Source organism: Tachyglossus aculeatus, chromosome 11 (genome assembly GCF_015852505.1).
Source record: "Tachyglossus aculeatus isolate mTacAcu1 chromosome 11, mTacAcu1.pri, whole genome shotgun sequence".
Taxonomy (NCBI): domain Eukaryota; kingdom Metazoa; phylum Chordata; class Mammalia; order Monotremata; family Tachyglossidae; genus Tachyglossus; species Tachyglossus aculeatus.
The window spans coordinates 27142697-27286499 of NC_052076.1; the positions used below are offsets into that span (position 1 = coordinate 27142697).

The window sequence follows — 143803 nt, forward strand, 5'->3', positions numbered from 1 at the left end:
GCACACAGTAAGTGCTCAATAAATAGGGGCCATCTCTCTATGTTGCCAACTTGTCCTTCCTGAGCGCTTAGTCCAGTGCTCTGCACACAGTAAATGCTCAATAAATAGGGACCGTCTCTCTATGTTGCCAACTTGTACTTATAATAATAATGGCATTTATTAAGCGCTTACTATGTGCAAAGCACTGTTCTAAGCATCCAGAGCTCTGAAAACAGTAAGCGCTTAATAAATGCCATTATTATTATTATTATTATAAGTGCAAGTTATACGATTGAATGAATGAATGAACGAACCACAGTCCTTCTAGACTGTGAGCCCACTGTTGGGTAGGGACCGTCTCTATCTGTTGCCAACTTGGACTTCCCAAGCGCTTAGTACAGTGCTCTGCACAAAGTAAGCGCTCAATAAATACGATTGATTGACTGTCTCTCTATGTTGCCAACTTGGACTTCCCAAGCTCTTAGTCCAATGCTCTGCACACAGTAGGCGCTCAATAAATATGATGGATTGATTGTCTCTCTATGTTGCCAACTTGGACTTCCCAAGCGCTTAGTCCAGTGCTCTGCACTCAGTAGGCGCTCAATAAATACAATTGACTGACTGACTGTCTCTCTATGTTGCCAACTTGAACTTCCCAAGCGCTTAGCACAGTGCTCCGCACACAGTAGGTGCTCAATAAATACGATTGATTGATTGACTGTCTCTCTATGTTGCCAACTTGGACTTCCCAAGCGCTTCGTACAGTGCTCCACACACAGTAGGCGCTCAATAAATACGATTGATTGACTGACTGCCTCTCTACGTTGCCAACTTGTACTTCCCAAGCGCTCAGTACAGTGCTCTGCACACAGTAAGTGCTCAATAAATACGATTGATTGACTATGTTGCCAACTTGGACTTCCCAAGCGCTCAGTCCAGTGCTCTGCACACAGTAGGCGCTCAATAAATACTATTGATTGACTGACTGTCTCTGTATGTTGCCAACTTGGACTTCCCAAGCACTTAGCACAGTGCTCTGCACACAGTAGGCGCTCAATAAATACGATTGACTGTCTCTCTATGTTGCCAACTTGTACTTTAATAATAACAATAATGGCATTTATTAAGCGCTTACTATGTGCAAAGCACTGTTCTAAGCGTCCAGAGCTCTGAATACGATTGATTGACCGTCACTATATGTTGCCAACTTGAAGTTCCCAAGCGCTCAGTACAGTGCTCTGCACACAGTAAGTGCTCAATAAATACGATTGATTGACTGACTGCCTCTCTATGTTGCCAAATTGTACTTCCCAAGCGCTCAGTACAGTGCTCCGCACACAGTAAGCGCTCAATACATACGATTGATTGACTGTCTATGTTGCCAACTTGGACTTCCCAAGCACTTAGTCCAGTGCTCTGCACACAGTAGGTGCTCAATAAATACGATTGATTGACTGACTGCCTCTCTATGTTGCCAACTTGGACTTCCCAAGCGCTCAGTACAGTGCTCTGCACACAGTAAGTGCTCAATAAATACGATTGACTGACTGTCTATGTTGTCAACTTGGACTTCCCAAGCACTTAGTCCAGTGCTCTGCACACAGTAGGTGCTCAATAAATACGATTGATTGACTGTCTCTCTATGTTGCCAACTTGTACTTCCCAAGTGCTCAGTACAGTGCTCTGCACACAGTAGGTGCTCAATAAATACGATTGATTGATTATGTTGCCAACTTGGACTTCCCAAGCGCTTAGTACAGTGCTCCACACACAGTAGGCGCTCAATAAATACGATTGATTGACTGCCTCTCTATGTTGCCAACTTGTACTTCCCAAGCGCTCAGTCCAGTGCTCTGCACACAGTAAGTGCTCAATAAATACGACTGAATGACTGTCTATGTTGCCAACTTGGACTTCCCAAGCGCTCAGTCCAGTGCTCTGCACACAGTAGGCGCTCAATAAATACGATTGATTGATTATGTTGCCAACTTGGACTTCCCAAGCGCTTAGTACAGTGCTCCACACACAGTAGGCGCTCAATAAATATGATTGATTGACTGCCTCTCTATGTTGCCAACTTGTACTTCCCAAGCGCTCAGTACAGTGCTCTGCACACAGTAAGTGCTCAATAAATACGACTGAATGACTGTCTATGTTGCCAACTTGGACTTCCCAAGTGCTCAGTACAGTGCTCTGCACACAGTAGGCACTCAATAAATACTATTGATTGACTGCCTGTCTCTGTATGTTGCCAACTTGGACTTCCCAAGCGCTCAGTCCAGTGCTCTGCACACAGTAAGTGCTCAATAAATACGACTGAATGACTGTCTATGTTGCCAACTTGGACTTCCCAAGCGCTCAGTCCAGTGCTCTGCACACAGTAGGCGCTCAATAAATACTATTGATTGACTGCCTGTCTCTGTATGTTGCCAACTTGTATTTCCCAAGCACTCAGTACAGTGCTCTGCACACAGTAGGTGCTCAATAAATACGATTGATTGATTGGCTGTCTCTCTATGTTGCCAACTTGTACTTTAATAATAATAATAATGGCATTTATTAAGCGCTTACTATGTGCAAAGCACTGTTCTAAGCGTCCAGAGCTCTGAATACGATTGATTGACCGTCTCTCGATGTTGCCAACTTGGACTTCCCAAGCGCTCAGTACAGTGCTCTGCACACAGTAAGCGCTCAATAAATACGATTGATGGACTGATTGTCTCTGTATGTTGCCAACTTGTACTTCCCCAGCGCTTAGTCCAGTGCTCTGCACACAGTAGGCGCTCAATAAATATGATGGATTGCCTCTCTATGTTGCCAACTCGGAGAACGAACGAACGAACGAACGAACGAACGAACGAACGAACGAACGAACGAACGAACGAACGAACGAACGAACGAACGAACGAACGAACGAACGAACGAACGAACGAACGAACGAAAGAACGAACGAACGAACGAACGAACGAACGAACGAACGAACGAACGAACGAACGAACGAACGAACGAACGAACGAACGAACGAACGAACGAACGAACGAACGAACGAACGAACGAACGAACGAACGAACGAACGAACGAACGAACGAACGAACGAACGAACGAACGAACGAACGAACGAACGAACGAACGAACGAACGAACGAACGAACGAACGAACGAACGAACGAACGAACGAACGAACGAACGAACGAACGAACGAACGAACGAACGAACGAACGAACGAACGAACGAACGAACGAACGAACGAACGAACGCTGAGTGAGTGAATGAGCGGATGAATGAGGCCGTCCAGGCCCCGCCCCCTCGGGGTAGCCAATCCGCGAGCTCCACATGAGTGTACGTCATCAGGGCGCGCCGCGGCCGGCTGAGGACCCCCGCCCCCGCGCCCGCCGGGGCTGCCCCGCGTCGCGCCTGACCGGAGGGCGCGGCATGGCGGTCGGCGGAGGGGGCCCGGCGGGGCCCGGAGAGGGGGCGGCGGCGGCGGCGGAGTCCGCGTGGTCCCGGGCCCGGCGGCCGAGGGGGCGTCCGAGGGGTCCGGCGGACCGGCGGTCGCAGGCCTATGACGCCTCCCGACCCGCCGCCGCCGCCGCCGTTATCTTTGTCGTCGTCTCCGGCGGTGGAGGAGGAGGAGGAGGAGGCGGAGGCGGAGGGGAAGGTCCGGGATGTGCGGCTGCACCTTCCGGCGCCCTCGGCGCGGTCCGTGAGCGGGGCCCCTTGCCCCATGGCCGAGCCCCGGGCCCCCCCCCGGGCCCCCCCCCCCGCTGCCCGACCGCCTGCGCCTCCCGCTCTGCTTCCTCGGCGTCTTCGTCTGCTACTTCTACTACGGCATCCTGCAGGAGAAGATGTGAGCCGCCGCACGGCGACCCCGGGACCCCGGGACCCCGGCAGGCCTTGGACTTGTGATCCCCCCCCTCCCCCCCCCGTAGCGGGTGGACCCCTCAACACCGCCCCCCCATACAGTAGTTGGATCCCTGACCCCCCCCCCCCCCGCCCTTAAGTAGTTGGGCCCCTGTCCCCCCATCCCTCAAATGGTTGGGCTTCTGATCCCCCTTTCCCCCAAATGGTTGGACCCTTGACACCCCCCCATTCCTCAAATGGTTGGGCTCCCTATCCCCCCCCTTTCCCCCAAATGGTTGGACCCCTGACCCCCCCATTCCTCAAATGGTTGGGCTCCCGATCCCCCCCTTTCCCCCAAATGGTTGGACCCCTGACCCACCCATCCCTCAAATGGTTGGGCTCCTGATCCCCCCCCTTCCCCCAAATGGTTGGACCCCTGACCCCCCCCTTACTCGCAATGGTTGGGCTCCCGATCCCCCCTTCCCCCAAATGGTTGGACCCCTGACCCCCCCTTCCCCCAAATGATTGGGCTCCCGATCCCCCCTCCCCCCAAATGGTTGGGTCCCCGACTCCCCCATCCCTCAAGTGGTTGGGCTCCCGATCCCCCCTTCTCCCAAATAGTTGGACCCCCGATCCCCTCATTCTTCAAATGGTTGGGCTCCCGATCCCCCCCTTTCCCCCAAATGGTTGGACCCCTATCCCCCCATCCCTCTAATGGTTGGGCTCCTGATCCCCCCCCTTCCCCCAAATGGTTGGACCCCTGACCCCCCCCCCCTTACTCGCAATGGTTGGGCTCCCGATCCCCCCACCTTTTCCCCCAAATGGTTGGACCCCTGACCCCCTCATCCCTCAAATGGTTGGGCTCCCGATCCCCCCCTTCTCCCAAATGGTTGGACCCCCGACCCCCCTATTCCCCAAATGGTTGGGCTCCCGATCCCCCCTTCCCCCAAATGGTTGGACCCCCTGATCCCCCCCCTTCCCTCAAATGATTGGGGCCCCGACCCCCTCCCTCTTTCAGTGCTTGGGATCTCTAACACCCCCCCCCACACACACACACAGTAGTTGAACCCCGACCCCCCCTTTCATTCATTCATTCATTCATTCCATCGTATTTATTGAGCGCTTATTGTTTGCGGAGCACTGTACTAAGCACTTGGGAAGTACAAGTCGGCAACATATAGAGACAGCCCCTCCCCCCCTTACTCGCAATGGTTGGGCCCCCAATCCCCCCTTCCCCCAAATGGTTGGGGCCCCGACGCCCTCCCTCTTTCAGTGGTTGGGACCTCTAAACCCCCACACAGTAGTTGGACTCCTGACCCCCCCTTTCATTCATTCATTCATTCATTCACTCATTCAATCGTGTTTATTGATCAATCAATCAATCGTATTTATTGAGCGCTCACTGTGTGCAGAGCACTGTACTAAGCGCTTGGGAAGTACAAGTTGGTGGCAGCATATAGAGATGGTCCCTACCCAGCAGCGGGCTCACAGTCTAGAAGGACTGTGGTTGGACCCCTGACCCCCCCTTCCCTCAAATGGTTGGGCCCCTGACCCCCCCTCCTTCAGTGGTTGGGCCCCGACCCCCCCCCCCCACCCCTTTCAGGGTTGAGTCCCCGCCCGACCCCTCCTCTCTTTCAGTGGTTGGGCCCCTGACCCCCCCCCCCCCCCTTACCCCAAATGGTTGGGGCCCCAACCCCCCCCCTTCACTGGTTGGGACCTCTGACCACCCCCGTACACACACACACACACACACACACACACACACACACACACACACACACACACATCCACCCTCCCGCTCTCGCTCTCCCTCTCCCCCCCACCATTTGGACCCCTGACCCCCCCCACCTTACAATGGTTGGGCTCCTGATCCCCCCCCCTTCCCCCAAATGGTTAGCCCCCTGACCCCCACCTTCCCCCAAATGGTTGGGCCCCTGACCCCCTCTCTCCTTCAGTAGTTGGGACCTCTGACCCTCCCCCCCCCCCCCCATACTGTAGTTGGACCCCTGACACCCCCCCCCCCCCCACTTCCCCGCAATGGTTGGGTCCCTTATCCCCCCCGCCCTCCCCCAAATGGTTAGCCCCCTGACACCCGCTGACCAGCAGTAGTTGGGCCCCTGATACCCCCCTTACCCCCAAATGGTTAAACTCCTGACCCCCCCCCCAGTGGTTGAACCTCTGACTCCCCCCCAGACACACACACACACACACACACACACAGAGTAGTTGAACCCCCTGACCCCCTCCACCCCCCCTCCCTCAAATGGTTAGGCCCCTGCCCCCCCCCCCCCCCCAGCAGTTGGCCCTCTGACCCTCCCCTCCCCCACCAGCAGTTGTACCCCGGACCTCCCCCTTCCCGGCAGTAGTTGGCCCCCAACTCCCCACCCCTACCCCCAAAATGGATGGACCCCCTGTGGTCCCCCTTTAAAGCTCTGATGTCAGATTTATTGAGCGCTTACCGTGTGCAGAGCACTGTACTAAGCGCTTGGGAAGTACAATCTGGCAAGAGATGGTACAGACAATCCTTACCCAGCAACGGGCTTACAATCTAGAAGGGGGAGACAGACAACAAAACAGAACAAGTAGACAGGTGTCAGAATAAATAGAAGTATTTTTTGACTTCCCTCCTTACGCGTTCCCATTCTCTCCACCCCACCAATCCCAAACAGTGGTATTTCTTGAATATTTATGAATAGAGATGGTCCCTACCCCCCTTACTCGCAGTGGTTGGGCCCCCGATCCCCCCTGTATATACAGAGCCCTGTACTGAGCAGTTGGGAGAGTAGAGTACAACAGAATTGGTAGGCGTGCTTCCTGGCCCCAAGGAGCTTCCAGTCTAGAGGGGGGAGCTTACTGGGCCCACCCCTTGAGCCCCCTGTTCCCTGCAGTCCCGTCCGGTTGTGAGTCCGTCCCCCGGCTCTTGGCTCGAGGGTTGGCCCGCTCCCGGTACACACCCACGTACCCCCCGACACGTACAGTTATACACACAGACACACACACACACGTGTGGTCCCCCCCCCTTCCCCAGGCCTGGTGGGGGGCTGTGGGGGCCGGACCCCCGGCCTCGCCATCCCCACCCGCCCGCATCTGCTCCTTGTCTCCCCCACAGCACGAGGGGCCACTACGGGGAGGGACCCGACGAGGAGAAGTTCACGTTCGCCTTAACCCTGGTCTTCATCCAGTGCGTCATCAACGCGGTGTTTGCCAAAATCCGTGAGTGCCCTCCGTGGAGCTGAATAATACTGATAATAATGGCATTCATTAAGCGCTTACTACGTGCAAAGCACTGTTCTAAGCGCTGGGGAGGTTACAAGGTGATCAGGTTTTCCCACATGGGGCTCACAGTCTTAATCCCCATATTACAGATGAGGGAACTGAGGCACAGAGAAGTTAAGTGACTTGCCCAAAGTCACACAGCTGACAGTTGGTGGAGCTGAAGGGTGGGGGGAGGGCAGGGGGGCCGCCCACACCCCGGACGCGGCTTCATCTGCCGGGATTTCATTCATTCATTCATTCATTCAGTCGTGTTTATTGAGCGCTTACTGTGTGCAGAGCACTGGACTGAGCGCTTGGGATGGGCAAGTCGGCAGCCTGGAGAGACGGTCCCTCCCCGACAACGGGCTCACGGTCTAGAAGGGGGAGACAGACAAGTACGAGCAGACAGGTGTCAGCACCAGCAGGATAAATAAAATAGCTATATACACGTCATTAATAAAATAAATAGAATAGTAAATACGTACAAGTAAAATAAATAGAGCAATAAACCCGTACAATCAATCAATCAATCATATTTATTGAGCGCTTACTGTGTGCAGAGCAGTGTACTAAGCGCTTGGGAAGTAGAAGTTGGCAACATACAGAGACAGTCCCTACCCAACAGTGGGCTCACAGTCTAATCAATCAATCATATTTATTGAGCGCTTACTGTGTGCAGAGCACTGGACTAAGCGCTTGGGAAGTCCAAGTTGGCAACATACAGAGACAGTCCCTACCCAACAGTGGGCTCACAGTCTAATCAATCAATCAATCATATTTATTGAGCGCTTACTGTGTGCAGAGCACTGTACTAAGCGCTTGGGAAGTAGAAGTTGGCAACATCTAGAGACGGTCCCTACCCAACAGTGGGCTCACAGTCTAATCAATCAATCAGTCATATTTATTGAGCGCTTACTGTGTGCAGAGCACTGGACTAAGCACTTGGGAAGTCCAAGTTGGCAACATACAGAGACGGTCCCTACCCAACAGTGGGCTCACAGTCTAATCAATCAATCAGTCATATTTATTGAGCGCTTACTGTGTGCAGAGCACTGGACTAAGCGCTTGGGAAGTCCAAGTTGGCAACATCTAGAGACAGTCCCTACCCAACAGTGGGCTCACAGTCTAATCAATCAATCAATCATATTTATTGAGCGCTTACTGTGTGCAGAGCACTGGACTAAGCGCTTGGGAAGTACAAGTTGGCAACATACAGAGACGGTCCCTACCCAACAGTGGGCTCACAGTCTAAAAGGGGGAGACAGAGAACAAAACCAAGCGTACTAACAAAATAAAATAGAATAGAAAATAGAAAATTCTAACATATACAGACTGTATAAACGTGGGATGGAGCCTCGGCCCCTCCCAACCCGAGTACGTGGTCCCTTGGCCCTGAGGCGGGCAGGGGCGGGCCGGGTTCGCGTTGGCCGCCCCCGGCGCTCAGTCCCGGCCCCCCGGACGGGCGTCTCTTGTATGTTCTTGTGTTTCCTCCCAGTGATCCGGTTTTTTGACACCGCCAGGGTGGACCGAACACGGAACTGGCTTTACGCCGCCTGTTCCGTCTCCTACCTGGGCGCCATGGTCTCCAGCAACTCCGCGCTGCAGTTTGTCAATTATCCGACACAGGTGAGACAGCCCCCCACCCCCACCTTGGGGGCCACCCCCTCCATCCCCCCACCCCAGGCTCCCTGCGGTTGGAGGGGGATTGGGGATGGAGGAGGAGGAAGCAAATACTCGAGTGAGCGTCCAAGAAGGACTGAAATGAGAGAGAACCCATCAGAGCCAAGGGGCTTCTTGGTATTTGCCCCCACGGCACTTAGGCGCATTTCTTTTTAAATTCCGTATTATAAATTATTCATTCATATCGATATCTGTCTTTCTAGACTGTAAACTCATTATGGGCAGGGAGCGTATCTGCTAAATCTAATGTATTGTACTCTCCCAAGGCCTTAGAATCGTGTTCTGCATGGAGTAAGCGCTCAATAAAAACCACTGACTGATTCTGACTCCCCTTACTCCCCTCACCAATCCTCCAGCTTTTTTTTCTATATATATATAGAAATATATATATGGTATTTGTTAAGTGCCTGCTATATATATAGAGATATAGAAATATGTATATATATGGTATTTGTTAAGTGCCTGCTATATGTGAGGCACTGTACTAAGCACTGGGGTAGATATAAGGTAATTGGGTTGGACACAGATATATTTATATATATATACATATATGGTATTTGTTAAGTGCCTGCTATATGTGAGGCACTGTACTAAGCACTGGGGTAGATATAAGGCAATTGGGTTGGACACAGATATATATATATATATATATATATATACATGTATACATATTTGGTATTTGTTAAGTGCTTGGTATATGTGAGGCACTGTACTAAGCACTGGGGTAGATTTAAGGTAATTGGGTTGGACACAGTCCCTGTCCCGTGTGGGGCTCACAGTCTCAATCCTCGTTTTACAATTGAGGGAACCGAGGCCCAGAGAAGTGACTTGCCCAAGGTCACACAGCAGATGACTGGCAGAGCTGGGATTAGAACCCAGGCCCTCCTGATTCCCGGGCTGGCGCTCTATCTGACCTGCTTCTCTGAGCTTGCTCAGGGAATGGCAGGGGAATGGGGATGGCCGGTCTGGGCCGGCTCCCATAGAGAATGAGGGGGTTGGGGCTGTTTTGAAGGGCGGAGGAGCTGGTTTGGGGGGGGCTGGGGAGCCGGGGAGGGGGCCGAGCGAGGGTGGGAGCGGGAGGGTCCGGCTCCGGAATGAGAGGCATTGCCCTTGTCTTCCAGGTCCTGGGCAAGTCCTGCAAGCCCATCCCAGGTAAACGCGGGCTCAGCCCCGCTCACCTTCCTCCTCTTCCTCCTCCTCCTGGTCCTCCCTGGCTTCTCCTGGTAGCCCTGGGGTCAGGCTGACTCCTCGCCCTCCACTGATGCTCCCCCCCACCCCCCCCCACCTCGCCACCCACACACGTACACACACGCATGTGTTTGCGTGCGCACACGTTGTCCCTTCTGGCCTCGTTGGCTGCTGACTTTGGACTGTGACAGGAGTTGGGGTGGCAGTCAGCCCTGCCCTGCCCTGCCCTGCCCTGCCCTGCCCCGGCCTCGTTCACTGTGTTCCCCGGGCCCCAAGGCCCCCACCCCTCCCCGAGCTTATCCACTCTGGGAAGGCCAGGGCAGGGCAGAAGCCCTGCTCTTCCCAGCCTCCTGCCCCTTCCCAGCTTCCTGCCCTTTGCTCTGCCTAAGTCTGTTGCCTCATTGAACTCCTCATTTCCTTCTTCCTTGGTGGCCCTGGTTCCCGTGCCATCCTGCAGAGTTCTCTCCTGCCTCCCAGAGGGCTGCCCCTCCTTCCCTTCCCTTCCCTTCCCTTCCCTTCCCTTCCCTTCCCTTCCCTTCCCTTCCCTTCCCTTCCCTTCCCTTCCCTTCCATTCCCTTCCCCTCCCCTCCCCTCCCCTCCCCTCCCCTCCCCTCCCCTCCCCTCCTTCCCTTCCTCCCTTTCCCTTCCCTTCCTCCTTCCCTCCTTTCTTCCTTCCCTCCCCTTCTTCCTTTCCTCCCTTCCCTTTCCCTTCCTCCCTTCCTCCCCTCGTTCCCTCCCTTCCTTCCCTTCCTTCCCTTCCCTCCCTCCCCTCCCTTCCCCTTCCTTCCCTTCCCTCCCTTCCCTCCCTTCCCCTTCTTTCTCTCCCTCCCTCCTTCCCTCTTCCTCTCCTTCCCTACAAGAGCCACCTTCCTCCGGGCAGTTGTCTGGGGTCACTTGTGCATCCCCTCAGCCCTCAGCCCGGACTCCGGTGGGTACTAGTTGGGGGGTGGCTGGTGGCCCCAGCTCCGTCCCTAGATCTGGACCCTGGAATCCCCATTGAGGGGGGCACAGTTGTTGGGAGCCCCAAGCCGGTAGCTGGTTGGCATGGGGCGGGGGGGGGGGGGGGGGGCAGCTGGCCCCCTAAGGGCTGTGCCCCCCCACCCGCCCCCGCAGTGATGCTTCTGGGGGTGACGCTGCTGAAGAAGAGCTACCCCAAGGCCAAGTACGTGTGCGTGCTGCTCATCGTGGCGGGCGTGGCGCTCTTCCTCTACCGGCCCCGGACCGGAGGCGGTGGCGGCGGCGGCGGAGGCGGTGACCACGCGGTCGGCTACGGGGAGCTGCTGCTGGTAGGCCGTGCCCGCTGGCGGCTCCGTCACCCCATCCCTGCCCCCACAGAGCGGGCACGCTAGCAGTCGGGGCTCCGGGTGTCGGGGCAGGGGGAGGGGAGGCGTTCCTGCCCGGCGTCGGGTGGGGTGGGCAGAGCCGGGCCGCAAGGACCGGTGATGCCGGCCGTCTCTGCCGGCCCTGAGGGAGCTTGTCCGTACTTGGTGACTGTGGGCAACACACACACACACACACACATACACCCCTTCCCTGAGCACTGTTCACCAGAAGAAGCCCCAGATCCTCCCCGGTTGCCTCCTCGCCGACCGAAGGCCTGCAGGCTCCCCGGGAGTCCCGGGCCGTTGGGGTCACCCGGTCGGGGCAGCCCCTGGGCCCGAGCCGCCCCCCTCGGGCCAGGGATGGTCCGGGCCGCGTCAGGGGGCCGTGGTGGTGTAAGCCACCCCTGCAGGCCCATTTCCTTGTCGTCCCTGTGCAGCTGCTGTCCCTGACCCTGGACGGGCTGACGGGGGTCTCCCAGGATCACATGAGGGCACACTACCAGACCGGCTCCAACCAAATGATGCTCAACATTAACTTGTGGTCCACGCTGCTCCTGGGAGGCGGTAAGGGGCCCCCACCCCCTTCCCCGCCCCCCTGCCAGAGGGAGACACGCACCCAGCTGCCGGGCAACCCCCCAACCCCGGGCTTAGCCCCCCGGTGCCCGCTCACGGGGTCCCGTGTCCGTCTCCCCAGCCATCCTGTGCACCGGGGAGCTGTGGGGCTTCCTGCGGTTTGCGGAGCGCTACCCCAGCGTCCTCTCCAGCATCCTGCTCTTCGGCCTGACCAGCGCCCTGGGCCAGGTGAGTCCCCCCCCATCCCCCCATCCCCCCACGACCTCCCAGGCCCCCCCGCCTCACCCCCTCACCCTCCTCCAGAGCTTCATCTTCATGACGGTCGTGTACTTTGGCCCGCTGACCTGCTCCATCATCACCACGACCCGGAAGTTCTTCACCATCCTGGCGTCCGTGGTCCTGTTCGCCAACCCCATCAGCTCCTTGCAGTGGGTGGGCACCGTGCTGGTGTTCTTGGGTGAGTCGGCCCCCGGGTGGGCGGTGGGGGGGAGGGGAGGGAGGGGGGAGAGCGTGACTGACCTGCAGCCCACCCGTCCCCCCTCAGGCCTCGGCCTGGACGCCAAGTTCGGCAAGAGCTCCAAGAAGGTCTCGCGCTGATGGCGTCGGTGGCGGCAGAAGCTGGGGTCAGGGCTCAAGACCCCCAGCGTGTTGCCTCGGTCCCGGCCCGGCAGAGAAGCAGCGGCGCTGGACTGCGGGCGCCAATTTGGTTTTTTCCCCACAAAGAAACGACTCTCTGGGAAAACGGCTGCCGGCCCGCGGGGGCTCCTGGGGTCAGGACCCGGGCACGGAGCCCCCCGCCCCAAACCTCACTCCCTACCCTCCCACTGGAATAAAGCGAGGAGGAGAAAGCAGGCACCTCAGCCCTCTCCCTGGCTCCGCTGTGTCCCCGGGCATCCATCTGGCCGTCCAAGGGGCCGCCCGGAGCGAGCCCCTGGGCGACGGACGGAGGGAGGGCGGGAGCCACTGGGCCCTCCCTGGTTCCCAGCCCAGCTGCTTCCCCCTTCCAGGGCCAAATGAATCCCCCCCCACCCCGGCCCCTCTGGTGCCCAGTCCTGTGCCAAGGTGCCTGGCTGCCAGCCTGAGCCTGGTGCCAAGAGGCTCCCGGGCCCGCCTCCTCTCGCTGCCCCCGGTGCCGGGCGGCCCGTCCTCCCCTCTGGGGAGCGAGCGAGTGAGCGAGCGAGCGCGCCCCAGGAAAGTGTGCCGCCACCAGATGCCACCCACTCTGCCTCCATCTGTTCCTCAGTCCCTTGTTGCGCGGCTGCGGCAGCGGTGCCCACGGCGGGGGCCTGTGGGCCGCCCCCCACTTCCACTCTCGCTCCAGCCCAGCCCCGTTCCGCACGGCGAGGGGCCAGAGGGGAAGCAGCGTGGCTCAGTGGAAAGAGCCCAGGCTTGGGAGTCAGAGGCGTTGGCTTCCAGTCCCTGCTCCGCCACATGTCTGCTGTGCGAACCTTGGGCAAGTCACTTAACCTCTCTGAGCCTCAGTTGCCTCATCTGTAAAATAAGGATTAAGACAGTGGCCCCACGTGGGGCAACCTGAGCACCTTGTATCCCCCCCCAGTGCTTAGAACAGTGCTTTGCAGCGTGGCTCAGTGGAAAGAGCCCAGGCTTTGGAGCCAAAGGTCATGGGTTCAAATCCCAGCTCCGCCACTTGTCAGCTGTGTGACTTTGGGCAAGTCGCTTCACTTCTCTGGGCCTCAGTTACCTCATCTGTAAAATGGGGGTGAAGACTGTGAGCCCCCTGTGGGACAACCTGATCACCTTGTATCCCCCCAGTGCTTAGAACAGTGCTTTGCACATAGTAAGCGCTTAATAAATGCCATTATTATTATTTTTAGTATAGTAAGCGCTTAACAAATGCCATCATTATTATTATTAAGGGGGCTGGAGTCTGTAGGGGCCAAGGGGAGAGGGTTTTGCCCTCCTCCCTTCGGTTGCTCCCTTCAGCACCCGTTCCTCCCCGCACCAGCCCTAAGGCGCGGTGACCAAACCGTTTCCTAAAATGAGACAGCGGCACCCGGACAACTGAAGTGACTCGGCCAAGGTCACTCAGGAAGCAGGGGCCGGGGCCAGACCTCCCCCTTCTGACTCCTCTTCCACAGAATAAAACCATGCCGGGCTTGATCTTTTTTTCTTTTTTACTGGTGTTTAAGTGCTCGCTGTGTGCCAGGCACTGTACTAAGCATGGAGGTAAGATACAAGCTAATCGGGTTGGACACAGTCCATGTCCCCCTGGGGCTCACAGGCCTCATTTTGCAGGCGAGGTAAACGAGACACAGACCAGTTAATAGTGCTGGCATTTGTTAAGCACTTACTCTGTGCCAGGCACTAAACTAAGCACTAGTGACTTTGCCCAAGGTCACAGCAGATGAGGGGTCCCCATTGGCCGCCGCCCACTCACCCCAACGACACACGGCCACCGGGAAGGGGGAGGTCTGCGTTGTCGTTGTCCCCCCACCCTTGCCTCTCTCTTGGGGGTCCAGGGAACCGGCCCGAACGAGAGGGGCCAGTTGGAAGGTGGCCCGGGGAGCCTGAATGCCCTGCCACGCTGGCAGCTTAATCAATCATCATCATCATCGTCATCATCAATCGTATTTATTGAGCGCTTACTGTGTGCAGAGCACTGGACTAAGCGCTTGGGAAGTCCAAGTTGGCAACATCTAGAGACAGTCCCTACCTAACAGTGGGCTCACAGTCTAAAAGGGGGAGACAGAGAACTAACAAAATAAAATAAATAGAATAGATATGTACAAGTAAAATAAATAACAAATAGAGTAACAAATATGTACAAACATATATACAGGTGCTGTGGGGAAGGGAAGGAGGTAAGATGGGATGGAGAGGGGGACGAGGGGGAGAGGAAGGAAGGGGCTCAGTCTGGGAAGGCCTCCTGGAGGAGGTGAGCTCTCAGTAGGGCCTTGAAGGGAAATCGTATTTACTGAGCACTTACTACGCACAGAGCATTGTACTAAGCGCTGGGAAGAGTACAACAGAATTAGCAAACACTTTCCCTACCCATAATGAGCCCACAGCCTAGAGGGAGGACATTGGTGTGAATAAATAATTCCCTGGTGCCCGTCTCCTGCTCCTGTCCCTCCTGGGCCAAGAGTTCGGGGGAGGCCAGGGCTAAGACCACCCCTATGCAGGAACAACCCCCTTCCCTCTTCTGTGGTACTTATTAAGCACTTATGTGCTAAGCACTAGGGTAGATACGTGGTCATCAAGTTGGCCATAGTCCCTGCCCCGCACAGGGCTCACAGTCTTGGTCTTATTTTAAAGACAAGGGAACGGAAGCCCGGAGAATAATAATCATTCATGCATTCAGTTGTATTTATTGAGCGCTTATATGGTGACAACTTGTACTTCCCAAGTGCTTAATACAGTGCTCTGCACACAGTAAGCGCTCAGTAAATACGATTGATTGATTGATTACTGTGTGCAGAGCACTGTACTGAGCGTTTCGGAAAGTACCATACAGCAATAGAGATAGTCCCTGCCCCATACAGGGCTTGCAGTCTTGGTCTTATTTTAAAGATAAGGGAACGGAAGCCCAGAGAATAATAATCAATTGTATTTATTGAGTGCTTATATGTTGACAACTTCTACTTCCCAAGTGCTTAGTACAGTGCTCTGCATACAGTAAGTGCTCAATAAATACGATTGATTGATTACTGTGTGCAGAGCACTGTACTGAGTGCTTGGGAAAGTACCATACAGCAATAGAGATAGTCCCTGCCCCATACAGGGCTCGCAGTCTTGGTCTTATTTTAAAGATAAGGGAACGGAAGCCCGGAGAATAATAATCATTCATGCATTCAATTGTATTTATTGAGCGCTTATATGTTGCCAACTTGTACTTCCCAAGCGCTTAGTACAGTGCTCTGCACACAGTAAGCGCTCAATAAATACGATTGATTGATTACTGTGTGCAGAGCACTGTACTGAGCGCTTGGGAAAGTACCATACAGCAATAGAGACAGTCCCTGCCCACAACGAACTCACGGTCTAGAGGGTTTGTAGAATGGCGTCGTTCCTAGGGCACAGGCCTAGGAGCCAGAAGGTCATGGGTTCTAGTCCCAGCTCAGCCACTCGTCTGCCGTGTGGCCTTGGGCAAGTCACTAATTGTGGTGTCAAGTGCTGACTATGCACCAGGCACTGTTCATCATCATCATCATCAATCGTATTTATTGAGCGCTTACTATGTGCAGAGCACTGTACTAAGCGCTTGGGAAGTACAAATTGGCAACATATAGAGACGGTCCCTACCCAACAGTAGGCTCACAGTCTAAAAGGGGGAGACAGAGAACAAAACCAAACATACTAACAAAATAAAATAAATAGCTATGTACAAGTAAAATAAATAAATAAATTAATTAATAAATATGTACAAACATATATACATATATATAGGTGCTTAGAACACACACTGTTCTAAGTGTTGGGGTATATACAAGATAATGGAGTTGAATATAGTCCCTGTTCCACATGGGGCTCACAGTCCTAATCCCCATTTTTTTAAATGAGGGAACTGAGGCCCAGAGAAGTGAAGTGACTTGCCCGTGGTCACCCAGCAGACAAGGGGCAGGGCCGGAATTAGAACCCAGGTCCTTCCTCCTTCCAGGCCCGCCCAGGCTCTATCCCCAAGGCCAAGCTGCTTCTCCTGTCAAGTTGGGGGGGTGGGAGGGGGCTTCAGGAGGCGGCCAGAAGTGAGGGTCTGGGGGCTCGCGGGGGGTTGAGGTTGAAGGCCTGGATGGCCGTCGCCCTCCCTGGCTTGGGGTTCTTCTTAAGCGCTTAGTACAGTGCTCTGCACAGAGTAAGCGCTCAATCAATACGATTGATTGATTCTTCTGCCTTGGTTGGAAGCCCAGCGACCCCCCAACGGTCAATACAGGGCAGAGGGGGAGTCCGGCCCGGGACCCCAGAGGAGCTCCCGACCCGGGTTGGGGGGATCAATCAATCAATCAATCATATTTACTGAGCGCTTACTATGTGCAGAGCACTGCACTAAGCGCTTAGGAAGTACAAATTGGCAACACATAGAGACAGTCCCTACCCAACATTGGGCTCACAGTCTAAAAGGGGGAGACAGAGAACAAAACCAAACATACCAACAAAATAAAATCAATCAATCAATCAATCGTATTTATTGAGCGCTTACTATGTGCAGAGCACTGTACTAAGCGCTTGGGAAGTACAAATTGGCAACACATAGAGACAGTCCCTACCCAACAGTGGGCTCACAGTCTAAAAGGGGGAGACAGAGAACAGAACCAAACATACCAACAAAATAAAATAAATAGGATAGACATGTACAAGTAAAATAAATAAATAGAGTAATAAATATGTACAACCATATATACATATATACAGGTGCTGTGGGGAAGGGAAGGAGGTAAGACGGGGGGATGGAGAGGGGGGGCGAGGGGGAGAGGAAGGAGGGGGGCTGAGTGTGGGAAGGCCTCCTGGAGGAGGTGAGCTCTCAGCAGGGCCTTGAAGGGAGGAAGAGAGCGAGCTTGGCGGGTGGGCAGAGGGATTGGGGGCATTCCGGGCCCGGGGGAGGACGGGGGCCGGGGGTCGACGGTGGGACAGGCGAGAACGAGGCCTAACGGTGAGGAGGTTAGCAGCAGAGGAGCGGAGGGTGCGGGCTGGGCTGGAGAAGGAGAGAAGGGAGGGGAGGTAGGAGGGGGCGAGGGGATGGACAGCCTTGAAGCCCAGGTGAGGAGTTTCTGCCTTTATTGAGCGCTTAGTACAGTGCTCTGCACACAGTAAGCGCTCAATAAATACGATCGATTGATTGCCAAGCCGAAGGACTCGGGTCACGTGAAGCATCAAGGCCTGCTGGAAGGAGCCCGGGCTGGGAGTCAGAGGACCTGGATTCTAATCCCGGCTTCACCTCTGGCTTGCCGTGGGACCTGGGCAAGTCCCTTAATTCCTCTGCCTCGGTTTCCTCTCCTTTAATAATAATAATGGTATTTGTTAAGCGCTTACTATGTGCAAAGCACTGTTCTAAGCGCTGGGGGGGGGATACAAGGTGATCAGGTTGTCCCACGTGGGGCTCAGGGTACAACGTCTTCTCCCTTCTCAGACTTTGAGCCCCATATGAGATGGGGGGGTTGTGTCTGACCCGATTATCCATTCATTCATTCAATTGTATTAAGCACTTCCTGTGTGCAGAGCACTGTACTAAGCGCTTGGGAAAGTCCAAATCAACAATGAACAGTGGCATTCCCTACCCGCAGGGAGCTCACAGTCTAGAGGAGGGGAGGCAGCCGTCAATACAAATAAAATGACAGACAGGTATGTAAGTGGTACGTGAGCGCTTAGTACAGTGCTCTGCACACAGTAAGCGCTCAATAAATACGATTGATTGATTGGTGGGGGGTGGGGAGGGGGCAAAACAAAGGGAGCAAGTCAGGATGACAGAAGGGAGAGGGAGATGAAGAAAAGTGGGGCTTAGTCTGGGAAGGCTTCTTGCAGGAGATGGGCTTTCAGTGAGGCTGTGAATCAATCAATCAATCAATTGTATTTATTGAGCGCTTACTGTGTGCAGAGCACTGTACTAAGCGCTTGGGAAATACAAGTTGGCAACATATAAAGACGGTCCCTACCCAACAGTGGGCTCACAGTCTAAAAGGGGGAGACAGAGAACAAAACCAAACATACCAACAAAATAAAATAAATAGAATAGATATGTACAAGCAAAATAAATAAATAAATAGAGTAATAAATATGTATAAACATATATACATATATACAGGTGCTGAGGGGAAGGGAAGGAGGTAAGGGGAGGGATGGAGAGGGGGACGAGGGGGAGAGGATCAGGGGTTCAAATCCTGACTCCGCCAATTGTCAGCTGTGTGACTTTGGGCAAGTCACTTCACTTCTCTGTCCCCAGCATTCAGTATGGTAATAATAATAATAATAATGATATTTGTTAAGCACTTACTATGTGCAAAGCACTGTTCTAAGCGCTGGGGAGGTTACAAGGTGATCAGGTTGTCCCACGGGGGGCTCACAGTTTTAATCCCCATTTTACAGATGAGGTAACTGAGGCACAGGGAAGTGAAGTGACTTTCCCAAAGTCACACAGCCGACAAGTGGCGGAGTCTGGATTTGAACCCATGACCTCTGACTCCAAAGCCCGCGCTCTTTGCACTGAGCCATGCTGCTTCTTATGGGTATTTAACCCACGGTAAGCGCTTTTCAAATACCACCATTATCACTACTACAGGAGCGGGTTCTCCCAGGCCCCTGTCCGCTCCACGACTCGGCCACCCTGGACCAGGCCTAGCAGGGTTGAGGGGGGTTGCAGGATACCGTCAATCATCAATCGTATTTATTGAGCGCTTACTGTGTGCAGAGCACTGTACTAAGCGCTTGGGAAGTACAAGCTGGCAACGTCTAGAGACAGTCCCTACCCAACAGTGGGCTCACAGTCTAAAAGGGGGAGACAGAGAACAAAACCAAACATACTAACAGAATAAAATAAATAGAATAGATGTGTACAAGTAAAATAAATAAATAGAGTAATAAATATGTTCAAGCATATATACATATATACAGGGTTGCAGGATACGTGGGGGTCTCGCTCAGCTCTGCACACCGATTTGGAGGCTCTGGTGACTTAACATCCGAACAGCTCCCAGGTTCTTGGGGTGGACGGGAGAGGATGGAGAAACGCGATTGAATGAATGATCCATCAGCGTGGCTCAGCGGAAAGAGCCCGGGCTTTGGAGTCAGAGGTCATGGGTTCAAATCCCGGCTCCTCCAATTGTCAGCTGTGTGACTTTGGGCAAATCACTTCACTTCTCTGTGCCTCAGTTGCCTCATCTGTAAAATGGGGATCAAGACTGTGAGACCCCCCCGCCCCGGGACAACCTGATCACCTTGTAACCTCCCCAGTGCTGAGAACAGTGCTTTGCACAGAGTCATTGCTTAGTAAAAACGCCATCAAAAAAATGCCATCAATGGTATTTATTCATCAGCATCATCATCAATCGTATTTACTGAGCGCTTACTGTGTGCAGAGCACACAGTACAAGTTGGCAACATCTAGAGACAGTCCCTACCCAACAGTGGGCTCACAGTCTAAAAGATTTAGACTCTTATTTATTTTATTTTATTTATTATTATATTTAATATAATCAATATAGTATAATATAATATAATATAATAATATAATATAATAATATAATATAATATATAATACAATATAAAATAATACAATATAATGCAACATAATATAATATAATATACAGTAATATAATTATTATATTGTTTATTATTTATTATTAATTATTAAGATTTAGACTATTAAGTATTTATTGAGCGCTTAATGCCTGCCAGGCACTGTACTGAGCTGTTGGAAGTATAACAGCAGAGCCGGTAGACACATTCCCTGCCCACAAGGAGCTTCCAGTCTGGAACAGGACCTCCCCACGAGGGTCCGAAAAGGTGACACTTCCCGTCTCCCTCTAGGGAAGTCCGGGAGCCCCGACACCCCTACACGCTGCGGCCTCACGGAAAAAAGAGATTTCTCACCCATCCATTTTCCACCTGGAGTTCTCCAGCAAATTAATCAATTCCATCATATTTATTGAGCGCTTATTGTGTGCAGATCACTGTACTAAGCGCTTGGGAAGTACAATGCACTCTGCCCGGGCAGGAACGGGCCCAGTTGCTGTTTTCAGAAGCCCAGAGAGGTTAAGAGGCTTGCCTCAGGCCACACAGCACAGCAGAAGCCCAGAAACCAACCCCTGCATCCAGGGAGCTGGGGAAGGGGCCATCCTCCAGAGCTGGTGGGAAGCACGAGGGAAGGGAAATGTACTGTTCTTTGGATTACCATTGTGGGGATTGGGTTTTTTTTTAAAAAAATGGCATTTGTTAAGCACTTAATATGTACCAGGCACTGTACTAAGCACCGACTTCTTTTAAAAATGGCATTTGTTAAGCACTTTCTATGTGGCTCAGTGGAAAGAGCACGAGCTTTGGAGTCAGAGGTCATGGGTTCAAATCCCGGCTCCACCACTTAGCTGTGTGACTTTGGGCAACTCACTTAACTTCTGTGTGGCTCAGTGGAAAGAGCACGGGCATTGGAGTCAGAGGGCATGGGTTCAAATCCCGGTTCCGCCACTTGTCAGCTGTGTGACTTTGGGCAAGTCACTTAACTTCTCTGGGCCTCAGTTACCTCATCTGGAAAATGGGGATTAAGACTGTGAGCCCCCCCGTGGGACAACCTGATCACCTTGTAACCTCCCCAGCGCTTAGAACAGTGCTTTGCACATAGTAAGCACTTAATAAATGCCATTATTATTATTATTATTATTATTATTATTATTATTATTATTATGTACCAGGCACTGTACTAAGCACTGGGGGAGATACAAGCTAATCACATTGGACACCGTCCCTTGTGCCACACGGGGCTCACAGTCTTAATCCCTATTTTCCAGAGGAGGGAACTGAGGCCCAGCGAAGCAAAGTGACACAGTTCCGTCCCGCATGAGGCTCAAAATCTTAATCCTCATTTTCCAGATGAGAGAACTGAGGCACAGAGAAGGAAGTGGCTTGCCCGAGTGACTTGAGAAGCAGCATAGTGTACTGGATACAACACAGGCCTGGGAATCAGAAGGGTGTGGGTTCTAATCCTGCCTCTGCCACTAGTCTATGGGACACAGGGCAAGTCGCTTTGCTTTTCTGGGCTTCAGTTTCCTCATTCATAAAATGGGGATTGGGACTGTGAGCCCCACGTGGGACAGGGATTGGGTCCAACCTGATTTCCTTGATTCCACCCCAGCGCTTAGTACAGTGCCTGGCCACGTCCTCCCCCGGGCCTGGAATGCCCTGCTCCCTCTGCCCATCCGCCAAGCTCGCTCTCTTCCTCCCTTCAAGGCCCTACTGAGAGCTCACCTCCTCCAGGAGGCCTTCCAACACTCAGCCCCTTCCTTCCTCTCCCCCTCGTCCCCCTCTCCATCCCCCTCATCTTACCTCCTTGTGAGCCCACTGTTGGGTAGGGACCGTCTCTGTATGTTGCCAACTTGTACTTTCCAAGCGCTTAGTACAGTGCTCTGCACACAGTAGGCGCTCAATAAATACGATTGATTGATTGATTGATTGATTGAAGGAGGCCTTCCCAGACTGAGCCCCTTCCTTCCCCTCCCCCTCGTGCCCCTCTCCATCCCCCCATCTTACCTCCTTCCCTTCCCCACAGCACCTGTATATATGTGTATATGTCTGTCCATATTTATTACTCTATTTATTTATTTATTTATTTTACTTGTACATATCTATTCTATTTATTTTATTTTGTTAGTATGTTTGGTTTTGTTCTCTGTCTCCCCCTTTTAGACTGTGAGCCTGCTGTTGGGTAGGGACTGTCTCTATATGTTGCCGGCTTGTACTTCCCAAGCGCTTAGTACAGTGCTCAGCACACAGTAAGCGCTCAATAAATACGATTGATTGATCGATAATAAGCACTTGGCAAATACCATAATTATTATTATTGCCTCCTCCAGCCTCACCCCCTCACCCCCTCACCCTCAGCCCATCCTCAGACTTGGCAACCCACCGGTTTTCATTCTGGAGTCCAGATGTCCTCTGACATTCCTCCTGTGGGGGGCAAGGACAAGGAAGAAGCAGCATGGACATGATAATAATAATAATAATAATAATAATAATGACGATGATGATGGCATTTATTAAGCGCTTACTATGTGCAAAGCACTGTTCTAAGCGCTGGGGAGGACACAAGGTGATCAGGTTGTCCCACGTGGGGCTCACAGTCTTCAGAATCAATCAATCAATCAATTGTATTTATTGAGCGCTTACTGTGTGCAGAGCACTGTACTAAGCGCTTGGGAAGTACAAGTTGGCAACATATAGAGACAGTCCCTACCCAACAGTGGGCTCACAGTCTAGAAAGGAGCAGTGTGGCCTAATGGTTAGAGCCCAGGCTTGGGAGGCGGAAGGTCATGGGTTCTAATGCCGACTCCTCTACTTGTCTGCCGTGTGACCTTGGGCAAGTCCCTTCGCTTCTCTGTGCTTCAGTCACCTGATCTACAGTGTGAGCCCGTTGTCGACCGTCCCTATATGTTGCCGGTTTGTACTTCCCAAGCGCTTAGTACACTGCTCTGGACACAGTGAGCGCTCAATAAATACGATTGAATGAATGAATGAATCTGTAAAATAATAATAATAATAATGATGATATTATCTGTTAAGCGCTTACTATGTACCAAGCACTGTTCTAAGCGCTGGGGTAGATACAAGGTGATCAGGTTGTCCCACGGGGGGCTCACAGTCTTCACCCCCATTTTTACAGATGAGGGAACTGAGGCCCAGAGAAGTTAAATGACTTGCCCAAGGTCACACAGCAGACAGGTGATGATGATGATGGCATTTGTTAAGCGCTTACTACATGCAAGGCACTGTTCTAAGCGCGGGGGGGGGGGGGCGATACAAGGTGATCAGGTTGTCCCACGTGGGGCTCACAGTCTTAATCCCCATTTTACAGATGAGGTAACTGAGGCTCTGAGAAATGAAGTGACTTGCCCAAGGTCACACAGCAGACATGTGGTGGAGCCGGGATTCGAACCCATGACCTCTGACTCCAAAGCCCGGGTTCTTTCCACTGAGCCACGCTGCTTCCCTAAACGGGGATTGAAACTGTGAGCCCCATGTGGGACAGGGACCTTGTCCAACCCGATTTGTTCGTATCCACCCCAGCGCTTAGTACAGTGCCCGGCACACTGTAAGCGCTTAAGAAATACCACAATCATTATTATTAGGAAGAGTCAAGCATCTCTCCTCAGCTGCCTACTTGCTTAACCCCCAGCGGGGAAGCAGCGTGGGTCAGTGGAAAGAGCACAGGCTTTGGAGTCAGAGTTCATGGGTTCGAATCCTGGCTCCACCAATTGTCAGCTGTGTGACTTTGGGCAAGTCACTTCACTTCTCTGGGCCTCAGTTACCTCAACTGTAAAATGGGGATTAAGATTGTGAGCCCCCTGTGGGACAACCTGATCACCTTGTAACCTCCCCAGCGCTTAGAACAGTGCTTTGCACATAGTAAGCGCTTAATAAATGCCATTATTATTATTATTATTAATTATTATTATTAACCCTGAGGCTTCAAGCCTCAGAAAGGCCTGCTCGGTGACTTTGGGCAAGTCACTTAACCTCTCTGGGCCTCTGTTTCCTCATCTGTAAAAAGAGAGGAAACAGAAGCAGCATGGCCCAGGAGTCAGAAGGACCTGGGTTCTAATCCCAGCTCGGTCACTGTCTGCTGTGTGACCTTGGGCAAGTCATCTCCCTTCCCTGGGCTTCAGTCATCTCATCTGTAAAATGGGGATGAAGATTGTGAGCCCCACGTGGGACAACCTGATGACCTTGTATCTACCCCAGCGCTTAGAACAGTGCTTGGCACATAGTGAGCACTTAGCAAATACTACAACTATCATTATTATCATTATTATTACTATAGCTCTGGGTGGAACAGGGTTTGTATCCACTGTGATAACTTCGTATCCTACCCCAGCGTCTAGCATATGATAATAATAATAATGGTGTTTATTAAGCGCTTACTATGTGCAAAGCACTGTTCTAAGCGCTGGGGAGGTTACAAGGTGATCAGGTTGTCCCACGGGGGGCTCACAGTCTTAATCCCCATTTTACAGATGAGGTAACGGAGGCTCAGAGAAGTGCATGGGTTCAAATCCCCGCTCCACCAATTGTCAGCTGTGTGACTTTGGGCAAGTCACTAAGCTTCTCTGGGCCTCAGTTATCTCATCTGTAAAATGGGGATGAAGATTGTGAGCCCCACGTGGGACAACCTGATGACCTTGTATCTACCCCAGCGCTTAGAACAGTGCTTGGCACATAGTGAGCGCTTAGCAAATACTACAACTATTATTATTATCATTATTATTACTATAGCTCTGGGTGGGACAGGGATTGTATCCACTGTGATAACTTCGTATCCTACCCCAACGCCTAGCGTATAATAATAATAATCATGGTGTTTATTAAGCGCTTACTCTGTGCAAAGCACTGTTCTAAGCGCTGGGGAGGTTACAAGGTGATCAGGTTGCTCCACGGGGGGCTCACAGTCTTAATCCCCATTTTACAGATGAGGTAATGGAGGCTCAGAGAAGTTCATGGGTTCAAATCCCGGCTCCACCAATTGTCAGCTGGGTGACTTTGGGCAAGTCACTTAGCTTCTCTGTGCCTCAGTTATCTCATCTGTAAAATGGGGATGAAGATTGTGAGCCCCACGTGGGACAACCTGATGACCTTGTATCTACCCCAGCGCTTAGAACAGCGCTTGGCACATAGTGAGCGCTTAGCAAATACTACAACTATTATTATTATCATTATTATTACTATAGCTCTGGGTGGAACAGGGATTGTAACCACTGTGATAACTTCGTATCCTACCCCAGCGTCTAGCATATAATAATAATAAGGGCATTTATTAAGCGCTTACTCTGTGCAAAGCACTGTTCTAAGCGCCGGAGAGGTTACAAGGTGATCAGATTGTCCCATGGGGGGCTCACAGTCTTAATCCCCATTTTACAGATGAGGTAATGGAGGCTCAGAGAAGTTCATGGGTTCAAATCCCGGCTCCACCAATTGTCAGCTGGGTGACTTTGGGCAAGTCACTTAGCTTCTCTGGGCCTCAGTTACCTCATCTGCAAAATGGGGGTTAAGAATGTGAACCCCCAGTGGGACAACCTGAACACCTTGTAACTTGCCCAAGTGAGTTGCCCAAAGTCACCCAGCTGACAATTGGCGGAGCTGGGATTCGAACCCATGACCTCTGACTCCAAAGCCCGGGCTCTTTCCACTGAGCCACGCTGCGGCTCTGTAGGAAGCACTTAATGAATGCAGTAATTGTGTCGAGGCCAGAGGCCCGTGGGTAGTGGGGCCCCAGGAGGGGTCCATCCCCTCAACTGGCATTCTCACTTGTAATAATAATAATAATAATGATGGCATTTGTTAAGCGCTTACTATGTGCAAAGCACTGTTCTAAGCGTTGGATCAGGTGTGTACCCCCCAGGAGCAGGGTAACTTCATGCCCTACCCTGTGATCATCTGTGAGGTTGGTTTCTTAGAAACCAGAAATTGATTATTATTATTAATCGTATTTATTGAGCGCTTACTGTGTGCGAAGCACTGTTCTAAGCCCTTGGGAGAGGACAATATAGCACATTAAGTGCATTTCCCCCCCCCCCCCCCCTTTTAGACTGTGAGCCCACTGTTGGGTAGGGACTGTCTCTATATGTTGCCAATTTGTACTTCCCAAGCGCTTAGTACAGTGCTCTGCACATAGTAAGCGCTCAATAAATACGATTGATGATGATTCCCCGCCCACAACGAGCTCACGTCAGCTCATTCATTCAATCGTATTTACTGAGCGCTTACTGTGTGCAGAGCGCTTGGGAAGTACTACCCAACAACGGGCTCACAGTCCAGAGGGGGAGACGGACAACAAAAGCAGCGTGGCTCAGTGGAAAGAGCCCGGGCTTGGGAGTCAGAGGTCGTGGGTTCAAATCCCGGCTCGGCCACTTGTCAGCTGTGTGACTTCGGGCAAGTCACGTCACTTCTCTGGGCCTCAGTTCCCTCATCTGGAAAATGGGGATGAAGACTGCGAGCCCCCCGTGGGACAATCTGATCACCTTGTGTCTCCCCCAGCGTTTAGAACAGTGCTTTGCACATAGTAAGAGCTTAATAAATGCCATCAAGAAAAAAAACATGTGGACAGGTGTCAAGTCATCAGAATAAATAGAAGTAAACTAGATGCACACCTTCCTTCTCTTGCCCCATCTCTCTGAGACGTCGCAGCAGCCGCCCAGCTGGCAGCCCAAGTTCCTCTCTGCCTCTTCCCTCTCCCTCCTTTCCTCCGGCGCTTAGTACAGTGTCCTGCACATAGTAAGCGCTTAACGAACAGCGTTCTTCGTCTTCTTACCACCCACTTCCTTCCCACCCTTTCAAATCTTGGCCCCTCCGGCCGGCCGGCCTACTCCCAGGCCCGGCTTTCTCCCCACTCCCTCGCTCCGTCCCTCTGCCCCCCTCTGCTTTCTTCCCAGGCTGGAGATTAATTTCTGGCGGTGGAGGAAAGCCGATTTGGAATAAATCAGAGGATATTTCTCTTTTGACAGCGCAGAGAGATCCCCCCGCTCAAAGGGGCCCCGGCAGAGTGAAGAGCGGCTCGGAGAAGGAGAAGGGATTTCACAGGCCATTAGGGTCGGGAGGAAGCAGCGGGATTGGGTTTTAATGAATCCGGGATCAAAAGCATCTTCAGGCAAACCGGTGGTCAAAAGCGAGGGCCCGGCTCGCCGCCGGGAAGGAGGGAGGGAGGGAAGCAGAAGAAGGAAAAAGGTCTGTTTTCCTTAAGGACTTTGGTATTCTTTTCCCTCTCCCTTCTGCATTGTCCTGACTTGCTCCCTTTATTCATTCCCCCCAGCCCCACACCACTTTCGTCCATATCTGTCATTTCTGCATTTCTATTCACGTCTGTCTCCCCGTCTAGACTGTAAGCTCGTCTTGGGCAGGGAATGTGTTTAATAATAATAATAATAATAAATAATGATGGCATTCATTAAGCGCTTACTACGTGCCAAGCACTGTTCTAAGCGCTGGGGAAGTTACAAGGTGATCAGGTTGTCCCACTGGGGGTTCACGTTCTTAATCCCCACTTTGCAGATGAGGTAACTGAGGCGAAGAGAAGCTAAGTGACTTGCCCAAAGTCACACAGCTGACAATTGGCGGAGCCGGGATTTGAACCCATGACCTCTGACTCCTCACTCTTTCCACTGAGCCACGCTGCTTATTGTTCTACTGTCCTCTCCCAAGTGCTTAGTACAGTGCTTTGTGTTGTGGGCAGGGAATGCGTCTGTTTATTGCCGTATGGTACTCTCCCAAGCGCTTAGTGCGGTGCTCTGCACACAGTAAGTGCTTAATAAATACAATTGAATGATAATGGAAAGAGCCCCGGCTTTGGAGTCAGAGGTCACGGGTTCAAATCCCGGCTCCGCCAATTGTCAACTGTGTGACTTTGGGCAAGTCACTTAACTTCTCTGGGCCTCAGTTCCCTCATCTGGAAAATGGGGATTAAGACTGTGAGCCCCACATGGGACAACCTGATCACCTTGTATCCCCCCAGCGCTTAGAACAGTGCTTTGCACATAGTAAGTGCTTAACAAGTACCATTGTTATTATTATTATTATTATAAATACCACTGGCTAACTGACTTCTAGACTGTGAGCCTGTTGTTGGGTAGGGACCGTCTCTATATGTTGCCGATTTGTACTTCCCAAGCGCTTAGTACAGTGCTCCGCACACAGTCAGCGCTCAATAAATGAGATTGAATGAATGAATGAATGTCCACCTGTCACTTCTTTTAATGACTTTAGACTGTAAGCTCATCATGGGTAAGGAATGTGTTTAATAATAATCATAATAAATAATGATGGCATTTATTAAGCGCTTACTATGTGCCAAGCACTGGCAGCCGAAGTTCCTCTCTGCCTCTTCCCTCTCCCTCCTTTCCTTTCATCCAGCGGTTGGTACAGTGTCCTGCACATAGTAAGCGCTTAACGAACAGTGTTAATGACTTTTAATGACTGTGTCCCCCATATAGTCTGTCAGTTCCTTGTGAGCGAGGATGAATGATACCCTCTCAAGTGTTTAGTACAGTGCTCTGCCCACAAGAAGTGCTTGACAAATTGGATGGATCGATAGGGAGAAGAGAAAGAGAGGGGAGGTGGGAGGGAGGGGAGGAAGAGAGAGAGAGAAAGAAAGAGAGAGAGAGAAAAGGGGATGGGGTGGAGGGGGAGGGGGGAGAGATTCAGTCATTCATTCAATTGTATTTATTAAGGTTTACTGTGGGCAGAGCACTGTACTAAGCGCTTGGAAAGTACAATTCAGCAACAGAGACAATCCCTGCCCACAACGGGCTCACAGTCTAGAAGAGGGGAGACAGACATCAAAACAAGCAAAGAGGCATCAATAGCATCAATATAAATTAATAGAATTATAGATACATACACATTAAAACAAGTAAATAGGCATTAATATAAATAAATAGAATTATAGATGTGTACACATGTGCTGTGGGGCAGGGAGGGAGAGTAGAGCAAAGGGAGCGAGTTGGGGCAATGGGGAGGGGAGGGGGAGCTGAGGAAAAGGGAGGCTTAGTCTGGGAAGGCCTCCTGGAGGAGGTGAGCTTTCAGTAGGGCTTTGAAGGGGGGCAAGTGTGATTGTTTGGTGGATGTGAAGAGGGAGGGAGTTCCAGGCCAGGGGAAGGATGTGGGCCAGGGGTTAGGAGAGACAGGACGGGACAGGATGCGGGACAGGAGAGAACGAGGCCCGGTGAGGAGGTGAGCGGCAGCAGAGGAGCGGAGGGTGCGGGCTGGGCTGGAGAAGGAGAGAAGGGAGATGAGGTAGGAGGGAGCGAGGGGATGGACAGCCTTGAAGCCCAGGGTGAGGAGTTTTTGCTTGATTCAATCAATCAATCAATCAATCAATCAATCCAATTTGCTTACTCTGTGCAGAGCACTGTACTAAGCGCTTGGGAAGTCCAAGTTGGCAACATATAGAGACGGTCCCTACCCAACAGCAGGCTCACAGTCTAAAAGGGGGAGACAGAGAACAAAACCAAACATACTAACAAAATAAAATAAATAGATATGTACAAGTAAAATAAATAAATAAATAGAGTAATTAATATGTACAAACATATATACATATATACAGGTTTGAAAGTTGACTGGCAGCCACCGGAGATTTTTGAGGAGGAGAGTGACATGCCCAGAGCGTTCCTGTCCAAAGATAATCCGGGCAGCAGAGTGAAGTATGGACTGAAGTGAGGAGAGACAGGAGGATGGGAGATCAGAGAGGAGGCTGATGCAGTTATCCAGTTGGATTAAGATAAGGAATTGTACTCACGTGGAGAGATGAGTAAGGAAGGAAGATGGAGGTGAAAAACGCCACGACCCAAGGGTTCTCTTGTAGGCCTCGTTCCCGAGGCTCCTTTATCAGGCATGAGACTCATCGTCATCATCGGTGGGGCCTATCGAACGCTTGTACTTCCCAAGCGCTTAGTACAGTGCTCTGCACACAGTAAGCGCTCAATAAATACGATTGATGATGATGCTGAGCACTGCACTAAGCGGTTGAGAGAGTCCCATACAACAGACCGTAAGCTCGTCTCTAGAAGGTAAACTCTTTTCTCGACTGTAAGCGCATTACGTGAAAGAACACGTCTGCCAATTCTGTTGTATTGTACTCTCCTAAGTGCTTAGTAGTAATAATAATAATAGTACTCGTGGAATTTCATTCAGTCATATTTATTGAGTGCTTCCTGTGGGCAGAGCACTGCACTGAGCGCTTGGGAGAGGACAATACAATAAACAGACATGATTTATAATGATGCTACTGATGTCTGTCTCCCCCATTCTAGACTGTGAGCCTGTTGTGGGCAGGGATTGTCTCTCTTTGTTGCTGAATTGTACTTCCTAAGCGCTTAGTAATAATAATAATAATAATAATAATAATAATAATGGTTTTTGTTAAGCACTTACTATGTGCAAAGCACTGTTCTAAGCGCTGGGGAGGATACAAGGTGATTAGGTTGTCCCACATGGGGCTCACAGTCTTAATCCCCATTTTACAGATGAGGTAACTGAGGCACAGAGAAGTTAAGTGACTTGCCCAAAGTCACACAGCTGACAATTGGCGGAGCAGGGATTTGAACCCGTGATCTCTAATGATAATAATAATTATGGTATTTGTTAAGCGCTAAGTGCAAGGCATTGTACTAAGCGCTGAGCTGTACTGAGCTTAGTACAGTGCTCTGCACACAGGAAGTGCTCAATAAATATGATTGAATGAATAAATATGATTGAGTTAACGATCCCTGCCTGCAGTGAGCTTGTTAAGTGCTTACTATGCGTCAAGCAGTGTTCTAAGCGCTGGGTCAGATCCAAGATAATCGGGTTGGACACAGTCCCTGTCCCACATGGGGGTCACCATCTTAATCCCCATTTCACAGATGAGGTCACTGAGGCCCAGAGAAGTGAAGTGACTCGCCCAAAGTCACACAGCTGAGAAGCGGCAGAGCCGGAATTAGACCGCACGACCTTTTGACTCCCAAGCCCGGGCTCTTTTCCATAGACCATGCTGCATCTCAGCTTCTCACAGATGACGGGGGCGGGAGTCCTGTTTTGGGGCTGACTGGGGGGCCCGGTCCAGGCTAGAGGGGCAGTAGCGGCCCCCCACTCTTGCTGACCCCCCTCTGCAAAAGCCTTATTGAAGGCCCATCTCCTCCAAGAGGGCTTCCCTGACTAAGCCCTCCTTTCCCCTTCGCCCACTCCCTTCTGCGTCTCCCTGACTTGCTCCCTTTCGTCATCCCTGCTGAAGTTTCCTGCCCCTCGGCCGCGCAGGTTCCCCCCGGGACCCTTGGGACCCCCAGGACCCCCGGGACACGGCTCGCATCTCCTCCTGCCTTCAGGACATCTCCATCTGGATATCCGCCCGCCACCTAAAACTCAACATGTCCAAGACTGAACTCCTTGTCTTCCCTCCCAAACCCTGCCCTCTCCCTGACTTTCCCATCTCTGTTGACGGCACTACCATCCTCCCCATCTCACAAGCCCGCAACCTTGGCGTCATCCTCGACTCCGCTCTCTCGTTCACCCCTCACATCCAAGCCGTCACCAAAACCTGCCGGTCTCAGCTCCGCAACATTGCCAAGATCCGCCCTTTCCTCTCCATCCAAACCGCTACCCTGCTCATTCAAGCTCTCATCCTATGCCGTCTGGACTACTGCATCAGCCTTCTCTCCAATCTCCCATCCTCGTGTCTCTCGCCACTTCAATCCATACTTCATGCTGCTGCCCGGATTGTCTTTGTCCAGAAACGCTCTGGGCATATTACTCCCCTCCTCAAAAATCTCCAGTGGCTACCAATCAATCTGCGCATCAGGCAGAAACTCCTACCCTGGGCTTCAAGGCTGTCCATCCATCCCCTGGCCCCCTCCTACCTCACCTCCCTTCTGTCCTTGTCCAGCGCAGCCCGCACCCTCCGCTCCTCTGCCGCTAACCTCCTCACCGTTAGGCCTCGCTCTCGCCTGTCCCGCCGTCGACCCCCGGCCCACGTCATCCCCGGGCCTGGAATGCCCTCCCTCTGCCCATCCGCCAAGCTAGCTCTCTTCCTCCCTTCTCAAGGCCCTACTGAGAGCTCACCTCCTCCAGGAGGCCTTCCCACACTGAGCCCCTTCCTTCCTCTCCCCCTCATCCCCCTCTCCATCCCCCCATCTTATCTCCTTCCCTTCCCCAAAGCACCTGTATATATGTATATATGTTTGTACATATTTGTTATTCTATTTATTTTACTTGTACATATCTATTCTATTTATTTTATTTTGTTAGTATGTTTGGTTTTGTTCTCTGTCTCCCCCTTCTAGACTGTGAGCCCACTGTTGGGTAGGGACTGTCTCTAGATGTTGCCAACTTGTACTTCCCAAGCGCTTAGTACAGTGCTCTGCACACAGTAAGTGCTCAATAAATACAATTGATTGATTGATTGATTGATTCTCTGAGCCTCAGTTACCTCATCTGTAAAATGAGGATTAAAAGTGTGAGCCCCATGTGGGACAACCTGATCACCCTGTATCTACCCCAGTGCTTAGAAGAGTGCTTGGCACATGGTAAGCGCTTAACAAATATCATCATTATTATTCCAGTGCTTAGAAAAGTGCTCGGCACATAGTAAGCGCTTAACAAATACCATCATCATTATTATATGTCAGTCAAGTTATTCCCATATCCATAATTTATTTTAAATCTGCCTCCTGGAGATTGTAAACTCCTTGAGGGTGGGAAACAGCGATTCTGCTGTAGCATACTTTCCTAAGCGTTCAGTACAGTGCTCTGCACACAGGAAGCCCTCAGTAGCTACCATTGATGGATTAATTAGTTCATACATTCAATTGTATTTATTGAGCGCTTACTGTGTGGAGATCACTGTACTAAGCGCTTGGGAAGTACAATTTGGCAACATATAGAGACGGTCCTTACCCAACAATGAGCTCACAGTCTAGAAGGGGGAGACAGACGACAAAACAAAACATGTAGTTAGGTGTCAAAATCGTCAGAATAAATAGAATTATAGCGGTATGCACATCATTAACAGAATAAATAGAATCGTAAATATGTACAGGTGAAATAGAGTAATAAATCTGTACAAATATATACAGGTGCTGTGGGGAGGGGAAGGAGGTAGGGCGGGGGGAATGGGGAGGAGGTGAGGAAAAAGGGGGCTCAGTTCCGAGCAGCAGCTCAGCTCGGAGATGGGGTACAAATTCTCATATATGCTCTGTGTGTGTCTGTGCTTGTGTATGTATAACAATAATAATTGGTATTTGTTAATGGTACTGGGTGTGTGTAAGTAATAACCAATCAATTTATATTAATTTTGGTCTCCCCCCACTAGACGGTATGCTCATTAATAATAACTGTGGTATTTGTTAAGTGCTTACTATGTGCCAGATACTGTTCTCAGCGCAGGGGTCTACCCAAAAAAATCGGGTTGGACCCAGGCCCCGTCCCACAGACGGCTCACAGTCTTAATCCCCGCTTTACAGATGAGGACACTGAGAAGTCAAGTGACTTGCCCTAGGTCACACAGCAGACAGGTGACGGAGCCGGGATTAGAACCCAGGTCTTTCTGCTCCCTGCCCCATGCTCTATAATAATAATAATAATGATGGCATTTATTAAGCGCTTACTATGTGCAAAGCACTGTTCTAAGCACAGGGGAGGTTACGAGGCGATCAGGTTGTCCCACGGGGGGCTCACGGTCTTCATCCCCATTTTCCAGATGAGGGAACTGAGGCCCAGAGAAGTGAAGCGACTTGCCCAAAGTCACACAGCTGCCAATTGGCGGAGCCGGGATTTGAACCCGTGACCTCTGACTCCAAAGCCTCTATCTACTAGGCCATGCTCCTTGACCACTAATTCTGTCAACTTCATTCATTCGATCGTGTTTATTGAGCTCTTACCGTATGCACAGCACGTACTAAGCACTTGGGAGAGTACACTGCATCCATAAACAGTCACATTCCCTACCCACACCGTATTCCCTCAAGGGCTTAGCACAGTGCTCCGCACAGAGTAAGCGCTCAATAACCACCACCGGCCATGAACCCCTCATCCTTCTCAGCCAGCTGAAGCTCCTTAATTGAACCGAACCTCCAGACATCTTGGGGGCCGAAGGAATTCCCCGAACCAGCTGAGAAGCACTTTCCTCTCCCATCTCTGCCGAGCAACACTTGGAAGCATTTCCGTGGGATTAGCTTTGGAAAAATGAGTTGTGTAGATTTCCCACATGGCACAAGCCGGGGTGAATTGAATTGCTAGCACTACCCGTCCGACTGTTGCATAGATAAAATCCTCATTAAAGCTTCTTCTTCTGAAGGAGGATAGATTTGGTATTGTGGCGGGGGGGCGAGGAGGGGGACCCTCTAGTTGGCTTTTTTTGTTTGTTGTTGTTATTGTAACAAAAAAACGGCAAATGAAGGGAAGAATGAAAAACCTATGTTTTTCAAACACGTCTGGCCGTCGAGAGCCCGGGCGAGTTTTTTTAATTAGTGCCGCGTTTTCGGTGAGCCCATATCTGCACGCCGGGCCGATTCTTTCCTGGATAAGGGGAAGATAATAATGAGAATCCTGGATGTTTGGTGTTTTTTTCTCAGCCCTCCACTAAAGGGATGGCTTGTATTTTTAATCACGCCGTAGCAATCCTGGCAGCTTTCTCTGAGCCCAGCCTCTGGCTCTAATTACATTTCTAGATTTTAGTAAATTGAAAGGGAAAATGTTGGAACAAAATAATTAAAACTGAAGCGGAAGTGCATATTAAAAAGGAGAGGCTGTTTAAAATTCTTCCACACCAAGGCTTTCAAGGACACCTGTTTAATCAGCACCATACAAAATCAAAGTCCTCTTTCCACAAAGGCTGACGGAAGCCCCTTCCCGCCTGCTTTCTCCAGGAGGAAGGGAGAGGGCTGAGACCTCTCGCGTCCTTAGCCACCTGGACTGCGGCCCCCTCAAAGGCTTCTAGGAGTTCACCTTCCGCCATCATCATCATCATCATCATCAATTGTATTTATTGAGCGCTTACTATGTGCAGAGCACTGTACCAAGCGCCTGGGTAGTACAAATTGGCAACACATAGAGACAGTCCCTACCCAACAGTGGGCTCACAGTCTAAAAGGGGGAGACAGAGAACAAAACCAAACATACTAACAGAATAAAATAAATAGAATAGATATGTACAAGTAAAATAAATAAATAAATAAATAGAGTAATAAATATGTACAAACATATATACATATATACAGGTGCTGTGGGGAAGGGAAGGAGGTAAGATGGGGGGATGGAGAGGGGGACGAGGGGGAGAGGAAGGAAGGGGCTCAGTCTGGGAAGGCCTCCTGGAGGAGGTGAGCTCTCAGCAGGGCCTTGAAGGGAGGAAGAGAGCTTGAAGGGAGGTGAAAGCTCACCTCCTCCATCGCCCCAACTCCCTCCCTCTGCTCTACCCCCCATCTCCGTCCCCCAGCACTTGTGTATATATGTACATATTTATTATTCTATTTCTTTTATTACCCAGTAAGCTCTGCACACAGTAAGCGCTCAATAAGTACGATTGGTTGATTGATTGATTAATGATGTATATACATCTATAACTCTATATTGATGTTACTGATGCCTGCGTCAATAATAGGGCTGTGGAGAGGGAGACTGTGGATTGATAGGCATCAATAACATCAATATAGTTATAGATGTATATACATCATTAATCAGTCAATCAATCAATCGTATTTATTGAGCGCTTACTGTGTGCATCAATAATAGGGCTGTGGAGAGGGAGACTGTGGATTGATAGGCATCAATAACATCAATATAGTTATAGATGTATATACATCATTAATCAATCAGTCAATCAATCGTATTTATTGAGCGCTTACTGTGTGCAGAGCTTACTGTGTAATAAAATAAATAGAATGATAACACAAGTGACGTGGGGTGGGGATGGGGGAGAGCAGAGGGAAGGAGTTGGGGCGATGGGGAGGGGAGGAGGAGCGGGGAGAAAAGGGGGGCTCAGTCTGGGAAGGCCTCCTGGAGGAGGTGAGCTTTCAGTAGGGCTTTGAAGGGGAGAAGAGAGCTAGTTTGGCAGATGTGAGGAGGGAGGGCATTATATACCTGTATATATGTATATATGTTTGTACATATTTATTACTCTATTTATTTATTTATTTTACTTGTACCTATCTCTTCTATTTATTTTATTTTGTTAGTATGTTTGGTTTTGTTCTCTGTCTCCCCCTTTTAGACTGTGAGCCCACTGTTGGGTAGGGACTGTCTCTAGATGTTGCCAATTTGTACTTCCCAAGCGCTTAGTCCAGTGCTCTGCACACAGTAAGCGCTCAATAAATACGATTGATGATGATGATGATTCCAGGCCAGGGGGAGGACGTGGGCCGGGGGTCGACGGCGGGACGGGCGAGAACTGAGGCCCGGTGAGGAGGAGAGTGGCACCAGAGGAGCGGAGGGTGCGGGATGATCCTGGCTCCGCCACTTGTCTGCTGGGTGACCTTGGGCAAGTCACTTCACTTCTCGGTGCCTCAGTGACCTCATCTGTAAAATGGGGATTAAGACTGTGAGCCCCATGTGGGACAGGGACCGTGTCCAACCCGATTAACTTGTATCTCCCCCAGTGCTTAGCACAGTGCTCTTAGTACAGTGCCTGGCACATAGTATGCGCTTAACAAATACTGTAATTATTATTATTATTATTATTATTTTAGACTGTGAGCCAACTGTTGGGTAGGGACTGTCTCTATGTGTTGCCAACTTGTACTTCCCAAGCGCTTAGTACAGTGCTCTGCACACAGTAAGCACTCAATAAATACGATTGATTGATTATTACCATAATTATCGTACAAACTGGAATCTACGGCAGCGCTCAGTGTTAGTATGGTGTAGTAAACGCTTAACAAATGGCATAATTATTCTTACAGTGTGTGGCACAGAGTAAGTGCTCAACAAATACCAAAGTTATTACCACTGGGAGAGTACAATAGAGTTAACCAGCTCCCGGGGGGATTTGGTCAGGGAGAGAACAATTTTTCATTCGTTCATTAAATCGTATTTTTTAAGCGCTTACTATTCAGCGCTTAAAACAGTGCTTTGCACATAGTAAGCACTTAACAAATGCCATAATTATCATTATTATTATTACTATGTGCAGAGCACTGTCCTAAGTGGTTGGGAAAGTACAAGAGAAGCAGTGTGGCTCAGTGGAAAGAGCGCGGGCTTGGGAGTCAGAGGTCATGGGTTCTAATAATAATAATGGCATTTATTAAGTGCTTACTATGTGCAAAGCACTGTTCTAAGCACTGGATAATAATTTTGGTATTTGTTAAGCGCTTACTACGTGCCAAGCACTGTCCTAAGCACTGGGGGAGCTACAAGGGAATCAGGTTTGTCCCACATGCGGCTCACAGTCTTAATCTTCTAGACTGTGAGCCCACTGTTGGGTAGGGACCGTCTCTATATGCTGCCAACTTGTACTTCCCAAGCGCTTAGTCCAGTGCTCTGCACACAGTAAGCGCTCAATAAATGCGATTGAATGAATGAATGAATGAACCTGGTCACTTTGTAACCTCCCCAGCGCTTAGAACAGTGCTTTACACATAGTAAGTGCTTCATAAATGAATGAGAAGTGAGAGTAGTGAGAAGCAGCGTGGCTCAATGGAAAAAGCCTGGGCTTTGGAGTCAGAGATCAGGGGTTCAAATCCCGGCTCCAATCAATCAATCAATCGTATTTATTGAGCGCTTACTATGTGCAGAGCACTGTACTAAGCGCTTGGGAAGTACAAGTTGGCATCACATAGAGACAGTCCCTACCCAACAGTGGGCTCAGTTCCCTCATCTGTAAAATGGGGATTAAGACTGTGAGCCCCCTGTGGGACAATCTGATCACTTTGTAACCTCCTCAGCGCTTAGAACAGTGCTTTGCACATAGTAAGTGCTTTATAAATGCCATTATTATTATTATAAATGCCATTATTACTATAGCGAGCGCTTAACAAATCCTGCCTGCTGTTGGGTAGGGACCGTCTCTCTATGTTGCCAACTTGTACTTCCCAAGCGCTTAGTCCAGTGCTCTGCACACAGTAAACGTTTAATAAATACGATTGAATGAATGATTGAATGAGATCCCACCACTACCACTGTTACGACCCCCACTGTTGGGTAGGGGCCGTCTCTATATGTTGCCTACTTGTACTTCCCAAGCGCTTAGTCCGGTGCTCTGCACACAGTAAGCGCTCAGTAAATAGGAACCGTCTCTCTATGTTACCAACTTGTACTTCCCAAGTGCTCAGTCTGGTGCTCTGCACACAGTAAGCGCTCAATAAATAGGAACCGTCTCTCTATTTTATTTATTTTACTTGTACATTTCTATCCTATTTATTTTATTTTGTTGGTATGTTTGGTTCTGTTCTCTGTCTCCCCCTTTTAGACTGTGAGCCCACTGTTGGGTAGGGACTGTCTCTATGTGTTGCCAATTTGTACTTCCCAAGCGCTTAGTACAGTGCTCTGCACATAGTAAGCGCTCAATAAATACGATTGATTGATAAATAGGGACCGTCTCTCTATGTTGCCAACTTGTACTTCCCAAGTGCTCAGTCCGGTGCTCTGCACACAGTAAGCGCTCAATAAATAGGGACCGTCTCTCTATGTTGCCAACTTGTGCTTCCCAAGAGCTTACTCCGGTGCTCTGCACACAGTAAGCGCTCAATAAATAGGGACCGTCTCTCTATGTTGCCAACTTATACTTCCCAAGCGCTTAGTCCGGTGCTCTGCACACAGTAAGCGCTCAATAAATAGGGACCGTCTCTCTATGTTGCCAACTTGTACTTCCCAAGCGCTTAGTCCGGTGCTCTGCACACAGTAAGCGCTCACTAAATAGGGACCGTCTCTCTATGTTGCCAACTTGTACTTCCCAAGCGCTTAGTCTCTCCATCCCCTCGCCCCTTCCTCCCTCCCCTCCCTTCTCTCCTTGTCCAGCCCAGCCCGCACCCTCCGCTCCTCCGCCGCCAATCTCCTCCCCGTTAGGCCTCGTTCTCGCCTGTCCCGCCATCGACCCCCGGCCCACGTCCTCCCCCGGGCCTGGAATGCCCCCAATCCCTCCGCCCACCCGCCAAGCTAGCTCTCTTCCTCCCTTCAAGGCCCTACTGAGAGCTCACCTCCTCCAGGAGGCCTTCCCAGACTGAGCCCCTTCCTTCCTCTCCCCCTCGTCCCCCCTCCATCCCGCCCGTCTTACCTCCTTCCCTTCCCCACAGCACCTGGATATATGGATATATGTTTGTACATATTTATTACTCTATTTATTTATTTATTTTACTTGTACCTATCTATTCTATTTATTTTATTTTGTTAATATGTTTGGTTTTGTTGTCTGTCTCCCCCTTCTAGACTGTGAGCCCGCTGTTGGGTAGGGACCGTCTCTCGATGTTGCCAACTTGGACTTCCCAAGCACTTAGCACAGTGCTCTGCACACAGTAAGTGCTCAATAAATACGATCGATTCATACCTTGTCTCTCCCCCAGCACTTAGAATATATGTATATATATATATATATATATATATATATGTTTGTACATATTTATTACTCTATTTATTTATTTTACCTGTACATATCTATTCTATTTATTTTATTTTGTTAATATGTTTTGTTTTGTTCTCTGTCTCCCCCTTCTAGACTGTGAGCCCACTGTCGGGTAGGGACCGTCTCTCTATGTTGCCAACTTGGACTTCCCAAGCGCTTAGCACAGTGCTCTGCACACAGTAAGCGCTCAATAAATCATCATCATCATCATCAATCGTATTTATTGAGCGCCTACTATGTGCAGAGCCCTGTACTAAGCGCTTGGGAAGTCCAAATTGGCAACATCTAGAGACAGTCCCTACCCAACAGTGGGCTCACGGTCTAAAAGGGGGGAGACAGAGAACAAAACCAAACATACTAACAAAATAAAAGAAATAGGATAGATATGTACAAGTGAAATAAATAAATAAATAGAGTAATAAATATGTACAAACATATATCCATATATACAGGTGCTGTGGGGAAGGGAAGGAGGTAAGATGGGGGGATGGAGAGGGGGACGAGGACTAATCAATAAATACGATTGATTGATTAGTCCGGCGCTCTGCACACAGTAAGCGCTCAGTTAATAGGGACCGTCTCTCTATGTGTTGCCAACTTGTACTTCCCGAGCGCTTAGTTCAGTGCTCTGCACACAGTAAGCGCTCAATGAATAGGATTGATTGATTGGTTGGGCCTGGAATGCCCTCCCTCTGCCCACCCGCCAAGCTCGCTCTCTTCCTCCCTTCAAGGCCCTGCTGAGAGCTCACCTCCTCCAGGAGGCCTTCCCAGACTGAGCCCCTTCTTTCCTCTCCCCCTCGTCCCCCTCTCCATCCCCCCGTCTTACCTCCTTCCCTTCCCCACAGCACCTGTATATATGTATATATGGTTGTACATATTTATTACTCTATTTATTTATTTATTTATTTATTTTACTTGTACACTTCTATCCTACTTATTTTATTTTGTTGGTATGTTTGGTTCTGTTCTCTGTCTCCCCCTTTTAGACTGTGAGCCCACTGTTGGGTAGGGACTGTCTCTATGTGATGCCAATTTGTACTTCCCAAGCGCTTAGTACAGTGCTCTGCACATAGTAAGCGCTCAATAAATACGATTGATTGATTGATTGATTGATTGATTGGGCCGCAGGCCTCCTGAGGCACCGCCTCCCCCCGCGCGACTTGGTACGTCCCGGTCCTCGCGCCCGCCCGCCCGCCGGCCACGCGACCCTCCGTTCCCGCCTCCCCCTGGCCACGCCCCCTTTACGTCCGTCCGTCCGTCCGTCGTCCCCTCCCCCCGCCGCTGGGGGCGCAGGCGCGCGTTGGGGGGGCGCAGGGGGGAGAGAAGGGACGGGCGCGCGCGCGCGGCCGACGCGCTGACGTCATGACGCCGGTGTGTATGTGTGTGTGTGTATGTGTATGTGTGCCGGCGGCCCCCGCAGGTCCCGGATGTTGCGGGCAGTATGAGGCGAGCGCGGGGGGACGGGGACCAGCCGCCGCCGCCGCTCTCAGGTGAGGGGGGGGGATGGGGGGGCGGGGACGGGACCCCCCCCCCCCGGGAGGTCGGCTCTTCCCGGGGGTTCCCGTGTCCCCGCACAACCCCCAAACCCCGCGGGACACAGGGGGGGAGGGGACCCCCAATCGCCTCAATCCCCCCCCCCCCCGCCGGGTATTAATGCGACGCCCCCCCCCCCCCATCGCCACAGAGTGAGCTGTCGCCTCAGGCGGGGGGGGGGCGGGGGAGGGAGTGCGCATGCGCGGGCGCTGCGGAGGGGCCGCCGGGGCGCATGCGCAGAGCGGCGCTGCGGGGCTCCGGCGGCCCCCACGTCGCCGGGCGCAGCGCCTCGCGCAAGGCCGCGGGAAGAGAGACTCATTCATTCATTCATTCAGTCCTATTTATTGAGCGCCTACCGTGTGCAGAGCACCGGACTGAGCGCTTGGGAAGCCCAAGTTGGCACCATATAGAGACGGCCATTCATTCAGTCGTATTTATTGAGCGCTTACTGTGTGCAGAGCACTGGACTAAGCGTTTGAGAAGTACAAGTTGGCAACATATAGAGAAGGTCATTCATTCATTCATTCAATTGTATTTACTGAGCGCTTCCTGTGTGCAGAGCACTGGACTAAGCGCTTGGGAAGCCCAAGTTGGCACTGTATAGAGACGGTCATTCATTCATTCATTCATTCAGTTGTATTTACTGAGCGCTTACTGTGTGCAGAGCACTGGACTAAGTCCTTGGGAAGTCCAAGTTGGCACCGTATAGAGACGGTCATTCATTCATTCATTCATTCATTCAATCGTATTTATTGAGCGCCTACTGTGTGCAGAGCACCGGACTAAGCGCTTGGGAAGCCCAAGTTGGCACCGTATAGAGACGGCCATTCATTCAGTCCTATTTATTGAGCGCTTACTGTGTGCAGAGCACTGTACTAAGCGCTTGGGAAGTACAAGTTGGCAACATAGAGGGACGGTCATTGATTCATTCATTCAGTCGTATTTATTGAGCGCCTACCGTGTGCAGAGCACCGGACTAAGCGCTTGGGAAGCCCAAGTTGGCACCATATAGAGACGGCCATTCATTCAGTCATATTTATTGAGCGCTCACTGTGTGCAGAGCACTGGACTAAGCGTTTGAGAAGTACAAGTTGGCAACTTATGGAGACAGCCATTGATTCATTCATTCAGTCGTATTTATTGAGCGCCTACTGTGTGCAGAGCACCGGACCAAGCGCTTGGGAAGTCCAAGTTGGCACCATATAGAGACAGTCCATTCATTCATTCAGTCATATTTGTTGAGCACTTACTGTGTGCAGAGCACTGGACTCAGTGTCTGGGAAGTACAAGTTGGCACCGTATAGAGACGGTCATTCATTCATTCAGTCGTACTTATTGAGCGCCTACTGTGTGCAGAGCACCGGACTGAGCACTTGGGAAGCCCAAGTTGGCACCATATACAGACGGTCATTCATTCATTCAGTCGTATTTATTGAGCACCTACCGTGTGCAGAGCACCGGACTGAGCGCTTGGGAAGCCCAAGTTGGCACCATATAGAGACGGCCATTCATTCAGTCATATTTATTGAGCGTTTACTGTGTGCAGAGCACTGGACTAAGCGCTTGGGAAGTCCAAGTTGGCAACATAGAGAGACGGTCATTGATTCATTCATTCAGTCGTATTTATTGAGCGCTTACTGTGTGCAGAGCACCGGACTAAGCGCTTGGGAAGCCCAAGTTGGCACCATGTAGAGACGCCCATTCATTCATTCAGTCGTATTTGTTGAGCACTTACTGTGTGCAGAGCACTGGACTAAGCGCTTGGGAAGTACAAGTTGGCAACATATAGGGACGGTCATTGATTCATTCATTCAGTCGTATTTATTGAGCGCCTACTGTGTGCAGAGCACCGGACTAAGCGCTTGGGAAGCCCAAGTTGGCACCGTATAGAGATGGTCATTCATTCATTCATTCAGTTGTATTTATTGAGCGCTTACTGTGTGCAGAGCACTGGACTAAGTCCTTGGGAAGTCCAAGTTGGCACCATATAGAGACGGTCATTCATTCATTCATTCATTCAATCGTATTTATTGAGCGCTTACTGTGTGCAGAGCACTGGACTAAGCGCTTGGGAAGCCCAAGTTGGCACCATATAGAGACGGCCATTCATTCAGTCATATTTATTGAGCGCTTACTGTGTGCAGAGCACTGGACTAAGCGTTTGAGAAGTACAAGTTGGCAACTTATGGAGACGGCCATTGATTCATTCATTCAGTCGTATTTATTGAGCGCCTACTGTGTGCAGAGCACCGGACCAAGCGCTTGGGAAGTCCAAGTTGGCACCATGTAGAGACGCCCATTCATTCATTCAGTCATATTTGTTGAGCACTTACTGTGTGCAGAGCACTGGACCCAGTGTCTGGGAAGTACAAGTTGGCACTGTATAGAGACGGTCATTCATTCATTCAGTCGTACTTATTGAGCGCCTACTGTGTGCAGAGCACCGGACTGAGCGCTTGGGAAGCCCAAGTTGGCACCATATACAGACGGTCATTCATTCATTCAGTCGTATTTATTGAGCGCCTACCGTGTGCAGAGCACCGGACTGAGCGCTTGGGAAGCCCAAGTTGGCACCATATAGAGACGGCCATTCATTCAGTCATATTTATTGAGCGCTTACTGTGTGCAGAGCACTGGACTAAGCGCTTGGGAAGTACAAGTTGGCAACATAGAGGGACGGTCATTGATTCATTCATTCAGTCGTATTTATTGAGCGCCTACTGTGTGCAGAGCACCGGACTAAGCGCTTGGGAAGCCCAAGTTGGCACCGTATAGAGATGGTCATTCATTCATTCATTCAGTTGTATTTATTGAGCGCTTACTGTGTGCAGAGCACTGGACTGAGTCCTTGGGAAGTCCAAGTTGGCACCGTATAGAGACGGTCATTCATTCATTCATTCATTCATTCATTCAATCGTATTTATTGAGCGCCTACTGTGTGCAGAGCACCGGACTAAGCGCTTGGGAAGCCCAAGTTGGCACCATATAGAGACGGCCATTCATTCAGTCATATTTATTGAGCGCTTACTGTGTGCAGAGCACTGGACTAAGCGTTTGAGAAGTACAAGTTGGCAACTTATGGAGACGGCCATTGATTCATTCATTCAGTCGTATTTATTGAGCGCCTACTGTGTGCAGAGCACCGGACCAAGCGCTTGGGAAGTCCAAGTTGGCACCATGTAGAGACGCCCATTCATTCATTCAGTCATATTTGTTGAGCACTTACTGTGTGCAGAGCACTGGACTCAGTGTCTGGGAAGTACAAGTTGGCACCGTATAGAGACGGTCATTCATTCATTCAGTCGTACTTATTGAGCGCCTACTGTGTGCAGAGCACCGGACTGAGCGCTTGGGAAGCCCAAGTTGGCACCATATACAGACGGTCATTCATTCATTCAGTCGTATTTATTGAGCGCCTCCTGTGTGCAGAGCACTGAACTAAGCGCTTGGGAAGCCCAAGTTGGCACCATATACAGACGGTCATTCATTCATTCAGTCATATTTGTTGAGCGCTTACTGTGTGCAGAGCACTGTACCAGGCGTTTGGGAAGTACAAGTTGGCAACAGATAGAGACGGTCATTCATTCGTTCATTCAGTTGTATTTATTGAGCGCCTACTGTGTGCAGAGCACGGGACTAAGCACTTGGGAAGCCCAAGTTAGCACCGTATAGAGACGGTCATTCATTCATTCAGTCGTATTTATTGAGCGCTTACTGTGTGCAGAGCACCGGACTAAGCGTTTGGGAAGTACAAATTGGCAGCATATAGAGACGGTCATTCATTTGTTCAGTCGTATTTATTGAGCGCCTGCCGTGTGCAGAGCACCGGACTAAGCGCTTGGGAAGCCCAAGTTGGCACCGTATAGAGATGGTCATTCATTCATTCATTCAGTTGTATTTATTGAGCGCTTACTGTGTGCAGAGCACTGGACTAAGTCCTTGGGAAGTCCAAGTTGGCACCGTATAGAGACGGTCATTCATTCATTCATTCATTCAATCGTATTTATTGAGCACTTACTGTGTGCAGAGCACCGGACTAAGTGCTTGGGAAGCCCAAGTTAGCACCATATAGAGACGGCCATTCATTCAGTCATATTTATTGAGCGCTTACTGTGTACAGAGCACTGTACTAAGCGTTTGAGAAGTCCAAATTGGCAACATATAGAGACGGTCACTCATTCGTTCATTCAGTCGTATTTATTGAGCGCCTACTGTGTGCAGAGCACCGGACCAAGCGCTTGGGAAGTCCAAGTTGGCACCCTGTAGAGACGCCCATTCATTCATTCAGTCATATTTGTTGAGCACTACTGTGTGCAGAGCACTGTACCAGGCGTTTGGGAAGTACAAGTTGGCACCATATAGAGACGGTCATTCATTCGTTCATTCAGTCGTATTTATTGAGCGCCTACTGTGTGCAGAGCACCGGACTAAGCGCTTGGGAAGCCCAAGTTGGCACCGTATAGAGATGGTCATTCATTCATTCATTCAGTAGTATTTATTGAGCGCTTACTGTGTGCAGAGCACTGGACTAAGTCCTTGGGAAGTCCAAGTTGGCACCATATAGAGACGGTCATTCATTCATTCAATCGTATTTATTGAGCGCTTACTGTGTGCAGAGCACTGGACTAAGCGCTTGGGAAGCCCAAGTTGGCACCATATAGAGACGGCCATTCATTCAGTCATATTTATTGAGCGCTTACTGTGTGCAGAGCATTGTACTAAGCGTTTGAGAAGTCCAAGTTGGCAGCATATAGAGACGGTCATTCATTCATTCATTCAGCCGTATTTATTGAGCGCCTACTGTGTGCAGAGCACCGGACCAAGCGCTTGGGAAGTCCAAGTTGGCACCATGTAGAGACGCCCATTCATTCATTCAGTCATATTTGTTGAGCATTTACTGTGTGCAGAGCACTGTACTAAGCGTTTGAGAAGTCCAAGTTGGCAACATATGGAGACGGTCATTCATTCGTTCATTGTCGTATTTATTGAGCGCCTACCGTGTGCAGAGCACCGGACCAAGCGCTTGGGAACCCCAAGTTGGCACCGTATAGAGATGGTCATTCATTCAGTTGTATTTATTGAGCGCTTACTGTGTGCAGAGCACTGGACTAAGTCCTTGGGAAGTCCAAGTTGGCACCATATAGAGACGGTCATTCATTCATTCATTCATTCAATCGTATTTATTGAGCGCTTACTGTGTGCAGAGCACTGGACTAAGCGTTTGGGAAGTACTAGTTGGCAACATAGAGAGACGGTCATTCACTCATTCAGTCGTATTTATTGAGCGCCTACTGTGTGCAGAGCACTGGACTAAGCGCTTTGGAAGCCCAAGTTGGCACCATATAGAGACGGTCATTCATTCTGTCGTATTTATTGAGCACCTACTGTGTGCCGAGCACTGGACTGAGCGCTTCGGAAGCCCAAGTTGGCAACATATACAGACGGTCATTCATTCATTCATTCATTCAGTCGTATTTATTGAATGCTTACTGTGTGCAGAGCGCCGGACTAAGCGCTTGGGAAGCCCAAGTTGGCAACATATGGAGACGGTCATTCACTCATTCAGGCAGTCGTATTTATTGAGCGCTTACTGTGTGCAGAGCTCTGGACTAAGCTCTTCAAAAGTCCAAGTTGGCACCATATAGAGATGGTCATTCATTCATTCAGTAGTATTTATTGAGCATTTACTGTGTGCAGAGCACTGGACTAAGCGTTTGGGAAGTCCAAGTTGGCACCGTATAGAGACGGTCATTCATTCAGTCATATTTATTGAGCATTTACTGTGTGCAGAGCAGTGGACTAAGCACTTGGGAAGTCCAAGTTGGCACCACAGACGGTCATTCATTCAATCGTATTTATTGAGCGCTTACTGTGTGCAGACCACTGGACTAAGCGCTTGGGAAGTCCAAGTTGGCACCATATAGAGACGGTCATTGATTCATTCATTCAGTTATATTTATTGAGCATTTACTGTGTGCAGAGCACTGGACTAAGCGCTTGGGAAGTCCACGTTGGCAACATAGAGAGATGGTCATTCATTCATTCATTCAATTGTATTTAAATTGAGTGCTTACATTGTGCAGAGCACTGGACTAAGCGCTTGGGAAATCCAAGTTGGCACCATATAGAGACGGGCATTCATTCAATTGTATTTATTGAGCGCTTACTGCGTGCAGAGCACTGGACTACACGCTTGGGAAGTCCAAGTTGGCAACATATAGAGACGGTCATTCATTCATTCAATCGTATTTATTGAGCGCTGACTATGCAGAGCACTGGACTAAGTGCTTGGAAAGTCCAAGTTGGCACCATGTAGAGACAGTCATTCATTCATTCATTCATTCAATAGTATTTATTGAGCGTTTACTGTGTGCAGAGCACTGGACTAAGCGCTTGGAAAGTCCAAGTTGGCACCATATAGAGACGGTCATTCATTCATTCAATAGTATTTATTGAGTGCTTACTGTGTGCAGAGCACTGGACTAAGCGCTTGGGAAGTCCAAGTTGGCACCAGATAGAGATGGTCATTCATTCATTCATTCATTCAATTGTATTTATTGAGCGCTTACTGTGTGCAGAGCACTGGACTAAGCGTTTGGGAAGTACAAGTTGGCAACGTAGAGAGACGGTCCCTACCCAACAGCAGGCTCACAGTCTAGAAGGGGGAGACAGACAACAAAACAAAGCATATTAACAAGATAAAATAGAGTAAATATGTACAAGTAAAAAAAATAAGTAGAGTAATAAATATGTACAAACATATATACATATCCCAACAGTGGGCTCAGTCCGTCCGCACTGCACCGAGTGACAGACAGCAATGGAAATAAAGGACAGAGAATAATAATAATAATAATGATGCCATTTGTTAAGTGCTTACTATTCACTCATTCATTCATTCATTCATTCAATCATTTGTTGAGCGCTTACTGTGTGCTGAGCACTGGACTAAGCGCTTGGGAAGTACAAGTTGGCAACATAGAGAGACGGTCCCTACCCAACAGCAGGCTCACAGTCTAGAAGGGGGAGACAGACAACAAAACAAAGCATATTAACAAGATAAAATAGAGTAAATATGTACAAGTAAAAAAAATAAGTAGAGTAATAAATATGTACAAACATATATACATATCCCAACAGTGGGCTCAGTCCGTCCGCACTGCACCGAGTGACAGACAGCAATGGAAATAAAGGACAGAGAATAATAATAATAATAATGATGCCATTTGTTAAGTGCTTACTATTCACTCATTCATTCATTCATTCATTCAATCATTTGTTGAGCGCTTACTGTGTGCTGAGCACTGGACTAAGCGCTTGGGAAGTCCAAGTCGGCAACATAGATGGTCCTTACCCCACAGCGGGCTCACAGTCTAGGAGGGGGAGACAGACGACAAAACAAAACATGTGGACAGGTGTCAAGTCTTCAGAATAAATAGAAGTAAAACTAGATGCACGTCATTGACAAAATAAATACAATAGTAAATATGCATAAATACAATAAATAGAGTAATAAATCTGTACAAACATACATACATCATGGCTCAGTGGAAAGAGCCTGGGCTTTGGAGTCAGAGGTCATGGGTTCAAACCCTGGCTCCGCCAATTGTCAGCTGTGTGACTCTGGGCAAGTCACTTCACTTCTCTGGGCCTCGGTTACCTCATCTGGAAAATGGGGATTAAAACTGTGAGCCCCCCCGTGGAACAACCTGATCACCTTGTAACCTTCCCAGCGCTTAGAACAGTGCTTTGCACAGAGTAAGCGCTTAATAAATACCATCATTATATACAGGTGCTGTGGGGAGGGGAAGGAGGTAGGGCGGGGGAGAGGAAGGAGGGGGCTCAGTGTGGGAAGGCCTCCTGGAGGAGGTGAGCTCTCAGTAGGGCTTTGAAGGGAGGAAGAGAGCTAGCTTGGTGGATGGGCAGAGGGAGGGCATTCCAGGCCAAGGGAAGGACTTGCGTTGCACATCGTAAGCGCTTAATAAATGCCATCATTATTATTGTTATTATTATCATCATCATCATCAATCGTATTTATTGAGCACTTACTGTGTGCAGAGCACTGTACTAAGCGCTTGGGAAGTACAAGTTGGCAACATATAGAGACAGTCCCTACCCAACAGTGGGCTCACAGTCTAAAAGGGGGAGACGGAGAACAAAACCAAACATACTAACAAAATAAAATAAATAGAATAGATATGTACAAGTAAAATAAATAGAGTAACAAATATGTATAAACATATATACATATATACAGGTGCAGTGGGGAAGGGAAGGAGGTAAGATGGGGGGATGGAGAGGGGGACGAGGGGGGAGAGGAAGGAAGGGGCTCAGTCTGGGAAGGCCTCCTGGAGGAGGTGAGCTCTCTTATAAGCACTTAGTACAGTGCTCTGCACACAGTAAGTGCTCAATAAATACGATTGAATGAATGAATGTGCAAGGCACTGTTCTAAGCGCTGGGGGAGATACGAGGTAATCAGGCTGTCCATGTGGGGCTCACAGTCTTCATCCCCATTTTGCAGTTGAGGTAACTGAGGCCCAGAGAAGTGAAGTGACTTGCCCAAAGTCACCCAGCTGACAAGCGGCAGAGCCGGAATTTGAACCCATGACCTCCGACTCCCAAGTCCCGGCTCTTTCCATTGAACCACGCTGCTTTTCTGATCTATGTATATTTATGCAGCGTGGTTCAGTGGCAAGATCCCGGGCTTGGGAGCCAAAGGATGTGGATTCTAATCCCGGCTCTGCCACTTTGGGCAAGTCACTTCACTTCTCTGGGCCTCAGTTCCCTCATCTGTAAAATGGGGATTGAGGCTGTGAGCCCCACGTGGGACAGCCTGATTACCTTGTATCTACCCCCCAGAGCTTAGAACAGTGCTTGGCACGTACTAAGTGCTTAACAAATACCATCGTTAGTATTATTATCAGCTGTGTGACTTTGGGCAGATCACTTCTCCGTGCCTCAGTTCCCTCATTTGCAAAATGGGGATTAAGTCTGTGAGCCCCACGTGGGGCAACCTGATTACCTTGTATCTACCCTGGCGCGTAGAACAGTGCTTGAGGCCCTACTGAGAGCTCACCTCCTCCAGGAGGCCTTCCCAGACTGAGCCCCTTCCTTCCTCTCCCCCTCATCCCCCTCTCCATCCCCCCATCTTACCTCCTTCCCTTCCCCACAGCACCTGTATATATGTATATATGTTTGTACATATTTATTACTCTATTTATTTTACTTGTACATATCTATTCTATTTATTTTATTTTGTTAGTATGTTTGGTTTTGTTCCCCGTCTCCCCCTTCTAGACTGTGAGCCCACTGTTGGGTAGGGACTGTCTCTATATGTTGGCAACTTGGACTTCCCAAGCGCTTAGTACAGTGCTCTGCACACAGTAAGCGCTCAATAAATACGATTGATGATGATGATGCTTGGCCCGTACTAAGTGCTTAACAAATACCACCATTATTATTATTATTATCAGCAGTGTAACTTTGGGAAGATCACTTTTCTGTGCTTCAGTTCCCTCATTTGAAAAATGGGGATTAAGACTGCGAGCCCCACGTGGGACAACCTGATTACCTTGTTCCTACCCCAGTGCATAGAACAGTGCTTGGCACATAGTAAACGCTTAACAAAATATCATTATTATTATTATTATGCGCGGTGGGGAGGGGGGAGATGAGCAAAGGGAGCGAGTCAGGAGGACGCTGAAGGGTGTGGGAGATGAAGAAAAGTGGGGTTTAGTAAGGGAAGGCTTCTTGGAGGAGGTGGGCCATCAGTAAGGCTTCGAAGGGGGGAGAGGAATTGTGTGGCGGATTTGAGGAGGGAGGGAGTATATATGTATATACCTGTATATATGTATACATGGTTGTACATATTTATTACTCTATTTTACTTGTACATATCTATCCTATTTATTTTATTTTGTTGGTATGTTTGGTTTTGTTCTCTGTCTCCCCCTTTTAGACTGTGAGCCCGCTGTTGGGTAGGGACTGTCTCTAGATGTTGTCAACTTGGACTTCCCAAGCGCTTAGCACATTGCTCTGCACACAGTAAGCGCTCAATAAATACGATTGATGATGATGATAATGAGGGAGTGTGTTCCAGGCTGTGTCTCTCAGCGTGGCCAGTGGACAAATCACGGCACCCGTGCAGATTGTATAGCTAGTCACGTATTCCAGGCCGGGAGCTCGGATTGTCACTCTTCGGTGTTGCATTGGACTCTCACTGTAGTGAGAAGCAGCGTGGCTCAGTGGAAAGAGCCCGGGCTTTGGAGTCAGTGGTCGTGGGCTCAAATCCCGGCTCTGCCGATTGTCAGCTGTGTGACCTTGGGCAAGTCACTTCACTTCTCTGGGCCTCAGTTCCCTCGTCTGTAAAATGGGGGTTGACTGGGAGCCCCCCGTGGGACAACCTGATCACCTTGTAACCCCCCAGCGCTTAGAACAGTGCTTTGCACATAGTAAGTGCTTAATAAATGCCATCATTATTATTATTATTATTATCTCCCAAGCACTTAGTACTCTGCACTCTGCCCACAGCAAGTGCTTAATAAATACAGTTGAATGAGTGAAGATGCAAACACCCATCACTCTTGCTGGCAGCTGCCAGGGACCGCCCCCCTCCTCTGAAAACTGTCTTTGTAGCCCCCACATTACCCATTTATGGGGGAGTCGCTTCCCAACCTTCATCCTGGCCCACTGGGTTCCCAAGCTGTAATTTATTTTAGTGTCCGGTTCTCCCCCACCAGATCATAAACTTCTTGAGGGCAGGGATCTTGTCTACCAGCTCTGTTGTTCGTTCATCCATTCATTCAATCGTATTTAGTGAGCACTTACTTTGTGCAGAGCACTATTAGTACTAGTACTAATACTATCCAGTATTAGTAATAATACTTAATAAATAAGTATTATTATTTTTAGACTGTGAACCCACTGTCTCTATATGTTGCCAACTTGTACTTCCCAAGTGCTTAGTGCAGTGCTCTGCACACAGTAAGCGCTCAATAAATACGATTGATTGATTAATAATAATATACAGTTACATTGTATTACGATACAATGTAATCTAATAATAATAATACTAGTACTAATAGTTACTGTACTAATAGTGCTGTACTAAGCACTATTTTTTCCCAAGTGTTTAGTACAGTGCTCAGCAAATGGTCCACAGTGCTCTCAGCATCGCCCGGACTTGCTCCCTTTATTCATCCCCCCTCCCAGCCACACAGCAGTTAGGTCCGTAGCTGTCCTTTATTTATATTCATTCATTCAATCGTCTTTATTAAGCACTTACTGTATGCAGAGCACTGTACTAAGCGCTTGGGAAAGCCCAGTACAGCAATAAACAGTGACATTCCCTGCCCACAACGAGCTCACAGTCTAGAGGTGGGAAGACAGACGGCAATACAAATAAATAAAGTTACAGATATATACGTAGGGGCTGTGGGGCTGGGGTGGAGTTTTTTTGTATTTTTATAAGTATATATCATGTATAATTTATATGAATGTCTCCCCCTCTAGGCTGTACATTCAATCAATCGTATTTATTGAGCGCTTACTGTGTGCAGAGCACTGTACTAAGCGCTTGGGAAAGTCCAGTACAGCAATAAACAGTGACATTCCCTGCCCACAACGAGCTCACAGTCTAGAGGTGGGGAGACAGACGGCAATACAAATAAATAAAGTTACAGATATATACGTAGGGGCTGTGGGGCTGGGGTGGAGTTTTTTTGTATTTATATAAATATATATCATATATAATTTATATGAATGGCTCCCCCCCACTGTTCGCTTAGAACAGTGTTTGGCACATAGTAAGTGCTTAACAAATACCATAATTATTATTACTATTCACAAATACCATTATTACTGTGTGGATAGAGGCCAGGCCTGGGAGTCTGAGATTAGAACTCAGCCCTTCTGATGCCCAGGCCTGGGCTCTAACCACTAAGCCATGCTGTCTCTCAGAAGAGATTCATTCATTCAGTTGTATTTATTGAGCACTTAACTGTGTGCAGAGCACTGTACTAAGCACTTGAGATGTTCTTCTGACTTACAAAGCACTTAACAACCTCTACTTAGTGCCAGATTTCATTGTTGCCTGCATAAACTCCCATTTCTGGGTAAATCTAATGACACATTCCAGTCTCAATAAGCGCTCAATACTTCTGATTGATTATACTGTAGTCTCCCAAGGGCTTAGTAAAGTGCTCTGCACACAGCAAATGCTCAATAAATACCATCAATTTATTATATTGCACTCTCCCACTGCTCAATCCATGCTTGGCCTGTAGTAAGGGCTTAATGATAATAATGATGGTATTTAAGCGCTTCCTATGTGCCCAGCACTGTTCTAAACGCTCGGGTAAATACAAGGTTATCAGGTTGTCCCACGTGGGGCTCACAGTCTTCATCCCCATTTTACAAATGAGGGAACCGAAGCCCAGAGAAGGTACCAAAGTCACACAGCTGATAAATCTTTTAGATAAGTCTTTAGATAAGTCTTTTAGACTGTGAGCCCACTGTTGGGTAGGGACTGTCTCTGTATGTTGCCAATGTGTACTTCCCAAGCGCTTAGTACAGTGCTCTGCACATAGTAAGCGCTCAGTAAATACGATTGATGATGATGATGATGATGATAAATGGCAGAGCTGGAGTTAGAACCCACAACCTCTGACTCCCAAGCCCACACTCTTTCCACTAAGCCACACTGCTGCTCGAAGAGATACCACAATAATAATCGTTATTATTATTATGGTGATCAGATCTCTCCCCCTCTAGACTGTAAGCTCACTGTGTGCTGGGAATGTGTCTGTTATTTATTTATTTATTTTACTTGTCCATATCTATTCTATTTATTTTATTTTGTTGGTATGTTTGGTTCTGTTCTCTGTCTCCCCCTTTTAGACTGTGAGCCCACTGTTGGGTAGGGACTGTCTCTATGTGTTGCCAATTTGTACTTCCCAAGCGCTTAGTACAGTGCTCTGCACATAGTAAGTGCTCAATAAATGCGAGTGATTGATTGATTGAGAGGAAGAGATGGACACTGAAATGAATACAGAGAGGGGAAATGGTAGGTTATAGGGATATGTACAGAAGTACGGCCTGATGGATAAAGCCGGGGCCTGGGATTCAGAAGGTCATGGGTTCTAATCCCGGCTCCGCCTTTTGTCTGCCCTGAGACTTTGGGCAAGCCACTTCAGTTCTCTGGGCCTCAGTGACTTCATCTGTAAAATGGGGATTAAGGCCCACATGGGACAGGGACTGATTGAGACTGTGAGCCCCACGTGGGACAACCTGATCACCTTGTATCTACCCCAGCGCTTTGAACAGTGCTTGGAGCATAGTAAGTGCTTATCAAATACTATTATTATTATTATTATTATTATTATTATTATTATTATTATTATTATTGTTGAGTAGGTTGGCATTGGAGGAGAGGAGGGTGTGGACTGGATTGTGGAAGGAAATCAGTGAGGTGGGGTAGGAGGGAGAGACCTGTTTGAGTGCCTTAAAACTGACGGTAAGGAGTCTCTGTTGGACACAGAGGTGGATATCCCCAGGGGGACTAGAAATGTGACGTAGTGGATCGAAAGAACCCGAGCCTGGGAACCAGAAGGACCTGGGTTCTAATCCCGCTCCGCCACTTGTCTGCCCTGAGACCTTGGGCAATCCACTTCACTTCTCCGGGCCTCAGTGACCTCATCTGTAAAGTGGGGATGAAGGCTGTGAGCCCCCATGTGGGACGGGGGCTGTGTCCAACTCGATTTGCTTGTATCCACCCCAGCGCTTAGTACAGTGTCTGGCACGTAATCAGCCCTAAACAAATGCCGTCATTATTATTTTGAGGTTTTAATTGTATTTGGGGGCGTAGGGATAAATAGCCCTCTTGCAGATGGAGGAGAAGAGAGGAAAATTTGTACTTCCCAAGCGCTTAGTACAGTGCTCTGCACACAGTAAGCGCTCAAGAAATACAATTGATGATGATGATGATAAAAGGGAAAAAAAAGCCAACTGCAGAAATTTAGCTGGTTGATAATCATATTTATTTTGTGAATGATGGAGGGCCATGAGAAACAGCATGGCATGGGGGAGAGATCACAGGCTTGGGAATAAGAGGACCTGGGTTCCAATCCCAGCTCCACCACCACTCTGCTGTGTGACCTTGGTGAAGTCACTTCACTTTTCTGTGATTCAGTTTCCGCCTCCGTAAAACAGGGATTAAATCCTACCCGTCATGGGTCAATGGAAAGAGCCCGGGCTTTGGAGTCGGAGGTCATGGGTTCGAATCCTGGCTCCGCCACATGTCTGCTGTGTGAACTTGGGCAAGTCACTTAACTTCTCTGAGCCTCAGTTACCTCATCTGTAAAATGGGGATGGAGGCGGTGAGCCCCACGTGGGACAACCTGATCACCTTGTATCCGCCCAGCGCTTAGAACAGTGCTTTGCACATAGTAAGCGCTTAACAAATGCCATCATTATTATTATTATTACTTAGGCTGTGAGCCCAATGTGGGACAGGGAGAATGTCCAACCTGATGTCTTCTTTCCACCCCTGTGCTTAGAACTGTGATTGATACGTAGTAAGCGCCTAACACATACCAAATACGGGGGCCTTAGCTTCTCTCCCTTCCGACGCCCACCTTTTGACCATTTTACTTTCCCCTGGCCCAAGAGGTGGGCAAGTGAAATGAAGCACCGAGTCCTCTGTGGTGGTCCCAAACAGTAGGACTGTTCCAGTCTAACCCAGCTCCCCCGCGTTTCGGCCGTGGGATCACTAGGCCTGAGTTTGAAACACTTCCCAATGCAGCCAATCAATCAGTGGCATTTATTGAGCGCTCACTCTGTGCAGAGCGCTGTACTAAGCACCTGGGAGAGTAGGATCCAACCGACTTAGGAGACGCATTCCTTGCCCGTAATGAGCTTCCAGTCCAGGTTCTTACAGCAACACATTCAAAACAAACCAGCCCAAGGGAGATATTAGAATTTTGCCCGATGCCTTGGTAATTCTCTCGGCTCCACTAGATCCTTTCGCCGGGTTTACTTTGCTGTTAGAGAAGTAGCGTGGCTTAGCAGAAAAAGCAGTCAGAGGAATCAGAGGATCCGGGTTCTAATCCTGGCTAGGGCCACTTCATTCAGGCATTCAAGCACTTAGTACGGTGCTTTGCACACAGTAAGCGCTTAATAAATACGACTGAATGAATCGTAATCAATCAATCAATCAATCGTATTCATTGAGCGCTTACTGTGTGCAGAGCACTGTACTAAGCGCTTGGGAAATACAAGTTGGCAACATCTAGAGACGGTCCCTACCCAGCAGTGGGCTCACAGTCTAGAAGGGGGAGACAGAGAACAAAACCAAACATATTAACAAAATAAAATAAATAGAATAGATATGTACAAGTTAAATAAGTAGAGTAGTAAATATGTACAAACATATATACAGGAATACATATATATGTATTCAATTAGTCAGGGAGTCAGAAGGTGATGGGTTCTAATCCTGGCTCTGCCACTTCAATCAATCAATCAGTCAATCAATCGTATTTATTGAGCGCTTACTGTGTGCAGAGCACTGTACTAAGCGCTTGGGAAGTACAAGTTGGCAATATAATGATGGCATTTGTTAAGCATTTACTATGTGCCAAGCACTGGGGGGGAATACAAGGTATTCACGTTGTCCTGCATGGGGCTCACAGTCTTAATCTCCATTTTACAGATGAGGTCACTGAGGCACACTTGTCTGCAGTGTGACCTTGGGCCAGTCACTTTACTTCTCAATGCCTCAGTTATTTCATCTGAATTCATTCAGCCGTATTTATTAAGCACTTTCTGTGTGTAGAGCACTATACTAAGTGCTGGGGAGAGTATAATATAACAATAAACAGACCCATTCCCTGCTCACAAGGAGCTTATAGTCTCGGGGGCGGGGGGAGACGGATATTAATAGAAATAAAGTAATGGCAGATATGCCTCATCTGTAAAATGGGAATTGACTGTGAGCCCCCCGTGGGGCAACCTGATCACCTTGTATCTCCCCAGTGCTTAGGACAGTGCTTTGCACATAGTAAGAGCTTAATAAATGCCATTATTATTATTATTATTATTATATGGACATAAGTGGTGTGGGGCTGGGAGGGGGATAAATAAAGGGAGCAAGTCAGGATGACGCAGAAGGGAGTGGGAGAAGAGGAAAGGGGGGATTAGTCAGGGAAGGCCTCTTGGAGGAGATGGGCGTTCGATAAGGCTTTGAAATGGGGGAGAGTGGTTGTCTGTGGGATCAATCAATCAATCGTATTTATTGAGCGCTTACTGTGTGCAGAGCACTGTGCTAAGCGCTTGGGAAGTCCAAGTTGGCAACATCTAGAGACAGTCCTTACCCAACAGTGGGCTCACAGTCTAAAAGGGGGAGACAGAGAACAAAACCAAACATACCAACAAAATAAAATAAATAGAATAGATATGTACAAGTAAAATAAATAAATAAATAGAGTAATAAATATGTACAAACATATATACATATATACAGGTGCTGTGGGGAAGGGAATAATAATAATAATAATAATGGCATTTATTAAGCGCTTACTATGTGCAAAGCACTGTTCTAAGTGCTGAGAAGGTTACAGGGTGATCAGGTTGTCCCACGGGGGGCTCACAGTCTTAATCCCCATTTTCCAGATGAGGGAACTGAGGCCCAGAGAAGTGAAGTGACTTGCCCAAAGTCACACAGCCGACAGTTGGCGGAGCCGGGACTTGAACCCATGACCTCTGACTCCAAAGCCCGGGCTCTTTCCACTGAGCCACGCTGCTTCTCCAATAAAATTACATCTCCTCCAAGAGGCCTTCCCTGACTGAGCCCTTTCATTCAATCAATCAATCAATCACTCGTATTTATTGAGCGCTTACTGTGTGCAGAGCACTGTACTAAGCGCTTGGGAAGTACAAGTTGGCAACATATAGAGACGGTCCCGGGAACCCGAGTAACTTAGATCTACCCCGGCTGTCAGTACGGTGCTGGACACATAGTAGACACTTGCCAGGTCCCGCAATTATCATTGTTATGGTTTCTTGTTTCCCAGTCACCCCGAGGCCACGCGTGTGTAGCCGTGAAGATGGCATGTCGTGGGTCCATGTGTCATGCTGGGGCGAGGTGCTTCGGGCCTAGACGTTTCCGGGCTGCCCAGCGGGTAACGAGCGAGGACGTAGTGTGGGCTGGCTGGTTTTTCTGGTAGAGGGGAGGCCCAAGTGCAGAAATCATCATCATCATCATCATCAATCGTATTTATTGAGCGCTTACTATGTGCAGAGCACTGTACTAAGCGCTTGGGAAGTACAAATTGGCAACATAAATGGTTTTGTCCTGGTTGGTTGGTTGGTTTTTCCGGACGGGCTCCTGGCGATGAAGGATCAGCTGAGCCCGGGCTTTGGACAAAAACGTCTTTGGACTCTTTCCCCTTTGGCAGGCACGTTCCCCAAAGGGCAGGGAGAAGCAACAAGGCTTAATAATAATAATCATCATCATCAATCGTATTTATTGAGCGCTTACTGTGTGCAGAGCACTGTACTAAGCGCTTGGGAAGTCCAAGTTGGCAACACATAGAGACAGTCCCTACCCAACAGTGGGCTCACAGTCTAAAAGGGGGAGACAGAGAACAAAACCAAGCATATTAACAAAATAAAATAGAATAGATATGTACAAGCAAAATAAATAAATAGAGTAATAAATACGTACAAACATATATACATATATAATAATGGCATTTATTAATGCCATTTTTTATTTTATATTTTTTATATTTTTTATATATTTTATATTTTTAGACTGTGAGCCCACTGTTGGGTAGGGACTGTCTCTATATGTTGCCAATTTGTACTTCCGAAGCGCTTAGTACAGTGCTCTGCACATAGTAAGCGCTCAATAAATACGATTGATGATTTATTAAGCACTTACTATGTGCAAAACACTTTTGTGAGCGCTGGGGAGGTTACAAGGTGATCAGGTTGTCCCACGGGGGGCTCACAGTCTTCATCCCCATTTTCCAGATGAGGGAACTGAGGCCCAGAGAAGTGAAGTGACTGGCCCAAAGTCCCACAGCTGACAACTGGCGGAGCCGGGATTTGAACCCATGACCTCTGACTCCAAAGCCCGGGCTCTTTCCACTGAGCCACGCTGCTTCTCTGCCGCCGATCCCGAGTCTGCCACTTGTCTGTAGGGTGACCTTGGGCCAGTCACTTCACTTCTCAATGCCTCAGTTACTTCATCTGTAAAATGGGGATTGAGCCTGAGCCCCAAGTGCGAAAGGGACTGTGTCCAAACCTATTTGCTTTTATCCACCTTGGTGCTTAGTACAGTGCCTGGCACATAGTAAGCACTTAACAAATACCACAATTATTGTTATCATTATTATTATTATTATTATTGTTATTATCAGTTCCCTCATCTGGAAAATGGGGATTAAGACTGAGCCCCACGTGGGACAACCTGACTACCTTGTGTCTACCCCAGTGCTTAGAACAGTGCTTGGCACAGAGTAAGCGCTTAACAAATGCCATCATTATTAGGAGAAGCAGTGTGGCTCAGTGGAAAGAGCCTGGGCTTGGGAGTCAGAGGTCATAGGTTCTAATCCTGGCTTCGCTGCTTGTCAGCTGTGTGACCTTGGACAAGTCACTCGACTTCTCTGTTCCGCAGTTACCTCATCTGTAAAATGGGGAAGAAGAATGTGAGCCCCACGTGGGACAACCTGATAATCTTGTATCCTCCCCAGTTCTAGAACAGTGCTTGGCACTGTTATTATATTATATTATTATAATATATATATTATATTATTATTATTATAATGATAATAATAATGATGGTATTTGTTAAGCACTTACTATGTGCCAAGCACTGTTCTAAGCGCTGGGGTAGACACAAGGTAATCACGTTGTCCCAAATGGGACTCACAGTCTTAATCCCCATTTTCCAGATGAGGTAACAGGCACAGAGAAGTTAAGTGACTTGCCCAAAGTCACACAGCTGACAAGCGGCAGAGCCAGGATTAGAGCCCATGACCTCTGACTTCCAACCCCGGGCTCTTTCCACTAAGCCATGCTGCTTCTCTATCATTTTATTATTATTATTATTATTATTATTATTATTATTATTATTATTATTATTATTACTACCCTAAGGGAAAGATCCTGGGCCTAGGAGGCATGGGTCCTGTGTTTCAATCCCCGCTCTCTCCCTCTTGTCCGCACAGATTTCATTTTATTTTTGATGGCATTTATTAAGCGCTTACTATGTGCAAAGCACTGTTCTAAGCACTGAAACATATATACATATATACAAGTGCTGTGGAGAAGGGAAGGAGGTAAGATGCAGGGGGTGGAGAGGGGGACGAGAGGGAGTGCAAAGCACTGTTCTAAGCGCTGGGGAGGTTACAAGGTGATGAGGTTGTCCCATGGGGGGCTCACAATCTTAACCCCCATTTTACAGATGAGGTAACTGAGGCACAGGGAAGTGAAGTGACTTGCCCCAAATCACACAATGTCACACATATGACCTTGGTCGAGTCGCTTCACTTCTCTGGGCCTCAGCTTCCTCATCTGCAAAATGGGGATTCAATATAATAATAATAATAATGATGGCATTTATTAAGTGCTTACTATGTGCAAAGCACTGTTCTAAGTGCTGGGGAGGTTACAAGGTGATCAGGTTGTCCCACGGGGGGCTCACAGTCTTCATCTCCATTTTACAGATGAGGTCACTCCTACTGAGAGCTCACCTCCTCCAGGAGGCCTTCCCAGGCTGAGCCCCTTCCTTCCTCTCCCCCTCGTCCCCCTCTCCATCCCCCACACCTTACCTCCTTCCCTTCCCCACAGCACCTGTATATATGTATATATGTTGGTACATATTTATTACTCTATTTATTTTACTTGTACATATGTATTGTACTTATTTTGTTAGTATGTTTGGTTTTGTCCTCTGTCTCCCCCTTCTAGACTGTGAGCCCACTGTTGGGTAGGGACCGTCTCTATATGTTGCCAACTTGTACTTCCCAAGCGCTTAGTACAGTGCTCTGCACACAGTAAGCGCTCAATAAATACGATTGATTGATTGATTGATTGAGGCCCAGAGAAGTTAAGTGACTTGCCCAAAGTCACCCAGCTGACAATTGGCAGAGCTGGGATTTGAACCCATGACCTTTGACTCCAAAGCCAGGGCTCTTTCCACTGAGCCACGCTGCTAATATTAGTAATTATGGTACATAATAATAATAATAATAATTTTGGTATTTGTTAAGCACTTACTATGTGCAAAGCACTGTTCTAAGCGCTGGGAAGGATACAAAGTGATCAGTTTGTCCCATGTGGGGCTCACAATCTTAATCCCCATTTTACAGATGAGGTAACTGAGGCAAAGAGAAGTGAAGTGACTTGCCCAAAGTCACACAGCTGACAAGCGGCAGAGCTGGGATTTGAACCCGTGACCTCTGACTCCGAAGCCCGTGCCCTTTCCACTGAGCCACGCTGCTTTGTTGCTATAGTATACTCTCCCAAGCGCTTAGTACTGGGTTTTGCACTCAGTAAGCATTCAGTAAGTACGATTGATTGATTGATTGCGGAGGGTACAATACTACAGTAAACATCATCATCAATCGTATTTATTGAGCGCTTACTGTGTGCAGAGCACTGTACTAAGCGCTTGGGAAGTCCAAGCTGGCAACATATAGAGACAGTCCCCACCCAACAGTGGGCTCACAGTCTAAAAGGGGGAGACAGAGAACAAAACCAAACATACTAACAAAATAAAATAAATAGAATAGATATGCACAAGTAAAATAAATAAATAAATAAATAGAGTAATAAATCAATCGTATTTATTGAGCGCTTACTATGTGCAGAGCACTGTACTAAGCGCTTGGGAAGTACAAATTGGCAACACATAGAGACAGTCCCTACCCAACAGTGGGCTCACAGTCTAAAAGGGGGAGACAGAGAACAGAACCAAACATACCAACAAAATAAAATAAATAGGATAGAAATGTACAAGTAAAATAAATAAATGAATAAATACATAGAGTAATAAATATGTACAACCATATATACATATATACAGGTGCTGCGGGGAAGGGAAGGAGGTAAGACGGGGGTGGAGAGGGGGATGAGGGGGAGAGGAAAGAAGGGGCTCAGTGTGGGAAGGCCTCCTGGAGGAGGTGAGCTCTCAGCAGGGCCTTGAAGGGAGGAAGAGAGCGAGCTTGGCAGAGGGGCAGAGGGAGCAGGGCATTCCAGGCCCGGGGGAGGACGTGGGCCGGGGGTCGATGGCGGGACAGGCGAGAACGAGGCCTAACGGTGAGGAGATTAGCGGCGGAGGAGCGGAGGGTGCGGGGTGGGCTGGAGAAGGACAGAAGGGAGGGGAGGGAGGAGGGGGCCAGGGGATGGATGGATGGACAGCCTTGAAGCCCAGGCTGAGGAGTTTCTGCCTGATGCGCAGATTGATTGGGAGCCACTGGAGATTTTTGAGGAGGGGAGTAACATGCCCAGAGCGTTTCTGGACAAAGACAATCCGGGCAGCAGTGTGAAGTATGGATTGAAGTGGGGAGAGACACGAGGATGGGAGATCAGAGAGAAGGCTGGTGCAGTAGTTCAGACGGGATAGGATGAGAGCTTGAATGAGCAGGGTAGCGGTTGGGATGGAGAGGAAAGGGCGGATCTTGGCAATGTTGCGGAGCTGAAACCGGCAGGTTTTGGTGACGGCTTGGATGTGAGGGGTGAACGAGAGAGCGGAGTCGAGGATGACACCAAGGTTGCGGGCTTGTGAGACGGGAAGGATGGTAGTGCCGTCAACAGTGATGGGAAAGTCAGGGAGAGGGCAAGGTTTGGGTGGGAAGACAAGGAGTTCAGTCTTCGACATGTTGAGCTTTAGGTGGCGGGCAGACATCCAGATGGAGATGTCCTGAAGGCAGGAGGAGATGCGAGCCTGGAGGGAGGGGGAGAGAGCAGGGGCAGAGATGGAGATCTGGGTGTCATCAGACACATTCCCTGCCCACAACAAGCTTACAGTCTAGAGGGGAAGACAGACAGGAATGTAAACAAGAGAAGCAGCGTGGCAGTGGAAAGAGCCCGGGCTTTGGAGGCAGGGGTCATGGGTTCGAATTCCGGCTCTGCCAATTGTCAGCTATGTGACTTTGGGCAAGTCACTTAACTTCTCTGGGCCTCAGTTCCCTCATCTGTAAAATGGGGATTAAGACTGTGAGCCTCCCATGGGACAACCTGATCGCCTTGTAATCTCCCCAGCGCTTAGTACAGTGCTTTGCACATAGTAAGCGCTTAATAAATGTCATTATTATTATTATTATTATTATTATTGTTATCAGACAGTCTTCTAGACAGTGAGCCCACCTTCTAGACTGTGAGCCCACTGTTGGGTAGGGACCGTCTCTATGTGTTGCCAACTTGTGCTTCCCAAGCGCTTAGTACACTGCTCTGCACACAGTAACTGCTCAATAAATACGATTGAATTGATTAAAGGAATGACAGATCCCGGCATAAGTGCTGTGTGGGGCTGGAAGGGGGGGATGAATAAAGGGAGCGAGTCCGGGTGACACAGAAGGGAGCGGGAGAATATATATGCTATATATATGTTGCCATATGTTGTCATATATGTTGCCAACTTGTACTTCCCAAGCGCTTAGTACAGTGCTCTGCACACAGAAAGCGCTCAATAAATACGATTGATTGATTGATTGAGAAGAGGAAAGGAAATGAAGGCTTAGTCAGGGAAGGCCTCTTGGAGGAGACGGATCTTCTGTAAGGTGTCACTTCTCTGGGCCTCAATTTCCTCATCTATAAAATGGGGATTAAATTTGTGCTCCCCTTTAGGTTGTGAACCCCACATGGGGCATGGACTGTGTCCATCCCCTTTTTTTTAAATGGTATTCGTTAAGCGCTTACTGTGTGCCAGGCACCGTCCTGAGCGCTGGGGCAGATACGAGCGGATCCCCCGGAAAGTGCTAATAAACTGATTAACTTGTATCTACCCAGCATTTAGAACAGTGCTTGACCGATTGTCTGGTCTTTCACTGTCTATAAAATGGGGATTAAATGCGTGCTCCCCTTTAGGCTGTGAACCCCACATGAGGCATGGACCGTGTCCGTCCCCCTTTTTTTTAATGGTATTTGTTAAGCGCTTACTGTGTGCCAGGCACCATCCTAAGCGCTGGGGCAGATATGAGCTGATCCCCTGGAAAGTGCTAGTAAACTGATTAACTTGTATCTACCCAGCATTTAGGACAGTGCTTGACCAATTTCTGGTCTTTCACTGTCTATAAAATGGGGATTAAATGTCCGTCCCCTTTTTTTAATGGTATTTGTTAAGCGCTTACTGTGTGCCAGGCACCGTCCTATGCGCTGGGGCAGATACGAGCGGATCCCCTGGAACGTGCTAATAAACTGATTAACTTGTATCTACCCAGCATTTAGAACAGTGCTTGACCAATTGTCCGGTCTTTCACTGTCTATAAAATGGGGATTAAATGCGTGCTCCCCTTTAGGCCGTGAACCCCACATGAGGCATGGACCGTGTCCGTCCCCTTTTTTTTTAATGGTATTTGTTAAGCGCTTACTGTGTGCTAGTCCTAAGCGCTGGAGCGAGCGAATCCCTTGGAAAGTGCTAATAAACTGATTAACCTGTATCTACCCTGCATTTAGAACAGTGCTTGACCAATTGTCCGGTCTTTCACTGTCTATAAAATGGGGATTAAATGCGTGCTCCCCTTTAGGCTGTGAACCCCACATCCGTCCCCCTTTTTTTTAATGGTATTTGTTGAGCGCTTACTGTGTGCCAGGCACCGTCCTAAGCGCTGGGACAGATACGAGCGAATCCCCCGGAATGTGCTACTAAACTGATTAACTTGTATCTACCCAGCATTTAGAGCAGTGCTTGACCAATTGTCTCGTCTCTCGCTGTCGAGTCGTCGCCGACCCGTAGTGACTCCACGGACACGTCTCTCCCAGAGCGCCCCGTCTCCACCCGCCGCCGTTCTGGCAGCAGATCCGTAGATTTTTCTCGGTAAAAATCCGGAAACGTTTGACCACTGCCGCCTTCCGTGCAGTCAACTGGAGTCTCCGGCCTCGACCGTCTCCCGCGCCGCTGCTGCCCAGCACGGGTGAGTTTTGCGTTGCCGCGGATTGCCCGCCGCTCGCTAGAAACTGGCCAAGCTAGGAATGGGATGGACAGGCCTCTGCTTCACTCTCCCTCCCGCCGGGACTGGTAATAATAATGATAAAAGTGATGGTGTTTGTTAAGCGCTTACTATGTGCCCAGCACCGTTCTAAGCGCTGGGCGGGGGATACAAGATGATCAGGTTGTCCCACGTGGGGCTCACAGTCTTCATCCCCATTTGACAGATGAGGTAACTGAGGCTCAGACAATCAATCAATCAATCGTATTTATTGAGCGCTTACTGTGTGCAGAGCACTGTACTAAGCGCTTGGGAAGTCCAAGTTGGCAACATATAGAGACAGTCCCTACCCAACAGTGGGCTCACAGTCTCAAAGGGGGAGACAGAGAACAAAACCAAACATACTAACAAAATAAAATAAATAGAATAGATATGTACAAGTAAAATAAATAAATAGAGTAATAAATATGTACAAACATATATACATATATACAGGTGCTGTGGGGAAGGGAAGGAGGTAAGATGGGGGGATGGGGAGGGGGACGGGGGGGGTGAAGTGACTTGCCCAAGGTCACACGGCAGACATGTGGCAGAGCCGGGATTCGAACCCATGACCTCTGACTCCAAAGCCCATGCTCTTTCCACTGAGCCATGCGGCTTCTCTGAAGCAGAGGTGGAGGACTGGAAACTCTCCAGCTACCATCCTGAATTCATTCAATCAGTATTTGAGCGCTTACTGTGTGCAGAGCACTGTACTAAGCGCTTGAATAAGCACTTAATCAGTTAATAGTATTTATTGAGCGCTCGTTCTACTACACTCCATGTGCCCCCTCCTCTAATGATTGAAACTTTGAGCCCCACGTGGGACAGATATCCAACCCAGCGCTTAGTACAGTGCCTGGACCATTTTAAGCACCTAACAAATGCCACAATAATTATTATTATTATTGTTATTGTTAATAACTCAGTGGAAAGAGCATGGGCTGTGGAGTCAGAGGTCATGGGTTTGAATTCCGGCTCTGCCACATGTCTGCTGTGTGACCTTGGGCAAGTCACTTAACTGCTCTGAGCCTCAGTTACCTCATTTGTCAAATGGGGATGAAGACTGTGAGCCCCATGTGGGACAACCCGATCACCTTGTATCCCCCTCAGTGCTTAGAACAGTGCGTGGCATAGTAATAAATAATTAATAATTAATAATAATAAATTAATTATTAATTAATAATTATTTGATTCCACTAAGCCACGAGAAGCAGCATGCATATTTATTATTGTGCATATTTATTACTCTATTTATTTATTTTACTTGTACATATCTATTCTATTTATTTTATTTTGTTAGTATGTTTGGTTTTGTTCTCTGTCTCCCCCTTTTAGACTGTGAGCCCACTGTTGGGTAGGGATTGTCTCTATATGTTGCCAACTTGTACTTCCCAAGCGCTTAGTACAGTGCTCTGCACACAGTAAGCGCTCAATAAATACGATTGATGATGATGATGATGATTAATATTATTATTATCAATAATAATAATAATAATAACACCAGCCTACTGAGTAGCCCATGGTCTCCCCTGTCCCGCCGCTGACCCCTCACCCAGATTATTTATATGGTATTGTCTTCCTTGTACTCTCCCAAGCACTTCGTTCAGTGCTCTGCACACAGTAACCGTTCAGTAAATTCATTCGTTCATTCAATTATATTTATTGAGTGCTTTCTGTGTGCAGAGCACTGTACTAAGCGCTTGGGAAGTCCAAATCGGCAGCATATAGAGACGGTCCCTACCCAACAACGGGCTCACGGTCGAGAGGGGGGAGACAGGCAACAAAACAAGTGGACAGGTGTCAATACCACTGATTGATTGAGATTGGAAGCCTTCACGGAGCTCAAGTATTTCTGTAGAAAATGACACACACCCACACCCCGTCCCCCCGAAAAACACCCTCAAATTTCTTTTGGCCAAGTCGCCAATCCGATTATTTTTCGGAATCCCAGGTTGGCCTCCACAGGGCGGGCAGGCCCCCAAATTCCCATTTGTTTTTAATGATGGGTGTCGGAGTTCCTGGAAGCCCCTGGACTCACTCTGGTTGTGCTTCCCGCCTCAGGGGAGGAGGGAAGGTGGGGGCTCCCCCGGCTATGACTCCGTGATTAATAGTTGGGGTATTTAAGGGCTGACTATGGGGTAAGTACCAGACTAAGTGCCAGGCTCTAGTCCTCTAGACTGTGAGCTCGCTGTGGGCAGGGATGTCTGTTTGTTGCTATACTGTCCTCTCCCAAGCGCTTAGTACCGTGCTTTGCACACAGTAAGCACTCAGTAAATCCGATTGAACGATTACCCTGCACCGTGTCATAGGCGCTAGAGCAGGGACCTGGGAGCTAGAGGGTCATGGGTTCTAATCCCGGCTCCTCCCCTTGTCAGCTGGGTGACCCTGGGCAAGTCGCTTGACTTCTTGTAGCCTCAGTTACCCCATCTGGAAAAAAATGGGGATAAGAGTGTGAGCTCCCTGTGGGAATGGGAATGTCTCTAACCTGATTAACAGGTATCAACCCCAGTGCTTAGAACAGTGCTTGGCACACAGTAAGAGCTTAACAAGAACCAGAATTATTGTTGTTGTTTATTTTGTTAATATGTATTGTTTTGTTGTCTGTCTCCCCCTTCTAGACTGTAAGCCCGCTATTGGGTAGGGACCGTCTCTATATGTTACCAACCTGTACTTCCCAAGCGCTTAGTACAGTGCTCTGCACACAGTAAGCGCTCAGTAAATACGATTGAATGAATGAATGATTGAATGACTGCATGTCCCACATGGGGGCTTCAGTTTTAATCCCCACTTCACAGGTGAGGGAAGTGAGGCCCAGAGAAGGGAAGCGACTCGTCCAAGGTCGCACAGCAGACGAGTGGTGGAGCCGGGATTAGAACCCAGGTCCTTCTGACCGCCGGGCCCGGGCTCCATCATCATCATCATCATCAATCGTATTTATTGAGCGCTTACTATGTGCAGAGCACTGGACTAAGCGCTTGGGAAGTACAAATTGGCAACATATAGAGACAGTCCCTACCCAACAGTGGGCTCACAGTCTAGAAGAGGGAGGCAGAGAACAAAACCAAACATACTAACAAAATAAAATAAATAGAATAGATATGTACAAATAAATTAAATAAATAGAGTAAAAAAATATGTACAAACATATATACATATATACAGGTGCTGTGGGGAAGGGAGGGAGGTAAGATGGGGGGATGGAGAGGGGGACGAGGGGGAGAGGAAGGAAGGGGCTCAGTCTGGGAAGGCCTCCTGGAGGAGGTGAGCTCTCAGCAGGGCCTTGAAGGGAGGAAGAGAGCTAGCTTGGCGGATGGGTGGAGGGAGGGCATTCCAGGCCCTCCATCCGCTAAGCCACGTTGCTTCGACGGAGGAACGGAGGCCCCGAGAAGGGAAGTGACCTGCCCCTCGCCCCCGGTCATAGGACTCTCTCCAGCCAATCTGAGGATGACATAATGTGACATAATAATAGTTTAGGTCTCCATCGGAGCAACCCACCCAAACCACCCCCACCTTGCCCAGTTGGCTGTCCATCCCAACAGCCGGCGGAGCGCTCGGACGTCGAGCCTGGCGATCTGGCGTTTAGCCCCTGCCCCCTTCTCTCACCCCATAGCCCCGGTGACCTCCCCCCGACCCCCCGAGTCCGAGCGGAGAGCGCCGGACACCCCAAGGAGCGGCCAGCTGGGCCGCCGCACCCCAAGAATTTGGGCCGGGCCCACCGCCTTCCGGATCTGCTCCCACCCAAATCCCCGGCCGGCGGGGGCCAGAGGCGGATTTCTTCGGAATCCACCAGAGCCGGCCAGAAGCGGGAGGCGGACGGTTGTGTTCATTCGTTCAGCCGTTCGGTTATTCTCTCCCCGCCCGAGGGAGCCTCCCCGATCGTGTGCCAGGACTTAGGTCAGTCACTGCCGCTCTCCGGACGACCCCTTCTCACACGTTTCTGGGCGGAACCGGGGTCTCCCATCCGCTTGCCGTAATTAGGTAAGGTTTCTTCAGACGGCACGGAATAACGGTATTGGGAAATTCATTTATTCAGCCGTATTAATTGAGCGCTGACTGTGTGCAGAGCCCTTGGGAGAATACGATGCAACAATAAACGGACACGTTCCCTGCCCCAGTGAGCTCACAGCGTAGAGGGTGGGAGACAGGTATTAATAGAAATAAATAAATGACAGTTATGAACATAAAGGGGGTGGGGTGGGGGATGAATAAAGGGAGCGAGTCAGGGCGATGCAGAAGGGAATGAGAGAAGGGGAAAGGAGGCCTTGGTCTGGGAAGGCTTCTAGGACGAGGTGGGCCTTCAATGAGGCTTTGAAGTGAGAGAGAGGAATTGTCCGTGGGATTTGAGGAAGGAGGGCATTCCAGGCCAAAGGCAGGATGTGGGCCAGGTGGAGTCCCATGTTCAGAGAGGATAAGAATTGTTTCTTTTAATGGTATTTGTTAAGCGCCACTAACTGGCAGCTTGAGCGAATGGGGGAGACCTAAGCTCCCGATGGAAAATGAAGGCTGCCTTTTTTTTTTTATCAATCAGTGATTTTGGTTGAGCACTTACCGTGTGCAGAGCACTGTGCTAAGCGCCTGGGAAAGCCCAGTACAGTAGAGTCGATAGGCCCGTTCCCTGCCCACGATATGCCGGCATTCTAGCTTCCTTGTAGTATGAAGTGTGTGTGTGTGTCCGTAGTTCAGAGAAGCAGCGTGGCTCAGTGGAAAGAGCCCGGGCTTTGGAGTCGGAGGTCATGGGTTCAAATCCCGGCTCCGCCAATTGTCGGCTATGTGACTTTGGGCAAGTCACTTCTCTGGGCCTCAGTTCCCTCATCTGTAAAATGGGGATGAAGACTGTGAGCCCCACGTGGGACAACGTGATCACCTTATATCCCCCCCAGTGCTTAGAACAGTGCTTTGTACATAGTAAGCACTTAACAAATACCATTATTATTATTATTATTGGGTAGAGTAGGTGCCTGGGAGTTAGAAGGACCTGGACCTCTGCCACGTGTCTGCTTGGTGACCTTGGGCAAGTCACTTCACTTCTCTGTGCCTCAGTCACCTCATCTGTAAAATGGGGATGAAGACTCCGAGCCCCATGTGGGACAGGGACCGTGTCCAACTTGATTATCTTGAATCTACTCCAGGGCTTAGAACCGTGCTTGGCACACCAGTGAGCACTTAACAAGTACTGTCATCATATCGTCATCGTCATCATCGTTATTATTATTATTTGCGGGGCGGCACTGTGGGGACAGCAGATTCATGGAAGCGACAGATTCTTTAGTGATTCACTGAGCCGTGTCCTGCGTTGAAGCAGTTGTGAAGCCGGAAAACGTTTAGGAAGATTTTAGTGGGTTGTTTTTTTTTGTGTGTGTGTGCAACGCGAGGAACAATTAAGAGTATGTAATGAGCACGGACTCTGTGCAGAGCACTGCGCTTAGCACTTGGGACGGTACAGAAGATCCCTGCCGTCGGGAAGCCTCCAGTCACACAGAAGGCAAGCGCTGGAGCTGGGATGAGAACCCAGCTCCCCCGACTCCCAGGCGTAGGCTATATCCACTAGGCCATGCTCATTCTATTTTGACTTTATTACTAATACTAATAATCAATCAATCAATCGTATTGAGCGCTTACTGTGTGCAGAGCACTGTACTAGCGCTTGGGAAGTACAAGTTGGCACATAGTCCCTACCCAACAGTGGGCTCACAGTCTAAAAGGGGGAGAGAACAAAACCAAACATACTAACAAAATAAAATAAATAGAATAGTTATGTACAAGTAAAATAAATAGAGTAATAAATATGTACAAACGTATATACATATATACAGGTGCTTTGGGGAAGGGAAGGAGGTAAGATGGGGGATGGAGAGGGGGACGAGGGAGAGAGGAAGGAAGGGGCTCAGTCTGGGAAGGCCTCCTGGAGGAGGTGAGCTCTCAGTAATATAATACTAATAATAATTGTGGAGTTTGTCAAGCGCTTACTATGTCCCAGGCACTATACTAAGCGCTGAGGTGGATACATGCAAAATTGAGATGGACTCAGCCCCTGCCCCACATGGGGTTCACGGTCTCAGTCCCCCTTTTCCCAATGAGGTAACTGAGGCCCGGAGAAACGACGAGATTTGCCCAAGGTCACACAGCAGATGAGTGACATATCTATTCTATTTTATTTTGCTAGTATGTTTGGTTTTGTTCTCTGTCTCCCCCTTCTAGACTGTTGGGTAGGGACTGTCTCTATATGTTGCCAACTTGTACTTCTCAAGCGCTTAGTACAGTGCTCTGCACAAAGTAAGTGCTCAATAAATACGATTGATTGATTGATTGAGTGGCGGAGCCTGGATTAGAGCCCCTGACCTTCTGACTCCCGGGCCCGGGCTCTGCCCACTGTGCCCTGCCGCTTCGGTTTAAGAAATAAATGGAATAACCGGCGAGGAGCCGAGTTTGGTAGCAGCTGATCCAGTGAGGGAAAGCGGGAAGGAGGCTGAGAGTGGTGAGAGATGTTGGGAAAGTTGGCGGAGGGAGCGGGGACGAGGAGACGTAAGAGGGGGAAATGTTGAAATCAGAAAATTGGAGAGGAAATCTCAGCGAGACCAAAAGAAGTAAAAATAGAATTAAGTCTGCGAGGTGCCCGCCTTTCCGAAATACTTGGGGTTCCCACGATGCAGATTCAGAAAGTTTGGTCCGGGGATGAGAGGGAAAGGAAAGGATACACATCTCTTTGGGTGAGAATGAGGGAGGGGAGGAGAAGAAGAAGAAATGCCATCATCTGGTTTACCCCCACAACCGTTTTTTTGTTTCAGTTTGAGGTCCCGGAGCTGATAACATTCTTTCGGTTAAGATTTATTTCCTCATTGTCTAGTTGTTGGGCAGGATTGCTGGTGGAAAACCCTACCCCCTTGCCCGGCGTGGTTTTCTAGTTCAAGCTTCAGGGCAAGTCCACTCTGCCTGATGTTGTAACGATAAGGATAATAATAATAATAATAGTGGCATTTCTTAAGCGCTTACTGTACTAAACGCTGGGGTCACTACAAGCAAATTGAGTTGGACACAGTCCCTGTCCCACCGGGGACTCAATCCCCATTTAATAATAACAATAATAATAGTGGTATTTGTTAAGCACTTACTATGTGCCAACCGCTGTTCTAAGCGCTGGGGTAAAAACAAGGTAATCAGGTTGTCCCACGTGAGGCTCACAGTCTTAATCCCCATTTTACAGATGAGGGAACTGAGGCTCTATTTATTTATTTATTACTCTATATTTATTTATTACTCTATTTTACTTGTACATATCTATCCTATTTATTTTATTTTGTTAGTATGTTTGGTTTTGTTCATTCATTCATTCAATCGTATTTATTCTCTGCCTCCCCCTTTTAGACTGTGAGCCCATTGTTGGGTAGGGACTGTCTCTATATGTTGCCAACTTGTACTTCCCAAGCACTTAGTACAGTGCTTTGCACACAGTAAGCGCTCAATAAATACAATTGATTGATTGAAGTGACTTGCCCGGTCACACAGCGCACAAGTGGCAGAGCCGGGATTAGAACCCACGACCTCTGGCTCCCAAGCCCGGGCTCTTTCCACTGAGCCCCGCTGCTTCATTTGACGGAAGAGGCCCAGGGAAGTGAAGGGACTTGTCCAAGGTCACACGGCAGACAAGTGGTGGAGGTGGGATGAGAACCCACGACCTTCTAAGTGCCAGGCCCGGGCTCTGTCTGCGACACCCATGGCCAGGGGATGGCGAGGGTGGGAGGAAGTCCTCAGGGTCCCCTGGTGTTGAGGTGGGCGAACCTGTCCTTGGGGAGGGGACGTTTCCCCCCTCCTCAAGAAACTCCAGTGGTTGCCCAGCCACCTTGGCATGACGCAAAAACTCCTCCCGCACCCTCCGCTCCTCCGCTGCTAATCTCCTCACCGTTAGGCCTCGTTCTCGCCCGTCCTGCCGTCGATCCCCGGCCCACGTCCTCCCCCGGGCCTGAAATGCCCCCAATCCCTCTGCCCCTCCGCCAAGCTAGCTCTCTTCCTCCCTTCAAGGCCCTGCTGAGAGCTCACCTCCTCCAGGAGGCCTTCTCAGACTGAGCCCCTTCCTTCCTTTCCCCCTTGTCCCCCTCTCCATCCCCCCCATCTTACCTCCTTCCCTTCCCCACAGCACCTGTATATATGTATATATGTTTGTACATATTTATTACTCTATTTTACTTGTACATATCTATTCTATTTATTTTATTTTGTTAGTATGTTTGGTTTTGTTCTCTGTCTCCCCGTTTTAGACTGTGAGCCCACTGTTGGGTAGGGACTGTCTCTATATGTTGCCAATTTGTACTTCCCAAGCACTTAGTACAGTGCTCTGCACATAGTAAGGGCTCAATAAATACAATTGATGATGATGATGAAGGCCCTACTGAGAGCTCACCTCCTCCAGGAGGCCTTCCCAGACTGAGCCCCTTCCTTCCTCTCCCCTTCGTCCCCCTCTCCATCCCCCCCATCTTACCTCCTTCCCTTCCCCACAGTACCTGTATATATGTATATATGTTTGTACATATTTATTACTCTATTTTACTTGTACATATCTATTCTATTTATTTTGTTTTGTTAGTATGTTTGGTTTTGTTCTCTGTCTCCCCCTTTTAGACTGTGAGCCCAATGTTGGGTAGGGACTGTCTCTATATGTTGCCAATTTGTACTTCCCAAGCGCTTAGTACAGTGCTCTGCACATAGTAAGCGCTCAATAAATACGATTGATGATGATGATGAAGGCCCTACTGAGAGCTCACCTCCTCCAGGAAGCCTTCCTACACTCAGCCCCTTCCTTCCTCTCCCCCTCGTCCCCCTCTCCATCCCCCTCATCTTACCTCCTCCCCTTCCCCACAGCACCTGTCTATATGTATATCATCATCATCATCATCATCAATCGTATTTATTGAGCGCTTACTATGTGCAGAGCACTGTATATCTGTTTGTACATATTTATTACTCTATTTTACTTGTACATATCTATCCTATTTATTTTATTTTGTTAGTATGTTTGGTTTTGTTCTCTGTCTCCCCCTTTTAGACTGTGAGCCCACTGTTGGTTAGGGACTGTCTCTATACGTTGCCAACTTGGACTTCCCAAGCGCTTAGTACAGTGCTCTGCATACAGTAAGTGCTCAATAAATACGATTGATTGATTGATTGTCGGTAGTGACCCTTTGAGCGGGGAGGCTCAGGAGGGGAGGAGAAGCAGTAGCAGGTCCCTCATGGCTCCACTCCCGGAGAGGCTGCTGGGACCCGGGGTTCCCCAGGGCTGTTGCCACGGTGACAGGAGACCGTTTCCTCACCTCTGACCTTTTGGATTTTGTCCCCATCCCGCCCCCTTTCCGCCAGTCTCCTGACTCGGAAGAGGGGCTCTTTGGAGTCATTTTCTCGGACTATTTATTTTATTTTGTTAGTACGTTTGGTTTTGTTCTCTGTCTCCCCCGTCTAGACTGTGAGCCCGCTGTTGGGTAGGGACTGTCTCTAGATGTTGCCAACTTGGACTTCCCAAGCGCTTAGTCCAGTGCTCTGCACACAGTAAGCGGTCAATAAATACGATTGATTGATTGATTGATTGATTCAGAGCTGTCTGTCCCCTCGCCCCCTCCTACCTCACCTCCCTTCTCTCCTTGTCCATCGCAGCCCGCACCCTCCGCTCCTCTGCCGCTGCTCACCTCCTCACCGGGCCTCGTTCTCGCCTGTCCCGCCATCGACCCCTGGCCCACGTTTCAAAGCCTTATCAAAGGCCCATCTCCTCCAAGCCCACCCCTGCAGCATTTATGTCCAGATCTGGCATTTATTTATTTCTACTAATGCCATTCTCCCCCTCTGATAATAATGCTGGTATTTGTTAAGCGCTTACTATGTGCCAAGCACTGTTCTAAGTGCTGGGGTAATAATAATAATGATGGTATTTGTTAAGCGCTTACTATGTGCCAAGCACTGTTCTAAGCACTGGGGTAGTAATAATGATGATGGTATTTGTTAAGAGCTTACTGAACCCCTCCATTTTCTCTTCTCCCACTCCCTTCTGTGTCGCCCTGATTTGCTCCCTTGGTTCATGTCCCCTCCCACCCCTACAGCATTTATGTCCAGATCTGGCATTTATTTATTTCTACTAATGCCATTCTCCCCCTCTGATAATAATGCTGGTATTTGTTAAGCGCTTACTATGTGCCAAGCACTGTTCTAAGTGCTGGGGTAACAATAATAATAATAATAATGATGGAATTTGTTAAGCGCTTACTATGTGCCAAGCACTGTTCTAAACACTGGGGTAATAATAATAATGATGATGATGGTATTTGTTAAGAGCTTACTGAACCCCTCCATTTTCTCTTCTCCCACTCCCTCTGTGTCGCCCTGATTTGCTCCCTTGGTTCATGTCCCCTCCCACCCCTACAGCATTTATGTCCAGATCTGTCATTTATTTATTTCTACTAACGCCATTCTCCCCCCCCCTAATAATAATGTTGGTATTTGTTGAGAGCTTACTATGTGCCAAGCACTGTTTTAAGCGCTGGGGTAGATATAAGGTGATCGGGTTGTCCCACGTGGGGCTCACGGTCTTAATCCCCCATTTTACAGATGAGGTCACTGAGGCCCAGAGAAGTGAAGTGACTTGCCCAAAGTCACACAGCTGACAGTTGGCAGAGCCGGGATTTGAACCCATGACCTCTGACTCCAAAGCCCAGGCTCTTTCCACTGAGCCACGCTGCTTCTCCAGAAGACTGGAGACTCTAGACTGGAAGCTCTTTGTGGGCAGGGAACGTGTCTGTTCAAGGTCGTATTGAACGCTCCCAAGTGCGTAGTACAGTACTCTGCACACAGTAAGCAGACTTTTAGACTGTGAGCCCACTGTTGGGTAGGGACCGTCTCTAGATGTTGCCAACTTGGACTTCCCAAGCGCTTAGTACAGTGCTCTGCACACAGTGAGCGCTCAATAAATACGATTGATTGATTGATAGTAAGTACTCGATAAGTGGCTAGAGCCCAGGCCTCGGAGTCAGAAGGTCACGGTTTCCCATCCCGGCTCCACCACTCGTCTGCCGTGTGACCTTGGGCAAGCCACTTCACTTCTCTGGGCCTCAGTTCCCTCATTTGTAAAATGGGGATGGAGACTGTGAACCCCATGTGGGACGGGGACTGTGTCCAACCTGATTTTGCTTGTAATAATGATGGTATTTGATAAGCGCTTACTCCGTGCCAAGCACTGTTCTAAGTGCTGGGGTAGTAATAATAATAATGATGGTATTTGTTAAGCGCTTAGTGTGTGCCAAGCACTGTTTGAAGTGCTGGGGTAATAATAATAATAATGATGATGGTATTTGTTAAGTGCTTACTGTGTGCCGAGCACTGTTCTAAGCACTGGGGTAATAATAATAATGATGAGATGGTATTTGTTAAGCGCTTACTATAGAAGCAGCGTGGCTCAGTGGGAAGAGCACGGGCTTTGGAGTCAGAGGTCATGGGTTCGAATTCCGACTCCACCACGTCTACTGTGTGACCTTGGGCAAGTCACTTAACTTCTCTGGGCCTCAGTTACCTCATCTGTAAAATGGGGATTAAGACTGTGAGCCCCACGTGGGACAACCTGATCACCCTGTATCCTCCCCAGCGCTTAGAACAGTGCTTTGCACACAGTAAGTGCTTAACAAATGCCAATTATTATTATTATTATTATTATTATTATTATTATTATTATTAAATGCCGAGCACTGTTCTAAGTGCTGGGGTAGTAATAATAATAATAATGGTATTTGTTAAGCGCTTACTATTGCCAAGCACTGTTCTAAGTACTGGGGTAATAATAATAATCATAATGATGGTATTTGTTAAGCGCTTACTGTATGCCGAGCACTGTTCTAAGCGCTGGGGTAATAATAATAATAATGATGATGGTATTTGTTAAGAGCTTACTATATGCCGAGCACTGTTCTAAGCCCTTGGGTAGTAATAATAATAATGATGGTATTTGTTAAGCGCTTACTATGTGCCAAGCACTGTTCTAAGTACTGAGGTAATAATAATAATAATAATGATGGTATTTGTTAAGCGCTTACTATATGCCGAGCACTGTTCTAAGCACTGGGGTAATAATAATAATAATGATGATGGTATTTGTTAAGCACTTACTATATGCTGAGCACTGTTCTAAGCCCCGGGGTAGTAATAATAATAATGATGGTATTTGTTAAGCGCTTACTGTGTGCCAAGCACTGTTCTAAGTACTGGGGTAATAATAATAATAATAATAATTATTATGATGGTATTTGTTAAGTGCTTACTATATGCCAAGCACTGTTCTAAGCACTGGGGTAATAATAATAATAATAATGATGGTATTTGTTAAGCGCTTACTATATGCCGAGCACTGTTCTGAGCACTGGGGTAGATACAAGGTAATCAGGTTGTCCCACGTGGGGCTCACAGCCTTAATCCCAATTTGGCAGATGAGGCCACTGAGGCACAGAGAAGTCAAGTGATTTGCCCAAGATCACACAGCTGACAAGTATCCACCCCAGCTCCTGGTACAGTGCCTGGCGCATAGTAAGAGCTTATCAAACGCCACAATTATGATTATAATGGCATTTTGTTAGGCGCTTACTATGTGCAAAGCACTGTTCTAAGCGCTGGGGGGATCCAAGGCGATGAGGTTGTCCCACACGGGGGGCTCACAGTTTTAATCCCCGTTTTACAGATGAGGGAACTGAGGCTCAGAGAAGTCAAGTGACTTGCCCAAGGTCACACAGCTGACAGGTATCCACCCCAGCTCCTGGTACAATGCCTGGCACGTAGTAAGCGCTTAACAAACGCCGCAATTATTATTGTTCTCTGGGCCTCAGTTCCCTCCTCTGTGAAATGGGGATCAAGACTGTGAGCCCCTGGTGGGGCAGCCTGCTTTTGCTTGTACCAACCCCAGTGCTTAGTACAGCGCCTGGCACGTAGTAAGCGCTTAACGAATAGCACAATTAGGATTATTGTTTTTCTGACTGACTTGGCCGACGTGAATCATCCTGGACGCCTCCCCGATGCCATTTGCCCGGTGACTCAAATGGCAGGGTGGCGTCACCACGGCGGTTTCCGAGCGAGTCCACAGGGTGGGCGGGGGCCCCGGGAGGCTGCCCAGCGGGCGGCGGAGCCCAGCGATCAATCAATCAATCAATCGTATTTATTGAGCGCTTACCGTGTGCAGAGCACTGTACTAAGCGCTTAGCACCGGCATGGCGCGGTGGAGCCCAGCGCACAGAAAGGGCAACTCTCAGTAACCCTTTCCACAGTCCCTTGAGCAGCGTGGCTCAGTGGAAAGAGCCCGGGCTTTGGAGTCGGAGGTCGCGGGTTCAAATCCCGGCTCCGCTGCTTGTCAGCTGGGTGACGTTGGGCAAGTCACTTCACTTCTCCGGGCCTCAGTTCCCTCATCTGGAAAATGGGGATGAAGACTGTGAGCCCTTCATGGGACAACTCAATTCCCTCATCTGTCAAATGGGGATGAAGACTGTGAGCTCCCCGTGGGACAACCTGATGACCTTGTATCTACCCCAGCGCTTAGAACAGTGCTTTGCACATAGTAAGCGCGTAACAAATGCCAACATTATTATTATTGAGCTCAGCGGGGCCTAGCGGAAACAGCCCCGGCCCCGGAGGCTGAAGGCCGGGGTTCCCAGCCCGGCTCCGCCACTTATCCGCTCTGTGACCCTGGGCAAGTCACTTCTCTTGAGAAGCAGCGTGGCTCAGTGGAAAGAGCATGGGGTTTGGAGTCAGAGGTCATGGGTTCAAATCCCGGCTCCGCCACACGTCTGCTGCGTGACTCTGGGCAAGTGACTTCACTTCTCTGCGCCTCAGTTCCCTCATCTGGAAAATGGGGATTAAGACTGTGAGCCCCCCCCCCCCCCCCCCCGCCGTGGGACAACCTGATCACCTTGTAACCTCCCCAGCGCTTAGAACAGTGCTTGGCACATAGTAAGCGCCTAACAAATGCCATCACTATTATTATTATTATTATTGAGAAGCAGCGTGGCTCAGTGGAAAGAGCACGGGGTTTGGAGTCAGAGGTCATGGGTTCAAATTCCGGCTCTGCCACACGTCTGCTGTGTGACCCTGGGCAAGTCACTTCACTTCTCTGAGCCTCAGTTACCTCATCTGGAAAATGGGGATTAAGACTGTGAGACCACTACTTCCCAATCAATCAATCATATTTATTGAGCGCTTACTGTGTGCAGAGCACTGAACTAAGTGCTTGCGAAGTCCAAGTTGGCAACATAGAGAGACAGTCCCTACCCAACAGCGGGCTCACAGTCTAGAAGAGGGAGACAGAGAACAAAACCAAACATATTAACAAAATAAAATAAATAGAATAGCTATGTACAAGTAAAATAAGTCAATAAATAGAGTAATAAATATGTACAAACAAGCGCTTAGTCCAGTGCTCCGCACACAGTAAGCGCTCGGTAAATACGATTGAATGAATGACTCCCCACAGCACATATGTATCTATCTGTAGATATCTGTAATTTATTGATTTATCTATTTATATTAATATCTGTCTCCCCCTCTAGACTGTGAGGTTGTTGTTGGGTAGGGACCGTCTCTAGATGTTGCCAACTTGTACTTTCCAAGCGCTTAGTCCAGTGCTCCGCACACAGTAAGCGCTCAGTAAATACGATTGAATGAATGAATCCCCACAGCACATATGTATCTATGTGTAGATATCTGTAATTTACTGATTTATCTATTTATATTAATGTCTGTCTCCCCCTCTAGACCATGAGCTCGTTGTTGGGTAGGGACCATCTCTAAATGTTGCCCACTTGTACTTCCCAAGCGCTTAGTCCAGTGCTCCGCACACAGTAAGCGCTCAATAAATACGACTGAATGAATGACTCCCCACTGCACATATGTATCTATCAGTAGATATGTGTAATTTATTGATTTATCTATTTGTATTAATGTCTGTCTCCTCTTCTAGACCGTGGGCTCATTGTTGGGTAGGGACCATCTCTAGATGTTGCCAACTTGGACTTCCCAAGCGCTTAGTCCAGTGCTCCGCACACAGTAAGCGCTCAATAAATACGATTGAATGAATGACTCCCCACAGCACATATGTATCTATCTGTATATTTCTAATTTATTGTTTTATCTGTTTGTATTAATGTCTGTCTCCCCCTCTAGACCGTGAGCTCATTGTTGGGTAGGGACCATCTCTAGATGTTGCCAACTTGGACTTCCCAAGCGCTTAGTCCAGTGCTCCGCACACAGTAAGCGCTCAATAAATACGATTGAATGAATGACTCCCCACAGCACATATGTATCTATCTGTGTATATCTGTAATTTATTGCTTTATCTATTTGTATTAATGTCTGTCTCCCCCTCTAGACCGTGAGCTCGTTGTTGGGCAGGGACCGTCTCTATTTGTTGCCAACTTGTACTTCCCAAGCGCTTAGTCCAGTGCTCTGCACACAGTAAGCGCTCAATAAATACGATTGAATGAACGAATGAATGTGGAGCAAACTGATCACCTTGTAACCTCCCCAACGCTTAGAACAGTGCTTTGCACATAGTAAGTGCTTAATAAATGCCATCATAATTATTATTATCACGGTGCCTCAGTTATCTCATCTGCAAAATGGTGACTCAATCCCCGTTCTCCCTCCTACTTAGGCTGAGAGCCCCGCAGGGGACCTGATTAGCTTGTACCTGCCCCAGTGTTTAGTAATAACAGTAATAATACTTGTTAAGCGCTTACTACGTGCCAAGCACTCTTCTAAGCACTGGAGAGCTTAGTACAGTGCTCTGCACACAGTAAGCGCTCAATAAATACGATTGATGATGATGGGTACATACAAGTTAATCAGGTCGGATACAGTCCCTGTCCCACATGGGGCTCACAGTCTTAATCCCCATTTCTCACAGATGAGGTCACTGAGGCACCGAGAATAATAATAATAATAATAATAATAATGATGGCATTTGTTAAGCGCTTACTATGTGCAAAGCACTGTTCTAAGCACTGGGGAGGTTGCAAGGTGATCAGGTTGTCCCCCACAGGGCTCACAGTCTTAATCCTCATTTTCCAGAAGAGGTAGCTGAGGCACAGAGAATAATAATAATAATAATAATAATAGCATTTATTAAGCGCTTACTACATGCAAAGCACTGTTCTAAGCGCTGGGGAGGTTACAAGGTGATCAGGTTGTCCCACGGGGGGCTCACAGTCTTCATCCCCATTTTCCAGATGAGGGAACTGAGGCACAGAGAAGGGAAGCGACTTGCCCAAAGTCACCCAGCTGACAATTGGCGGAGCCGGGATTTGAACCCACCACCTCTGACTCCAAAGCCCGGGCTCTTTCCCACCGAGCCATGCTGCTGCAGGAAGTGACCTGCCCAAAATCACACAGCTGACCATTGGCAGAGCCGGGAGAAGTGAAGTGACTTGGCCAGGGTCACACAGCAGGCGTGTGGCAGAGCCGGGATTAGAACCCGTGACCTTCTGGCTTTCAGGCCTGTGCTCTGTCCACTATGCACAGTGCTTGGCACAGAGGAAGCGCTTAACAAATACCACTATTACTATCATTATTACGTGGTAAAACTAGGCCAGTCTCCCCCCCCCCCCATGCATGCACATACACACACACACACACACTCTCCCCACCCCATTGAAGAGCCATTAAAAAGCTTCACCATTTCTAATAGTAATAATATAATAGCTCTAATAGTAATCCTAATAATATAATAGCTGTTGTACATGTTAAGCACTTACTGTGTGCCAGGAACTGTACTAAGCGCTGGAATAATTGCAAGATAATGGGGTTGCACACAGTCCCTGTCCCTCCCGGGGCTTAATCGCTCAATCAGTCATATTTATCGAGCATTCCCTGTGCCTACTAAGCGCTTTACTGCGCGTACCAGCAGTAGAGAAGCAGCGTGGCTCAGTGGAAAGAGCCCGGGCTTTGGAGTCAGAGGTCATGGGTTCAAATTCCGGCTCCGCCAATTGTCAGCTGGGTGACTTTGGGCAAGCCACTTCACTTCTCTGGGCCTCAGTTCCCTCATCTGGAAAATGGGGATTAAGACCGTGAGCCCCCCATGGGACAACCTGATCACCTTGCAACCTCCCCAGTGCTTAGAACAGTGCTTTGCACATAGTAAGCGCTTAATAAATGCCATTATTATTATTATTATTATAACAGACACATTCCTTGCCCATAATAATAATAATAATTGGCATTTGTTAAGCGCTTACTATGTGCAAAGCACTGTTCTAAGCGCTGGGCATTTATTAAGCGCTTACTATGTGCAAAGCACTGTTCTAAGCGCTGGGGAGGTTACAAAGTGATCAGGTTGTCCCAAGGGGCTCACAGTCTTCATCCCCATTTTACAGATGAGGTAACTGAGGCCCAGAGAAGTTAAGTGACTTGCCCAAAGTCACACAGCTGACAACTGGTGGAGCCGGGATTTGAACCCCTCACCTCTGGCTCCAAAGCCCGAGCTCTTTCCGCTGAGCCATGCTGCTTCCCATGTGTTGCCAATTTGTACTTCCCAAGCGCTTAGTACAGTGCTCTGCACACAGTAAGCGCTCAATAAATGCGATTGATGATGATGATAATGGCTTAATAAATGCCATTATTATTATTATTATTATAACAGGCACATTCCCTGCCCTTAGTGAATTCACAGTCTAGAGGGGGAGATATCTGTAATTTATTGATTTATCTATTTATATTAATATCTGTCTCCCTTAAGACAGTCTCCCTTTTAACAATAATAATAATGATGGCATTTGTTAAGCACTTACTATGTGCAAAGCACGGTTCTAAGCGCTGGGGCGGATACAGGGTGATCAGGTTGTCCCACGGGGGGGCTCACAGTCTTCATCCCCATTTTACAGATGAGGGAACTGAGGCCCAGAGAAGAGAAGTGACTTGCCCAAGGGCGCACCGCAGACATTAAAACCCAGGTCCTCGGCATCCCAGGCCCGGGCTCTTTCCACTAGGCTACCCTGCTTCTCCGGCTCCCTCCACCAAGGGAGAGGTGACCAGTCCCGATCCTTCAGGCAAATGGAGCCTCCACCCTGTGATCAATCATTCATTTGTATTTATTGAGCACTTACTATGTGCAAAGCACTGTTCTAAGCGCTGGGGGGGGGATACAAGGGGATCAGTTTGTCCCACGTGAGGCTCACCGTCTTAATCCCCATTTTCCAGATGAGGGAACTGAGGCCCAGAGAAGTGACCTGCCCAACGTCACACGGCTGACAATTGGCAGAGCCGGGATTCGAACCCATAATAATAATAATAATAATGGCATTTATTAAGCGCTTACTATGTGCAAAGCGCTGTTCTAAGCGCTGGGGAGGTTACAAGGAGATCAGGTTGTCCCATGGGGGGGCTCGCAGTCTTCATCCCCATTTTCCAGATGAGGTCACTGAGGCCCAGAGAAGTGAAGTGACTTAATAATAATAATAATGATGGCATTTATTAAGCGCTTACTATGTGCAAAGCATCATCATCAGTCTTATTTATCGAGCGCTCACTGTGTGCAGAGCACTGCACCAAGCGCTTGGGAAGTACAAGTTGGCAACACACAGAGACGGTCCCTACCCGACAGTGGGCTCACAGTCTAAAAGCCCTGTTCTAAGCGCTGGGGAGGTTACAAGGGGATCAGGTTGTCCCACGGGGGGCTCACAGTCTTCATCCCCATTTTACAGATGAGGGAACCGAGGCACAGAGAAGTTGAGTGACTTGCCCAAAGTCACACGGGTGACAACTGGCAGAGCCGGGATTCGAACCCATGACCTCTGACTGCAAAGCCCGGGCTCTTCCCACTGAGCCACGCCGCTTCTCCACAATCAGGTGGCGGTGCTTTAAGGTGGCAGACCTGGATTTGATTTCTCTTTTATTCATCCCGGAGAAGCCCCTTTCCGGAGGCTTCATCCCCTTCGATTAGGCCCCGGAGAGTTAAAAGGCTCGGGAATGCGATTCAAAACCTAGTCGGTTGTGACTCATTCCCTCTGTTCCCAAAGATTTCCGGACCTGACGGGCAAGGATTCGGGCGCCTTCTCCGGTCCCCGGCCCCGGGAGATGAAGGACTTCTCCTTTAACCAAAGCTTGGACAGATGAAAAAATTTTTAAAAGGCACATTTTTCCCCTCCCACCCCTTCTTTAAATGATAAGTATTTTTAACCGCGCCGAAATGATGAAAGCAGCGTGGCTCGGTGGAAAGGAGCACGGGGTTTGGAGTCAGAGGTCAGGGGTTCAAATCCCGGCTCCGCCAATTGTCGGCTGTGTGACTTTGGGCAAGTCGCTTCACTTCTCTGTGCCGCAGTTACCTCATCTGTAAAATGGGGGTTAAGACTGTGAGCCCCCCCCCACCGTGGGACAACCTGATCACCTTGTAACCTTCCCAGCGCTTAGAACAGTGCTTTGCACATAGTAAGCGCTTAATAAATGCCATTATTATTATGAAGTCCAATTAGTTTTTGGGGGTCCATCCTCTTCGGAGAGTTCGTTTAGAGAAGCAGCGTGGCTCAGTGGAAAGAGCCCCGGCTTTGGAGTCAGAGGTCAGGGGTTCAAATCCCGGCTCTGCCAATTGTCAGCTGGGTGACTTTGGGCAAGTCGCTTCACTTCTCTGGGCCTCAGTTACCTCATCTGTAAAATGGGAGTTAAGACTGTGATCCTTCCCCCGTGGGACAACCTGATCACCTTGTAACCTTCCCAGCGCTTAGAACAGTGCTTTGCGCGTAGTAAGCGCTTAATAAATGCCATTATTATTATGAAGTCCAATGAGTTTTTGGGGGTCCATCCTCTTCGGAGAGTTCGTTTAGAGAAGCAGCGTGGCTCAGTGGAAAGAGCCCGGGCTTTGGAGTCAGAGGTCATGGGTTCAAATCCCGGCTCCTCCAATGGTCAGCTGTGTGACTTTGGGCAAGTCACTTCGCTTCTCTGGGCCTCAGTTCCCTCATCTGGAAAATGGGGATTAAGATTGTAAGCCCCCCGTGGGACAACCTCATCACCTTGTAACTCCCTCAGCGCTTAGAGCAGTGCTTTGCACATAGTGAGCGCTTACCAAATGCCATCATCATCATCATGAGCAGGAATACAACGCCATGTTCAGAGAGTTGTTTTTCCGTGATAATTTGGTCAGAGTTCCTTGGGTCTCGGGGTCTTCGGTTCAGAGGAGAAGCTGCATAACTCCAGGGATAGAGCCAAGGCCCGGGAGTTAGAAGGACCTGGGTTCTAATTCCGGCTCCGCCGTCCGTCTGCTGTGTGACCTTGGGCAAGTCGCTTCACTTCTCTGGGCTTCAGTTCCCTCATCTGTAAAATGGGGATAAGGGTGTTAGCCCCACGTGGGACAGGGACTGTGTCCAATCTGATCAGCTTGTACCTAGAGAAGCAGCGTGGCTCAGTGGAAAGAGCCCGGGCTTTGGAGTCAGAGGTCATGGGTTCAAATCCCGGCTCCTCCAATGGTCAGCTGGGTGACTTTGGGCAAGTCACTTCACTTCTCTGGGCCTCAGTTCCCTCATCTGGAAAATGGGGATTAAGACTGCGAGCCCCCTATGGGACAACCTGATCACCTTGTAACCTCCCTAGTGCTTAGAACAGTGTTTTGCACATAGTAAGTGCTTAATAAATGCCATCATTATTATTATCTACCCCAGCGCTTAGTGCTTGGCGCATAGTAAGCGCTTAATAAATGCCATCATTATTATTATCTACCCCAGCGCTTAGAACAGTGCTTGGCGCATAGTAAGCACTTAATAAATGCCATCATTATTATTATCTACCCCAGCGCTTAGAACAGTGCTTGGCGCATAGTAAGCACTTAACAAGTGCCATAATAATAATTATTATTATTAATAATAACATTAACCAGCCAAAGCCACGTACAGAGAGTTGTTATTCTGAGTTAATTGGCCAGAGCCCCTTGGGTCTCTCGGCTTTCAGTTCAGAGGAGAAGCGACGTGACTTAGCGGATAGATCACGGGCCTTGGAGCCAGAAGGACCTGGGTTCTAATCCTGGCTCCGCCACATGTCCGCTGTGTGACCTTGGCCAAGTCGTTTCCCTTCCCTGGGCCTCAGTTCCCTCAGCTCTAAAATGGGGATAGGAGTGCGAACTGCTCCATGCGGGACGGGAACTGTGTCCAACCTGCTTAGCTTCTATCTAGCCCTGAGCTTAGTACAGTGCTTGGCACGTAGTAAGCGCTTCGCAAGTACTATAATAATAATATTATTTTACAATTATAAATTATTATTATTATTGTTAGCCAGACGAAACCACATTCAGAGAGTTGTTGTTCTGAGATAATTGGTCAGGGCCCCTTGGGTCTCTCGGCATTGAATTCAGACAAGAAGCAGCATGACTTAACGGATAGTCACGTATCTTGTACTTCCCAAGCGCTCAGTACAGTGCTCTGCACACAGTAAGTGCTCAATAAATACGGTTGAAAGAGTGATAGAGCCCGGGTTCTAATCCTGACTCTGTTCCATATCCTCTGTGTGACGTGTACTTGTACTTCCCAAGAGCTTAGTACAGTGCTCTGCACACAGTAAGCGCTCAATAAATACGATTGATTGATTGACTGATTGACATGGGGCAAGTCACTTCACTTCTCTGGGCCTCAGTGACCTCATCTGTAAAATGGGGATTAAGAGGGTGAGCCCCATGATTAATTCGTATCTCCCCCAATGCTTAGAACAGTGCGTGGCACACAGTAAGGGCTGAACAAGTACCATCCTTATTGTTATTAGGAATCACGCTTTTCGGAGACTCCGGAATGGGATAATTAACCCCCGCCACCAAAGAAACAACTCCGAATCCATCTCTGCAGCTGGGAATTACTCTACCAGAAAATCTCCAAGAGCTTTTTCAAACAGTCAATCAATCGGTCGTTTTTATTGAGAGCTTCCCCTGTGCAGAGCACTGTACTGAGCGCTTTGGAGAGGACGGTAGAGTTGGTAGGTCATCATCATCATCAATCGTATTTATTGAGCGCTTACTGTGTGCAGAGCACTGTGCTAAGCGCTTGGGAAGTCCAAGTTGGCAACATATAGAGACGGTCCCTACCCAATGATGTGATGGGATGATCGAAGGAATGAATCCCTGCCCTCAAGGATAAGGTGAGCGGGAGGCAGACAGTCAAAATAAGTTACGGACGGGGGAATTTCTCCCGACTTTTCCGTACAGGGAATTTGACTCCAAGCAGATTGCCTCCTGAGGTTGCGGGGCTTCCGTCTCCGAGGGGGAAGCTTCAATCGAAACGCACAGACGCGCACAGGAAAAGTTGTCACCGGCGTGCCGGGCTTGGCATCAGGAAATGGTGCACGGGTTGAGAAGTCCTTGACTCAAATGCCACGGCAGACTTTCTTCAACGCTTCCGCGGCTGTCGCCGTCCTCTTTTCATCTTTCAAGTTCCGACGCAGGCCCCCGGCAGAGCCAGGAAATTCGGTCGGCGCGAGGATCCGTCCTGAATTCCCTCCCGCCGAGGCCGGGCAGACAGAAGGGAGGCTGCCTCCCGCCCCCTCCTTTCCCGCAGCCCGAGTTGTCGAAAGAGTCCCCGCCGCACACCCTCCCGTCTCCCCTTCTGCTCTCGTTCCCTGGGGATTTGAGAATGTTTGGGAAAACTGGCGTGGCGCGAGGTAGCGGGAAAAGAAGGGAAAGAGATTTCCAAGGGAATGGTTTCCAGAGCAGAATGCCGCCTTTACCGTCGGCGCGGCGCGGAGGGGCCTCCAAAGGTTAGAGAAGCGGCGTGGCTCAGTGGAAGGAGCACGAGCTTTGGAGTCAGAGGTCGTGGGTTCAAATCCCGGCATCCGCCAGTTGTCAGCTGTGTGACTTGGGCAAGTCACTTAACTTCTCTGTGCCTCAGTTACCTCGTCTGTAAAATGGGGATTAAGACTGTGAGCCCCGTGTGGGACAACCTGATCACCTTGTAACCTCCCCAGCGCTTAGAACGGTGCTTTGCACATACTAAGCGCTTAATAAATGCCATCATTATTATTATTACTATCAGGGTGGTTTGGAAACTCATTTGGGCAGGGAATGGGTCTGTTGTTGTATTGTACTTGCCCAACCGCTTAGTGCAGTGCTCTGCACACAGTAAGCGCTCAATAAATATGATTTTTTAAAAAAAGTTGACCCCTTCCCCCCCCGGGCTTGAAGAAGTCGCCCGGTCCGGTGAAATTCACCCGTGGCCATCGGAGTTTCAATCGAGATTAAATCCCCGGGTTTCTTTTTCCATTTGACCGTCAATTGAAAGATGTGTGCGTCCCCCAACTGCCACTGCAGTTCTTCCCGAGAGGCTTAAGTTTTAATAATAATAATAATAATAATAATAATAATAATAATAATGATGGTATTTGTTAAGCACTTACTATGTGCCAGGCACTCTTCTAAGTGCTGGGGGTGATATGTGTTAGGTTGGACACGATCCCCCTCCCACATGGGGCTCACACTCTTATCCCCGTTTTCCAGATGAGGGAACTGAGGCCCAGAGAAGGCAAGCCTCTGAGCCTCTGCGACCTCATCTGTAAAATGGGGATTAAGAGTGTGAGCCCTGTGTGGGGCAGGGACTGTATCCGACCTGATTACTTTGTATCTACCCCAGTGCTTAGAACAGTGTTTAGAACAGCCCCCTGTATGCTGTAAGCTCGCTGTGGGCAGGGACTGTGTCTGTTTATTGTTGTATTGGACTTTCCCAAGTGCTTAGTATGGTGCTGTGCATACAGTAAGCACTCAGTAAATATGATTGAATGAACAGTGCTTGGCACTTAAAAGTGCTTAACAAATACCACTGTTATTATTATCATTACCAATAATAATAGTAATGATTTAGTGTCTACCTCAGAAGCAGCGTGGCTCAGTGGAAAAGGGCCTGGGCTTTGGAGTCAGAGGTCATGGGTTCAAATCCCTACTCCGCCAACTGTCAGCTGTGTGACTTTGGGCAAGTCACTTAACTTCTCTGGGCCTCAGTGCCCTCATCTGTAAAATGGAGATGAAGCCTGTGGGCGCCCTGTGGGACAACCTGATTACCTTGTATCCTCCCCAGCGCTTAGAACGGTGCTTTGCACATAGTAAGCGCTTAATAAATGCCATTATTATTATTATTATTATTATTATTACCTCCCTCACTGGACTGCAATCTCCCTGAGGGTAAGGATTGCATCTATTGTAGTAACAGTGTTAATAATGGTGGTTGTATTTGAAGATGGGCATTAATAGAAATAAATCAATGACAGATACAGACATGAGTGCTCTGGGGCTGGTCGGGGGGGATTCATTCATTCATTCAATCGCATTTATTGAGCGCTTACTGCATGCGGAGCACTGTACTAAGCGCTTGGGAAGTCCAAGTTGGCAACATATAGAGACGGTCCCTACCCAACAACGAGCTCACGGTCTAGAGGGAGAGACAGACATTACTACAAATACATAAAACAATCAATTACAGATATCTACAAATAGATACATATGTGCTGTGGGGAGTCATTCATTCAATCGCATTTATTGAGCGCTTACTGTGTGCGGAGCACTGTACTAAGCGCTTGGGAAGTACAAGTTGGCAACATCTAGAGACGGTCCCTACCCAACAACGAGCTCACGGTCTAGAGGGGGAGACAGACATTAATACAAATAGATGAATAAAGGGAGCAAGTCAGGGCCACGCAGAAGGGAGAGGAGGGCTTGATCAGGGAAGGCTTCTTGGAGGAGATGGGCCTTCAATAAGGCTTGGAAGTGGGGAGAGCTAATGTGGGTGGGATTTGAGGAGGGAGAGGCAGGACGTGGGCCAGGGGTCAGTGGTGAGATAGGTGAGCGCTAACTTGTACTTCCTGCGTGCTTAGTACAGTGCTCTGCACACAGTAAGCACTCAATACGATTGATGATGATGATGAGATGGAGGCCCAGGGAGAAGGTATTAGAGGAGCAGAGTGTGAGCCCACTGTTGGGTGGGGACTGTCTCTATATGTTGCCAATTTGTACTTCCCAAGCGCTTAGTACAGTGCTCTGCACATAGTAAGCGCTCAATAAATACGATTGATGATGAGTGTGAGGGCTGGGTTGTAGGAGAGTAGCAGGCTGAGGTAGGAGGGGGCAAGGTGGTGGACGGCTTTAAAGCCCGTGGTGACGAATTTCTGTTTGATACGGAGGTGGGTGGGCGGCCACTGGAGGCTCTTGAGGAGAGGGGCAACGTGGCCTGAATGTGGTATCTACCCCAGTCCTTAGAACAGTGTTTGGCACATAGTAAGCGCTTAACAAATCCCACAGTTATTATTGCTATTAATAAAAATAGTAATAATGATTACTAATAATATAAGTATTACTATTAATAATTAGTAATACTAGTAATATTACTAATATTAGTAGTATTAGTAATACTAGTAATAATTATTACTAAAAATAATAATAATGATCCTGGCTCCACCACTTGTCAGCTGTGTGACTTTGGACAAGTCACTGCACTTCCCTGTGCCTCAGTTACCTCATCTGTAAGATGGGGATTAAGACTGTGAGCCCCCCCGTGGGACAACCTGATCACCTTGTAAACTCCCCAGCGCTTAGGACAGTGCTTTGCACATAGTGAGCGCTTAATAAATGCCATGATTATTATTATTATTATTAATGATAATTGTAGTTTGGGGTCGAGAGCAGACAGCGTTGATTCTGGGAGCCCCGACCGTTGGCATTCTAACGGTTCTCTTGGAAGCCCGGCCTCTGGGTTCCCCCCTCCATCAACGCCTGCCCCTGGCCGGACTCTCCGCTTCCCAAATTTGGGAAGGAGGCAGCGGTTTTGGGGGTGAGGGGGCTGCCCCACACACACCACCCCAGGCCCACTGGCCGTTAGGAACTGTTAGCCGGAACTCGCCGGACGGAGAGACGACCTCCACAGTCCCCTCTGGCCCACCCCCGGGCCAGCCCGGTTTGGGTGGCATCCCATCGCCGTGGAGGTTTTGGGGGGACCCCAATCAGCCGCCCCAGAGCGGGGAAGACCAAGTCTGGTAGGATTGCTGGGGTCGACGCCCGGAACCCCCGTCAGGAAGCGGGGGTTCCTCGATGGCGGCCTCGGGAGCAGGGATCCCCAAGAGGAATCAATCAATCAATCCATCAATCGTATTTATTGAGCGCTTACTGTGGGCAGAGCACTGTACCAAGCGATTGGGAAGTCCAAGTTGGCAGCATATGGAGACAGTCCCTACCCAACAGTGGGCCCACAGTCTAAAAGGGGGAGACAGAGAACAAAACCAAACATACTAACAAAATAAAATAAATAGAACACGTATGTACAAGTAAAATAAATAGAGTAATAAATATGTACAAACATATATACATATATAAAAGGAAATCCAGGCCTGGGCCTGCCCCTTCATTCATTCATTCATCATCAATCCTATTTATTGAGCGCTTACTATGTGCAGAGCACTGTACTAAGCGCTTAGAGAAGTTAAGTGACTTGCCCAAAGTCACACAGCTGACAAGTGGCAGAGGCGGGATTTGAACCCATAATAATAATAATAATAGTAGGGGTATTTGTTAAGCACTTACTATGTGCAAAGCACTGTTCTAAGCGCTGGGGGGGATACAAGGTGATCAGGTTGTCCCACTTGGGGCTCACAGTCTTAATCCCCATTTTACAGATGAGGGAACTGAGGCACAGAGAAGTTAAGTGGCTTGCCCAAGGTCACACAGCTGACAAATGGCAGAGCCGGGATTCGAACCCATGACCTCTGACTCCCGAGCCCGGGCTCTTTCCACTGAGCCACGCTACTCCCCCTTCACTCATTCATTCGTTCATTCATTCACTCACTCGTATTTATTGAGCGCTTACTGTGTGCAGAGCACTGTACTAAGCGCTTGGGAAATACAAGTTCTAGACTTCCCCTTCTAGACTGTGAACCCGTTGTTGGGTAGGGACCGTCTCTATATGTTGCCAACCTGTACTTCCCAAGCGCTTAGTACAGTGCTCTGCACACAGTAAGCGCTCAATAAATACGATTGAATGAATGAATACAAGTTGGAAACATATAGAGACGGTCCCTACCCGACAAGCAGCGTGGCTCAGTGGAAAGAGCACGGGCTTTGGAGTCAGAGGTCAGGGGTTCGAATCCCGGCTCCGCCAAATGTCTGCTGTGTGACCTTGGGCAAGTCACTTAACTTCTCTGAGCCTCAGTTACCTCATCTGTAAAATGGGGATTGACTGTGAGCCCCACGTGGGACAACTTAATCACCTTGTAACCTCCCCAGCGCTTAGAACAGTGCTTTGCACATAGTAAGCGCTTAACAAATGCCATTAAAAGAAAAAAGAAAAAAAAGAAAAGAACAACGGGCTCACAGTTTAGAAGGGGGGAGACAGATAACAAAACAAAGCTTGTAGACAGGTGTCAAAGTCGTCCGAACAAACAGAATTAAAGCTATGCCAACCCCTTCGTGCCAACCCCTTCACCCAGCGGCTCACAGGGTGGGTGGGCATCAGACTGAGTCAGACCACCCGAAGCCCCCTCTCCGGGCAGGCCGCCATCCAAACCGCCCTGAATCAATCACTCGTATTTATTGAGCGCTTACTGTGTGCAGAGCACTGTACTAAGCGCTTGGGAAGTCCAAGTTGGCAACATATAGAGACAGTCCCTACCCAACAGTGGGCTCACAGTCTAAAAGAGGGAGGGTGTGAATGAGTGTGGAGGGAGTGATTGCCACTACGGGTCGTCCATTAGTATTTATTTTTATTAGTTATTTGTTCATCCCCCGCTCAACCCCGCGGCACTTATGGACATATCTGTGAATTTATATATTTATCTGTATGAAAGTCCGTTTCCCCCTCTAGACTCTGAAGCAGGGAATGTGTCTATTTTTTGTTATATTGTACTCTCCCAAGTGCTTAGTACAGTGCTCTGCACATAGCACTCAGAACAGTGCTTTGCCATAGAAAGCGCTTAACAAATGCCATCATTATTTATTATAGCACTCAGTAAATATGATTGAGTGAATGAATGAATGAATGAAAGTGTCAGCAGTCAATCGATGGTATTTATTGAGCACTTGCTTTGTGCAGAGCACTGTCTTAAACACTTGGGAGAGTACAATTAAAAATAATAATGATTCAGTTGGTGGACACAACCTTTGCCCTTGAGCTTACAGTCTCACAGGGGAGATACTCAGGCAGGCTGGGTTGTGTCATCAATAATAATAATAATAATAATAATAATAATAATAATAATGGCATTTTTTAAGCGCTTACTCTGTGCAAAGCACTGTTCTAAGCGCTGGGGAGGTTACAGGTGATCAGGTTGTCCCACGGGGGGCTCACAGTCTTCATCCCCATTTTCCAGATGAGGTAACTGAGGCCCAGAGAAGTGAAGTGACTGGCCCAAAGTCACACAGCTGACAAGTGGCAGAGCTGGGATTTGAACCCACGACCTCTGACTCCAAAGCCCGGGCTCTTTCCACTGAGCCACGCTGCAATCAGTAGGCGGTATTTATTGAGCGCCGACTGGAGTCAGAGCACTGTATTAAGTGCTCAGAAAAGGAAAGTTCAAGAGAGTTGGCCTGGTCCCAGCCCACAAGGATCTTATGGTCTGCTGGGTGACCTTGGCCAAGTCACTTTGCTTCTCTGTGCCTCAGTTCCCTCATCTGGAAAATGGGGATTAAGACGGTGAGCCCTATGTGGGACAGGGACTGTGTCCAGCCTGATTATCTTGTTTCTATCCCAGCGCTCTTAACACATAATCATTAACCATAATAATAATAATTATTATTATTAATTATTATTAATAATAATAATAACAATAATATTACAGGGGGAGATAGACGTTAAAAGGAGTTGGGCTAGGGGAAATAGAGTAGAAGAATATTTTTGTAAGCGCCGGGGGGCTGGGATGAATAGCCAGTTGCATGATTGAGGCAGAGAGGAGGGTGGATAGGTGAAATGAGTGTCAGCCTTGTGTGTTAATTCATAATTGATTCGGCTTTATCGTTTTGAGGGAATCTCTCTCATAACTCCCCTCAATTCCTAACTACAGCGCTCTGCACACAGTCAGTGCTTAATAGAAACGATTGAACGAATCTACTGCAGTGCTTAGTATAGTTCATGAAATATTACTCTATATTATTACTCTATATATTTATTTTACTTGTACATATCTATTCTATTTTATTTTGTTAGTATGTTTGGTTTTGTTCTCTGTCTCCCCCTTCTAGACTGTGAGCCCACTGTTGGGTCGGGACTGTCTCTCTATGTTGCCATCTTGTACTTCCCAAGCGCTTAGCACAGTGCTCTGCACACAGTAAGCGCTCAATAAATACGATTGATTGATTGATTACAGGGAAGCAGCATGGCGTAGGGGATAGAGCCCAGGCCTGGGAATCAGAAGGACCTGGGTTCTAATCCCAGCTCTGCCATTTGCTGTGTGATCTTTATTTATTTTACTTGTACCTATCTATTCCATTTATTTTATTTTGTTAGTATGTTTGGTTTTGTTCTCTGTCTCCCCCTTTTAGACTGTGAGCCCACTGTTGGGTAGGGACTGTCTCTATATGTTGCCAAGTTGTACTTCCCAAGCGCTTAGTACAGTGCTCTGCACACAAGCGCTCAATAAATACGATTGATGATGATGATGATGATGATGATCTTGGGCAAGCCACTCAACTTCTCTGTGCCTCAGTTACCTCATCGGTAAAATGGGGATTGAGTCTGTGAGCCTCACATGGGACAGGGACTGTATCCAACCCAATTTGCTCGTGTCCATCCCATCGCTTAGTACAGTGCCTGGCACATAGTAAGCGCTTAACAGATACTACAGTTGTTATTATTGTGATTATTTGTGCCTGGCACATGGTAAGCATTGAACAAATACCATTTTTAGAAAAGAAGATGGCGGGGGGGGGGGTGGTCCCTGGGTGTCTTGTGACTCTCTCAAGCGCTTAGTACAGCATGGTGTAGTGGATAGACCGTGGGCCTGGGAGTCAGAAGGTCATGGGCTCTGATCCCGGCTCTGCCACTTGTCTGCCGTGTGACCTTGGTCAAGTCACTTCACTTCTCTGGGCCTCAGTTCCCTCATCTGGAAAATGGGGAGTAAGAGTGTAAGCCCCATGTGGGACAGGGACTGTGTCCAACCTGATTTACTTGTATCCACCCCAGTGCTTAGTACAGTGGCTGGTACATAGTAAGTGCTTAACAAATACCATAATTATTATTATCATCAGTGCTTGGAACAGTGCTTGGCACACAGTAAGCGCTTAACAAATACCATTATTATTATTATACCTGTATATATGTATATATGCTTGTACATATTTATTACTCTATTTTACTTGTACATATCTATTCTATTTATTTTATTTTGTTAGTATGTTTGGTTTTGTTCTCTGTCTCCCACTTCTAGTCTGTGAGCCCACTGTTGGGTAGGGACCGTCTCTATATGTTGCCAACTTGGACTTCCCAAGCGCTTAGTCCAGTACTCTGCACACAGTAAGCACTCACTAAATACGATTGATTGATTGATTGATTATTATTATTATTATTACAGTGCTGTGCACACAGTAAGTGCTCAACAAATTCATTCATTCAGCCATATTTCTTGAGCGCTTACTGTGTGCAGAGCACTGTACTAAGCGCTGGGGAGAGGATGACAACAAACGGAGACATTCTCTGCCCTCAACGAGCTCACAGTCGAGAATGAATGAATGACTTTACCCCACAAGTGACTGAGCCAGTCCTTCCCCCCCCCCCCCCCCCCAGACACACAGACACATAGTAAGCGCCCTTTAGTGACAGCGACCTTCTCCCCCAGAAACCTCCCCTCTGCTCCGGTCCTCCTGGGTCTCCCCTCCCGCCTCTTTCTTTCTCTTTCTCTCTCTCTCTTTCATCGTAAACAAGTTCCTTCAGCCTCCTCTGGCTTGGAAAAAAATCAAACGTCTCTTGGCTCGGAAACAGTCGTCTGACACTGGAATCTTTCCTTCCTTGGAAACTTGAAGACTTCAAAGCAAAGAAAAAAAGAAGCACGAAGAAGAAGAAAGGGGGACAGATCCGGAAGAAACCCTTCAGGGAACCCAACGCCAGGGAGAGAAAGCCACCTGTTCCCTCTCTCCTCCATCCCCATCCCGTCCCCTCCCTGCCACCGATCTCACACCCAGGTCGAATTTGGTGACAGAGCGATGATGATAATAATAATAATAATAATGATGATGGTATTTGTTAAGCGCTTACTATGTGCCAGCCACTGTAATGATGGTATTTGTTAAACACTTATATGTGCCAAGCACTGGGGGGGATAATAATAATAATAATAATGGCATTTATTAAGCGCTTACTATGTGCAAAGCACTGTTCTAAGCGCTGGGGAATTTACAAGGTGATCAGGTTGTCCCCCGTGGGGCTCACAGTGTTGATCCCCATTTTACAGATGAGGTAACTGAGGCCCACAGAAGTGAAGTGACTTGCCCAAAGTCACACAGCCTGGACAGTTGGCGGAGAAAAGCGTTTCTGTGTCCATTGAACACCATCAGAGGTACTACTACTAATAATAATGATGGTATTTATTAAGCGCTTACTGTGTGCAAAGCACTGTTCTAAGCTCTGGGGAGGTTACAAGGTGATCAGGTTATCCCACGTGGGGCTCACAGTCTTCATCCCCATTTTGCAGATGAGGGAAGTGAGGCATCGAGAAGCGAAGTGACTTTCCCAAAGCCACACGGCTGACAAGTGGCGGAGTCGGGATTAGAACCCATGACCTCTGACTCCCAAGACCGTGCTCTTTCCACTGAACCACGCTGCTTCTCAGCCGCTGTACTAAGCGCTGGGGTGGATCCAAGCAAATCGGGCTGCTGGGCACAGTCCGTGTCCCACGTGGGGGCTTGTGGTCTCCACCCCCATTTTCCAGATGAGGGAAATGAGGTCCAGAGAAGTGAAATCATCATCATCAATCATATTTATTGAGCGCTTACTGTGTGCAGAGCACTGTACTAAGCGCTTGGGAAGTACAAGTTGGCAACATATAGAGACAGTCCCTACCCAACAGTGGGCTCACAGTCTAAAAGGGGGAGACAGAGAACAAAACCAAACATACTAACAAAATAAAATAAATAGAATAGATATGTACAAGTAAAATAGAGTAATAAATATGTACAGACATATATGCATATATACAGGTGCTGTGGGGAAGGGAAGGAGGTAAGATGGGGGGGACGGAGAGGGAGACAAGGGGGAGAAGCCTAAGAGTCATCAGAAGCCTAAGAGTTGGAGCTCCTTTGTTGTCGGTGGGCCGGGCCACACTTATGCCTGGAATAAAAATAATAATAATAATAATAATAATAACTGTCTTAAGAGCTTTTTCTGTGCCAAGCACTGTATAATAATAATAATAATAATGGCATTTGTTAAGTGCTTACTATGTGCAGAGCACTGTTCTAAGCACTGGGGGGGATGCAAGGTGATCAAGTTGTCCCACTTGGGGCTCACAGTCTTAATCCCCATTTTACAGATGAGGTATCTGAGGCTTAAAGAAGTTAAGTGACTTGCCCAAGGTCACACAGCAGATATGTGGTGGAGTCGGGATTCAAACCCATGACTTCAGACTCCAAAGCCCATGCTCTTTCCACTGAACCATGCCGGGACAGATACAAGATAATCAAGTCCCATATAGGGCTCCCGGTCAAAGTATGAGATTGAATCCTCCACATTTGGCAGATTCATTCATTCATTCAATCGTATTGAGAGCTTATGTGCGCAGAGCACTGTACTAAGCGCTTGGGAAATTACAGTACAACAATAAACAGGGACATTCCCTGCCCACATCATCATCATCATCATCATCAATCGTATTTATTGAGCGCTTACTATGTGCAGAGCACTGTACTAAGCGCTTGGGAAGTACAAATTGATCCTTCCTTCCTGTCAACTGCTTGCTGTGAGACCTTAGTGAGCTCACAGTCTAGGCCGGGGGAGACAGACAGCAAAACAAATCAGTAAAATGACAGATATAGACAGAAGTACTGGGAGGGTGGGAGGAGGGGAAGGGTAAAAGGAGCAAGTCAGGGAGAAGGGAGTGGGAGGTGAGGAAAAGTGGAGCTTAGTCTGGGAAGGCCTCATGGAGGAGGTGGGTCTTCAATAAGGATTTGAAGGCGGGGATGGGGGAAAGCTATCGTCTGTGGGATTTGAGGAGGGAGGGCATTTCAGGCCCGAGGCGGGATGTGGGCCAAGGGTCGGCGGCGAGAGAGGCGAGATGGAGGCCCAGTCCCTTCCCCAGCTGGGGCTCACAGCCTAAGTGGGAGGGAGAACGAATAATGGAGTCACCATTTTGCAGATGAGGTAACTGAGGCACAGAGAAGTTACCTTCCGGTCCCGACTCCGCCGCTTTTCTGCAGCGTGACCGAGGGGAGGGGTCACTTTTGTTCGATCGTATTTACTGAGCACTCACTGTGTGTGGAGCACCGTACTAAGCACTTGGGAGAGTACAGTACAACAATAAGCATTCCCTGCTCACAACAAGCACTTTGGGCCTCAGTTTCCTCCTTTGTAAAGTGGGGGGTAAAGTGTACCCATCCTCCCTCTGCCTTGGACCGTGAGCCCATTATGGGGCAGGGATTGGGTCTGATCGAAGGCATTTTATCTGCCCTGGTGATGAGCACAGGGCTTGGCACATAGTAAATGCTGAATAAATACCATCGTTATTACTGTTATAAAGGTGCCTCAAGATTCATTCAGTTGTATTTATTGAACGCTTACTGTGTGCAGAGCACTGTACTAAGCTCTTGGAAAGTACAATTCGGCAACAAATAGAGATAATCCCTACCCAAGAACGGGCTCACAGAGCTCACTTCCTCCAGGAGGCCTTCCCAGACTGAGCCCCTTCCTTCCTCTCCCCCTTGTCCCCCTCTCCATCCCCCCTTCTTACCTCCTTCCCTTCCCCACAGCACCTGTATATATGTATATATGTTTGTACATATTTATTGCTCTATTTATTTATTTATTTTACTTGCACATATCTATTCTATTTATTTTATTGTGTTAGTATGTTTGGTTTTGTTCTCTGTCTCCCCCTTTTAGACTGTGAGCCCACTGTTGCCAACTTGTACTTCCCAAGCGCTTAGTACAGTGCTCTGCACACAGTAAGCGCTCAAATACGATTGATTGATTGATAGAAGAGTACTTAATTGTGGTACTTGTTAAGCACTTTCTATGTGCCAAGCACTGTTCTAAGTGCTGGGCAGATACAAGTTCCCCAGGTTGGACACAGTCCCTGTCCCACACGGGGTTTACACTCTTAATCCCCATTTTCCAGATAAGGGAACTGAGGCCCAGAGAAATGAAGTGACTTGACCAAGGTCACGCAGCAGACTGGTGGCGGAGCTGGGATTAGAACCCAGGTCCTTCCGACTCCCAAGCCCAGGCTCTGTCCACTAGTGTCCCCTTGTTTCTTCCTCTTTTGTCATCTGGTTCTATTAATAATAATAGTAATAGTAATAATAATAGTTGTGGTATTTGTTAATACCTCCTTCCCTTCCCCACAGCACCTGTATATATGTATATATGTTTGTACATATTTATTACTCCATTTATTTTATTTGTGCGTATCTATTCTATTTTATTTTGTCAGTATGTTTGGTTTTGTTCTCCGTCTCCCCCTTTTAGACTGTGAGCCCACTGTTGGGTAGGAACCGTCTCTCTATGTTGCCAACTTGTACTTCCCAAGCGCTTAGTACAGTGCTCTGCACACAGTAAGTGCTCAATAAGTACGATTGATTGATTGATTGATTATTATTATTCCCCCTTTTAGACTGTGAGCCCACTGTTGGGTAGGGGCTGTCTCTATATGTTGCCAATTTGTACTTCCCAAGCGCTTAGTACAGCGCTCAATAAATACGATTGATGATGATGATGATTGCAGGGAGGCGAGGCAGAGGCGACCGCGATAAACCCGGCCACCCCCTCCGAGGGCGGGCCGGGCCGGGCTTCTCTGCCCGGGCCCCGAGTGAGAAGGGGGCAGCGCCAACGTCGCTTTCTCGCCCAGTTCGCGGGAGCTTCCTAGCCAGGGCCAGTTGCCAAATCCGAGAAGAAAGAACTCCAGGAAGATACGAAAGTCTCTTTAAACTCCAAAACGGGGATGAAATAGAGAAAGCAGCACGACTCTTTGGAAAGGACCTGGGTTCTAATCTTGCTCCGCCACTTGTCTGTTGTGGGACCTTGGGACTTCTCTGTCCCTCAGTGACCCCATCTGGAAAATGAGGGTTAATAATAATGATGATATAATAATAATGTTGGCATTTGTTAAGCGCTTACTATGTGCAAAGCACTGGTCTAAGCGCTGGGGAGGATACAAGGTGATCAGGTTGTCCCACGTGGGGCTCACAGTCTTAATCATCATCATCAATCGTATTTATTGAGCGCTTACTGTGTGCAGAGCACTGTACTGAGCGCTTGGGAAGTCCAAGTTGGCAACATCTAGAGACAGTCCCTACCCAACAGTGGGCTCACAGTCTAAAAGGGGGAGACAGAGAACAAAACCAAACATACTAACAAAATAAAATAAATAGAATAGATATGTACAAGTAAAATAAATAAATAGAGTAATAAATATGTACAAACATCTATACATATATACGACTTTAATCCCCATTTTACAGATGAGGCCCAGAGAAGTGAAGTGACTTGTCCAAAGTCACACAGCTGACAATTGGCGGAGCCAGGATTTGAACCCATGACCACTGACTCCCAAACCCGTGCTCTTTCCACTGAGCTACGCTGCTTCCCTAATAATAATAATTATAATAATAACTATGGTATTTGCACTTCTCCAAGAGGTCTTTCTTGATTAATCCCTCTTTTCCCAGGCACTCTATAGCTTTAATTCTATCTGTTCTGATGATTTTGACACCTGTCTTCATGTTTGGTTTTGTTGTCTGTCTTCCCCTTCTAGACTGAGCCCGTTGTTGGGTAGGGACCATCTCTAGATGTTGCCGACGTGTGCTTCCCAAGCGCTTAGTACAGTGCTCTGCATCATCATCATCATCAATCGTATTTATTGAGCGCTTACTATGTGCAGAGCACTGTACTAAGCACTTGGGAAGTACAAATTGGCAACATATAGAGACAGTCCCTACCCAACAGTGGGCTCACAGTCTAAAAGGGGGAGACAGAGAACAAAACCAAACATACTAACAAAATAAAATAAATAGAATAGATATGTACAAATAAATAAATAAATAAATAAATAGAGTAATAAATATGTACAAACATATACATACATATATATGTATATATATATGCATATATACATATCTGCACACAGTAAGAGCTCAATAAATACGATTGAATGAACTGGGGGGAAATACAGGCAAATCGGGTTGGACACAGTGGGGCTCATAGTCTCAATTCCCATTTTACAGATATGGTCACTGAGGCCCAGAGAAGTGAGGCGACTTGCCCAAGGTCACACAGCAGGCAAGTGGCAGAGCTGGGATTAGAACCCATGACCTTCTGACTCTCAGGCCTGTGCTCTATTGGGACAGGGACTGTATCCAACCTGATTATCTTGTATCTACCCCAGCGCTTAGAACAGTGGTTGGCACATAATAATAATTATTATTATAGTATTCGTTAAGCACTTACTATGTACCAAGCACTGTTCTAAGCGCTGGGGGTGGCTCAGTGGAAAAAACAGAGGCTTTGGAGTCAGAGGTCATGGGTTCAAATCCCGGCTCCGCCACTTGTCAGCTGTGTGACTTTGGGCAAGTCACTTCACTTCTCTGGGCCTCAGTTACCTCATCTGTCAAATGAGGATTAAGGCTGTGAGCCCCCCGTGGGCCAACCTGATCACCTTGTAACCTCCCCAGCGCTTAGAACAGTGCTTTGCACATAGCAAGCACTTAATAAATGCAGTCTAAAAGACTGTGATTAATTCCACCAATTAGTGTTATTTATTGAGCCTTTATTGGGTGCTGAGCACTGTACTAAGCTCCTGAGAGAGTACGCTAGAACAACGGAACAGACCCATTCGTGGCGCACGGCGGGCTTGCCAAGCACTGTACTGTGGGCAGTCGGTGGCACACTGAGAACCTGTCTGTCTCCCCCACCTCCTAGAAACAGTGTGGCTTAAGTGGAAAGAGCCCGGCCTTGGGAGTCAGAGGACGTGGGTTCTAATCATCATCATCATCAATCGTATTTATTGAGCGCTTACTGTGTGCAGAGCACTGTACTAAGCGCTTGGGAAGTCCAAGTTGGCAACATATAGAGACAGTCCCTACCCAACAGTGGGCTCACAGTCGAAAAGGGGGAGACAAAACCAAACATCCTAACAAAATAGAATAAATAGAATAGATATGTACAAGTAAAATAAATAAATAGAGTAATAAATATGTACAAACATATAGACAGATATACAGGTGCTGTGGGGAAGGGAAGGAGGTAAGATGGGGGGGATGGAGAGGGGGACGAGGGGGAGAGGAAGGAAGGGTAATCCCGGCTCCACCACTTATTAGCTGTGTGACTTGGGGCAAGGCACTTCACTTCTCTGTGCCTCAGTTCCCTCATCTGTAAAATGGGGATGAAGACGGTGAGCCCCACGTGAGACCACCTGATCACCCTGCATCCACCCCAATGCTTAGAACAGTGCTTGGCACATAATAAGCGCCTAACAGATACCATCATCGTCATTATTATTGTTATTGTTCTAGACTGTGAGCCCGGTTTGGGCAGGGATTGTCTCTATCCGTGGCTAGAAGTGGCGTGGCTCAGTGGAAAGAGCCCGGGCTTTGGAGTCAGAGGTCACGGGTTCAAATCGCGGCTCCTCCAATTGCCTGCTGTGTGACCTTGGGCAAGTCACTTAACTTCTCTGTGCCTCAGTTCCTTCATCTGTAAAATGGGGGTTAAGACTGTGAGCCCCCCCGTGGGATAACCTGATCACCTTGTAACCTCCCTTCCTTCATCTGTAAAATGGGGGTTAAGACTGTGAGCCCCCCGTGGGATAACTTGATCACCTTGTAACCTCCCCAGCACTTAGAACAGTGCTTTGCACATAGTAAGCGCTTAATAAATGCCATCATTATTATTATTATTATCATCCGTTGCTGAATTGTACTTTCCAAGTGCTTAGTACAGTTCTCTGCACTCAGTAAGTGCTCAGTAAATGTGAATGAATGAGTTAATGAATGAATGAACCTCACCAGGCTACTCCCCTAATACATCGCAAGAAGCAGAGTGGCTCAGTGGAAAAAACCCAGGCTTTGGAGCCAGAGGTCATGGGTTCAAATTCCGGCTCTGCCACTTGTCAGCTGTGTGACTTTGGGCAAGTCACTTCACTTCCCCCTTTTGGACTGTGAGCCCACTGTTAGGTAGGGACTGTCTCTATATGTTGCCAACTTGTACTTCCCAAGCGCTTAGTACAGTGCTCTGCACACAGTAAGCGCTCAATAAATACGATTGAATGAATGAATGAATCCCACAGCCTCCCTGCTGTCTCTCAGTCTCCCTCTTTATTTATTTATTTATTTATTAAGCGCTTAATCTGTGCCAAGCACTGTTCTAAGCGCTAGGGAGGTTACAAGTCACTTCAGTCTCTTTTGCAGGCTCCTCCTCCCCCTCCCATCCTCTTACTGTGGGGGTTCCCCAAGGTTCAGTGCTTGGTCCCCTTCTGTTCTCGATCTACACGCACTCCCTTGGTGACCTCATTCGCTCCCACGGCTTCAACTATCACCTCTACGCTGATGACACCCAGATCTCCATCTCTGCCCCTGCTCTCTCCCCCTCTCTCCAGGCTCGCATCTCCTCCTGCCTTCAGGACATCTCCATCTGGATGTCCGCCCGCCACCTAAAGCTCAACATGTCGAAGACTGAGCTCCTTGTCTTCCCTCCCAAACCTTGTCCTCTCCCTGACTTTCCCATCTCTGTTGACGGCACTACCATCCTTCCCGTCTCACAAGCCCGCAACCTTGGTGTCATCCTCGACTCCACTCTCTCATTCACCCCTCACATCCAAGCCGTCACCAAAACCTGCCGGTCTCAGCTCCGCAACATTGCCAAGATCCGCCCTTTCCTCTCCATCCCAATCGCTCCCCTGCTCATTCAAGCTCTCATCCTATCCCGTCTGGACTACTGCACCAGCCTTCTCTCTGATCTCCCATCCTCGTGTCTCTCTCCACTTCAATCCATACTTTATGCTGCTGCCCGGATTATCTTTGTCCAGAAACGCTCTGGGCATATTACTCCCCTCCTCAAAAACCTCCAATGGCTACCGATCAATCTGCGCATCAGGCAGAAACTCCTCACCCTGGGCTTCCAGGCTGTCCATCCATCCCCTCGCCCCCTCCTACCTCACCTCCCTTCTCTCCTTCTACTGCCCAGCCCGCAACCTCCGCTCCTCCACCGCTAATCTCCTCACTGTACCTCGCTCTCGCCTGTCCCGCCATCGACCCCGGGCCCACGTCATCCCCCGGGCCTGGAATGCCCCCAATCCCTCTGCCCCTCCGCCAAGCTCGCTCTCTTCCTCCCTTCAAGGCCCTGCTGAGAGCTCACCTCCTCCAGGAGGCCTTCCCAGACTGAGCCCCTTCTTTCCTCTCCCCCTCGTCCCTCTCTCCATCCCCCCGTCTTACCTCCTTCCCTTCCCCACAGCACCTGTATATATGTATATATGGTTGTACATATTTATTACTCTATTTATTTATTTATTTATTTATTTTACTTGTACATTTCTATCCTACTTATTTTATTTTGTTGGTATGTTTGGTTCTGTTCTCTGTCTCCCCCTTTTAGACTGTGAGCCCACTGTTGGGTAGGGACTGTCTCTATGTGATGCCAATTTGTACTTCCCAAGCGCTTAGTACAGTGCTCTGCACATAGTAAGCGCTCAATAAATACGATTGATTGATTGATTGATTGATTCATTTCTCTGGGCCTCAGTTACCTCATCTGTAAAATGGGGATTAAGACTGTGAGCCCCCCGTGGGACCACCTGATCACCTTGTAACCTCTCCAGCGCTTAGAACAGTGCTTTGCACATAGTAAGCGCTTAATAAAATGCCATTATTATTATTATTATTATCCCCCTCCCAGCCCCGCAGCACTTAGGTACAAATCTGTAGTTTATTTCAATCAATCAATCAATCAATCAGTCGCATCTATTGAGCGCTTACTGTGTGCAGAGCACTGTACTAAGCGCTTGGGAAGTACAAGTTGGCAACATCTAGAGACGGTCCCTACCCAACAGTGGGCTCACAGTCTAAAAGGGGGAGACAGAGAACAAAACCAAACATATTAACAAAATAAAATAAATAGAATAGATATGTACAAGTAAAATGAATAGAGTAATAAATATGTACAGACATATATACATATATACAGGTGCTGTGGGGAAGGGAAGGAGGTAAGATGGGGGGAAAGAGGGGGACAAGGGGGAGAGGAAGGAAGGGGCTCAGTCTGGGAAGGCCTCCTGGAGGAGGTGAGCTCTCAGTAGGGCCTTGAAGGGAGGAAGAGAGCTAGCTTGGCGGAGGGGCAGAGGAAGGGCATGCCAGGCCCCTAATGTCTGTTTCCCCCTCTAGACCGTAAACTCGTCGTGGGCAGGGAATGTGTCTGTTTATCGTTGTAGTGTACTCTCCCAAGCGCTTAGTACAGTGCTCTGCACAGAGTAAGTGCTCAGTAAATACGATGGAATGAGTGAATGAATGAATGAAGGATGGGACTGTGACCCCACGGTGAATTCACACAGCAGTGTCAATGGAAACACACCCTTTATCACCTCTTTAGGGTTTAAGGGGTCCTTTTGTTTAAATCCCATCACATTTCCATCCCCCCTCCCCGTGTTGAGATCAGTCCTTAAGTAATAATAATAATGGTATTTGTTAAGTGCTTACTATGTGCTGAGCACTGTTCTAAGTACTGGAGGAGATACAAGGTTATCAGTTTGTCCAGAGAAGCAGCGTGGCTCAGTGGAAAGAGCCCGGGCTTTGGAGTCAGGGGTCCTTGGTTCAAATCCCGGCTCCGCCAATTGTCAGCTGTGTGACTTTGGGCAAGTCACTTCACTTCTCTGGGCCTCAGTGACCTCATCTGGAAAATGGGGATGGACTGTGAGCCCCCCCGTGGGACAACCTGATCACCTTGTAACCTCCCCAGCGCTTAGAACGGTGCTTTGCACATAGTAAGCGCTTAATAAATGCCGCCATTATTATTAGTCCCCATTTTACAGATGTATATGTTGCCAATTTGTACTTCCCAAGCGCTTAGTACAGTGCTCTGCACATAGTAAGCGCTCAATAAATACGATTGATGATGATGACTGAATTGAGGCACAGAGAAATGAAGTGACTCGCCCAAAGCCATACAGCTGATTTGCACATAAAAAGTGCTTAATAAATGCCATCATTAGTATTAATCCCCATTTTACAGGTGTATATGTTGCCAATTTGTACTTCCCAAGCGCTTAGTACAGTGCTCTGCACATAGTAAGCGCTCAATAAATACGATTGATGATGGTGATGGAATTGAGGCACAGAGAAATGAAGTGACTCGCTCAAAGCCATACAGCTGACAAGCGGCGGAGCAGGGATTAAAGCCCGCAGCCTTTGACTCCCAAGCCCGCACTCTTTCCACTAATAATAATAACAATGGCATTTATTAAGCGCTTACTATGTGCAAAGCACTGTTCTAAGCCACGTTGCCAGGGCATGGGGAGGGGCTTCGGACCTGGCCTTTCCCCAGCTGAGCTAGCGGGATTTACGAAGGGCTTACTAGGTGCTAAATCCCAGGTTAGAGCAATTTCTCCAAGTCCCAGACCCAGGCCGGGGCGTCCTCCGGGCTTGTACATATCTATTCTATTTATTTTATTTTGTGAGTATGTTTAGTTTTGTTCTCTGTCTCCCCCTTTTCGACTGTGAGCCCACTGTTGGGTAGGGACCGTCTCTATATGTTGCCAATTTGTACTTCCCAAGCGCTTAGTCCAGTGCTCTGCACATAGTAAGCGCTCAATAAATACGATTGATGATGATGAGTGATCCCTGGAGCGAGCCGGGTGCCTCGGGAAAAGCCTTAACCGGTGCCCTCCCCGCCGTTGGCAGAGTGAAGACGGAGCGGAGCGGATTCTTTCCCTGAACCTGGACGGCCGGCCCCACCTCCAAGCTGGCGATGTCAAGGGTGCCGAGCCCCCCGCCTCCGGCAGAGATGTCCAGCGGGCCGGTCGCAGAGAGCTGGTGCTACACCCAGGTGAGCGGCACCCCCAAATCCCAACCGTTTCCCCACCCGTGGCCCGGGGACTCCCGCCCACGGAGCCCTGAGGGCCTGTCTTCTAATAATAATCATACCTCCTTCCCTTCCCCACAGCACCTGTATATATGTATATATGTTTGTACATACTTATTACTCTATTTATTTATCTTGTACATATCTATTCTATTTATTTTATTTTGTTAGTATGTTTGGTTTTGTTCTCTGTCTCCCCCATTTAGACTGTGAGCCCACTGTTGGGTAGGGACTGTCTCTATATGTTGCCAACTTGTACTTCCCAAGCGCTTAGTACAGTGCTCTGCACACAGTAAGTGCTCAATACGATTGATTGATTGATTTCCAGACTGAGCCCCTTCCTTCCTCCATCCCCCCCCCATCTTACCTCCTTCCCTTCCCCACAGCACCTGTATATATGTATATATGTTTGTTCAAATTTGTTACTCTATTTATTTATTTATTTTACTTGTACATATCTATTCTATTTATTTTATTTTGTTAGTATGTTTGGTTTTGTTCTCTGTCTCCCCCTTTTAGACTGTGAGCCCACTGTTGGGTAGGGACTGTATATGTTGCCAACTTGTACTTCCCAAGCGCTTAGTCCAGTGCTCTGCACACAGTAAGCGCTCAATAAATACGATTGATTGATTGATTGATTCCCAGACTGAGCCCCTTCCTTCCTCCATCCCCCCCCATCTTACCTCCTTCCCTTCCCCACAGCACCTGTATATATGTATATGTGTTTGTACAGATTTATTACTCTGTTCATGTATTTTACTTGTACATATCTATTCTATTTATTTTATTTTGTTAGTATGTTTGGTTTTGTTCTCTGTCTCCCCCATTTAGACTGTGAGCCCACTGTTGGGTAGGGACTGTCTCTAGATGTTGCCAACTTGCACTTCCCAAGCGCTTTGTACAGTGCTCTGCACACAGTAAGCGCTCAATAAATACAATTGATTGATTGACTGATTGATTGTTAAGCGCTTACTATGTGCCAGGCACTGTTCTGAGCGCTGGGGGAGATACAAGGTCATCAGGTCATCCCACGTGGGGCTTATGGTCTTAATCCCCATTTTACAAATGAGGGAACTGAGGCGCGGAGACGTGAAGTGACTTGCCCAAAGTCACACAGCTGACAAGTGGTGGAGCTGGGATTAGAACCAGTGACCCCAGACTCCCAAACACGCGCTCTTTCCGCTGAGCCACGCGGCTTCTCAACTGTGAGCCTGTTGTTGGGTAGGGAGTGTCTCAATCAGTCAGTCAATCAATCAATCAATCAGTCAATCGTATTTATTGAGCGCTTACCGTGGGCAGAGCACTGTGCTAAACGTTTGGGAGAGTGTGATATAAGAGGTGCTAGACAAGTTCCCCGCCCACAATGGGCTTAGAGTCTAGAAGCAGCGTGGCTCAGTGGAAAGAGCCCGGGCTTTGGAGTCAGAGGTCATGGGTTCGAATCCCGGCTCTGCCAATTACCAGCTGCGTGACTTTGGGCAAGTCATTTCACTTCTCTGGGCCTCAGTGACCTCATCTGTAAAATGGGGATGAGGACTGTGAGCCCCCCGTGGGACAACCTGATCACCTTGTAACCTCCCCACCGCTTAGAACAGTGCTTTGCACATAATAAGCGCTTAATAAATGCCATCATTATTATTATTATTATTATTATATAGAGGAAAAAAGAAAGAGAAAGACACCCCTTTTTCAGCCTTCTTTCGGCCTTTTTGGAGAGTTCTGCTGTCCCCGATGGTCTCCCGGCGGGCGATGTGATGCCGGGCGATGTGATGTGGTTTGCGCTCTCTGTCTCTCCGGGCAGCAAAATCGTCCAGAAAGCTCAGGTGTCGTTGCCAAAAGAACTGACCGATTGGCAGGAAAATGTCTGCTTCGCCACTTCTGTGTCATTCATTCAGTCTGAGCGCTTACCGTGTGCAGAGCACTGTACTAAGCGCTTGGGAAGTACAGTTCAAAAATAAATAGAGACAATCGCTGCCCACAACGGGCTTACAGTCTAGGCGGTGTCCCCCAAACCTCCCCGACTCCATACAGGGGAGAGCGAGGGAGAAGGGGCCTCATTCCTGATCGCCACCTTGTTTCCGAGGTTGCCAGCATTGTCGGCGGGGGTGGGGAGACCCCCCCCCCCAATCCCCACCTCTTCCTCCTCTTCCTCCTCCTTCTCCAGGGATCTGGCTCTTTCCTTCCCCCCTCACCCACCTCCACCAGCGGCCCCCATGAGTGGGTAAACTCCTCGAGGGCCTCAGAGTAAATCACTCAGAGTATTTCCTTAGCACCTCCTGTGTGCAGGGTGCATTAAGCATGAGCATATCTTTGAGTTAGGGGACATGAATAATAATGATAATAATAGTATTGATGGTAATAATATTGATAATCTGTGGCATTTAAGCCCTTACTATGTACTGAGTACTGTATAGCTGGGATAGATACATGATAATCAGGTTGGACACAGTCCATGTCCCACTTGGGGCTCACAGCATAAGTAGGAGGGAGAATCGGTACTGAATCCTCATTTTGCAGATGAGGTAACTGAGGCAAAGTTAAGTGACTTGCTCAAGATCCTACAGCAAACAAGTGGAAAAGAGGGCAGGAAACGTGCCCGCCGGTTTCCCGTCGCCCTTCATTCATTCATTCGGTGGTATTTATTGAGCGCGTACTGTGTGAAAAGGACCGTACTAAGCGCTCAGGGGAGGACAGTATAAGAACCGACCCATTCCTGCCCACAAAGCGGGCCCTTCCGCCCGCCCCTAGGAGAGGGCCGTGGCCACCGGCGGACTCGGTGGTTCCGAACGGCCCCCCTCGCTTCCCACCCGCAGATCAAAGTGGTGAAATTCTCCTACATGTGGACCATCAATAACTTCAGCTTCTGCCGGGAGGAAATGGGCGAGGTCATCAAGAGCTCGACGTTCTCGTCGGGAGCCAACGATAAACTGAAATGGTAAGGAGCGGGGCCGCCCTCCGATTCTGGGGTTTGTTGAGAGCTTACTAGGGGGCAGGGACTGTACTAAGCGCTGAGGTGGATGCAGGCTAATCGGGTTGGACACAGTCCCTGTCCCACGTGGGGATCATGGTCTTAATCCCCATTTTATAACAGTGCTTTGCACATAGTAAGCGCTTAATAAATACCATTATTATCATTATTTTATAAGTGAGGAAAATGAGGCCCAGAGAAGTGACTGAGGCCCCTTTTCGACTGTGAGCCCACTGTTGGGTAGGGACTGGCTCTATATGTTGCCAACTTGTACTTCCCAAGCGCTTAGTACAGTGCTCTGCACACAGTAAGCGCTCAACAAATACGATTGATGATGATGATGGATCACGGTCTTAATCCCCATTTTATAACAGTGCTTTGCACATAGTAAGCGCTTAATAAATACCATTATTATTATTATTTTATAAGTGAGGAAAATGAGGCCCAGAGAAGTGACTGAGGCCCCTTTTCGACTGTGAGCCACTGTTGGGTAGGGACTGGCTCTATATGTTGCCAACTTGTACTTCCCAAGCGCTTAGTACAGTGCTCTGCACACAGTAAGCGCTCAGTAAATACGACTGATGATGATGATGGATCACGGTCTTAATCCCCATTTTATAACAGTGCTTTGCACATAGCGCTTAATAAATACCATTATTATTATTTTATAAGTGAGGAAAATGAGGCCCAGAGAAGTGAAGTGACTTGCTTTAAGGTCCCACAGCAGGAAAGTGGCAGAGCCAGGATTAGAACCTTGATCTTCTGACGCCCAGGCCCGGGCTCCTGGGTTAGGACACTGAAAGAAGGCAAAATTTGGGGATTGAAAAGCAGGGAGCCCCACAAGACCCGTAGTAGGAGAAAGGGAATCTGGGGGTAAAAAGTTAGGGTTGAAGTGTTGCCCGTCGGTCCCTCGGGAACGGCGGCAAGCGGGGCTTCTCCGATGCCGCCCCCACTTCTCCGACCCCTCCGTTTTGGACAGGTGTTTGCGCGTGAACCCGAAAGGGCTGGATGAAGAAAGCAAAGATTACCTGTCGCTCTACCTGCTGCTGGTCAGCTGCCCGAAGAGCGAGGTGCGAGCCAAGTTCAAATTCTCCATCCTCAATGCCAAAGGAGAAGAGACCAAGGCCATGGGTGAGGAGGCGCCTTCCTTTGCGGCCCGGGGGCGGGGGGTCTGGGCCCTCCCGCGGTCAGGCGCCGGGGGGGTGAAGCATCCCGTCCGTCTCTTTTGCAGAGAGCCAGCGAGCCTACCGATTCGTGCAGGGGAAAGACTGGGGGTTCAAGAAATTTATCCGTCGGGATTTCCTCCTGGACGAGGCCAACGGGCTCCTTCCTGACGACAAGCTGACACTGTTTTGTGAGGTGAGGTCCCGGATGGTGGTCTTGGGCGCTGGGGTGGGGGTTTGTCTGTGTGTGATGGTGTGTGTCTCTGAGGGGACAGAGCAATTACCTGCCGTTTCCAGACTCGATCGTTCAGATCTGGGCAGCCGGCGGGTGTGTGACTTTGTGTGTAATGGTGTCCGTCTGTGAGGGGACAGAGCAGTTGTCTGTTGTTTCCAGCCTTGATCGGTCAAGCGGGGAGCTGGGCAGCTGGAGTGTGTGTGATGGTGTGTATTTTTTTTTAATGGCATTTGTTAAGCTCTTACTACGTGCAAAGCACTGTTCTAAGCACTGGGGGGATACAAGGTGATCAGGTTGCCCCACGGGGGGCTCACAGTCTTAATCCCCATTTTACAGGTGAGGGAACTGAGGCACAGAGAAGTTAAGTGACTTGCTGATGAGTGGCGGAGCCGGGATTAGAACCCATGACCTCTGACCCCCCCGCCCGGGCTCTTTCCACTGAGCCACGCTGCTTCTCTTATTTGTGTTGCCAACTTGTACTTCCCAAGCGCTTAGTACAGTGCTCTGCACACAGTAAGCGCTCAATAAATACGATTGATTGATTGAGGGGACAGAGCAGTAATAACAATAATAATGGTGGTATTTGTTAAGTGCTTACTGTGTGCCAGGTTAACAAACTAACTGGTAAGTACAGGTTGGACACAGTCCCGGTCCCAGATGGGGCTCTCAGTCTCAACTCTGAGTTGTCTGTCGGTGGTGTTTATTGAGTGCTCGCTATGTGCGGAGCACTCTGCTGAGCACTTGGGAGGGCCCAATCTAGGAAGAGTCGGTAGGCCCGTGCGCTGTTCTGTGAGGCGCTGGCGGAGAAGTGGATTTGGGCCCGGCAGGCTGCGGAGAGCGGAGGAGGGGAACCTGCCAGCTCCTGCTGACGCCATCATAGCTTTTCTCGGGGAAGCAGGTGCCGCACATGTTCATCTTCCACTTCCTCGTCGGCCCCAGGTGCCGCTTCTACTGTTGGGCCCGTGCCCGGCCAGGCTGGTTCCGTGCTGACAGCCCCTCCGCAGACTCAGAAACTTTCAGCAGTGGGGGGCTGTCCGCGGCTGCACTGGGGTCCCCGCGGAGCCTGTCGGACCCCTTCTCCTCATCCCACCGCTAGACATCCTCCCCTCGTCCCGGGCACCCGGTCGCCCTCGGTCGCCGTGCGCCAAAGCCGCCGGGGCCGCCAGCCTGCCCGCAAAGCCCGGCTTACGGGCCCTTGGGGGGCGTGGAGAGAGGGTAGGGATCCTTGGCCGGGGCCGAGACGGAAGGACTCCCCTTTCCCTGCCCCGAGCTGCCGTTGCCGAGCCGGGTTGGAACCGGGCCGCGCCAGGGCGGGACCCGAGGGATCGATCCGCCGCTGAACCACTTCCTGCCTCCCACCGACTCCCAAACGCCGACGATCGGGGAAGCGAGGAGGCGGCGTGGGAGGAAAAGGAGCATCCGGCACATAATAATAATAATGATGGCATTTATTAAGCACTTACTACGTGCAAAGCACTGTTCTAAGCGCTGGGGGGGATACAGCGTGATCAAGTTGTCCCACGTAGGGCTCACAGTCGTAATCCCCATTTTTACAGATGAGGGAACTGAGGCTCAGAGGAGTGAAGTGACTTGCCCAAGGTCACACAGCAGACTTGTGGTGGAGCCGGGATTCGAACCCACGACCTCTGCCTCCAAAGCCCGGGCTCTTTCCACTGAGCCACGCTGCTTCACTGCTTCTCTTTACATCCCCACCCGGGGCTTCCTCTTTTCTGCATGCTTTGGGGCCACACTGCAGCGTTACACTGAAGGGTGCGATGCCCCAGGGGCAGGCCAACACCGTCCCCGGGGCACGTTGGAGCCCCCATTTGTGGCCAGGGAGCCAAATAATTTGGGCCAGATTAAAAATCAGACTGCTCACCCGGTTCCCCCCGGTGCTGCGGAACTGGGGAGGTGAAAGATTATCAGCTTGTCCCCTCCCTATTTAACGAATAGAGAAGCAAAACACAACCCTGTTTCTGGTCAGGGGATTTAGCCACAACTCAAAGGGGATTTAAAATCGAAACAGTCAGCGCTGTGGTTCTTGAGGGAAACGGACTGATTTTTGGACCGAAAAGGGTTACAAGTGACGTTCTTCCCGCCCGCCCCCTTTAAATGCGGGGTCTCGGCCAAGCCCGCGTGAGGCATTTCGAGAAGCCGGTTGTTTTTAAGGAGACGCAAATGTCACCTCCGTGTCCCTTTCCCAGCTGCAAGCCTGAATGAGTCTCCCTAGTCAGCTTACAGGGGGATGAACATTCTGTGGGGGGTTTTTAACATTGTCATTTCCAAAGGAAAAATAGTTTCAAAGTTTCAAGTTGGGCCCCGATGACCCATTGGAGAGCGGTGGATGAAATTTACTTTTAATTAAACGTACTTAGTGCCAGCCAAGGTGCCAGCTGGAAAGCCTGGAAGCCAGCAACCCGCCCGCCCTCTCTGCCTCTCTTCCAACCCAACCCGGCAGCGGGGAATATGTCGCGTTGTTGTTGTTTTGGGCTCTCCCAGCGCTTAGTACAGTGCTCTGCACACAGTAAGCGCTCAATAAATACGGTTGACTGACTGACAGAAGACAGTAAGCGCTCAATCAATATGACCGAATGAATGGTTCGTTCGTTCGGTCGTATTGATGATTGAGCGCTTACTGCGTGCAGAGCTTGGCTCTGTCCCAGCACTTGGTACAGTGTCTGGCACGTAATAAGCGTTTTAACAGTTACCATTAAAGAAAAATGTTGTGGTGATCAGTGGTATGTATCAAGTTGCCTGTTGTGGGCAAAGCCCTGTGCTAAGTGCTCAGGAGAGTCTGACGGGCCCTCATCCACACCCTTCTATTCAACCGTGGGCAGGGACCATGTCTTTCAACTCTTTTATTGTACTCTTTCAAACTCAGCACACGGTAAGCACTCGATTCATACCACAGATTGATTCTTTTTTTTGTTTAATAAACAATAATGATGGTTTCTGTTAAGCGCTTACTATGTGCCAAGTACTGTTCCGTGTGCTGGGGCAGATACAAGGTTCTCAGGTGCGTGTTCGCTGCCGTCCCCAGGTGAGCGTGGTGCAAGACTCGGTGAACATCTCCGGCCAGAACACCATGAACATGGTCAAAGTGCCCGAGTGCCGCTTGGCGGACGAACTGGGAGGCCTCTGGGAGAACTCACGCTTCACCGACTGCTGCCTGTGCGTGGCCGGCCAGGAGTTCCAGGCGCACAAGGCCATCCTGGCAGGTAGGGATGCTCCGGGGAGCCCGGCCCCGAGGAGTCTGCTGCCCGCCAGTTGGCGGGGGCCGGTGCCCACGTCGGGCGAGGCCTTGACCGCAGGCTCTGGGATTGACCCTGGCAGCTATTGAGGGGGACGGGGGAGCAGGCCCCAGCTTCCCATTGCCACCCGTTCCCCGGGGTCGCCTGGATCCGTGCCTCCAGACCCCACCCCGGCAGCCCCCAGGGCAGCGCCAGCCGGAACGCCGACTGTCCCCAGGGGAGCCCCGCCTCCGCTGACCATCTTCCCAGATTGAGCCTCTTCCTTCCTCTCCGCCTCTCCATCCCCCCCATCTCACCTCCTTCCCTTCCCCACAGCACCTGTATATATGTCAGTACATATTTATTACTCTATTTTACTTGTACATATCTATTCTATTTATTTTATTTTGTGAGTATGTTTGGTTTTTCTCTCTGTCTCCCCCTTTTAGACTGTGAGCCCACTGTTGGGTAGGGACTGTCTCTAGATGTTGCCAACTTGGACTTCCCAAGCGCTTAGTACAGTGCTCTGCACACAGTAAGCGCTCAATAATTACGATTGATTGATTGATCCCTTCCTTCCCCGGTGCCCAGCCCGCTCTCCGGTCTTCAGCGCCATGTTCGAGCATGAGATGGAAGAGAGCAAAAAGGTTGGTGGCGGGGCGGGGGCGGGGAGGGGGGATCTCTGCCTCAGCACCCCGGGGTTGCGGGATGGTGGGGACGCCAGGAGACCACTGCCCTGGAGACGCACCAACGAGGAAGCAGACCTGAGGGAGATGACGTTCCTTTCGGCTAGGACAGGGCAAGGCCGCGGTCGGGCCCGCCACAGTACATAATAATAATAATGGTATTTGTTAAGCGCTTACTATGTGCAAAGCACTGTTCTAAGCGCTGGGGGGATACATGGTGGTCAGGTTGTCCCACGTGGGGCTCACAGTCTTAATCCCCATTTTACAGGTGAGGGAACTGAGGCCCAGAGAAGTTAAGTAACTTGCCCAAAGTCACCCAGCTGACAGTTGGCGGAGCCGGGATTTGAACCCATGACCTCTGACTCCAAAGCCCGGGCTCTTTCCACGGAGCCACGCTGCTTCTTCCCAGACTCTGGGAAATGGAAAGAGAGAGGAAGAGAGAGAAAAAAGAGCAAGAGGTATCCCAAGGGAGAGAAAAAGGAGAGAGAAAGCGCATAGCTCTCAGGGGGTCGATAGGCCCACGGGGGCGGCCCCAGGACGCTGACCGTCAGGGGCCGTTCGCACAAGTGGCAAAGACCCAGAGCGATGACTGTGCCCTTGCCCACAAACACGGACCTGAAGGACATGTACGCCCTTTTAGACTGCGAGCCCACTGTTGGGTAGGGACTGTCTCTATATGTTGCCAACTTGTACTTCCCAAGCGCTCAGTACAGTGCTCTGCACGCAGTAAGCGCTCAATAAATACGATTGATGATGATGTACGTGGAGCAGCTGCGGCGGAACCGGGGGCACCAGGGTCCGGCCGGGCCTCCTTCCTAAAGGAGGGGAGGGACCGGTCCGTCTTCCTCCGGGTTCTCCCACCCGCCGCACCGTCCCCCGAGCCGAAGGCTCCCGACGTCCCTCACTCTGGCTTCTCTCCTGGCCCAGAACCGGGTGGAGATCAACGACGTAGAGCCGGAGGTGTTCAAGGAGATGATGGGCTTCATCTACACGGGGCGAGCCCCCAACCTGGACAAGATGGCTGACGACCTGCTGGCAGCAGCCGACAAGGTGGGGTGGCGAGTTCGGGGCGGCGGGCTCGGGTGGTGGGCTCGTGAGACCTAAGCAGGTTTTCCGGGTGATGATGATGATGGCATTTGTTAAGCGCTTACTGCGTGCAAAGCACCGTTCTAAGCGCTGGGGAGGTTACGAGGTAATCAGGTTGTCCCACGGGGGGCTCACAGTCTTCATCCCCATTTGACAGATGAGGGAACTGAGGTCCAGAGAAGTGAAGTAATAATAATAATAATGGCTCTTATTAAGCACCTACTATGTGCAAAGCACTGTTCTAAGCGCTGGGGAGGTTATAAGGTGATCAGGTTGTCCCACGTGGGGCTCACAGTCTTAGGCCCCATTTTACAGATGAGGTAACTGAGGCCCAGAGAAGTGAAGTGACTTGCCCAAAGTCACACAGATGACAAGTGGCGGAGTCGGGATTTGAACCCATGACCTCTAACTCCAAAACCCGGGCTCTTTCCACTCAGCCACGCTGCTTACTCTCGGGGGGTGGTGCGGGAAGCCCGGGGGAGGTTCAGTGACCCTCCCCCACCTCTGAGCCCGCCTGGGAAGACCAGGAACACCACCGAGCAGAGCCAGTGATACCAGCTTATATTTGAGGGGACCATGGGGTCGGTGTCTGTTATATTGTAATGATAATAATAACAATAATAATCGTACTTCTTTAGCTCTTACTATGTGCCAAGCACCAGTCTCAGCCCTGGGGCTGATCCAAGTTAATCAGGTTGGACCCAGTCCCTGTCCCACAAGGGGCTTACAGTCTTAATCCCCATTTTCAAGATGAGGTAACTAAGGCACAGGGAAGTGAAGTGATTTGCCCAAAGTCACACAGCTGACAAGCGTCAGAGCCGGGATTAGAACCCATAACCTCCGGCTCCCAAGCCCGGGCTCTTGCCACCAAGCCACGCTGAAAACCAACTCCCTCCCAAACTGGAGGGACCCAAGGGGTCACCTGGGGGACTCAGAGACCCGGCCAGCGGGTTGCCGAGCAATCTTGGCCTCTGCGGTGACCGCCTGCAAGCGGCCACTTGCGAGACCCATGCCCCGGACACTGCAGGGGAAAAAAAAGGTGGTATTTGTTAAGCGCTTACTATGCCAGGCATCGTACTAAGCGCTGGGGTCGATACAGGCAAATTGGGTCGGACATCCCCATTTTACAGATGAGGTAACTGAGGCCCGGAGAAGTGAAGTGACTTGCTCAAGGTCACACGGCAGACACGTGGCAGAACCGAGGTTAGCGTTCACGACCTTCTCACTCCCAGGCCCGTGCCGTACCCATTTTGCCATGGTGAACTGCAATTTTTTCTCGCCAAGCCCCTGGGCCAGTACTTTCCTCCAAACTGAGGCCACCAGGCACAGAGCCCCCCACTTCCCCTGCCCTCCATCATCATCATTCATTCATTCATTCGATCGTATTTATTGAGCGCTTACTATGTGCAGAGCACTGGACTAAGCGCTTGGGAAGTCCAAGTTGGCAACATCTAGAGACGGTCCCTACCCAACAACGAGCTCACGGTCTAGAGGGGGAGACAGACATTAATACAAATAGATAAATCAATAAATTACAGATATCTACAGATAGATACATATGTGCTGTGGGGAGTCATTCATTCCATCGTATTCATTGAGCGCTTACTGTGTGCAGAGCACTGTACTAAGCGCTTGGGAAGTCCAAGTTGGCAACATATAGAGACAGTCCCTACCCAACAGTGGGCTCACAGTCTAAAAGGGGGAGACAGAGAACAAAACCAAACATACTAACAAAATAAAATAAATAGAATAGATATGTACAAGCAAAATAAATAAATGGAGTAACAAATCTGTACAAACATATATATATATATACAGGTGCTGTGGGGAAGGGAAGGAGGTAAGATGGGGGGTGGAGAGGGGGACGAGGGGGAGAGGAAGGAAGGGGCTCAGTGTGGGAAGGCCTCCTGGAGGAGGTGAGCTCTCAGTAGGGCCTCCAAGGCTGAGGGAATAGAGCCCGGGAGCAGAGGAGCCGGCAGCAGCCTTGAATTTCCCCAATGCCATCCTGAATTTCCCGACTCGGACCGACCTCGGCCCCAGTCCACCTCATCCCCTCACATTCCCCGGCCTCCCTGCCATCTTGGGACCGGCCGAAAGCAAAATCAGGGTTGGGAGGGTGTGGTAGTAATTAATAATAATAATGATAGTACTTGTTAAGTGCTTACTGTGTACCAGGCACTGCTCTAAGCGCTGGGGTAGATACAAGGTAATCAGGTTGTCCCACGTAGAATTCACAGTTACCAGCGTGGCTTAGTGGAAAGAGCGTGGGCTTGGGAGTCAGAGGTCATGGGTTCTAATTCCGCCTCCGCCACTTGTCAGCTGTGTGACTTCGGGCAAGTCACTTCACTTCCCTGTGCCTCAGTTACCTCATCTGGAAAATGGGGATTAAGACTGTGAGCCCCGTGTGGGACAGCCTGATTACCTTGTGTCAACCCCAGCGCTTAGAACAGTGCTTGGCATGTAGTAAGCGCTTAACCAATACCATCATCATTATTATTATTATCTGGAAAATGGGGTTGAAGACTGTGAGCCCCACGTGGGCCAACCTGATCACCTTGTCACCTCCCCAGCACTTCGAACGGTGCTTTGCACTTAGTAAGCGCTTAATAAATGGCATTATTATTACTGAGACCGCCTGCCCAAACCCTAGCCCCGCTGGTTGACCCGCCTGAGACCGCAGTTCGCCGGTGCGGCGGGCGGGGAGAGGCAGCCTCCATCGTGGGGTTTGGCACCGGAGGGCGGGCATGGCGGCGGGCCCCCTCTGAGCCCGGTCCCGCGGGGCTTGTTCGCAGTACGCCCTGGAGCGTTTAAAGGTGATGTGTGAGGACGCCCTGTGCAGTAGCCTGTCAGTGGACAACGCCGCCGAGATCCTCATCCTGGCCGACCTGCACAGCGCCGACCAGCTCAAGACCCAGGCCGTGGACTTCATCAACTAGTGAGGCCCCTCTGGGGTCTGGGGTGGGGGGCTGGGCCACCCAGTAGGCCCTTAGGGGCGGGGGGCTGGGAGGTCAGAGATGGTGGGGGGTGGTGAGGGTGTCCATGCATCTGCCCCCATTCCGAAGGGGCACCTCGGGGGGGGGCCCGCTGGTAGGCTGACCAGGTGGGCGGGTGGTCATGCCCTCCTTTCTGGTGGTAACGGGCACCCCCCCGCCCCCTTCTCTCCTCCAGCCACGCCTCCGACGTCATGGAGACCTCCGGCTGGAAGTCGATGGTGGGGTCCCATCCCCACCTGGTAGCCGAGGCCTACCGCTCCCTGGCATCGGCTCAGTGCCCCTTCCTGGGGCCCCCGCGCAAGCGCCTGAAGCAGTCGTAAGGCCGCGGGGGGAGGCGGCGGCCGCGGACCCCTCCCCGTGCCGGAAGCCGCCGCCATCACCCCCGCTCCCCGGCCCCGGCCCACCGCCCCCCCCCGTGACACCCGCCCTCCGCGGGGGGTGGGGGGCGGCGGGCAGGCCGCTTCGTGACGTCCGGACTCGCCCGGGCCGGGAGCCAGGCCGCAGCGAAGGCCCGCGGCCGTGCAGCCTGGGTGGGACCCCACCCCGAGCCTGGACGGGGGTCCGCGGGCAGGGCCCGCCTCTGCCCTCGGCATCCAGCCCCGTGCCAACCGGCTCGCTTTTCACGGCGCGGGACGGAGGCGGCGGCAGCAGCAGGATGGAGGAGGAGAGGCCCACGGGCCTTCCCCACCAGGGATTTTGCGATGGATTTCGGGAGCATCCGGAGCAAAAGGAAAACCGGTTCGCGGCCTTCCCGCCGAGGTGGGGGTCGGGGGGGCGCCTGGCCCCCTCGTGATGTTAGCACTTGTATGTTACTGCAAAAAAAAAAAAAATAGACAAAAAACAAAGCCCCTTAACCCTCTTTGGAGAAATGGCCCGGAAGGCGGGCAAGACCGGAGAGTGGGGCCCCCAGCCGCCTCCGCGACGACGTCGTCTTCGTGGTCGTCACCTTCGGGAACTGGAAGACGAGGAAATCCTTGCCCCGGTCGGACCACCTTGTACTGTCTTGACAAGAAGCGCACGGTTCTCCGTTTTTAGCTCTCGTGGAAAATGTTTTTGGGCATTTTTCCCCGCTTTTATTTCCCCTTCCCTCTCCCCCCGTCCTTTTTTTTCCTTTAAAGAAAAAAAAAAAAAACCCAGATGAAATGGAGGAAATTTTATCTTTCTCCATCGTCGAGTCGGACGGATCCCGTGGCCGGTCGCCCCACGGTTCCCATCGATGGCTGAGGAGCCAGCTCTGCCCCGTTGCTGCCAGCCTCTCTGGACAGGAAGAACTTCCGAGTAGCTGGTCCTTTTTTTTTTTTTTTTTTCCTTTTTGAAAATATAAATAATTAACTATTTTGTATTGGGCGGAGTCTCTTGTCTTGTCTTCCAGGCTGAAGTGGAACCCGCCCGGGACATCTCGCTAAGGGATTCAGTGGGGATGGGGGTGGGCTCCGGGCTGAGCAAGACTAGCCCCTCATTCATTCATTCATTCATTCATTCATTCATTCATTCATTCATTCATTCATTCATTCATTTCACTCATTCATTCATTTCATTCATTCAATCGTATTTATTGAGCGCTTACTGTGTGCAGAGCACTGTCAGCGCCGTGCAGCCTGTGGAGCTCAGACACCGGGGCCCATTCCCCCTTACCATGCTTCCTCTCCGGCCCACCACGGGGAGTGGGCGAGGGGGACGTACTACTACTAATAATAATTATGGTATTCGTTAAGCGCTTACTATGTGCCAGGCGCTGTTCTAAGCGCCGGGGTGGACATAAAATTGGGTTGGACACAGCCTCTGGCCCACGGCCTAAATATAATGGTAATAATTATAGTATCCGTTAAGCGCTCACTATGTGCCGGGCACTGTTCAAAGCGCCGGGGCGGACATAAAATTGGGTTGGACACAGCCTCTGGCCCACGGCCTAAATATAATGGTAATAATTATAGTATCTGTTAAGCGCTCACTATGTGCCGGGCACCGTATTAAGCGATGGGGTGGATACAGGCTACTAGTCGGGATGGATACAGTCCCTGGTCCCACGTGGGGCGCTCAGCCCCAATCCCCGTTTTACAGATGGTGAAACTGAGGCCCAGAGAAGTGAAGTGACCTGCCCAAGGTCACACAGCAGGGCAGCGAGGCTGCACCCCAAGTCCTCTGACCTGCAGAGCTGGGGTTCGGGGAGCTGGCCAGAGGGGCCCACCCACCCGCTGACTGTAGAAACCATGAAAATCCCTGGATTCTGTCCTGGGTGGAGGCAGAGGATTGGCCTGATTGACCTAAAGGTCAATCAATCAATCAATCAATCGTATTTATTGAGCGCTTACTATGTGCAGAGCACTGTACTAAGCGCTTGGGAAGTACAAATTGGCAACACATAGAGACAGTCCCTACCCAACAGTGGGCTCACAGTCTAAAAGAGTCTCTCCTGAGTCTCTGATACCCACGCCTTCGCCTCAGAGTGGTATTTAATAAGCGCTTTCTATGTGCTCCGTACTGTACTTGATCCCCATTTTGCACTGTAAAATGTACACAAGTGCACGTTGTACGCTGTACTGAGAAGCAGCGTGATTTAGCGGAAAGAGCCCTCGCTTGGGAGTCAGAGGTTGTGGGTTCTAATTCTGCCTCTGCCAGCTGTGTGACTTTGGGCAAGTCACTTCACCACTCTGGGCCACAGTGACCTCGTCTGTAAAACGGGGAGGAAGACTGTGGGGCCACCTGATTACCTTGTAATTACCCCAGTGCTTAGAACAGTGCTCGGCACGTAGCGCTTAACAAATACCGTCATCATTATTATTATTACTCGGCGCTGGGGTAGATTCAAGCAGCGTGGCTCAGTGGAAAGAGTCAGAGGTCATGGGTTCGAATCCCGACTCCGCCACATGTCTGCTGTGTGACCTTGGGCAAGTCACTTAACTCCTCTGAGCCTCAGTTACCTCATCTGTAAAATGGGGATTAAGACCGTGAGCCCCACGTGGGGCAACCTGATCACTTTGTATCCCCCCAAGCGCTTAGAACAGTGCTTTGCACATAGTAAGCGCTTAACAAATGCCAACATTATTATTATTATTATTATTCAAGGTCATCAGGTTGGACACAGTTCCTGCCTCTCAGAGAGTCAAAGTAGAAAGGAGAAGAGGGATTGAACCCTCATTTTATTCATTCATTCATTGTCGTATTTCTTGAGCGCTTACCGTGTGCAGAGCACTGTACTAAGCGCTTGGGAAGTACAAATCGGCATGCAGAGCACTGTACTAAGCGCTTGGGAAGGACAAATAGGCAACATACAGAGACGGTCCCTACCCAACAATGGGCTGACAGTCTAGAAGGGGAAGACAGACAACCAAACAGTTTTGCAGACGAGAGAACCGAGGCCCAGAGAAGTGAAGTGACTTGGCCAAGGTCACCCAGCAGACAAGGGGCGGGGCCGGGATTAGAATTTTTTCCACGAGGCCACGCTGCCTTTGCTGCTCTCTGATTATTAGATGAGGATTTTCAGGATCGGGTCTAGAGCCCGGTAAGCGCTCAGTAAATACTTTTGAATGAGTGAACGAACCACAGCGCACACTTCATCTCTACGGCTCAAGGAAGGCAAGATTTCACCTCTTCAGAAAGCCAAGACAGGGGATTACGCGTAATCTCTTTTATTGTATCAACCCCCGCACCAGAACAAAGTAGTATTAATAATGATGGCATTTGTCCGCCATTATTACTATTATTAGGGAGGTCCAGTGTCCTGCCCAAAGTCACCCAGCAAAGCAGAGGCAAGACTAGGGCAAGTCGCTTCACTTCTCTGGGCCTCAGTTACCTCATCTGTAAAATGGGGATTAAATCCTCCAATTGAGACTGTGAGCCCCGGGTGGGACAGGAACCGTCCAACCTGAGATACATGGACAGCGCTTGTCACACGGTAAGTGTTAAATGCCGCCAAACAACCTTCTATCGATGGTTTTTATCGAGCGCTCACTGGTTGTGGAGCACTGTACTAAGCGATCCCTGCCTTCAAGGAGGTTACGGGCCACCTGCCTTATCTCCAACAAGGGCCCGGCCCGCACATTTCCCCCTCTCTCACCAACCTACTGTCCGTACCTCCATCTTGTCTGTCCCCCCACCGGCCCCTGGCCCAGGACTCCCTCCCCCTTAAATAATAATAATGGCATTTATTAAGCACTTACTATGTGCAAAGCACTGTTCTAAGCGCTGGGGAGGTTACAACGTGATCGGGTTGACCCACAGGGGGGCTCACAGTCTTTAATCCCCATTTTACAGAAGAGGTAACTGAGGCCCAGAGAAGTTAAGTGACTTGCCCAAAGTCACACAGCTGATAACTGGCAGAACCGGGATTTGAACCCATGACCTCCGACTCCAAAGCCCCTGCTTTTTCCACTGAGCCATGCTGCCCCCTTCACATCCAACAGACCACCTTCCCTGGCTCACCCCCTTTTTAAAATTTTTTTTTTTGGTTTTACTTATTGGTATTTTCTAATCACTTGCTCTGTACTAGGCACTATACTAAGCGCTGGGGTAGCTACCGGCTAAACAGGTTGCCCACTGTCCCTCTCCCACGTGGATTTTCACAGTCAGAGAAGCAGTGTGGCTTAGTGGAAAGGGCAGGGGCTTGGGAGGGTTATGGGTTCTAATCCCAGCTCCGCCGCTTACCAGCTCTGTGACTTTGGGGAAGTCAATTCTCTGTGCCTCAGTTCCCTCATCTGTAAAATGGGGATTAAGACTGTGAGCCCCACGTGGGATAACCTGATTACTTTGTATCAACCCCAGTGTTTAGACTGTGTCTTTTAGACTGTGAGCCCACTGTTGGGTAGGGACTGTCTCTATATGTTGCCAATTTGTACTTCCCAAGCGCTTAGTACAGTGCTCTGCACATAGTAAGCGCTCAATAAATACGATTGATGATGATGTTTAGAATAATGCTTGGCACATAGTAAGCACTTAACAATTATTATTATTATTATTATTATTATTATTAATCCCTATTTTACAGATAAAGTGGCCAAGGCACAGGTTCTGTTTCTTGTCACCCAGCAGGCAAGCGGTAGAGGCAGGATTAGAACCCAAGTCCTGACTCCCAGGGCACTGCCCACTAGGCCATGCTGCTTCTCTCCCCTCCCCTCTGCTACAACCACAGATTGCGCCGTGTACCCCTTAAACACTTGGTTACTTGCCCCAGATCCACAGAGAAGCAACACGGCTTAGTGGCAAGACCATGGGTTTGGGAGTCAGAGGACGCGGGTTCTAATCCCACCTCCGCCACTTGTCTGCTGGGTGACCTCGAGCAAGCCGCTTACCTTCTCTGTGCCTCAGTTACCTCATCTGGAAAATGGGGATCAAGACTGAGCCCCACGTGGAACAACCTCATTACCCAGCGTGGCTTAGTGGCAAGATCCCGGGTTTGGGAGTCAGAGGGCCTGGGTTCTAATCCCGGCTCTGCCGCTTGTCAGCTATGCGGCTTTGGGAAAGTCACTTCACTTCTCTGTGCCTCGGTGACCTCATCTGTAAAATGGGGATTGACTGTGAGGCCCCCAGTGGGACAACCTGATGACCTTGCATCTATCCCGGCACTTAGAACAGTGCTCGGAACATAGGTAAGCGCTTAACATTCATTCATTCATTCAATCGTATTTATTGAGTGTTTACTGTTTGCAGATACTACCATTATTATTATTATTATCTACCCCAGCGCTTAGAGCAGTGCTTGGCACATAGTAAGTGCTTAAGAAACACCATTATTAGTATTATTACTACATAATCCCTAAAAAGTAACATAGCTGTGTACCTGGTGCCCCCTTCTTCACCCCGCCTCCTTTCTCCCCCAACTCCGGTCCATACTTCACTCTGCTGTCCAGGACGTTTTTCTAGAAAAACATTCAGGCCATGTTTCCCCACTCCTCAAGAAACTCCAGTGGTTGCCCAGCCACCTGCACATCAAACAGAAACTCCTCACCATCATCATCATCATCATCATCAATCGTGTTTATTGAGCGCTTACTATGTGCAGAGCACTGTACTAAGCGCTTGGGAAGTACAAATTGGCAACATATAGAGACAGTCCCTACCCAACAGTGGGCTCACAGTCTAAAAGACTTTCATCGGCTTTCAAAGCATTCAATCCCCTTTCCCCCTCCTACCTCACTTGGCTTCTCTCCCACTACAACCCAGGCCGCACACTGCTCCTCTAACGCCAACCTTCTCACCGTGCCTCAACCTCATCTATCAGACCCCTGACCTCTCATCCACGTCCAGTCTCTGGCTTGGAATGCCCTCCCTCCCCAAATCCCGCGATAATGACTCTTCTCCCCTTCAAAGCCTTATCGAATAATAATAATAATAATAATAATGGCATTTATTAAGCGCTTACTATGTGCAAAGCACTGTTCTAAGCGCTGGGGAGGTTGTCCCACGGGGGGCTCACAGTCTTAATCCCCATTTTCCAGATGAGGGAACTGAGGCCCAGAGAAGTGAAGCGACTCGCTCAAAGTCACACAGCTGACAAGTGGCGGAGCCGGAATTTGAACCCATGACTTCTGACTCCAAAGCCCGGGCTCCTTCCACTGAGCCACGCTGCTTCGAAGACCCATCTCCTCCAAGAGGCCTTCCCTGACTACGCCCTCCTTTCCTCTTCTTCCACTCCCTTCTGACTTGCTCCCTATATTCTCCCCCGCCAGCCCCACAGCGCTTGTGTAAAATATCTGTAATTTATGTATTCACAGCACTATCCGTCTCCCGCTCTAGACCGTAAGCTCACTGTGGGCAGGGAATGTGTCTTGTTCTGGTGTTGTCCCCTCCTGAGCGCTTAGTAAGAGAAGCAGCGTGGCTCAGTGGAAAGACCCCGGGCTTTGGAGTCAGAGGTCATGGGTTCAAATCCCGGCTCCGCCTGTGTGACTTTGGGCAAGTCACTTAACTTCTCTGTGCCTCAGTCACCTCATCTGTAAAATGGGGATTAAGACTGTCCCCGTGGGACAACCTGATCACCTTGTAACCTCCCCAGCATTAAGTGCATTAAGCGCTTGATAAATGCCATCGTCATTATTATTATTACTAATATAGTTCTCCACACACAGTAAGCGCTCAATTCCCCCCACATTCCGGAGCATCGGTTCGGCGCTTGGAGCAGGGGGAAGGAGGCGAGGAAACGGGGGACCCAGAGGAAAAGGAAGAACCATCCCCACCGCGCTCGCCTCCCAGATCTGCTTCCAGGCCCGGATCCGGCCTGACGCCGTCACCGCCGGCTCTTCCGACTCCCGCCATCTGCCAGCCGCAGCGGAGCGGATCCAGAGGGGTTACGGCGGGCTCTGATGGGGGGACAGAGAGAGAGAGAGAGACCGCCGGGGAAGGGGGAGAGAAAGAGAGATGCCCCCTCCCCAGCCCAACCCTCCTGGAAAAGCTACTGGAGCGGATAAGGGAAGGAGGGGAAGGGAAAGAAGAAGTAACGTCGCTTCCATCTCTGCTGTAAGAGGGCCATTTCTGATGTAATAATAATAATAATGGCATTTATTAAGCACTTACTATGTGCACAAGGTGACCAGGTTGTCCCCCGGGGGGCCCACAGTCTTCATCCCCATTTTACAGACGAGGTCACTGAGGCCCAGAGAAGTGAAGTGACTTGCCCGAAGTCACCCGGCTGACAAGTGGCGGAGTCGGAATTCAAACCCATGACCTCCGACTCCAAAGCCCGGGCTCTTGTCCACTGAGCCACGCTGCTTCTCTGAGTTAGGAGGCAGGGCAGTCACTCAATCCGTCAATCATATAATAAGAAGAAGAATGATGGTATTTGTTAAGCGCTTACTATGTGCCAAGCACTGTTCTCGGCGCTGATAGTAATGGTATTTGTTAAGCGTTTATGATGTGCCAAGCACTGTTCTAAGCACTGGGGTAGTTACGAAGCAATCAGGTGGTCCCACGTGGGGCTCACAGTCTTAATCCCCATTTTACAGATAAGTTACGAGGTAATCAGGTGGTCCCACGTGGGGCTCACAGTCTTAATCCCCATTTTACAGATAAGTTACGAGGTAATCAGGTGGTCCCATGTGGGGCTTACAGTCTCAATCCCCATTTTACAGATGAGATAACTGAGGCATGGAGAAGTTAAGTGACCTGCCCAAGGTCACAGCCGACAAGTGGCTGCGGTGGGATTAGAACCATGTCCTCTGGCTCCCAAGCCTGTGCCGTTTCCACTGAGCCACGCAAGTCACACTTACTGTGCGCCAAGCACTGTACTAAGCGCTTGGGAGAGTGCAATACAACGATAAACGGACACATTACCTGCCCCGGATCAGTTTGTCCACTGTCCTCCTCTCGACCACTTCTCTAGTCCCCACTTTGGGTGGCGAAGCAGTGTGGCTTAGTGGATAGCACGTGGCCTGAGTCAGAAGGAGCTGGGTTCTAATGCCGGCTCCGCCACGTGCCTGCTGTGAGACCTCGGGCAAGTCACTTCAGTTCTCTGGGCCTCAGTTCCCTCATCTGTAAAATGGGGATTGAGACTGTGAGCCCCCAAGTGGGACAGGGACTGTGTCCAATCGGATTAACTTGTATCATCCCCAGTATTTAGAAGAGTGCTTGGCACATAGATGCTTAACCAAGCAGCGTGGCTCAGTGGTAAAGAGCCTGGGCTTTGGAGTCAGAGGTCATGGGTTCAAATCCCGGCTCTGCCACTTGTCAGCTGTGTGACTTTGGGCAAGTCACTTAACTTTTCTGTGCCTCAGTTACCTCATCTATACAATGGGGATGAAGACCGTGAGCCCCCCGTGGGACAACCTGATCACCTTGTAACCTCCCCAGCGCTTAGAACAGTGCTTTGCACATAGTAAGCGCTTAATAAATGCCATCATTATTATTATTATTATTATTATTATTATTATTAGGACGAGGAGGAGGAGAGAGGGAGGGGGACACCCTCCTAAATTACCTTTATGTTTATATTCATGTCAATCTTCCCCTCTAGACTCTAAGCTCCTCGTGGTCCAGGAGCATGTCTACTAACTTGGTTATACTGTACTCTCCCAAGTGCTTAGTAGAGTGCTCTGCACACAGTAAGCGCTCACTAATTACCACTGATTGATTGATTGAAGAACATAAAGAAGACTCAAGGATCCCAGGAGCCCTCTCCAGGGAGGTTTGTTTTGCTTTGTTTCTGTATTGAGCTCTTGCTATGTGCCAAGCACTGTGGTAAACGCTGGAGTAATAATAATAATTGTGGTATTTGTTAAGCTAAAATTGCAAGCCCCACTGAGTACCCTGTATCTACCCCAGCGCTTAGAACAGTGCTTGGCACATAGTAAGTGCTTAACAAATACCATCATTATTATTATTATTATTTAGCACATACTGTGTGCCAGGCACTGTTCAAAGCACTGGGGTAGATACACAAAAATCCGGTTGGACATAGTTTCTGTCTCACATAGGGCTCACGGTCTTAATCCCCATTTTACAGATGAGGGAACTGAGGCTCAGGAAAGTGAAGACTGTGAGCCCACTGTTGGGTAGGGACTGTCTCTATATGTTGCCGACTCGTACTTCCCAAGCGCTTAGTACAGTGCTCTGCACACAGTAAGCGCTCAATAAATACGATTGATTGATTGATTGATTGAAGTGACTTGGCCAAGATCACACAGCAGACAAGTGGCCCGAGCTGGAATTAGAACCCACGACCTTCCGTGTCCCAAGCCCAGGCCCTGTCCATTAGGCCGTGCTGGACGCTGGGTCACTGAGGCAGGGGATGGGGATGGGGGGCTGAGGTGGTGTTGGATGATCCATGTTGGGTCCCTGAGGAGGAGCGCTGGCCACTTTGTCCCCATCATTCCCTCCGCCACTTCAGTGGTCTCTCCTCCTCCCCTGGTGAAGGGCCGAGGGGCAGCGATTTCTCAGCTGAGGCCCCTGAGGCCCAGAGAGGTTAAGCAACTGCCCAAAGGCCTCCAGCAGTGGAGTGGGAGGGACTCCACTAGTCAGACTCTCTCGTCCCTTCTTCTCAGACTCCCTCCTTCCCCTCTCACCGGTGTGTGTGTGTGGGGGGGGAAGGTCCAGCCTAGAGAGACCCCAGAAGTAATGCGCAGGAATTTGTGGGGTCCCCTCCTCTGGAGATTTGAGGGAGGGGTGGGAGGGCAAGCGAGAGCAATTTCCAGCCTCCTAAACGTGAAATCAGACGATAACAATGGTATTTATTTATTTATTTATTTTATTTGTACATATCTATTCTATTTATTTTATTTTGTTAGTCTGTTTGGTTTTGTTCTCTGTCTCCCCCTTTTAGACTGTGAGCCCACTGTTGGGTAGGGACTGTCTCTATATGTTGCCAATTTGTACTTCCCAAGCGCTTAGTACAGTGCTCTGCACATAGTAAGCGCTCAATAAATACGATTGATGATGATGATGATGATGATATTTGTTAAGCGCTTTCTATGCGCCAGGCAATATACTATGCGCTGGAGTGGATACAAGCAAATCGAGATGGACACAGTCCCTGTCCCATGGGGGGTGCTCACAGTCTCAATCCCCATTTTCCAGATGAGGTAACCGAGGCCCAGTGACATAAGAGAAGCAGCGTGGCTCAGTGGAAAGAGCCCGGGCTTTGGAGTCAGTGGTCGTGGGTTCAAATCCCGGCTCTGCCAATTGTCAGCTGTGTGACCTTGGGCAAGTCACTTCACTTCTCTGGGCCTCAGTTCCCTCATCTGTAAAATGCGGATGAAGACTGTGAGCCCCCCGTGGGACAACCTGATCACCTTGTAACCCCCCAGCGCTTAGAACAGTGCACATAGTAAGCGCTTAATAAATGCCATCATTATTATTATTATTATGAAGTGACTAGCCCGAGGTCTCACAGCAGACAAGGGGCAGAACCGGGACTAGAACCCGTGGCCTTCTGATTCCCACTAGGCCGTGCTGCTTCTCACGAATGAAGTGGGACCCTGTCAGGACCCTCACCCCACCAAACCAGGACCCCAAACTCCAGCCTCCTCTGCCCAGCCCCTTTCCCGCTTCCTCAGAGCTCTGACCCCCGCCCCGTGCCCCTCCTGGCCTTTGCCTAGCTCAGTCCAAACTCCCGCTGCCCTCCGCCGGGCCCGCCCCTCTGCATATCTCAACTCAGGGGATCCGCCTCCTCCAGGAAGTCATCCAGAGTTGACTCCGAGCCGACCGCGCTGCCCGGGATCCTGGCTGGGCCTGCCTGGCAAGGTGGGTGGTCTGTAGTCTGTGTACGTGTGCACCCCTTTGCAGGCTGGGGGTGATGGGATGGGGCGGGCAAGGGCGGCGTTTGGAACCAGACTGGCATTGGATTCAGGAATGGCACCAGTTGACCATCAGGTCAGGCCCTTTTATTTCCCCATTCTTAGGGCTGGAACACAAGGAGACAAGGTGACGTCACAGAACCCCTTCCCCTTCACCCGCCCGCCCCTCCCCTGAGTACAGACACCCCACTCGACGTCCCCGACAATATGAGCCGAGACCCCATCTCCGGCCCCGCTTTTCCGCCCCCGGGGCCGTCAACGGGCGAAGGTGGCACGGGCCTACGGGACAAGGGGATGGGGAAGGGGCCCACGGGGAGCACAGAGGGGTAGGAAAGGGCGCAGAGCTGCTGTGTCCAGCCAACGGGCCGTGGAGGGGGACGGGACTGGCCCTGTCCAGCGGGTGTACCCCTTTTCGGAACATTGGGCCCCGCTCCCCGTGTGCAGTCGGTACGATCCCAACATCCAGCCAGGTGCCGGAGGAGCGGAATGGCCTGTGAGCTCGTTGTGAGCGGGGAAGGTTAGTACAAGCGCTTAGTTCAGTGCTCTACACACAGTCAGCGCTCAATAAATACGATGGATGAATGGATGGCCGGCCCAGACTCCCGCCGCCCACGGCTCTGGGTATCAAGAGGCGGGGGACGGAGAGGCTCAGAGGATCCGGGGCCGGGGGGTGGTGGGGAGAGGGGAATGGGCCCAGGGGCGAGTCAGTAATTTATTTCTATCTTTGTCTGTCGCCCCCTCTAACTCGTGTCTGTTGATTGTTATAGTGTACGCTCCCAGGCGCTTAGTACAGTGCTCCACTCCCAGTAAGCGCTCACTGAATACAACAGAATGAACGAGCGCGTGAGTCTGCTGGGGGCAGAGGACAGATGGAGGTAACCCCAGCTGCCCGATGGTGCCGATGATGGTATTCGTCAAGCACAGTGGCACTGTACTAAGCGCCGGGGCGGAGACAAGCTGAAGACGGACCCGCAGAGGGCCCGGGGATCCCCAGGCCGGGAACGGGGCCTGGCCCAACTGGACGAGATTCCGGCCCGCTCCGGAGGTGCGGGGGAGGCGCCGGCCCCCGGGGTGCGCGGGTCGGTCAGCCGGAGGGGTAATAGGGCCCGTGGCCCTGGTAGTGGTAATCGGGGCAGGCCTTCTGCACCAGGCGGTAGTCCGTGCTGTAGAAGGCCACGTAGACGCAGATGACGCGGAAGGGCTTGGAGCAGGTCCAGGTGACGAAGCTCTGGGTGTGCTCCCGGGAGCAGGTCTTGGCCGGGTCGTGGGGGCAAAGCAGCGTCTGCCGGCCCCGGGCCACCCGCTCCGACTCCACCCGGCAGTTGAAGATCTTGGAGGCCTTGGCCTCGATGAAGATCTGCCGCTCCTGGTGGAACTCGAGGGCCTTTCCGGGGGGCACCAGGCTAACGGACACGTTGCCCTGGCCCGACGAGTTGTGGCGGAAGAGCACGCTGAAGGTCCCGTTGCCGTGGTCCACCACCTTCCCGGTGACCAGCAGGTTCAACGTGACCGTCTTGATGTTGGAGTAGAAGTCGCCCCAGCCCAAGGTCCTGCGGAGCCGGGCCGGCGGGGCCGGGGCGCCGCGGGGGGCGCGGGCGTGGGGGTCCCCCAGGGCTCCCCACAGCTCGGGCGAGGCGGCCGGCAGCTCCAGGAGGGTGGCGTTGGGCGCCGGGCGGGCCCGGCCCGGGGGGTGACCCCGTTTCCTCTGCACCCGGGAGGGCCGGGCCCGGCTCCCGGAGTCGCCCTGCTCCGGGCCTCTCGGATCCGGATCCGCCTCACGGGTCGGGTCTTCGGGGCCGCAGATGACCTGGAAAGGGGGGAGGAGGGGAAAAGGGAGCAGGAGAAGACTGGAAAGTGACACCTGCTTCAGAGCCCGGGCTTTGGAGTCAGAGGTCAGGGGTTCAAATCCCAGCCCTGCCGATTGTCAGCTGTGTGACTTTGGGCAAGTCACTTGACTTCTCTGGGCCTCAGTGACCTCATCCGGAAAATGGGGATTAAGACCGTGAGCCCCCTGTGGGACAACCTGATCACCTTGTAACCTCTCCAGAACTTGGAACAGTGCTTTGCACATAGTAAGCGCTTAATAAACTGAGCCCCAGACTGATCCCCCTTTTTCCTCTCCTCCTCCTCATCCCCCCTGCCCTACCTCAGTGACCTCATCTGGAAAATGGGGATTAAGACTGTGAGCCCCCTGTGGGACAACCTGATCACCTTGTAACCTCTTCAGAACTTAGAACAGTGCTTTGCACGTAGTAAGCGCTTAATAAACTGAGCCCCCTTTTTCCTCTCCTCCTCCTCATCCCTCCTGCCCTACCTCCCTCCCCTCCCTACAGCACCTGTATATATGTTTGTACAGATTTATTACTCTATTTATTTTACTTGTACATATTCACTATTCTATTTATTTTGTTAATGATGTGTGTCTGGCTTTATTTTTATTTATTCTGGTGACTTGACACCTGTCTACCTGTTTCGTTTTGTTGTCTGTCTCCCCCTTCTTGACTGTGAGCCCGTTGTTGGGTAGGGACTGTCTCTATATATTGCCGACTTGCACTTCCCAAGCACTTAGTACAGTGCTCTGCACACAGTAAGTGCTCAATAAATACAGTTGAATGAATGAATGCCATCATCATCATTATTATTATTAAGGACCACTCATCCTTCCTCTTTTCCCACCCCACCCAAACTCGCACTCTTCATTTCTCCCAACTCATCCTACTCTCTGGGCTTCCTCCTTTCTTCTCTCAAGCCTTCCTTCTCCCCTGCCTGGAATTCCCTTCCCTTTCACCTACCACTGCTCTCCCCATCTTCGGAGCCCCACTAAAATCGTATCTCCTCCAGGAAGCCTTCCCTGATTAATCTCTCATCTCCCACCCCACCCCAGCTCGCACTCTTCATTGCTCCCAACTCAACTTCATTCTCTCATCTCTCACACCTTCCCCCCTGTCTGGAATTCCCTTCCCTTTCACCGACCACTGCTCTCCTCGTCTTCAAAGCCTTATTAAAATCACCTCTCCTCCAGGAAGCTTTCTCTGCTTAATCTCTCACCTCCCACACAGTTTTCCCCCCCCCCGCCACCGCCAATTCTGCACTTCCAAGTCACCTAAGCACTTGGGTACTTCCCTCCCCAACTCCACTGCAGCACCTCTATCCACATCTATGGATCTTTAGATCCACATCTGCTAGAGAAGCAATGTGGCTCAGTAGAAAACAGCCCGGGCTTTGGAGTCAGAGGTCATGGGTTCAAATCCCAGCTCCCCACTTGTCAGCTGTGTGACTTTGGGCAAGTCACTTTTTACTACTCTGAGCCTCAGTTCCCTCATCTGGAAAATGGGGATTAAGACTGTGAGCCCCCTGTGGGACAACTTGATCACCTTGTAACTTCCCCAGCGCTTAAAACAGTGCTTTGCACATAGTAAGCGCTTAATAAATGCCGTCATTATTATTATTATTATCTTTATTCTCTATTGCTTCTTCTTACCCATAGTTTATTTCAGTGTCTGTCTCCCCTGCTAGATTGTAAGTTCCTCAAGGGCAGGAATCATGTTGCCAACTTGTACTTCCCAAGCACTTAGTACAGTGCTCTGCACACAGTAAGCGCTCAATAAATACAATTGATTGATTGATTGATACTGATTCCATTGTACGCTCCCTCATGCTTAGTACAGTGTTCAGCATAGAGTCGGCACTCAAGTAGTTTCGATGGGTTGATTGGTTGCCCAGAGGATCTGTCCACTCCATAGGCCCCCATCCTTCGCACACTAAGGGGTGGGGACTGGGCACACAGTAAGCGCTCAATAAATACGATTGATTGATTGATTGATTGATTGGGTGTTAGCCAGGTCTGGGAAGGAGGCAAGTCCAACAGGGAATGGGGCAGGGGAGGGGGTCAAAGAGGGACCCCAAAGGGCCCACGGGAGGCCAGAAAGAACAGCTGGGCCACCAGCCACTCGCCCCAGCCTGGTAGCACTTTGGTCCAGGTGAGTCCAAACTGAAACTGAGGTTTATCCATCATTCCGGCCCGGCTGGTGGGGAGGATGGCTCAGTGGGCTGGCAGCTTTCTGTCCTTATTGGCAAGATTGCTCTGGGGTTGTGCAGCTGGGGGGACTGGGCAGATGGGCTCGATGGGGCCTGGAGGCAACCCCACCCACCCTGGGTCACAGATGGCGCCGGGGTCCGGACCCAGACTGGCCCAACCCGATAATGATGGCATTTATTAATCAATCAATTATTAATCACTAATTATTATTCCATCAGTGCAGAGCACTGTACTGAGCCCTCGGGAGAGCACAGTAGAACAATAAACATACACATCCCTGCCCACAGCGAGCTTACAGTCTAGAGGGAGAGGCCGATGTTAATAGAAATTAATAATAATAATAATAATGACATTTGTTAAGCGCTTACTATGCATGGAGCACTGTTCTAAGCGCTGGGGAGGATACAAGGTGATCAGGTTGTCCCACGTGGGGCTCACAATATTAAACCCCATTTTACAGATGAGGAAACTGAGGCCCAGAGAAGTGAGGTGACTTGCCCAAAGTCACACAGCCGACAAGTGGCAGAGCCGGGATTAGAACCCATGACCTCCGACTCCCAAGCCCGGGCTCTTTCCACTGAGCCACGCTGCTTCTCGTTAATGTTCCAGTTATGCCCGTGAGTGCTGTGGGGCTGAGGTTGGGGTGAATACCAAACAATAATCATGTTATTTGTTAAGCACTCACTATGTTCCAAGCACTGTTCTAAGCGCTGGGGTAGATACAAGGTAATCAGGTTGTCCCACGTGGGGCTCACAGTCTCAATCCCCATTTTACAGATAGGTAACTGAGGCCCAGAGAAGTGAAGTGACTTGCCCAAGGTCACACAGCAGACAAGTGGCGGAGCCGGGATTAGAACTCAAGACCTCTGACTCCCAAACCCGGGCTCTTGGCACTAGGCCATGCTGCTTCTCTAAGGGCACGGATCCAATCGCATACAGATGACACACAAAAAGAGAGTTTAAGAGCTGCCTTCCTGCCAAGCACTGTGCTAAGCGCCGGAGCAGACACACCGTCTGAGAGGTCAAGACAGAAGAGGCCACTCACCAGACTGACATGGTTTAGCTGCCTCCAAGCCTGGATACAGAGGCGGGGATGAGGAGACCTCTGGGGGTATCTGCCCATCTTGGTGGGGCTTCTGTCTGCAGGGGAGCAGTTTCCCCAAGGACTCTCCCTTCAGTTGAATGATGATGATGATGATGATGATGGCATTTATTAAGCGCTGACTATGTGCAAAGCACTGTTCTAAGCGCTGGAGGGATACAAGGTTGTCCCACGTGGGGCTCACAGTCTTCATCCCCATTTTACAGATGAGGGAACTGGGGCCCAGAGAAGTGAAGTGACTTGCCCAAAGTCACACAGCTGACAAGTGGCGGAGGCGGGATTTGAACCCATGACCTCTGACTCCAAAGCCCGGGCTCTTTCCCACTGAGCCACGCTGCTTCTAACCTCCTTTTCTCCTTACTTTCATTCATGCATTCATTCAATCACATTTATTGAGCGCTTACTGTGTCCCGGGCACTGTACTAAGCGCTTGGAAAGTACAGTTCAGCAACAGAGACAATCCCTGCCCTCAACGGGCTCCTCTCCGTCCTTCTTTACCATCCAAAGCCCCCTTTTGGCCCAGCCTCCATCTCTCCTCCCTCCCTCTAGACTCCCTCCCCTTCACACCCCCCAGCCCCCTCCCTGCACAGCCAAACCAGTCTATATTTCACCCCCACCCTTGAAGAAAAGCACCAGAAAGATAAGAATAATGAGGATAATAAGAACTCTATTATATTATGCTCTCCCAAGTACTCATCCCCCCCCCCCCCAGCGCTTAGAACAGTGCTTGGCACATAGTAAGCGCTTAACAAATACCGTGATTATTACTCTCCCCCTTTTAGACTGTGAGCCCACTATTGGGTAGGGACTGTCTCTATATGTTGCCAACTTGTACTTCCCAAGCGCTTAGTACAGTGCTCCGCACACAGTAAGCGCTCAATAAATACGATAGATGATGATAATGATGATGATGATGATTTGCTATTCGTTAAGTTATTATTTGTTATTGTTATTTGCTATTTGTTATATTTGTTATTTCTCGACTGTGAGCCCGCTGTTGGGTAGGGACCGTCTCTATATGTTGCCAACTTGGACTTCCCAAGCGCTTAGTCCAGTGCTCTGCACACAGTAGGCGCTCAATAAATACGATTGAATGAATAAGCGCTTACTCTGTGCCCAACGCTGTCCTAAGCGCCGGGGACGATGCAAGGTAATCACAGTCTTCACCCCCATTTTCCAGATGAGGTCACTAAGGCCCAGAGAAGTGAAGTGACTTGTCCAAAGTCACCCAGCTGACAAGTGGCGGAGCCGGGATGAGAACCCCCGACCCCCGACTCCCAAACCCGCGCTCTTTCCACCGAGCTTCTCTGCGCCTCAGTTCCCTCGTCTGTAAAATGGGGATGAAGACGGTGGGCTCCACGTGGGGCCGCCGGATGACCCTGTATCTGCCCCAGCGTTGAGAGCAGTGTTCGGCACAGAGTGAGCGCTAATTCCATGGTGAGTATTTCCCCGGGGGATGGAGCAGATCCCTTAACCCCTCCCGGGGCTGACCTGGACCCCTCTGCGCCCCGAGCCCCGCATCCCCGGGCCCGCGGGACCTGTAGACCACACCACCGGCAGGGGCCGGGGGCGGTGGGAGGGACGGACGGGGGGACCGACGGGGGGACCGACGGGGGGACGGGTTTCCGTGGTGACGGGCCGCCGGGACCGGAGGGAAACCGGGATGAAGGGGCGCAGCTGCTCCTGCTGCTGCTCCTGGTCCTGCTGCTGCTGCTGCAGCCCCGGGCGGGACGCGCTCCCGGCCGTCCTGGGGACCACGGCAGGGGAACAGGAAGAAGAAGAAGAAGAAGAAGAAGAAGAAGAAGAAGAAGAAGAAGAAGAAGAAGAAGAGCGGGAGGAGGAGCAAGAGGAAGAAGAAGAAAAGAAGAAGAAAACAACAGGGGGCAGCCAGGGACGGGGAGGGATGGGGAGTGATGGAAAAGGGATGGGAAAGGATGGGGAGTGAGGGGAAGGGATGGGGAGGGATGGGGAAGGGATGGGGAGCGATGGGGAAGGATGGGGAGGGATGGGGAAGGGATGGGGAAAGGATGGGGAAGGGATGGGGAAGGGATGGCGAAAGGATGGGGAGGGATGGGGAAGGGATGAGGAGTGATAGGGAAGGGTTGGGGAGGGATGGGGAAGGATGGGGAGTGATGGGGAAGGGATAGGAAGGGATGGAGAGTGACAGGGAAGGGATGGGGAGGGAATTGGGAAGGGGTGGGGAAGGGATGTCTAGCCGGGGATGCCCGGCCCTGCCCTGTCCAGGGCAGGTGCCCCAGGGGTCCAAAGTCCCTGGATCCCTCAGGGTGGGGATCCCAGCCCCTCGAACCCCTGGGGGAGTCAGCCCCTGGCGCCGCCGCCGCCCGTTAACCCCCAGCCTGGGGAAGTTCCGGGGGGACAAAGTTTCCTGTGTGGGGAGGGTTTTCCCTCTGCCCCCGCCCTGGCTGCCCTCCTGGCTGCCCTCCTGGCTGCCCCCCTGGCTGCCCCTAGCCGGGGTGGGCTCTTCTCACCAGGTAGATGGTCCCCTGCACCAGGAACACGAAGCAGCAGCGGCTCAGTTGCATCTTCCTCCTCCTGCCGGTCCTCCTGGTCCCGCTGGTCCTCCTCCTCTTTCCTCCTCCTTCCTCCTCCTCCCGTTTCCTCCTCCTTCCTCCTTCCTCCTCCTTTGCCGCCGCCGCCGCCGCCCCCTCCCCTCCCCTCCCCTCGGGTCCCCGGCCCGGCCTCCCCTGCCGCCGGCCCCCGCCTCTGTCTCCCCGTGGTCCTGCCCGCCTGGGTGGCAGCTGGGCCCTGTCCCCCCGCCCCGCCCCCGCCCCGCCCCCTCCCCAGCTGCTCCAGCTAAGCCCCCTCCCTCCTGCCCTCCTCACCTCCCTCCTTCCTTCCCCCTTCCCTCCATCTCTCCCTCCCTTCCTCCTTCCCTCCTTCCCTCCATCTCTCCCTCCCTCCCTCCTTCCTTCCCTTCCCTCCATCTCTCCCTCCCTCCCTCTTTCCCTCCCTTCCTCCTTCCCTGTTTTCCTCCTTCCCTCCTTGAGTCTTTCCCTCCTTCTCTCCCTCTTTCCCTTCCTCCTTCCCTCTTTCCCTACCTCCTTCCCTCCTTGCCTCTTTCCCTCCTTCCCTCCTTCTCTCCCTCTTTCCCTCCCTCCCTCCTTCCCTCTTTCCCTCCCTCCCTCCTTCCCTCTTTCCCTCCCTCCCTCCTTCCCTCCTTCTCTCCCTCCGTCCCTCCTTCCCTCCTTCACTCCCTCTTTCCCTCCCTCCCTACCTCCCTCCCTCCTTCCCTCTTTCCCTCCTTTCCTCCTTGCCTCTTTCCCTCCCTTCTCCCTTCCCTCCTCCCCTCCCTCCCTCCTTCCCTCCTTCTGTCCCCCCTCCCTCCTTACCTCCTTACCTCTTTTCCTCCTTCCCTCCCTCCTTCCTTCCCCCTTCCCTCCTTCTCTCCGTCCCTCCTTTCCTCCTTCCCTCCTTGCCTCTTTCCCTCCCTCCTTCCTCCCCTCCTTCTCGCCCTCCCTCCCTCCTTCCCTCCTTCTCTCCCTCCCTCCTTCCCTCTTTCCCTCCTTCCCTCCCTCCTTCCTTCCCTCTTTCCCTCCTTCCCTCCCTCCTTCCTTCCCTCTTTCCCTCCTTCCCTCCTTCCCTCTTTCCTTCCTTCCCTCCTTCCCTCCTTCCCTCTTTCCTTCCTTCCCTCCTTCCCTCCTTCCCTCCCTCCCTCCCTGCCCCCTTGCGGCGTTGGCAGATACCGGGGGGCGGGGGGAGGGGAGGGGGCACCTACTTTATTTTATTTTCTTCATTTAGATCGATGTCTGTTGATTTGTACTGATGCCTGTCTCCCCCTTCGTTCATTCATTCAGTCAGTCGTATTTATTGAACGCTTACTGTGTGCAGAGCATTGTACTAAGCGCTTGGAAAGTACAATTCAGCAATAAAGACAATGCCTGCCCACACCGGGTTTACAGTTTAGAGGCGGGGGAGACAGACATCAAAACAAGTAAACGGGCATCCATATAAATAAATAGAATTATAGATATATACATATATGCATAAGTGCTATGGGGCTCACAGTCAATCTCCATTTTACAGATGATAATAACATTAATTATGGTAATTATTAATTATGGTAATTATGGTATGACGATCAATGAGAGCTCACCTCCTCCAGGAGGCCTTCCCAGACTGAGCCCCCTTTTTCCTCTCCTCCCCCCACCCCACCCTACCTCCTTCCCCTCCCCTCAACACCTGTACATATATTTGTACAGATTTATTACTCTATTTTACCTGTACATATTGACTATTTATTTTGTTAATGATGTGCATGTAGCTTTAATTCTATTCGTTCTGACGATTTTGACACCTGTCTACATGGTTTGTTTTGTTGTCTGTCTCCCCCCTTCTAGACTGGGAGCCCGTTGTTGGGTAGGGACCGTCTCTATATGTTGCTGACTTGTACTTCCCAAAAGCTTAGTACAGTGCTCTGCACACAGTAAGCTCCCAATAAATACGATTGAATGAATGAATGGTTTTTGTTAAGCACTTACTCTGTGCTAAGTGCTGGGGTAGATACAAATTCACGCAAATGACACGCAAATTCGTGAAGTATTCCATATTTTTCCCCCAAACTAGCTCTCTTCTTCCCTTCAAAGCCCTACTGAGAGCTCACCTCCTCTAGGAGGCCTTCCCAGACTGTGCCCCCCCTTTTCCTCTCCTCCTCCTCCTCCCCTCCCCATCCTGCCTCCCTCCCTCTGCCCTACCCCCTTTCCCTCCCCACAACACTTGTGTATATTTGTACATATTTATTACTCTATTTTATTAATGATGTGTATATAGCTATAATTCTATTCTATTGGTATTGACACCTGTCTACTTGGTTTATTTTTATTTTTTTGTCTGTCTCTCCCTTCTAGACTCTGAGCCCCGTTGTTGTGGTTAGGGACCGTCTCTCTCTGTTGCCGATTTGTACTTCCCAAGCGCTTAGTACAGTGCTCTGCACACAGTAAGCGCTCCATAAATACGATTGAATGCATGAATGAATGAATACAAGGTAAGCAAGTTGTCATTCATTCAATCGTATTTATGAAACGCACAGTAAGTGCAGAGCACTGTACTAAGCGCTTGGGAAGTACAAATCGGCAACATATAGAGACGGTCCCTACCCAACAACGGGCTCACAGTCTAGAAGGGGGAGACAGACAACAAAACGAAACATGTAGACAGGTGTCAAAATCGTCAGAACAAAAAGAATTAAAGCTATAGGCACATCTTTAGCAAATAAATAGAATAGTAAATATGTACAAGTAAAAGAAAATCTCAATCCCCATTTTACAGATGAGGTAGTTGAGGCACAGAAAAGTTAAGTGGCTTGCCCAAGGTCACACAGCAGGCGTGGCGGAGCCGAGATTAGAACCCAAGTCCTCTGACTTCCAAGCCCGGGTTCTTGCCACTAAGCCATGAGGGAGCTGGGCCCAGAGAAGTAAAGCAAGCTGCCCAAGATCACTCAGCAGACAAGGGGCAGAGGCGGGATTAGAACCCAGGTCCTTTCAACTCCTTACGTTGTCCTGGGTGGAGGTGGAGGGCAAGGTGGTCATGGGTCTCTGGAAACTTGGAAGGTGACTCTTCTTCTCTGGGGGCTCTCCTGACTCTTCTCATCTTCATCCTTCTTCATCCTTTTAACCCTTCCCCTGCTCCAGTTTCTTGTTCCTTGGTTTTTCTTTTAAAAGGTATTTACTAAACGCTTCCCAAATGCCAGGCTCACGTTCTAAGCCTTAAGGTAGCTATGGCTATTCAGGTTGGACCCAGTCCCTGTACCAATGGGGGTCACAGTCTTAAATCCCCATTTGACAGATGAGGTAACTGAGCCACAGAAAATAATAATGATGGTGGTATTAGTGAAGCACTGGAGTAATAATAATAATAATAGTAATAATAATAATAATAATGGCATTTGTTAAGTGCTTACTATGTGCAGAGCACTGTTCTAAGTGCTGGGGGGATACAAGGTGATCAAGCTGTCCCACGTGGGGCTCACAGTCTTAATCCCCATTTTACAGATGAGGGAACTGAGGCTCGGAGAAGTTAAGTGACTTGCCCAAGGTCACACAGCAGACATGTGGTGGAGTCGGGATTCGAACCCATGACCTCAGACTCCAAAGCCCGTGCTCTTTCCACTGAGCCACGCTGGGTAGATACAAGGTAGTTAGGTTGTCCCACGTGGGGCTCACAATCTTAATCTCCATTTTAGAGATTCATTCATTCATTTGATCGTATTTATTGAGAGCTTACTGTGTGCAGAGCACTGTACTAAGTGCTTGGGAAGTACAAGTTGGCAACATATAGAGACGGTCCCTACCCAACAACAGGCTCACAGTCTAGAAGGGGGAGACAGACAACAAAACAAAACAGGTAGGCAGGTGTCAAAATAGTCGGAACAAATAGAATTATAGCTATATGCACATCATTAACAAAATAAATAGAATAGTAAATATGTACAAGTAAAATAGAGTAATAAATCTGTACAAATATATTCAAGTGCTGTGGGGAACTGATGATGAGGGAACTGAGGCACAGGGATGTTAAGTGACTCACCCAAGGTCACACAGCTGAGAAGTGGCGGAGCTGGGTTTAGAACCCAGGTCCTTCTGACTCCCAGGACCGTGCTCTAACCACTAGAAAACACTGCTTCTCGAAGGTAATCAAGTCATCATCATCATCATCAATCGTATTTATTGAGCGCTTACTGTGTGCAGAGCACTGTACTAAGCGCTCGGGAAGTACAAGTTGGCAACATATAGAGACAGTCCCTACCCAACAGTGGGCTCACAGTCTAAAAGGGGGAGACAGAGAACAAAACCAAATATACTAGCAAAATAAAATAAATAGAATAGATATGTACAAGTAAAATAAATAAATAGAGTAATAAATATGTACAAACATATATACATATATACAGGTACTGTGGGGAGGGGAAGGAGGTAAGATGCGAGGGATGGAGAGGGGGATGAGGAGGAAAGGAAGGAAGGGGCTCAGTCTGGGAAGGCCTCCTGGAGGAGGTGAGCTCTCAGTAGTCCCACATAGGGCTCACAGTCTAAGTAGGAGGAAGCGCAGGTATTGAATTCCCGTTCTGCAGATGAGGGAGGCACAGGAAAGTGAAGTGACTTGCCCAAGATCACCCAGCAGACAAGTGGCTGAGCACTCATTAAATACCACTGATTGATCAGGAGAGTTAACAGAAGCAAAACATACAGTCCCGGTCCTCGAGGAGCCTAGTGGATAAAGCCTGGGCCTGGGAGATGGAAGGTCATGGGTTCGAATTCCGCCTCCACTGCTTGTCTGCTGGGTGACCCTGGGCAAGTCGCTTCATTTCTCTGTGCCTCTGTTACCTCATCTTTAAAGTGGGGATTAAGACTGTGAACCCTATGTGGGACAAGGACTGGGTCCAACCTGATTACCTTGTATAAATATAATAATAATGATGATGATGACATTTGTTAAGCAGCGTGGCTCATTGGAAAGAGCCCGGTCTTTGGAGTCAGAGGTCATGGGTTCAAATCCCGGCTCCGCCAATTGTCAGCTCTGTGACTTTGGGCAAGTCACTTCACTTCTCTGGGCCTCAGTTACCTCATCTGTAAAATGGGGATTAAGA

The 143803-nt window shown here is 49.7% G+C and overlaps 3 protein-coding genes across 6 annotated transcripts; 2 read left to right on the forward strand and 1 right to left on the reverse strand.

The window, feature by feature from the left end:
- The first annotated feature begins 3410 nt into the window (after window positions 1-3410).
- Window positions 3411-12696, forward strand: SLC35B1 (solute carrier family 35 member B1). The gene is made up of 10 exons (XM_038754282.1): window positions 3411-3597; window positions 3687-3825; window positions 6928-7031; window positions 8569-8699; window positions 9875-9905; window positions 11055-11227; window positions 11701-11827; window positions 11958-12064; window positions 12140-12293; window positions 12381-12696. The coding sequence occupies exons 1-10, from the start codon at window positions 3411-3413 to the stop codon at window positions 12431-12433; spliced, it is 1206 nt and encodes a 401-aa protein (XP_038610210.1). The 3' UTR covers window positions 12434-12696.
- A 28263-nt stretch (window positions 12697-40959) lies between these two features.
- On the forward strand, window positions 40960-121123 carry LOC119935023 (speckle type BTB/POZ protein). Of its 4 annotated transcripts, XM_038754645.1 has the most exons (12): window positions 40960-41050; window positions 64994-65234; window positions 68902-69269; window positions 107305-107449; window positions 110296-110417; window positions 111430-111581; window positions 111682-111809; window positions 114889-115066; window positions 115670-115725; window positions 116692-116814; window positions 119643-119785; window positions 120019-120163. In XM_038754645.1, the coding sequence occupies exons 4-12, from the start codon at window positions 107372-107374 to the stop codon at window positions 120161-120163; spliced, it is 1125 nt and encodes a 374-aa protein (XP_038610573.1). In that variant the 5' UTR covers window positions 40960-41050; window positions 64994-65234; window positions 68902-69269; window positions 107305-107371. The 4 variants fall into 4 exon arrangements, with proteins under 4 accessions (XP_038610573.1, XP_038610576.1, XP_038610574.1 ...); XM_038754648.1 differs by lacking the exon at window positions 68902-69269 and having other exon boundaries at window positions 120019-121123; XM_038754646.1 differs by lacking the exons at window positions 40960-41050; window positions 64994-65234; window positions 68902-69269 and adding an exon at window positions 91030-91268.
- Window positions 121124-131828: 10705 nt separating this feature from the next.
- NXPH3 (neurexophilin 3) lies at window positions 131829-138774 on the reverse strand. The gene is made up of 2 exons (XM_038754625.1): window positions 138693-138774; window positions 131829-132869 (listed from the first exon to the last, which is right to left on the reverse strand). The coding sequence occupies exons 1-2, from the start codon at window positions 138744-138746 to the stop codon at window positions 132147-132149; spliced, it is 777 nt and encodes a 258-aa protein (XP_038610553.1). The 5' UTR covers window positions 138747-138774; the 3' UTR covers window positions 131829-132146.
- Between the last annotated feature and the right edge of the window lie 5029 nt (window positions 138775-143803).

Coding starts and splice junctions, on each gene's coding strand:
- LOC119935023 (XM_038754648.1), top strand. CDS start 107,372: ATGTCAAGGGTGCCGAGCCCCCCGCCTCCGGCAGAGATGTCCAGCGGG. Junction 110,418..111,429: donor GCCAACGATAAACTGAAATG/GTAAGGAGCGGG, acceptor CGTTTTGGACAG/GTGTTTGCGCGTGAACCCGA. Junction 111,810..114,888: donor AGCTGACACTGTTTTGTGAG/GTGAGGTCCCGG, acceptor TGCCGTCCCCAG/GTGAGCGTGGTGCAAGACTC.
- SLC35B1 (XM_038754282.1), top strand. CDS start 3,411: ATGGCGGTCGGCGGAGGGGGCCCGGCGGGGCCCGGAGAGGGGGCGGCG. Junction 3,826..6,927: donor GGCATCCTGCAGGAGAAGAT/GTGAGCCGCCGC, acceptor TCTCCCCCACAG/CACGAGGGGCCACTACGGGG. Junction 7,032..8,568: donor CGCGGTGTTTGCCAAAATCC/GTGAGTGCCCTC, acceptor GTTTCCTCCCAG/TGATCCGGTTTTTTGACACC.
- NXPH3 (XM_038754625.1), bottom strand. CDS start 138,746: ATGCAACTGAGCCGCTGCTGCTTCGTGTTCCTGGTGCAGGGGACCATC. Junction 132,870..138,692: donor TGCAGGGGACCATCTACCTG/GTGAGAAGAGCC, acceptor CCCCCTTTCCAG/GTCATCTGCGGCCCCGAAGA.